This window comes from Lacerta agilis, chromosome 6, assembly GCF_009819535.1.
Source record: "Lacerta agilis isolate rLacAgi1 chromosome 6, rLacAgi1.pri, whole genome shotgun sequence".
Lineage (NCBI taxonomy): Eukaryota > Metazoa > Chordata > Lepidosauria > Squamata > Lacertidae > Lacerta > Lacerta agilis.
In genome coordinates this window covers 52,052,745-52,196,923 of record NC_046317.1, presented here as the reverse complement: position 1 = coordinate 52,196,923, position 144,179 = coordinate 52,052,745, and the positions used below count along the sequence as shown (strand labels likewise).

The 144,179-nt window shown below is 43.9% G+C and overlaps 4 protein-coding genes across 6 annotated transcripts; 2 read left to right on the top strand and 2 right to left on the bottom strand.

The window, feature by feature from the left end:
- The first annotated feature begins 91,494 nt into the window (after positions 1-91,494).
- LOC117048618 (triggering receptor expressed on myeloid cells 2-like) lies at positions 91,495-103,172 on the top strand. 3 transcript variants are annotated; one of them, XR_004426860.1, is made up of 5 exons: positions 91,495-91,599; positions 94,739-95,080; positions 96,303-96,357; positions 101,777-101,941; positions 102,883-103,172. XR_004426860.1 is itself a non-coding variant. In XM_033152672.1 (4 exons), exons 1-4 carry the CDS (start codon positions 91,557-91,559, stop codon positions 101,859-101,861), a joined length of 528 nt encoding a protein of 175 aa, XP_033008563.1. In that variant the 5' UTR covers positions 91,495-91,556; the 3' UTR covers positions 101,862-102,046. The 3 variants fall into 3 exon arrangements, 1 of the variants encoding a protein (XP_033008563.1); XR_004426859.1 differs by having other exon boundaries at positions 94,736-95,080; positions 102,883-103,170; XM_033152672.1 differs by lacking the exon at positions 102,883-103,172 and having other exon boundaries at positions 94,736-95,080; positions 101,777-102,046.
- A 2,143-nt stretch (positions 103,173-105,315) lies between these two features.
- LOC117047899 lies at positions 105,316-111,710 on the top strand. The gene is given in 8 exon segments (XM_033151127.1): positions 105,316-105,765; positions 106,183-106,578; positions 107,205-107,540; positions 107,543-107,614; positions 108,258-108,450; positions 108,870-108,973; positions 109,808-109,863; positions 111,364-111,710. Coding segments are annotated over 8 exon segments (1,470 nt in total). The 5' UTR covers positions 105,316-105,707; the 3' UTR covers positions 111,619-111,710.
- A 1,510-nt stretch (positions 111,711-113,220) lies between these two features.
- Positions 113,221-126,006, bottom strand: FANCE (FA complementation group E). Its single transcript, XM_033151126.1, is given in 16 exon segments — positions 113,221-113,495; positions 114,449-114,525; positions 114,528-114,573; positions 114,973-115,036; positions 115,977-115,992; positions 115,995-116,051; positions 116,537-116,589; positions 116,591-116,625; positions 116,627-116,659; positions 118,471-118,571; positions 118,574-118,613; positions 119,725-119,784; positions 119,954-119,998; positions 121,337-121,994; positions 123,212-123,459; positions 125,929-126,006. Coding segments are annotated over 16 exon segments (1,728 nt in total). The 3' UTR covers positions 113,221-113,378.
- A 2,900-nt stretch (positions 126,007-128,906) lies between these two features.
- On the bottom strand, positions 128,907-141,789 carry LOC117048617 (probable E3 ubiquitin-protein ligase makorin-1). The gene is made up of 8 exons (XM_033152671.1): positions 141,695-141,789; positions 137,683-137,802; positions 134,262-134,578; positions 133,403-133,506; positions 132,660-132,874; positions 131,545-131,655; positions 130,884-131,028; positions 128,907-129,837 (listed from the first exon to the last, which is right to left on the bottom strand). Exons 1-8 carry the CDS (start codon positions 141,787-141,789, stop codon positions 129,685-129,687), a joined length of 1,260 nt encoding a protein of 419 aa, XP_033008562.1. The 3' UTR covers positions 128,907-129,684.
- Between the last annotated feature and the right edge of the window lie 2,390 nt (positions 141,790-144,179).

Genomic DNA, 144,179 nt, shown 5'->3' with positions numbered 1-144,179 from the left:
TGGAAAAAATGGGACATCCTTTCTCACGAGGGGGAAGCGGCACAAATGGCTGCTGTAATCTTGCGCTGTTTCAGGCTGCACTTTCTTTGGGCACAGAGTCCAAAAATGTGCATTCTGGGGTGCTGTGTAAGATTGCTGCCCCAATACAGCACTTTTGCGATCTTGCACGGTGCCTCGAAGCACATGTTTTGGGGTGCTGTGCCTGAAAAAAGCATTGGGGTGCACAATCTCACCTAGGTCAGGAGCAAGGCCCTGGAAGATGCTGTCCCAGTTTTTGACCACTTCATATTGGAAGGTATGTACTTCTTTAAATAGTTGCTATTTCCCCAAAGAACCCTGGGAACTGTAGCTTGTTAAGGGTGCACAAAGTTGTTGTTGTTGTTGTTCAGTCGTTCAGTCGTGTCCGACTCTTCGTGACCCCATGGACCAGAGCACGCCAGGCACGCTTATCTTTCACTGCCTCCTGCAGTTTGGCCAAACTCATGCCAGTCGCTTCGAGAACACTGCCCAACCATCTCATCCTCTGTCGTCCCCTTCTTCTTGTGCCCTCCATCTTTCCCAACTTCAGGGTCTTTTCTAGGGAGTCTTCTCTTCTCATGAGGTGGCCAAAGTACTGGATCCTCAACTTCAGGATCTGTTGTTAGGAGATCCCTATTCCCTTCACAGAGCTGCAATTCCCAGTGTTCACTAGGAAGAGAGATTGGCTGTTAAACCACTGTAACTAAGTGAGGGGAATACAGCTCTCCTAACAATTCTCAGCACCCTTAACAAACTACTCTTTCCAGAATTCTTTGGGGGGAACCATGGTTATTTAAATTGGGGCCACAGTATCTGCAGTGTGTGCAATCAGACCCGAGCTTCCTGTCAGCTGCTAAAACTGACATTTGTCTCTGGCACTTGGGTCTTCTGACACAAGTGAGGAGTCAGGGAGAAGAAAAATGGAAAGGAGCAGATCTTTTTGCCTGATGTTCCCTTCCATCACGCTCTCTTTCAGTTTTACCTGTTTTAAATGCCCAAGATGGTGCAAACCTCCCTTACCTGGGCGTGCTGAGCATATTTCTAAAAGAAGAAAGGCTGCCAGAGAAACCAAAACAGCAGGATTTGTCTGTGAACAAACTGTGAAATGCAACAGACCATCTTTCAGTCCCAAATCCATCTAAGCACTGGTCATCCGCAAAGGATTGATAGCAAGGATAATAAAAAAGGGAACATTTGTTTCAAGAGCTCACAAAATATCCCCAAGGCACCAGTTATTTGGTAGCTGATTCTGTAAACATCCAGAGGCAATTCACTCAACTTTCATGAGGCATTTCCTGTCTGATCAGTGCTTCATTCCTTTTTTAGAGTCTCCTTCTTACCATTGAGACCCATTAGCACTTTCTTCCCTGTGCCAGACACACTTGAGCTGAAGGGTTCAGATGGGTCAAGAATTCAGAGGCTTAGTTTGGGTGGCTGTGAGGGCTGGCGAGGATGGAGGCATTATTCAAGGTTTGGTTCAAAAGGTTCCAATGTTTTGTTTTCATTCTGTGAGCCACATTGGAAGTTTTGTTCTAGTGGCTACTTTTGAACTTCTGTTTGGACAGATATTCCCAAGGCCAGCAGTAATGTTAAACTGGGCCTCATATCCTCTGTGCAAGCTGCTCCCTGCCCTACATAGAACATCTGCTTGGCATGCAGAAGGTTCCTTGTCCAGTCCCCAGCATCTCCAGGTAGGGCTGGGAGATACCCCTGTCTAAAATCCTGGAGTGCTGAGCTATGTGGTCTGTCTCAGTCTAAGGTTATTCATACTTTCCTCTTCTCCATGTTTTTGAGGCACAGTTTGCCCTTTAAAGCTCTGTGTCCAAGCAACCTCCGTTTTCTTGTTCTGGAGCTTTAGATCCATGAAAACCTGTTCTCCAAAGCTGAATCGGAGCAAACAGCAACCAGCAGAACACCTGAATTCACTATCATTGTGCTTCAGCTTTAAAGAACAGGTTTTTCACGCGGAAAGCTCTGGAGTGAAAATATGGAGTTTTAAAGTGCAAGCCTTTGCCTGAAAAGAGTGGGGCAAAAGGTAGGTATGTGTCATGGACTGGCTAGATGCATAGGAGAGGTGGGAAGCCCCCAAGGGAAACCCCCCCCCCCAAGGAAAGAAGCCTTAGAGCCAGGTGGTGGGATGACGATGAGCAGTCAGAGGGCAAAGAGGGAGCAGACTGGGAGGAGGAGGTGTTGGAAGCTGATGAGAGCAGTCAAGAATTAGAGGCAGAAGCAGAGAAGGGTTCAAGGGGCAGCATGGAGGCAGGCTGTTGAGGAAGCCATGGGGTCTCCCTCTGCTACTGTGACCAGCTCTCCTCCCCTTGGTCTCCCAGAACATGCAGATGTATGAAGAGAGCAGAGCAAAGGCAGGTAAGATGAAAGAGCCTCAGATTGCTTGGGAAGAAACTGGGGGAGGAGGAGACTTAAGGAGTGGTGGGAAGGTGGGGACCTTCAGTCCTCGCAATTGCCTCATTGGGGCAAGATCAGCTGGGAAGAGTTGCTGTGATCACTAGGCCTATGTTGTTTTGGTTTATTTGAATAAAGTTAACTTCAATGACACACTGACTCCGGCTCCTGACATTATGGATGAGCCCTAACTACATTCTCACGTTCCTATGCCACACTATTGAAAAAACAAAAATATGTGTGCAAAGGTGCCTTGAGAACATAGGAAGCTGCTTTTACTGGGTCAGACCATATGGGTCTGCCTAGGTCAGTACTGTTTTAATTGACTGATAGCAGATCTCCAGGGTTTCAAATGGGTCCTTCCCAGCCCTGCTTGGAGCTACCATGGATTGAACATGGGACCTTCTGCAGGCAAAGCAGATGTTCTCTGTATGGTGGGGAGCAGCTTGCATAGTAAACATGGGGACCACTTTAAACACTACTGCTGACTGTCCAGTAGTCCTTAGGCGTAGTGCTACCACTTAGCTACACTGCAGCTCTTCTAACCTAAGCAAAAGCTGCTTCCTTAGGGTCAAAGAGGAGATCAGTGGCAGGACAGCAAATTGGCTCTGTAAGCTTCCCAAGCCTCCATAGAGACCTGGCTTACCACTGATGCCAACTTGCAAGCTTGACTCATGTTCTCTATGCACGTGTTTCCATGCCTGCTTCCAGTTATCAAAGCGCCATCGATCTGACTGTCCCCATCTATCCTCAGTCACTACTGACTAACTGTGGTGACAAGTTTACACTGCCAACTTACATCACATTGCAGTTACCAAAGTCTGATTCCGACAACGATTTCTTTGATATGGAAAGATAACGGAATCTGCTGCTCCATCTGACAGGCTGGTAGACATTAATAATTACGTACTATTTAAGGCTGATTGTAAATGAAGAGGTGGAGGTGTCGGACAGATGTGGCACTACTAGATGGATTATGATTAGATTAGCACAGTTCCCTTTGACAGTATGTGAGCAGCACTTTAATAATTCATTGTGAAAGCTCATCTCTCCCTCACACTTACTGAGAGTGCACACAAACACAAGTTGCTTCCTCGCTCCACAGCCAAGTTGCAGATCTGTATTTTCATGATCTCCAGTTTTAAATTAAAAGTATATGCCAATGGCATATTTATAAAGTATCAAACCCATTCATTCCTTGCTAATGGGAAATGGATGGAACTTGACACAATCAGCTTGCAAAGAGATACTAGCCTAATCACCTGCACCTTATAAGAATAATCTCTAAGTGACCAGACAAGGAAAAAAAACCCCAAACCCTGTAAACTGGAAGAGAGTTTGTATTTTTATCTGTCAGGCTGCCTGTCACAAAGGATTAATACAGAGTACGTATTGTGTCTTACTGCATGTTGATTTTATTTAAGCTGCTCGGGGAGGATATCCCTAAAAATGTGAAATCCTTAATACTGGTTTTGTTAACAGCAGCAAAATGTGCGTGTGTGTTCAGGTGGAAAAATTCACAGATTTCATCTATATGGGGATGGAGTTAGCAAAAACAGGCAAATTGACAGATGTGGTTTACAGAAGAAACAAGTTTGCAGAATGTTAAGTTTGCAGAGAGGTGGACCTGCTTTGCTAATTGCTGGAATGTAAATTATGAAAACGTAAGGCTTGAAATGAATTTATTTCTATAAATAACGAAACAACAACTTTATGATTTACATGCCACCCATCTGACTGGGTTGCCCCAGCCACTCTGGGCAGCTCCCAACAAAATATTAAAAACAATAAAACCTCAAACATTAATAACCTCTCCGTACAAGGCTGCCTTCAGATGTCTTCTAAAAGCCATATAGTTGTTTATCTGTTTGACATCTGATGAGAGGGCATTCCACAGGGCGGGCACAACTACCAAGAAACCCCTCTGACTGGTCTCCTGTAAATTCACTTCTTGAAATTTTGTATACTCTTAATGATGTCGCAGGGGACTGACGTGTGGGACTTTAGTAAAAACTGTGTAACTCCTACTATAACAACACACTGCTGCCCTTGATTTCAGTTTAATGCTTCTCTCCATGGACTCTGCCGTGGAACATTTGTTCCTGCTTTCAGGGCTGTCTTTAGCATATGCGCTGCCAGGGTGCAAAGATCCGGCCAGCGCCACCAAATTAAGATTAGCCGCCCTCAAATTAACTTTTATTGAACTTTTTGGGGAGGGGGAAAGCCAAAGTTGTTGACCTTTTTAAGGGGGGGCAACTCAAAGTTGTTGGCCTTATTTGGAGCGGGGAATCACTCACCTGTAACAATGACACAGTGGGATAAACTGCTTTTGTTTCCTGACTCATCAGGAATATTTGATGCTACGGAGTTGCTTTTCACTGCCACCGATCTGGAGGGACCGGTATACAGTAGGTATACATTTAGCACACACCCCCAGACCCGCACCCCTTGCACCCCCAGGTAAAGATGGCCCTGCCTGCTTTCATTTAAAAAACCAGCGGAAATGCACAAATTTTTCTTTAAAATTCTGCGGGCAATATCCACTTATTTAATTCTGAAACTTTCTGAAACCTGAACTGGACACAGCCATACTTCTAAATTCACATTTCTTTGAATTTTGCAGTGCAGTTCTTCAGCCAGGTATTGTGCATAAAATGTACACACTAGTGTATAGGATACACATGAATGCAGATATCAGTGAAAATAACATGCGTATTTTAAAAGAAAGTTGCACAAAGTTGCTGATGAATTGTCATGAGAACCCCCCCCCCCTCTTTTTGGCAGACTGATGTGGAAATGCAGAGAACTGAACCTAGGGCTGCAAAAATGAGAAAACAAATTGGCAGATTTGCCCATTCCTAGGGAACTAACATTGCATCTGCTGGTATGATGTTGTGTCTCTCACCCTCTTGTCTATTACCATTTCCCCTTTGGACACTTTACTCTTCCCTTACTGCTCCCCACCTCACTCAACTGACCCAAGGCATCCACCTCCCCATGTACACACTCTCCTCAGTCTTTCTCTAATCATTATTGGCTAACTCAGGTTGGCTGATTAAAGAATTATTTAATGTTAATTGTTTGAAATCTGCTTCCTACAAATTTGGTAGAACTAAGTGGAGCATATTTTCTTTTGATCTGCCGGCGAAAGACACTCTATAACCTTGATCTAGCACCCACCCAGGACTTCCGAGTTCAGAGTTATAAATAGATTTGCCTTTAGATGACAACAGAACACTGAACTGACATTTTCAGGGAGCAAACTACATTGACACCAAGAGATCTTTCTTGAGTGGCTATTATTTTCTGTTGTGCCTCACTTTTCAACCCTGATTTTGAACTCCCGTTTCACTTCCAAATCTCTCCGTAATTGGGAGGGTCTTTCTTTTAACCCTTCACATCCTTATTAGATTTAACTATCTTGAATAATTGTGTTATCATCTGAAAATGTTGCCACTTCAATGTTCAATAAGCTTCCACAGGTAATTAATATGATAACCACAAGCCCTTGCACAGATCCCTGGGTAACAGTGGAATAAACTGCTTTTGTTTCCTGACTCTTCGGGAATATTTGATGCTACGGAGTAACAGAGTAACCAGCGGGCGGCAGGGACTTTTGCTCCATTACTTTTCACTGCCACCGATCTAGAGGGACCGGTATACAGTAGGTATACATTTAGCGCCCCCCCCCCCAAATTCGGCGCCCAGGTACCCCACACCCCTTGCACCCCCAGGTAAAGATGGCCCTGCCTGCTTTCATTACAAAAACCAGTGGAAATGCACAATTTTTTCTTTAAAATTCTGCGGGCAATATCCACTTATTTAATTCTGAAACCTTCTGAAACCTGAACTGGACACAGCCATACTTCTAAATTCACATTTCTTTGAATTTTGCAGTGCAGTTCTTCAGCCAGGTATTGTGCATAAAATGTACACAGTAGTGTATAGGGTACACATGAATGCAGATATCAGTGAAAATAACAAGCGTATTTTAAAAGAAATTAATATGCTAACCACAGGCCCTTGCACAGATCCCTGGGTATCCTGTTGTTTATGTCTTTCCATCATGACAACTGACGCTCCGAGTCACACCTCGGTCTTCTACATGTTGAACCTGTTGCGAGGTAAGTCCATGGAAAGGTATCCAGCTTTTATCGCTATGTTCCTTGTGACCCTTTATTAATAGACCTTGTCTAAAACATTATTGAAAATACACTGTGTCGGCTAGGTCAGCATTTACCTAAGGTTCCCCAGGGCTTTTTTGCCTGCTTAAATGGCAACTTATGTATTTGTTTTATTTCTAAAAACTTACACCTTTCCACAATCCAATACACACAGTGGTTTACAAAACTAAAAACTAAAATTGACAAGGGAAGTATAAAAGCACTAAAAACAATACAACTCGAAACAATAAGCACCGAGTTATTTTGCTACTACTTGGGCTTCACTTCAAATTCATCTCCTCCCACCCCTTTCTTTGTGTTAAGTCATTCCATATCTTGATTGATCTGCCAGGCTTCAGGTGCTGGCAGAGATCCATCTCCCATACGGGCAAAGTTTCCAGTTTTCCAGATACAGCACTTTGCAGAGTTGCGGGGCAATGCTAAAAGTGGGCGAGCACCAACCCAGAAGTAGCTGCTGTTTCATGGTAAGCAAAGAGATCTGTGCACATATGTGAAGCTTGTAAATCACATTGAGATGAAAGGGAGCCTGAACGCAAGCTATGATCATACGGTCTAATATATTTAAAATACGTGTGCGCCGAACATTTTATACAATATGTCACAATCAAAACCATATTACTTTGCCATATGTGCAGCTTTCTCTTGACTTGTTTCTGATACAGACGTGACTTCTGAGTAAGACCCCCTGCTCCTTTCCTCAGATTAAGGGGATAAAATAACATGTCTGCTAATGTGCGTAAAACTAAAAGCCACATAGGAATTGCCATATCAGTAGCAGCCAGCAGTAGATACCACCAAGAGCCCTGCCACCCTTGGCTTGCCAAGCAAATGACCAAGCTGCATAGTGATCTCAAGCAAGCCAGCATCCACACATGGCATCCTTGGGCAACTTGCCCTTTGCCTTGCTTTGAAAAGGTGTCTAAGATTGCCTATGATGCCTTGGAGTAGCGCTGCATCAGAAATTCACCAACCCTGAAACAAAAGCCTTCAAATATAGGACTGCACTGTGAAAGCTCTTCAAAGAGAAGACTATCCTCTATAAATATGATCATGTGGCCGCTTCAGAAGGGTGTCATAGATATTGGAAGAAAACAGATTGTGATTCCAAAAGTCTCTACTCTAGTGCTTAATGCCTCATTTCATTGAGTTAAAAATGAACTTTGTAAATTCAGCTTGTTGTTTCCGCTTCAGCTAGTTGTTGCCTCTTACCTCAGTGGTTTTTTCCATTGGTACTGAAGATAATTGTTCATCTACATTTCACCAGCTTTATTCCTATATCAGAAGGAGCAATGAAGGAACTTAGTGAAGCTACTATTGTTAGTGTTGCTTGCTAACATGACAAGGTTAATTTATACTGAAAATGTTTTTGGAGCAATACATTTCAGAGCACTTGTATGGGAGACCACAGGCAGGAAACTCAATCCTGAGCTAAAGTCAAGTACAGTATTTTGTTTTGAAGCTTAGTAGAAACTCATTGTTTCCACACCTTTTAAAGCTGTCCAAGTTGGTGACCAACGTATACCTCATGATGAGTGAACTGCAAAGTCTATGTAAGTGCATATGAAAAAGTACATCCTCTAGTTTGTCTTGAATCTCCTACGGTTCAGCTCCACTGAATGATCCTGGGTTCCAGTGTTACGAGAGAGCAAGAAAGGCCTCTCTTTATCCACTTTCTCTACACCTTGCATAATTTTATAAACCTTTCTTCTACAGTATGTCCTCTTTACTCTCCTGCTTTCCCTCCTTCAAAACCATGGCCCAGTCACTATATTTCTGCCTCACCTACCTCACACGGCTGTTGTGATAATAAAATAGGGGTCAAGAAGAACCATGAACATCACCCTGAGCGTGTTGGGAGAAGGTTGGAATACTACTGCAATTATATATATTTTTAATGTGTCTGACTGCCTTAATCTTAATACCACTGTGGTGATACAAACTCTTTACTGCTATTTCTTAATATCTTTTGAACCTGAGGGTGTATACAGATGTTAACATTAAAACAGAAGTCATGGCGGATTTTTCTACCCTGGGGTCAAGCCAGTTTCCTACAGCTTTCGTAATGTAAATGACAGATGTACATACCACCAAATCAAACGCTGGATCATTTATCAGTTTTATCTCTCCCACTATGCTTCAGGCAGGCTCTGACTTTAAAAAAAAACACAAAAAACCCCACATACAATATGTGTGTTTATTAATTTAAATGTTAATTTTTTAAATCTTATGTACTTTTTTGAGGGAAACGGAGGAGGAAGACTATCAGATTTTAAAGAGTTGTAAAATTTAGCTGAGATGCACTGGGGAGGTGTGTTCGTGACATCACAGGTGCAAGCCAACCAGGGCTGTGCCTTGCCAGCTTTTTGTGCAAAGTTTCATAACTGGTTTTTCCCAAGTTCAGCCCTGGAGGGGATAAAATGAATAGTTTGAACAGAACACCATAAGTGGGCTCAAATAATGTCTTGCTCGTATATACCCCAAGTGATGAAACATCATTGTCCATTATGAACTGTTTAAATCTTTCTTTAATCTGACTAATATTTTCTCTTAAATTAAATTTAGGGATATGGGTGCAATGAGTTCCACATTTGAAATGTACTTTAAAAAAAAGTAGCATAACATGTTCAGCAAACAAAGACCCTGTGGTATCACAACCCCACAGCAGGACTCCAGCCCACATAGTCAGAAGCCCCATAAGCCAGTGCCACCGAGCCAATAGCATTTGCAACCCCGACTCTGCATTTCACACAAATGCATGTTGCAAGACTGAACATGGATCTCTCAGCAGCACATTTTCATTTGAACTAAGCTCAAGTCTATATTCAATCTTTCCTCTTCAGTCATGAGGTCTAGAACCCTTGCTGTATGTATTTTGTTCTCTGTGCAGCCCTAACAAAACCTTTGTAACCTGTAAAACACAGCAGTGTGGTGCTTTGGGTGACACATCCTGGCTGCTCTTCCTCTACATCCCATCTCCTCTCTGCCAGCTCCATTCATGCCACTCTCGTGTGTGATTCAATGAGTTTTCTGCCATGTGCTGGTCGCTAGCCTGGCAGAGAGCCTCCCAGCTGCTGGGAGCAGCAGACTTTGCCACTTATTAGTCCTGTTTACAGAAATGGGAATTTGCATGATGAAAATAACCTGGGACGGATTTTGATTTTACTGCTGTTGGCAGAGGGCTCGGGGAAAAAACGGTGCATAGTCAATTACTGGAATTTTTTTTAACGCAAATAATATTTTATGTGATCAGCAGGTTGGCTCAGGGCCTGGGCATCGTGCTCCAACAGCACTTATGAAAGGAACAAGCCATTGATTGTGCTGCTGCACACAGGAGCCTGTGGGCAGGTGCAGCTTTTGTTGACCTTAGAACACAGCTCCCTTGGCTCGCAGCTTAACCCATACGGAGAAAAACCTCAGACGTGGCTTTCTGCGCACTCTGCCAGTTTGGTCCCTTTCCCCCACCGTCTCAGGGAAACGGCACCCTCCCCTCTCTACAGGCTACTGAGCTGCATATTCATGGCTCACCTTCTACAGGAGTCAAACAGCTTTGGCAGCGAACAGGTTAGCAAATTGCAGCAATGACCTATTAACAAGTCTCCACTGTCTGTTATCATGTGACTGCGTTCCCAGAAATACCGAATCTGGAAAGCAGGTTTCCTGGAAGGCCATTCTGGAGGTAAAGAACCATAAACTCAGCAGAGCCAGCTTGCCTAGAGGCGTGGTGCTGGGTACAAGAGTGTCTTAATCCCAGCTCCTTGCGCCAAGCGGAGCTCCCATGGCTGTGGGTGTGGTGCCAGAGCCAAGAAAGCAGTCTGGTGACCTCACTCCTTTCCCTCAAGGACCACACCAGGAAAAATACCACCAACCCTCAGCCCCACTCAGCCTTTCTTTCCCCCTTAAAAGAAAAAGAAATCTTTTCAATGGGCGATGGGGACCGCATTCCACTCTTGCTTTTTAGAGGTCACTTGGGGAGGTCTGCTGACAACAGGTCTGGCCAACTTTATGGTTAGGAATAACTCTCATAATGGGAGACAGGCAAATCAAGCAGGGAATCGCAGGCATTGATTATGGTGCTTTGTGACCAAACATTTTCCAGTGTGCAAATACATATTTATATATATTTCATTGTTATATTTTATCCCATTTCCCCCCACTCCGAGGAACTTCATGCCACATATGTACATCTGTTCCCAGGTCCTCTGCCCTCCAGGAATTAGTAGAGGTGCCAACTTTGGTCTCTAAAAACTCTCACCCCTTGAGATAAGTACCTCTGGGCAAGTTCAGGACACCTTGGAGCCATGTATCTGGTTGCCTTCAGAAGAAATGCCTGGCAATCCTTGAATTAGAATGTTCACATTTCCCTTGCTCCTCTTATCTATTTTGCTGGACGCAGCATTTAAGCAACCCAGATCTGTACAGTCTCGCCCTGTGGCAAATCATGGGTTAATCACACACCAGGCATTCGCCCCAGATGTTGCTCTCTACAGACACTTTGTAAAGTGACCACCTCTGACTTCAAATGGATTGTTAAAAGTCTCTATAATAATAATCGCTTTTCTTTTTTAAAAAAAAAAAGAAAAAAAAACCCAGCCGCTTGGTACTGAAAGCAGTTAAAATAAAAGCACTATTGTTGCTCCGGGACCCAAGGGAAATAACATTCCTTCCCTATTTAAGAAATTTTTAACACCTGGATAGAATTTTGCTTACTTCAGTTGCATGTATCAAAGTTGTTTCCCTCCTTTCTTGAAGTGCAGAGTCTGGCTTAAGCCTACGGGAGCCCGTGACCACTAAGCCTACACGTGTCTCAATTCACAAGTTGCACAAGCGTGTATGAGCCCACCCATACAACTGCAGAGATGTGATTTTCAGGATCTTTGATCCAGAATTTGCTGCATGTCACAGAGGTTGTTTCACTGTATCAGTACTAGGGATGGGCAAATATGTCAATTTTCATTCCTCATTTTCCCAATCTAAAGTTTGGTTCTCAACACTTCCACATCAGTTTGTGATCATTATTTTTAAGTCCTCATAAAAATTAATCAGTACTTTACCATCAATTTCTCCTAATACACAGATATTTATATATGCTTTTGTCTAACCTACCATTTTTTTTGCAAGCAATTTTTCCTATTATAATGCATTTTTGTATGTTATTTTCGCAGATATATGCAATTATATGCATGCTTTACACCAATATATGCATACTTGGCTGGAGAACTGAAAAACAAAATTTGGTGAGGGGCGGATTTTTAAGTTCTTATTTAAATGCAAACTGAATCTAATTTCTCCTTCATCACGAAACAGTACACAGTTACTTGGGGGAATCAAGGAATGCAACTGAGTCACAATGTGGCTTTAAACGGAATAATAATTATTTACTTACAGTGCTGAAATGGCAACTGGTGAGTAAAATGGTTTTGCAGATAACATTGCAATTTAGCGGAGAACTACTCTCTGCCCCAACCCAAGTTCTTACATATGGCTTACATTTGATTAAGTTTGCATATAGTTACTACACAATTCAATAGCTTATGCTGTCCAGAGCTTGAAACCTTCCTGTGCCATAAATTCCAAAAAGTGCTTAAAAGTGAAGGACTCTTCCCCTCTCTTTCTCAGCTCTTTCTTTGATTCTGCACTGTGGGGAAATATTAACTTACCATACTGGATGTTTGGTTCTTATTGACAAACCAAAACCCTGTGGAGGGAGATGTACAGGGGGAATAATGAGGAATGCTTCACCTGTGGCTGTCCTGCACTGAACTAGCTCTCCTTCAAGGTCTCTTCCAACCCTGTCGGTCAGGGTCACTGGTATTTATTGCCAGCTGTGAACTTGTTACATGGCATGGTAGCTTCAATTGCATAGACTCTATATGCTTATTCTAGTGAAGAGAAAAAACTGGGACTTATGTCCACCACTTGGCCACTGAAAGCCACCCAACTCCAAGGTAGTGGTGATGCTGGAACTAACAAATGATAGGGTTGGGTACCATACCATATCAATATTGCCTAAATAAAACATCTCTTAAGGGTACAGTATTTGGAGCTGGATGAACATGGACAACCCATAATGCAATATGTTAAGCCTTTTTGTGTTAATTTAATTTGATTACATTTTGAGAAGGCTATGCCTAGAACTGTCTCAAAAGGCAAATTTGGAACTGATAATGAAAAACTCAATGGGAAAAGAAAGGAACATCCTCCTTAATAAGAAATCACATACCCTAGAAGAGCATGAATTAACATGCAATGTAGCATGCCTTTTGTGGCTGAAACAAGGTCAGAAATAAGGGTTGCCAACCTTTTTTTCCCTTACCAGGCTCCTGTGCTGACGTTCCTTCCAAGGCTTCTGCATTGGCAATGGGGTTGGCAACTTTTACTGGCTCCCACTAAACCGCTGAGCCTAGGGCTTGCCGATCGGAAGGTTGGCGGTTCGAATCCCCGCAATGGGGTGAGCTCCTGTCAACCTAGCAGTTTGAAAGCACGTCAAAGTGCAAGTAGATAAATAGGTACCACTCCGGTGGGAAGGTAAACGGCATTTCTGTGTGCTGCTCTGGTTTCGCCAGAAGTGGCTTAGACATGCTGGCCACATGACCCGGAAAACAAACATCTGCTCCCTTGGCCAGTAAAGCAAGATGAGCGCCGCAACCCCAGAGTTGTTTGCAACTGGACTTAACTGGCAGGGGTCCTTTACCTTTACCTTTTTTACTGCTTCTTTGTGTGTAACATTGGTCCCCATGTTCTACAATCACCCTACCAGTATGGTTGTTACAGGGGCAGAAGAAAACCCATCTGGGTGAGTGTTTCAGATAAATTGCCAAGCCTAGCATTTGAAGGCAGCAACAGAAAAAGAGAAAAGTCAGCACAAAAAGCACACATAGCCACAGAGTTGGCCCCCAAACCTGTCCAAAATGCCATGTTTGGTTCAGTTCACAGTGTGTAATGTCTGGTAGTTGTCTGATGAATTTCATTTGGGCAATTTCAAATGAAATTGAAATTGAATTTCAAATGGGCCACCCCCCATTTATGACATTTCCAGGTCACTTCCAGGTTCGGCACTGTGCATGTGCATGCGATTGTGCACATATTGGTCATGCCTAAAATGGGAGTTGCCTATATTTCATGAATATCACAGCTGTGAAATGTACACCAAAACTGGGACTGAAGATTAGGGGTGGCAGAGATATTTTAGTCAGTTCACATTTAAAGCTGAATATATCAAATTGGCCCCTTTCTAAAGCAATGCAAGAACCAATAAAGCCATCCTTCAAAAATTGCACATATCTGAAATTTGCAATGCAGTTCTCCAACAAATATTTTCAAAAATGTGTATCTTAGGGGGAAATAAATATATTAGTAAAAATAACATCATATTAAGAGACATTGCTTGCAAAATGTATGCATTAGTCAAAACTGCACACAAAATGTGTATTAGGAGAAATTTGCACTAAAATGCTGAATAATTTTCATGTGTGTGTGTGTGTGTGAGAGAGAGAGAGAGAGAGAGAGAGAGAGAGAGAGAGAGAGAGAGAGAGAGAAATTGCTGTAGGAATGTGGAGGACTGATTTTAAGATTGGGAAAATGAGGAACTGAGAAAACTGAAAATGACAAATCCTTTCATCCCTACTGAAAGTAGAAGTCATCAGGTGGCGCCATCTTCTAGCCTGTTTTTTCCTCTCTTTTTTGGTCTTGGGGAGCTGTCAAATAAAGTCCTGAACAGCTTCTTCTGGACTGGCACTCTATGCTCCCTAGTTATTGGAAGCTGCTGTTTACATCTGGCTCTTCTGAGCTCTTTGAGGGGAGATTTTTTTCTTAGAGCATCAGACAGGGTGGAGAATGTTCTGGTGGCCTCCACCCAGTAAATCTCAATTGTTTGTTTTTGGCTCTTGCAGGTGAAAGCTGTTTGAAGTCAAATGCAAGTTCTTGCTGCTAAGGGAAGTATTGTCGTGATTGTGCAAGATACTTTCCCTCGTGAGTCAGCGCTGACTCCATTGCCTCAGAGAACAGTCTGGTTGATTTAGTAAGAGATGGGTCTCCTTCCAGGAAAATCACATTTTGATCCTAATGTTTCATGGGGTTTTATAGAGCGGTGTGCAGGACAAAGTTCAAGCGATTCAGTGGTGGCTTCCCCCACCCATATTGCTTATAAAAGGCATATACTATGGATATATCTACACCAGTTGTTTCACATGATTTCTATCTAGCTGCACAAATAACTAGTATAATCTGTACATCATCCCATCTGTCAGTAATAGCTGGGAATGATGGTAGAGGACCAGAATGCTAGGGGAATGCCTGTCAAAAACAGGGCTCAGTTTAGGCCATGGGTAGGCAAACTAAGGCCCGGGGGCTGGATCCGGCGCAATTGCCTTCTAAATCCGGCCTGCGGATGGTCCAGGAATCAGCATGTTTTTACACGAGTAGAATGTGTGCTTTTATTTAAAAAGTACCTCTGGGTTATTTGTGGGGCTTAGGAATTCATTCATTCCCCCCCCCAAAAAAAGTCCAGCCCCCCGCAAGGTCTGAGGGACAGTGGACCGGCCCCCTGCTGAAAAAGTTTGCTGACCCCTGCTTTAGGCTCTAATTAAGGGAGCAGGTTCATTGTAACATTGCAACTCACCTGGATTCAGCATTGTCCCTGTAATCTTAGGTTTTGACAGTGGTCAGGAAAGCCTTTGACCAACCTCACCAACTATGCCCACTGCTGAAAGTTACCAGTACATGACTACCACCATTTGTGCCTTAAAGTCTACTGTAATGCAGTCTGTGTCAGGGGCTGCCCTTTAAAATGACTAGGAAAGTACAGCTAGTGCACAGTGATCCTATCTGTTAGTGAGCACATCACACCCATTCTAAAACATCTGCATTTGTTACTAGGGTTACACACCAGGCACTTAAAAATGCATCTCCCCACCCCAAAGAATCCTGAGAACCATTTTCAATTAGCAATAATCACACCCCGGATTAACCCCATTGGCTATGATGCTGGGAATCGTAGCTCCGTGAGGAGTAAACTACCATTCCCAGGATTCCTTTTTGGGGGGATGTGTTTTAAATGTGTGTATGTTGCCTAGCTTAAGTTTAAAGAGTTCAACCTTAATTTAAAGATGCTAGTTATGACCTTTGAAACTCTATATGGTCTGAATTCTCCTGAGTATCTCAGAGTCTTCTCCCGTGCAAGTTCCCCTAGTCTTTAAGATCTACTAGCCCCTACTAAATATCTTCCAAGATAATAATGCCCACTGACATTGTAAAGAGCTCATAACCCACCTACTCTCAGCAGCCAGAAACATCATAGCCAGACACTGGAGAGACCTGTCAGGAGTAAGCATGGACCAATGGTATCAAATAGTATGGGAAAGAAAACTAACCAATAAACTGAAACTGACACGGGGACAAATAGAAGAAGATACTTTCACCCCGGTATGGCTCCCCTTTATCACAGACACAGCCCAACAAGACAACGACATACGAATCAATATGGCTAACCTGATACAAAAACACTCACCCACCCCACTCACACATGAAAACAGAGTTCACCACAGCCAATCACAAATGAACAACCACACCCAGGCCAACCCCAACCTCTCTCACCATCAAAGGAACACAAGTGAATAGTAAAGAGAACCTGCACAAGCGACGCTGACACAAAACCCCACACATACATTAAGCAGAACAGAAGCATTGCCACCCGACCCCGACTCCACTCACCATGACCCCCACCACCACCTCTTCCCCCCTTTTCTTCCTAAGGTAACACTAATGTCTCAACAAACGAAACTGATCTGTAGAAAGTGTACCTTGAAAAAAGAGACATTGCACATACTTTTGTAAACCAAGAAATCTTTAATAAAAATATGTTTGTTTGTTTTAAAAAAATATCTACTAGCGAACTGTTGGAACTGGATATTTTGTCATTAAAAAAATGTAAGGCTTATCAATTTGCTGTAATATTAATATTTTCATTCTAAAAATCCAGTTGTAAATGCTAGGCAGGTAGGTATATGAATTGCACCGGAACTCTTGCATACATGTATATAATACACAGGTCCCATTGTGAAGGTATTTTGTGGTTAAATCGTGATGATTGCTGATTTTAATGGTCTGTGCCTGTGTGCATATGCAGTTGCGCCAAGGTGTATATTCTGCAGGGGTGTGCGAATGGAATTTCTAAGTGTGTGTGTGTGCATACGCGCATATGCGCACACACGTGAGAGAGTAACAAATGTATGCCTGGATATGTAAACACAGCATCAGTGAGAGCACTTGCAGCTCCAGCACTTGGCATTCTCGGTGCAGTTCAGTTGCAAGGTTAAATAAATATCTGACTGCAGCTCAAGGAAATGAGTGAAAGCATTGAGAAAGAAGAAACCCAGATCTCTAGAGAGATGAACTCTATACGCAGCCTGTTTGCCTGCTCTTGGGCTGCCACCTTCCCCACAGGCCCTACCGCCGATCTCCCCCAATGTGCTGTCTATTTTCAGACAGCTCCCGACTTCTTCAGAAGCCAAGTGGACAGGCTGATAATTCCTCTGGTCCCTCCCATGGGTCTGCAGCATGCCCTCCGGATTATTGGCAGCATCGTCGAGGGCCATCTTTAGACCATGGCTGCTCTCCTCTCGGCTAGAATTTGTTCTAAGCTAGCAGAGGGAGTTCCTTACCTGGGGAAATCCCAGAACTGGAGCGGGGGGGAAAGGAAACAAGTGATGATGACAAATGTCTCAGATTCTCTTAACAACCCAATAGGAAGTAGGCAAGCAGCAAACTGAAGGGCATCCAGGGAATGAAGCAGATCAGCGAGAGAGCTAAAAGGAGACACAGAGTCAAAACACAGCAACCAACCACCATAAGTGCCTGAGGGGAGGGGAAATCAGATCTCCTGTGTGGGATCTCTCAGCCTAAGCCAGCTGAAACCCAGCCATTTGCTTTGTTAGTAATATACCAAGCCAGCTGGCTTCTATCATCTGTCTTGCCCTGCTGGAAGAAAGAGCTATAAGCATGAGGCTTCTTTGCCACCTTCAAATAGGTAGAAGTTCATGCCGGGGCTTCATAAGTAAGAAGCTAATCTGCAGCTTTTACTGGAGCTTTGAACCCAGAGCCGTCTCATCCATAGAAGCCGGTGGCGCGGTGCGCCAGGGCGCTGGGCGCCCCAGGGGCGCCCCCGCGAGCCCGCCGGCATACCGGGCTCCTCCTCCCCAACCCGCCCCCGCCCCCACGGGCAGGCGGGCACTCGCGCGCCGGCTGTAAGCCACCCGCCCTCGCCTCCCAGAGCCCCAGCTGGAGCGCTGGAGCGGCGCGGGGCTTTGCGCGACCTTCCAGCACTCCAGCTGGGGCTCTGGGAGGCGAGGGCGGCCGGCTCGCGCTCCCGCGCGCAGCCGGCCGCCCGCCCCCGCGCGCAGCCGGCCGCCCGCCCGATGCAGCGCGAGCTGCCCAGCAGCGCCGCGCCGTCCAGCTGCGCGCGGAGCGCGAGCTGCGCGGGAGCGCGAGCCGGCCGCCCTCGCCTCCCATCCCGGAAGCGCTGGAAGGGCGCGCAGAGCCCCGCGCCGCTCCAGCGCCACGCCCCTCACCCCCCCCGCTCGCCCACCCCCCTCCCAAGGGGCGGCAAGCGCGGGAGGGAGGCGGCGGAGAGGCGGCATGGCGGGGGCGCCGGAGGGATAGCCGCGCCAGGGCGGCAGATTCCCTTAAGACGGCTCTGTTTGAACCAGAGACCTGCAGCCTGGAATCTGGCCACTTCACCCATACCAGTGTTTGAAATCCAAGCCCTCCCAAACTGGCCTCTTGCCCTCCTGCTCAGTTGGTTTCCTGGCCCAGAGTTCATCAAGCAGTCTTGCTTGCCTGTCAATTTCCTTCATGCCAACAGGACACACCTCTCCTTAGGCCCTAGTTTTTCCACCGCTCCCTTTTCCACCGACTTCCAACTAGACCTCTGCCTCCTCCGCCCGTCCTCTCTGCCTCCCTGCTTCTCAGACTGCCGCCGACTCGTTTCCCTTTCCTTCTTCCCTTCTGTCTCTTGGGCCTTCTTCCCACTCAGCTTCCTGACCTGGATGTTCCCGCCTGGCCAGCTCTCCTGTCTCTCATCCCCCTTCTGCTGCCAACAATAATTAAACCCTTCCTATTCCTAGGCACTCTGTAACAGATATTCCCCACCCTTCCTCCTGCCAACCAAACTGGAATCATTGTCACAACATTCCAGAAAGAAGCATAATTCTGCAGCAGATTTGGGGTTTACCTAGGATGCAGCCATGCATCCTTTTCTGGAGAATGATGCTGGCCACACTTATCCATGCTCTAGTTAAACATCTGGGTAGATTACCGTAATACAGTAAAGGTGGGGCTGCCCTTGAAGAGCATTCGAAAAATGCAGAGGACTGGTGTGAAGACATTGACACCCTTTACCCATTAATGACTTGAAGGATGTTCCATGTGATTAGGAAATGGGGGCACACTGCCCCCCCCCCCAGATGTTCATGTTTTGGTGCAGATATTTACTGAGGAAGTCTGCATCTGAGCAGCTTTTTTCATATGGGCTTTTGTGTAGTCAGGACCCCTGCACATTTGGGGTTCCCAGCTGGGTGGGTGCTTATACCCGAGGCTTGTACATTTTCATCTAACTGCAATTTGGCATTATGTCCAATTATGATGGCTTAGGGAAACAAGTCACCTTCAATACCCTGGTTTCTGATCCTGGCTTGTTGCCCTAATCATAGTTCTGAGGTTCACATATGTAAGGCAAAACCAGCCTTCTCCAACCTTGTGTCCTCCAGATCTTTTGGGCTGCAATTCACCACCAGTCCCAGCCATCAAGGCCAATGGGCAGGGATGATGAGCATGCCCAAATCAGAGGTTAGCATTGTATCCAAGCCCAACCTTATTGTCCATCTTAGTGCAGAGGAGGGGTTGGTGACCCCACTTTTCTGCAGGACATGTCTGCCTGTTGCTACTCAGTTGCATAGTTCTTGGATTGCCACATGGGGTACAGCCTTACTAGCTTCAATATTTCCTTTATCAGTTTGCTTTTCAAAATTAAATTATTACTATGTGCATTGTCTGTTTTGAAAAAAAAAGCTCTTAGCCCCTTTCGGTTGGAAGCAAATGTGATTACTGTAGAGAACTAAAAGAAGACAAAGGAGGAGGAGGAGCAAAATTTGTGGCAGCATAGGCTTGAAAGGGTTACTATGATCGTGCTTGATTCATAATGCAGCTAAGCATTGGGATCTGGGAAAATTCATATTCCAAGCCAGGTAAACTTTGGCAACATCTTTAGCAGCTTGTACCTCAACTTGTCTTATTTTAGATTTAGATTTGCCAGAGTTTGTATGCTCTTCTTTATTTTCTTCATTTAGAACAGACTTCCATTTCTTAAAGAAAGCCTTCTTGGTTTTCATGGCCTCCTTTCTTACTATTTAGCCATGCTAGCATCCTTCTACATGTGTTTGTACCTTTTCTAACGTGAGGCACACATTTTACTTGAGCGTGTATTGTAGCTTAATAACTTCCAAGTTTTCTCAAGCCGGATTGACCCCTCCCAATTGTAGCTTTCAGCTGCATTTTAACAAATATTAACCTTTTAACTGTTGTGATGGACTTTCTGAAAGGAATTGATGAAAATGATGTCTGGTCTGCATTTTTTTAAGCGAACAAACCTAATTTGCACCTCCCAGACTAATACACTGATGGTAACGTAATTATCCTTAAGATTTTGCACATCTCTAAATTTTGTGATAATAGTTATCAGCTCAAAAATAACAACACCAAGGTTAATTAAAAATGCATATTTTAGGATAAAATAAATTTAAAATGTGTACATCAAGATAAAAATACATATTTAAATATGTATTTTGTGGTGTTGTGGTTAGGCTTTTGGAAATAGGACCTGAAAAACCTGAGTTTAAATCCCCACTGAGCCATGAAGCTCACTAGGTGACCTTGGGCCCATCATTGTCTTTCAGGCTAGCCTACTGCCCAAGGTTGTTATGAGGAGAAAGGGGAGAAAGGGGGGGGGGGACAAGCACACCACTTTGAACTCCTTGAAGGAAAAGTGGTTTTATTTTATTTGTTTATTTATTTTATTTGTTTTTTATCTTATATTTTGGAAATGTACATCCAGTTGTTTTTTCTGTTAAATTTTTTTGGGGGGCCAAGAGAGTGGGGTCCTAAGCTATAGCTTATTTAGTTTATACATAAATCCAGCACTGAATCTGAGGCCATCCACTTTTATTACTTTTTCTACTTAGGCTGCTTCCTTCCTTCCTTTGCAACTAAAGGTTAGCATCATTGTTTTGTTCATGATGTGGGTCTTACCAGTAGTATATTCTTGCTTCTGTGTTGCTTTTTTGGTTTGGAATTTCTACCCATGCTGGTTCTGTGGACAAGTGTGTTTCTTTTAAGATCTCTTGTTAGTACCTATGCCCGCTTGGCATATAAAGCAATCTACTCTGTCCTTTACACAGATTTGAATTATAAAAATAACACTAACTTATTCACCAATATTATATTCCTCTTACTACCTTTGGGTATATGTAGTAAAATGCACTCTAGTTTGCTTTGAGACTTCTGGCATTTACTTATAATAACCTATATATGTCCTCTTGAAATGTTACTTTCAAATATAATAGACTGACTCTCAAGTCTCTCTATGGCTTTTGTCAATTTCTGTCCTATCGTCACTCTGAGAACATAGATCATCATCCCTAAGGGATAAGTGGTCCTGAACCAGATGCTCCTCAGCAGCTGTTGGCTTACCCGGGAAGTTGGCTTAAAATCTGTTCTCAAACCTCTTTGATCTTCCATTATAGTTCAAGTGGAGTCAAGGCAAATGAGCATTACAATAATCAAGTTTAGGAAGTATGAATACAGTAATGACCGCGAGATGCTTTAGCCAAGCGCAACCCATTTTTAGACACAGTAGTCTAACTTTCCAGTTACAACCTTGTGCAACATATATACCCTACTTTTCCAAAGGATTGAGGTGTGTGTGTGTGTGTTTGTGTGTGTGTGTGTGTGTGTGTAGTTCCTACAGGCAAATATATTTAACATTTATTTAATTTATATTTAGCATTACTACTGGTATATATTTTGGGGTTGCCATGTTTCAAAAAGTGAAAATCCAGACAAAAAAGTTGTTGAGGGAAATCAGCAAAAATGACGCTGCCAACATGGGTTGTTCCAAAAGGCCAGATTTTCCCGGACGTTTCAGCTATTTCTGCCTGGACACTGCTTCTGAGTGCAGTATTCCAGGTATGTCCGGGAAAATCCAGACGTATAGCAATTTTACCTTCTGATATTTATATTTTTAGACTGCTATCCTGAAAAAGAGTGTGGTGCATGGGGTTTCATTCGAAACATAACTACTTACCTGTGCAAACTGGCCCCTTTCTTCACCTGCCGTGACTCAAATTCACATCTCAATCAGCTCTCTAAAAAAACCCATGTTGTTGATCAATTAGCTTATACATACAGTTTAGCTCATACAGTGAACAGTTTGCTGAATGTTTTGCAGGTCTCACAACTGCTCTTCCTCCATGTACTGTACTAGTTATTCAATTCTATACACTTCATATGCATTTAGCAGTGGTGCACTGCTAAGTGCAAACCTAAATCATGCTTACATTCATATCACGCCTGCACTCAGGTGAGATGCTGCTGCTTACTAGGAGGGCAAAGGTGGCAAGGAGGTCAGAAGTGCTGGATTGGTCTTCCATCATCCACTAACGCAATGCCCAGCTGAAGCACATCTACACCATAATGCTCTGCCTTCAGTGACCAAAGCAAAAGGTCCAAGCCAGTTAAAGCAAGGGCAGCTAATCTTTTTTGGCCCAGGAGCTGCATTTTTTTGTTGACTAACATCCTGTGGACAGCATTCCAGGGCTCAATATAGCTAAAAACACAAGAAGAGCCTGCTACTGGACCATCTAGTCCAGCATCCTCTACTCACAGTGGCCAACCAAGCAGCCCACAAGAAGGACCTGAGCTCAGAAACACTCTCCTAAAATTAAAATAAACTCACATCAGATACAGAGACAGGCAGACTTCTTCCCTTCTCAACTGATCTGTGCAATGTAGCTAATGAAAGCATTTATCGCCCCCACTCCATTTGTTGAATGATCTATCTCATGACCAGGGAGGAGGCAATTTGTATTCTCCACTCACCTCAACATTTCAATCCTCCCTGCCACATTTTTCACCCTCCTTTGGGGGGGGGGCAGAAAAAAATTGCTGGGGGGCTGGATCAGGCACCCAAACTGAGGGTTGTGCAACTCCAGAGCTACAGATAAGCACTTTTAAGCCCCACTTATTCCAACAGGAGAGCTAAGTGTATGCTTAATACCTTCCCGCTGTTACCAATGAGACTGAATTTTAGTCCTGTCCGCATTTAGGAACAGACGTTATTGTTTCCATACTGCAATATGTGTAAATTATTGATTTATTTGTTATTAATTTATTTATATATCACCTTTTTTCAAAGCATTCAGTTCCGTTGCATTGCATCTTGAAGTATTGTGTGTCAATCTGGGTGTGGTACCCAATAAATCGAAACCTTGTGAGTCTGTATCTGGGGCATAATTTTGAGTGCACTTCAAAAAAGCAGGCATTTAGAGCAAATTATGCTCACCATAATTTTGTTGGCCAACAAAAGTTGTTAGTGCACTGGTTGTGGAATCCCATACAATGCTAAAAGAAAAAGAACTTCCATGACTTCTTTGGTTGCACTAATATGAGGTGGCAATTATTGGATTTGATGCATTGAGCTTTAAAAGAGCTATCCTTTAGGAAAAGGTGGAATGAGTGCATGAAGGGGAATTGCTGGGGTAGTGATGAGTTGAAAGAAGTTAATGGAGTGAACTCATAGTTAGATACAGGTAATAGGGTTATTATTACCTGTCAGGGAAAGTTGATAGGGGTTTAATTTCATCATACTTTGAGTTAAATAATTGGCCAGCCTCAATTTAAATGGAAAGATATGTTGTAGAATCACCATGGAAGTTTACCAACCTTGGCCCAGAGTATCTGGCAAGATGGCTTAACCATGAGGAATGTGTCCAATGATGCTTCCAATATTCATCAAATAATATTTAATTGCAATAAATGGATCTGGTAAACAGTAATTCCGTAACCTTTGGGGGCAAGACACATAGAAGCTAGCCAAAAATCTTACGTTATTTTCTTCAGTGTCCAACAGAAATAACTATAAACCACTTGTAAAGAAAGCTATCAGAAATATGTACTAAGATACTTTAGCATATAATGGATTTAGCTTGGTTTTATACCTTTGACTGAAGATACTGAACTGGTGAAAGTAGCCATTTCACCACCTGAACATTTTGCTGTGGAAGCACTGACAAAATAGAATCCTAGGGCACTTTGCTTCTATGGAATCCTTGCAGCAAAATACTGCTTGATGCCACCAGTACTTAATCTCATATTCACAGGGAAGGCACTGGTCATTATGATAGTCTGCAGTGGGGGTCCTGACTCAATTGCATGTCAATGAATGGCACATTCCACAGGTGGGTGGCTTAGGTAACCTGTTCATGGAACCAATCAACTCATATGGACACAAGCGTGGTTGAAACATAAGGGGTTTGTAATGAAGGGATTTGGATTATGTTCTTCAATGTTTCTAGGGAGGAAATAAATGGCTTCCTTGAACTAAATGGAGAAAGAAAAGAAGGGAAATCAATGGCAGCCTTTTTAATTTTAAAAAATAAAATTTATATACCATTTAGTCATCAAAATGTCTAGGTGGCTTACATATATATATATATACACACACACACACACACACACACACACACACACACATTAAAATTACTGATAATTTTGAGCTGCTCCCTGGTGCAGCATACATCCAGGAAGATCACACATATGGGCTCTCTATGCTGTCCTGTTATTTCCTTCCAGAAATGGCCAATAGTGTTTTGGTGGTTGAGGAAGACAATACCAATGGTGTCCACTGCAACAACATATAATAGAACACTAAATAGCTGGCAAATTGCTGCCTTTTAATCATACCCCAAATCCACTGTCTGAATTACAGAAGCACAGAAAGCTGCCTCATATGGAGTCAGACCATTGGTTCATCTAGGTCAGTATTGTCTACACTGACTGGCAGTGGCTGTCCATGATTTCAGACAGGAAATATTCCCAGCCCCACTTGAGAGATGCTGGGGATTGAACCTGGGTCCTTCTGCATGCAAGGCAGATGCCCCATCACTGAGCTAAAATGTAAAGGGACCCCTGACCGTTAGGTCCAGTCACGGACGACTCTGAGGTTCTGGTGCTCATCTTGTGTTACTGGCCGAGGGAGCCGGCGTACAGCTTCCAGGTCATGTGGCCAGCATGACTAAGCCGCTTCTGGCGAACCAGAGCAACGCACGAAAACGCTGTTTACTTTCCTGTCAGAGCGGTACCTATTTATCTTCTTGCATTTTGACATGCTTTCGAACTGCTAGGTGGGCAGCAGCTGGGACCGAGCAGCGGGAGCTCACCCCATCGCAGGGATTCGAACCTCCGACTCAGCGGTTTAGAGGTATCACCCTTCAATAATGTTGATTATCTCTTCCTGCCTAAAGTAGAACTGGCTCTGTTCTGTTCTGTTCTGTTCTGTTCTGTTCTGTAAACCTCATTTTCACAAGGTCAGTTTCCATCTCCCTTCTTTGAACGGTCCTGTTTGACTATTCCGTTTTTAAAGTCATTCAAGTAATCCCATACTGTGGATTCAATACTGATTGTGTTTATAGTTGTTCTAAATATTTTATTTTATGCTTTTTTAATGAAATGTTTTTTTGTGAAAGTTAATAAAAATATACAAAAAATAAATAAAGTCATCAACCCTGAGATTTGGGGATGCAAACCTACATAAACAAAAAACAGTGGTAAAATAAGAATCTTGAGTAGAACTTTAAAACACCATTAAGGTGAAAAGTTAGGGGTTATCGTTCTGCTTCTAACACCATTTTTATTGTTTGCAACTGGACCCTGGACCCATAAACAGCTCTCGAAACAAGGTTTCTCAGCTAATTTAACTGGTGTTTCCATTCCAGCCACAGCACTGCAGCAGCTAAAGAGTTAAGGGCATCCGCCAGAGGCTCCTTTCTTTTCGCTCTCCCCCTTGTAAAACTCTTTGTTTTACAAAAAACACATCATCAGAAAACCTGCTCAGAATCCTCTCAGTCAGTGACACAGAAAATTCACATCCCCAGGAGCTGCCAGGGCAACAACAAATAGCAACAGTAAATACAGCTGCCTAAATTTCACTGGATGGTGTGCCGGCCTGCAGTCAGGGGATCAGAGAGGGCGTCATGCTTCAACAAGACTTGCGCAGCGTCTAGAATTCAAGAGGACACTCTTTGCTTTTTCGCTGTGCTCCTCTCGCTCCTGCTCAGACATTCATAGGCACCTCTCATCCTTTGGCCTGTCTGCCCCCCCCCCTTTAAACAATGGTGAATGTTTTATCCTTTTTCCAATCTAATGTTTTGGTTCTCTTTGAACTAGTTCTTGCAGATCATCTCCACATTTCCCCCTTCTCTTCCTTTCCTTTCCTTCCTTCTTTCTCCCTCTCCCAAGTCCCTGATTTCCGCCGGTTTATATTTGTGTTTCACTGGGTGCTTGAAGGCCAAACTGGGCATTATGTGGTTTGTCAAATAGTTTGCCTTTGCGGCCATTTATTTGTATTCTATCAATACAATTCTATGCTGCTATGATAGCCAGTTTGGGGGTGTGGAAGCCCAATTGAGACAGTGGTGTGGGGGCCAGGGTTAGTTTTAATAATCCTTTGCCTTTACTGTGGTCTCCATCAGAATCTCCCAATGGGACGGGATGCCAGGGGGAACATTCCTCACACTGAGTTTGACTCTCATTCTCTGGGGGCTGGTTTGCTTATGTGGGTGATGCAGGACGCAGGGTACCCACCCATCAATGGTACCATACCTGTGTAAGTGAACTGGTTTCAATCGGCACAGGGGAGCTTCAAACTTCACCAGAAACCAGTAGCAGAATCTCCAACTCCAATGGATGACAGGGATCTGTTTTGTCAAATACTTTCTGTGGCAATGAGACACCGTGAAATAAGATTCCTATAATAATAAGAAACCATATATGCTCTTAAATCATGCTTAATTCTGTCTTGCAAAGCTGCAGAATAAAATACTACACATGTTTAACAAAATCTTTCAAACTTACACTTTTAATTCTGACATCCAACCTCCAGAACAGCTTATTTTAAGCTGCCCAAGGTCCATAAGCTTGTGCACATTTCACCAAACATAACAAGAGAAAACTATACCAGGTGTTATCAAACCAACAGACCTGAAGGCTTGCTTTGTTCTCTTGTAAATGCTAAAAGTTTTATTTCATTCATCCTCTGTTTCTCAGGGTCATTATTAGATGTGACAGTAATCATGCAACTGGCAGTTGCATTCTTACTTGTAAGTAGCAGCTTTGATGGGGGTGGGTGGGTCCAGATCCCTCCCCTGCTATTTGTATTGGGAAGAGAATTTCCATTGGTGTCATGTCTAATTTGGCCCTCAGTCCAACTTATGTGGTTATTGTAAGATAGATAGGATAGCCCCATTTATATTGCCTTGAGTTCACCAGCTAAAGAGTGGAATACTAAGGATAATGATAATGTTTATCCAGCATATTCTCATAATCCAAAGACTCTTGTAGCAAAAGAAGAAAACCTGAAATTATTTTCTAACTTACCACTAATAGGGATTCTTGGAGTGAATTCCAAATGCCAATATACCTATTTTTTATTCCCTCTTCTTTGACTTAGCTGGTATGCCCCAGATCACTGACAGAAATCTTTCTTATTAATCCCTGAGTGCATGTCACAGGCCCATTGAATGCCCAGGCACCTAAGATGCCCAATAACTAAATGGCACACCGGCACGTTGTCTCTAGCTTAACTGTTGCACAGTGACAATTGCTTAGTGACGATGTATCAGAGCTAAGGCTTCTAGGACAATATGTTGGGGACAATTTGACCTTCATTCAAAGGTTTGAGTGACAGCCACTTGAGTACTGCAAAGGCAAGATGTACGAAATAAAAATCGAGCAAAAATCACAGCAAGGCAGGTACATGATATTAGGATACATCCTGGCTCCCCCTTAAGGCAGGTAAAGAGCAAATGCAGTGGAGACGGGGGAAGAGAGCAAGGCAGAGAAAACTCCTTCCCCATCATATTTACTGAATGGTGCTGAGTTATGACTGGAGGCCAAGATCTGGCTTCAGGCGATTGCCTAAATCATTTAGGAGCTGACAAGGTAGGGAGGGGGAAGAATGTTCTTGTAATTCTTCAGTCTGAGGTACATTAAGGAGCCATAAGCCATGTCGAGAGCTTGAATTACATTAGAGAGATTATCCTGTTACAGTTCATAATCCTGGATAATATACCATCCTGCAGCACACCTGCTAATGATAAATCTTGCCCTGTAATGGGGCAGTCATGACCCTGGCAGTCCTGAGGACCCTCCTGGCACAGCAGCGCTGGGCAGACAGAGTCAGAAGGGAGAGCAGGTAGGAATAACAGCCTGGCATCCCACTCTACACAGAAGCAAAATTCATATCCTCCCAGCTCTTAAATATTTTCAGTATGGTGCGATTTATAATGCTTGCGTATGGGTATGCCCAAAGTTCAGAGCAGCTGCAATGAAAATTATGTTACCCACCAAAGTGATGGAAGAAAGACTACCATTTTCCTTAGCAGGAGATTATTTCCAGGGAGTGGCAGAGGCAGTCTTAGAAGAGAGACAGATCATCATTTTTTTCATAAAGTGGCATGATAGAGTCATCAGTTGCTTGTTGTATGTACGTCCATCATTAATCAAAAAGGTTTTGCACATTTTTACAGTACTTGGAAAACCTGCAAAACCTGTTCACTCAGAGGGGATAGAAGGATTAAAGAAATGAGTATGCATGTCGCAGGCAAAGATAGCTCTGATATATCACATTCAACTGTTTTACATACCATGAGCCTTCAGTAGAGAGAAGATTCAGACATAATGTGAAAACATGGTTCTTGTGATGTCCAAACCAACATCATCCAACAAACCACATTTTCTGAGTGGCCACCAAATCAGGATCTGAAACTAGTTTGAACCTGGTGTATGTGTGTTTAGGCAAAATTTGGTTTGGTGTTACATCTGAACCAAGCATCATTTGGAACATTGCTCCACTCTTGGAGGCCATTGTTTAGGATAGCATCTGGGAAGTTTCAGGACTAAGTTGAATTTATATTAAAATATATGCACTTCTCTTTCTCAACAACAACAACAACAACAACAACAACAAAAAGGGTCAAGTCAGACTCTGATCTGAACTAAAACAACAGCACTGGTCTTTCCCCCATGTTTTTTCCTATCAAAACTATTATTTACTCATTTATTATTAAAACTACTTTTTATACCATCTTTTAATATAAACATCACAACATGGCATACAAAAACTACTGCCTGAAATTGCTATTTTCCCCATAAAGGGGGAAAATAAAGTCTCATTGATTGCCCCCAGAATTTGTTTTAGTCTGTTGTCTCTGAATGAGCACTAAGTTGGTCCCTTGGGGGCATTCAGCAGCTTTGGAAGGGTGATTTCTGATTTTAAAAAATGCACAGCGTTAAACCCACTCTCCTGCATCATGGTCTTGAACTGGCTCAGGGCAGGGCAGCTGCTTTTCATTAAAAAAGAAAACTGGCAGGTCTTACACACATTTTAAAACAGAGTATTCAGTGTAACATGTAGTTTGGCCCTTAGGAAAGGTGGGAGAGAAAGAAAATCCCACAAACTATGGTTTACCAGTATGTCTGGAACACAAAATATGGTTTGTTGTTACATCAGAACCTTCCATGGCTAAGCTAGTGGGTTGCCACATGTTCTCAACTGTGACACCTGCCATGAAGGCTTTAGAATACTGCCTTGCCACGGAATCTCCACACAACTCTGGGAAAGAAGGAACTGGCCAAATAGTGCTGACATTTTAAATTTGTCCCAAATGAGTTATATAAAGAAGTTTGGAATGCCAACTCTTTCAAGCCCCTGTGCCATAGACTCACATAGATCTACTGAAATCCACAATTCACAGGTAACCCAGGCAAAGGTGTCATTAAGAACCTAGGAAGCTGCTTTAAACAGAGTCAGGCCATGGGTCCATGTAGCTCAGTATTATTTAGATTGTCTGTCAGCAGCTCCTTCGGGCTGGATTCTCTCTCAGCCCTACCTGGATATGGCAGGGATCGAACCTGGGGCCTTCTGCAAGCAAAAACAGATGCTCTGTCACTGAGTTACGGCCCTTTTAGCGACTTACTCATCACCATTACCAAGAAGTAATAGTCTCCTTTTTCGGCAATCTGTAGAAACCCAAACAGGGGCTTAGCTCTTGATTGCCCCAGGCACAAAACAAAAATAGTTGCTGCACAGAAGAGCTTGCTGTTAAGATAAAAGACAAGACATGACAACAAACGGATGCGGGTAGCAAACAAGGAGCCAAGGAATCAAAGAGGTAATAACTGGAGTTGTGTTGACTCTTGCCATTCTGCTGCACATCTGCAGCTCCACTAACAATGCCCATTGACTTCTGCCCTCCAGACTCCACTACTGTTGTTAAGTGTGAATTAGAAGCTCACAGCCAAGGTAAGGCAGCCAGTGATAGCTTGCCACAGCCTGTCTGACCCCACAGCAGCCAGTTCTGTTTCTCCCAATTGCTCAGTATAAAGAAAGTGCCTTTATATTGTGTCAAGGATTTGCCGTTTCCCCGATGGCCATGGCTGATACTCGACAGAGCCTCTGCTCTTGGCCCTTGTGGGTTTTGTTTAAGTGCTTCTAGATAAAGCCCTTTTATCACTTTTAAGAGCACTGTTGCCCTGGTTTCTTACCCTGGCCTGAAGGCCATTCTTTCCTTCCTTCTCATCTTCGACCTCAGGTTCAAGAGTGCCAGACCTCCCTGGTTTAAAGGGAGCTGTGGCAGCAGGCGTTCCAGTGAGTGTGGGAAAGGCCGAGGCAGGGATTTCCACACTGCGCTTCACCAGGGAATGGTAAATCACTAGGAGTATGAAACGGCTGCTCAAAAGGCAGATAACTATAGAGCAGTGCCACAGTGTGTTTTGCTTGTTTTGTCATTTCACTTTCATGCTCCTTCTGTTTTCTATGATTGTTTTTAAAGGAATAAAATAGTTACTTTTGAATATTGTCATTATTCCAAAAAGCCAAATACAAATTGCTTTTCCCTCCTGGATTTGCTTTCCTAAATGTAAAAGAAAAGGGGGAAACTCTTTCTTTCCACACACCCAACCTTAAAATATGAACAGTTCAAAGAATAGAAAACCACCGGGGGAAGGGGGACCAAGAATATGTTAAACTTTGCTACATTAATGAAAACGTTACATTTTGCCATTTGGAAACTGTTGACAGGTGAAGCAGAGAGAAAATCGCTACCCTGGCCTTTGACACCTAAGATATTTATATCTCTATTTTCTTCACTGTGGTATGCATTGTTTTTAATATTGTAGTTTTAAATTGTTGCAATCTGCCCTGGGGCCTGATGGTGAAGGGTAGGTAAGAAATCACCACCACCAGCGTCATCTTGTGTCTCTTCCTTTTGGTGTTCTGGCTCTCTCATTCCAACCTACAGATGCTGCCCCTGTCGCCCATCCCCAAACCCCAATATCGTAAGGTTCTCTCTTCCCATCTACCTTTCCACTCATCTGTTCTTTCACATCCTAGTTTTGCCTTCCCTCCTCCTCCTCTTCCCTCTCTCCCTTTCTTTCTCCCCTCGTGGCTTGCCAACTGCCAGAGGATGACATCTCCTTTCATGTTTGGGGCTGAGCAGAGGCTCTGAATGTTCGTTTGATTCCGTTAAGATAATAGCTGGTTCACTGTCAGATGCAGACTGATCAGTTAAAACCTTAATCACTGCCTGTCTACTCACATGGCACTTATTTTTTAAGAGATTAATCCCCTAAGCACTGCACCAGCATACATTCAGGATAGAAAGGGGGGGAAAGGGGGTGGGTTTTATATTATTATTTGATGCTGTTTCTTTTCCTCTTTCCTTTCATTTTTTTTTTAAACAGGTATTTCTCCCCCTCTCTTAAAATTGTTTTTCCTTTTTAATCTGGTCGTTGAGAAGTATTTGACCTCTCCACCTTAGAACACCTCTCTTTAAAGATGTGTGTGTGTGATAGAGAGGTATGTGAAGTTGGCAGAGAATAGACACCAGTTAGTTCTTTGGCAACTAACGTGCAACTGGCGCGCACACACACACACACACACGAGAGAGAGAGAGAGAGAGAGAGAGAGAGAGAGAGAGAGAGAGAGAGAGAGAGAATGAGGAATGCCGCATCAACTTGTTTCCCAGTGTTACCATAAATCTAAGCATGCCTTCTCCTTGTCTGCTCTTGCTACCCTAGTTTTGGAACTCCGGGCTCACTATGGGATTTGCAGAACTAGACACGATGATGAGTCCTTGTGAGCATTTCAGCAATTTCAGGGCTAAAGTATATGTTACGCAGCAGTCACATCATGTAACAGTCTCCCAACATTTTTATTTTTATTTCCCCAACTGCACAGAAGCTACAGGAGACTGCCAGTTTGAGTGACTGAATGTTGGTGGGGAAGGTCACTGCTTAACCCTTTCCCCTCTGGCAGTTTCCCCTCTCAAACCTGGATCTTTTCTCTCACGGGCAGAGGAGCAGGCCTATTTAAAAACAAAACAAAAAAAAACCAGAAACATGGCAGAAAGACTAAAGCAGCATCTCCCCCCCACATTGCTCCTGCATTCGAACTGGAAGCCTCCCACAGTTGTTTTCCACTTTTTCCAAAAACAAACAAACAAAAAATACATAGGGAGTTTGTTACATGTTTGTGTAACGTTTCATTTGGCCCTCGGGTCGGGTTATTTTACTGTGAGTCAGCATGGGGTAAGACCTTCAGGCGACCAGCCTGCCCTGATGAACCACACTGGCTGGCACAAACCCCTGCAGAGTGTGGGCAGGGGAGAGCAGCTTAAAAAATGGATTCTGAGTATGGAAACAGCCACTGGCACAAAATCATTAAGCACCTCCTCCTACACCACTACTCCTTTCTCAAAACTGCAGCCCCCATTTAAATAAATTAACATATACCCCTGTAAAAAGAAGAAATACCAATAGGTCAGACTTCCACTGAGTATTGTTTTATTTGAATGTTATTATTAATATTAATAATTCTTTCATTTGGTTTCTGGGAGTAAGCTGCCAGAAAATACATCAAAGAGCATTTGAGGTGAAGATGAGAGTCTGGGTTTTTAATGCAATTTGGATATGCCCGTTTTAAATTAAAAACAAACAAACACCCAAAGTTCCCAGCCTTTGAGTTTTTGAACTAAGTATGGCACCGCTTGTCCATTTCATGGTAATCACATAACATCACTGAGTTCAGTCGCATTGTCTCTGGATTAGACCACCAAATTGGTCTGAATCACCAAAGAGGTGTCACAATTTGCTCATATCCTTTGATCTGTCTCTGTATAACACCTTAGAGAGCATGTTGATCTATTTTACATATCCTTAGATATTTTAAATGCTTTTAATATATATATTAGTGTTGTTGTTTTAGCACTCATTTTATCAAATTGGTGTTTCCCGCCCTGGGCTCCTTTGGGAAGAAAAGTGGGATATCATCAGTCCATTAATAATCTGGGAGTGTTAATATTATAGCAATGTGTATCCCCCATTAACCACATGAAGCACTGATAAACACATTGCATAGAAAAAATAAATTAAACAAAGAGAGACAGACAGACTGACAGACTAGGGACATTTCTAAAACGTTGCTGTTTTACAAGTGAGACTCAACCAAATACTGGCAAAAAATCATGTTGTGCCGTTAGGAACATAGGAAGTTGCCTTGTACTGAGTCAGACCATTGGTCCATCTAGCTCAGCAGCATCAACACTGACTGGTGGCGCCTCTGCAGGTTTTCAGGCAGGGGTTTCTTCCAGCCCTACCTGGAGATGTAGGACCTTCTGCCTGCAAAGCAGATGCTTCACCACTGCCATGTCACTTCCCCCAAGTGAAAATGGACTTGGCACTCTTGTGCAATAAACCTCCCACCCACACCCACACCGTACACCCCCCCACCCCCCACCCCAAACCAGACCTTTTTGCAATAAGGAAAGTGATTGCAAAATGCCCTGGAAAGTGTGAGATAAAAATGGCTTGAAATGACATCATATACCCTCCCAGCAAATACTTCAGAATGGATGCTTAATCTAAAGTCAGTGTCACAGAACCACCCTGCAAACTTTGTGCAAACGAATCAAGATGAATGCACAGTAACCAGGTTGTCTGGAAGCAACCTTAGCCAATAATGCAAATTCACATCGAGAATCACCCTTGTAACAGTAGGTGGCTTACGGTTCCGGTGCTAACCCTTATTTCTCTGCTGCTGCCACCCGCTTATGCACCACATAGGGCAAGGGGTATGAGATTCTTACTGCCTTATGAAAGTATCCTCGGGGGCAAGAGAAGAGCTAGCTGAATTCCAAGTCTCCTGCTTGGCCAGTTCACCCTACCTCCCCTCCCTTCTCCCACGGACATGTAGGAACTTCATGTTTTCTGAAACTGCTTATGAAATATCATGCAACTGAGTATTTTGTGCCCACATTGAGCAAGAGGCTTGACAGCCATCTGTCAGGAATGCTTTGATGGTGTTTCCTGCTTGGCAGGGGGTTGGACTGGATGGCCCTTGTGGTCTCTTCCAACTCTATGATTCTAACATTCCAGAAACATTCACAGGATTATGATGCTTGGGACTGTATTATTATTATTATTATTATTATTATTATTATTATTATTATTATTATTATTGGAATCATCATTCTAAATCCTGCTACATTAGCTCCACTTTACATAAGTAATCTCCATTCTTATGTCTGTAGTAAAATTACATAAAATGACATAAACTAAAAAGTGTTACACGGATCGGTTTCATGGATGCAATTCATGTTACGAAACACACATCAAAGTTTTTGAAAAACGTTTACAAAAATCCTGCACAGGGATGAAAGACCATTATGAAGAGAGAGAGAGAGCTGTGAAAGAGGATGAGCTCAATAATTCATGAAAAATGAACAAAGCAAGGTGACATCGTAAATTGCAGAGCACACTTTGGTTGTAGGTGTTCTGCCTATCAAGCTAGCCATTATCACAAATGTGCCCCAAAATATAGATAGAGCCCATTCCCATTTACCTGGGAGTAAGCGTCACTGAATGCAGTGGGGCTTGCTTCTGAATAAACATGCATAGGATCATACCATTAGGTGCCATAGTTCAGAACATCCTCTACCAAATTAGATTCCAACTTTGTAAAGATTTATTTTATAAAAAAAACAACAATATCTGGTTTCCTTACCCAGCCTTTCTGCATCTTTTCTTTGTAAATGTTTCTTGCATTGGATTCCCAGCATAATTTCAATGGCTCAAAGTTCAGAATTACTATTGTTGATGTTGTTACCATCACCACCCGGCCCACGATGGCAGCTCCATTATGATAAAAGAGATGGATTTGCACTTAACGTAAGTCAGATAACCATTCTGGTAATGGTGTTAATTACTGTTTTCATTTTGACTGTTTCTTTTCTTGAAGGATGTCAAAGTCTCTTGTATATATTACCAGGATAGTCTTGAAAGCAGATGAGCCAGTGGAGTCCAAACTGGAAGTGACACTCAGTTGCATATATCTTTCCCACAGTGTTCTACATCCACACCACACATTTAAAACACATTGCTTTCCACATCTTGGGAACTGTAGTTTATCCCACACAGAACCATAGCACCAAGCATCCTTAACGAACTACAGATCCCAGGGTTCTCTGGTGGAAGCCTGGTGCTTTAAATGTACTCTGTGGATGTGACAGTCTTGGAAGAAGCACACTGGTACATCAGTATCCTGCCTGTCCACCAAACAGTGATCAAGGTACTTTTGTTGTTGTTGTTCAGTCGTTCAGTCGTGTCCGACTCTTCGTGACCCCATGGACCAGAGCACGCTAGGCACGCCTATCCTTCACTGCCTCTCGCAGTTTGGCCAAACTCATGTTAGTAGCTTCAAGAACACTGTCCAAGCATCTCATCCTCTGTTGTCCCCTTCTCCTTGTGCCCTCCATCTTTCCCAACATCAGGGTCTTTTCTAGGGAGTCTTCTCTTCTCATGAGGTGGCCAAAGTACTGGAGCCTCAACTTCAGGATCTGTCCTTCTAGTGAGCACTCAGGGCTGATTTCTTTGAGAATGGATAGGTTTGATCTTCTTGCAGTCCATGGGACTCTCAAGAGTCTCCTCCAGCACCATAATTCAAAAGCATCAATTCTTTGGCGATCAGCCTTCTTGATGGTCCAGCTCTTTAACAGCATTTAAAGGTACTTTAACAGCATTTAAAACACAAAGCAAGGTAACAACCAAACACATAAACACTCAGATGTACTCCTCTCTGTGGGGAAAATATATGGTTTATATTTTTCCTTTGTGGGGAGAAAAATAGCCGAGGAGGACAATTCTGAGAGGGGAAATGGACAGAGGGGGAAAGATCCTACCATTCACTCCTTCATTTAAGCTTGCAGCCACCCAAGGCTGCTTTTGGTATAAAATAACACTGAGGGAAAGAAAAGCACAACAGTGCATCCTGTCATGTCTGTCTTGGCTCTGGCTGTCTTGTGAATACATTTGGTGCCGTATCTGGCATTCATAACTTTGAAAACATACTCAGTTGGACCCTGCCCTAAATACACTGTTCTCAGCAGTAGGTGTTGTATAATGTTTGTGCAGTCAGGAGGGCCTAAACGGTACTTCACAAAGAAACATTGGGTGCCAGTGACAATGTTGAGAGCTGAACCCTATATTTCTTCAGCCCTGATCTAACCCAACAGGTCGTCCACCCAACTGGACACATAAAGAGGAATATATATTTTTTGCCTTTCCCACAGAGTCTTGCCGAGGCTTTTGCCGAGAAGCACAATGAAAACAGTTAGCTTCCCATTGGAAAATATATGGCATCTTGCTCTGTGCTTGTAGCGAAGGGATAAATTTTAAGAAGACCCCTTCCCTCTGAGGGAATAAATCCTTCAGGATGAATCATCCAAGAGAACCAAGCAACAACCAGAAACCTATTGACCCTTTTCCTCGACCGGCTAAAATCCTGAAGTGAACAAGTGGTCAACCTAAGGTCAAAGGCCAGAATGGGGCCAGGGAGAGCTGCTTCCCTCCAGACCCATCTGCCTGTGTGCAGACAGCAGCCACCCTAAAAGGTGCACTATTGATCGCGCTACAGGCCTTGAATGCGTCTTTCCCCAGACAGTAGCAATTATCATAATCAAGCAGTTGACTCCAATTACGCCTTCCTCTCATTAAAGCCAAGGGGATGGCCACAGCCACGGCAGCAAAGGGAAAGTTCGCAGCCATGTCGCCTTTGCATATCTTAATCTAAAATGACAGGGTGTGACACAGGGGGCAGGTGACCCTGCCAACGTTCAGCTGTTCGTGTGGCAACAATTTCCAACACCAAATTGCTCCCAGGCAAGCCTTGATTGGAGGTTCAAGACAGCCAGAGAGAGAGAGAGAGAGAGAAGCCATTTCAGGGAACCGAAGCATTCTTCACAAGCATATTTAAATATGGTCAATTTACATTCAAGACCTTACTCTTTGTACATCATTAAATGCATCTTGTACCTTGGTGTATTTTCTCTTTCTGATGTTGCTCGCGGGGAGAGCTGAACATAGTTATTTTCCAGCAAAGTGAAAATGACAGAGTAAAAACCTTGACCCTCTTAATCTCAATGGGAGCATCCCTATCTTCTCTGTCCTGCTCAAATTTCGCTTTAGGCTAACACTGATCTTTAGGCGGTGCACCTTCCCAAATTCAAATCAGATGGAATATCTCCAGTACTAGCAATTGATAGGGCAGAGCAGAACTGCTTGCCTGAGTTTCCAACACTGCCATCCCTGTGGTGTACCAGAAAGGGGAGAGTCAAGGCAGCAGTGAGGTTAGTGCAATGCAAACACATCTGTGATTTGGTCTCCTGCCAATGCACTCGCACTGCACCAACCTTGCAACCACATTCCTCCTTGCCCTCCAAGTCCAACACAGCAAAGGTGCTGGTGGAATTCCAGGGAAGCAATGCCACCCTGCCCCACCAGCTACTACTGGCTAATACCTGAACACACAAAGGGTTAAACAAAACCCACCCCCAATGCCCCCTGGCACGAAGGCTGCTCTTCAGATCTTCACATGAAGGACTCTCCCAATGATTGGAGACCTTGATAAGCCAGGGTTCCTGCTCATGGGAGGTTTCCAAGAGGGGTCAACTGAACATACCTTTAAAACCTCTTCAGAACTTTTTGCTAATTGCAGAAAGATCTGAAGGGCATCCTGGAAACATTTGGGGCAGAGCTTATGTGCACAACCTGGCCTCATCCTCAATTTAAGAGGTTATGGTTCGGGTGAATGCCTGGACTCAACTTCTAGGAAAGGTGCAATATAAATGGAGCTCCTTGGAGGAAAGGTGCAATATTAATTTAGAAAATCTACCTATTTATTTATTTATTTATTTATTTATTTATTTATTTATTTATTATGAATGGAGTCTATGCATATTGAGTTCCTCCACTCTCAGCTGAGGGTGGGGGTGGTGGAAACAACACTGGCACTCAATGCAGTGAGCAAGAAGGTGTGGTTTTAAATAACCTTTCAATCCCTAGACCTCACAGAGTTTTAAACAGGTCCTGCTGGCCAGGTATTTACCTCAGGGCAACAAACACTGATAGCCCTACTCAAAACAAAACAAAATAAAAAATTCCTTCCAGTAGCACCTTAGAAGTGTGCATGCACACGAAAGCTCATACCAAGAACAAACTTAGTTGGTCTCTAAGGTGCTACTGGAAGGAATTTTTTATTTTATTTTGTTTTGACTATGGCAGACCAACACGGCTACCTACCTGTAACTGATAGCCCTACTGTTAAGGGATAGGAAACCCATAACAATAGAATTGGTGGGGGCAGAAGGAAGGTTACTTGATGATAGCTGGAGGGGCTGCTTGTGGCACAAACCATCCCTTTTGACAGTGATGCTACTTGCCAGGGAAGAGGCCAAAAGACTTTTACATTTTTTTCCTGTTTCAAGGTGGGTAAGAAAAGATTGGTTTGTGCCCAGCTGCAAGGCAAACAAGAACAAAGTAGCCTTTTGCCACTTCCCTGGAATCCAAGGCTCCACATGCACAGTACAGTACATTTAAAGCATGCGCAAAACACATCTCACCCCCAAGAATCCCGGGAACTGTAGTTGACTCACAGAGCTACAATTCCCAGCCCCCTTAACAAACAACAGTTCCCAGGGTTCTTTGGGTACATTGTGTGCTTTAAATGTGTGGTGTGTATCATGCAGTCAAATTACTTTCCCCAGCAACTGGGAGACAGACATACAGCTTGCGCTGTCCTATACATGTGTAGTTATAAGTACGCAGAGTACAGAAGGACATGCTTTCCTAGCAACTGAGCATCCGATTGCAGCCTTACAGCCCTGTAATTGGACTTGATGTGTACAGTTGCTGTTCAGTGCAATTTATTAAGGAATAAACTTTCTTAAATTGAGTTGGATTTACTTCTGAGCTGCACAGGGCTTGGGAGTAGTTCATTCACTAGACGAAATTGATTTGCACCTACCAATATAATAATAGATTTTTTAAAAATATATATATCTCCAGTTGCTGAGCATATAACCTATCCTGCAACCAGGGAAGAGACACACAGTGCTAGTTTATGTGAATCTACTAAGAGGTCAGTCCCATTGAGTTCACTGCTACTTACTCCAGGGTAATAGTGTATAGGTAAAGGGAAAGGTAAAGGTACCCCTGACCAGTGATTACAGCCTAAATAAGGTTCCCCTCCCCTCCCTCAGTGATGAGGGAGAGAAAATATGTACCTGCCAGTACCCCACCCACCCTAATCATTTTTCAGCTTTCCCCCAGTAAGTTGCTGGACAAATCTGTTATGAGAATTATAAGGTCTAAGATATAAAATAAATGTTCGTAAATGTACCAGGCAACCACATACATAAATGTAACAGGCAAACACATATAAACCACATGTCTGAAACAGTACAGGAAAAAAAGTCCTGAAACCATTTTGACTCTCCCAAATTGAACTCAAATGTTTATCTGCAAGGATGAAGGAAATGGGAAAAGCTTCTCCATTGTCTCTGTGCTCACAAATCCTGCCTTAAGTGCACATTTGGGTATAAATAGGGTGAGCCTGTGACCTGGACTCAGGAATTAAGTATTTATCATCACAAAAGAATAGCCAGGCTCTACAGGTAAACCCATCAACAGGTTTCCTGCCAGACAGAATTTTGCTGTAGACTGCCCCTTCGGTGATGTATGTATGATGTATTGGGGGTTGGTCTTGGGCTCCAGGGTGGGCAATTTCAAAAGTTTATATAAGGGCTGGCACACCATTGTTCTGGGTTCCTCCTCCATCCTGCATGTGGCTGAGTGAGGACCCTTTTGCAACAGTTCAATACAGATCAGGCTTACTAGCTGCTTTGCTTCTCATTATTCTCTGGTTGGCCTCTGTTATTTTCTCCTACCAATAGGGAATCTACATAAGGACTCTTGGGTGCCCCATAAGGGGAAAGGAGCAGGTTGTTTTTTCTTATAACAAATCTGTCCAACATTTGTAGATGAGCGCAAATAAGGATTTCAAACCCATGACCGTCACAACCCCCTCTCCTTTTTCCATGCAAAAATATAGAACCTTCACCCTCTTGCCCAATTCAGCAGAGAGAAGTGCTTGCCCAGGGAGACCACTAGTTATGGCTGCTTTAGTTGAGATTCCAGGGGTTGGACTAGATGACCCTCAGGGTCCCTTCCAACTCCACAGTTCTATTCTAAAATAAGCTCCACTGAACTCTGTGGGACTTACTCCCAGGCTACTCAGAACTGAACATGGAACAACAGTTTCCGCCACAATGCTGACTGAACATTGAAAATGGGAAAATCACCTGTTTTAAGAAGAGGGGGCTGCAGGTGCTGGGATTCAAGGATGTGAATAGGTGCAATGCAGCAGCCTCCATTGCATACAAGCCAATTGGCAGCCAGGCAAAAATATATATATATACAAGGGTTTCACTAGTTGATCATTAATCTGGGATTATCAGCAGATATTCGAGATTGTCCCAGGTAATTTGGGTGCTTGGAGGGTAAGCAATCTGCTGCCACCCCAGGCGCTTCAAAGGAGGGGGGTTAGTGCTCTGCTTACTCCCTCCAGTCAGAAATTCCCTGCCTGCCAGCCTTGACTAAAAAAAATAAATAAATAAAAATTAAGGCAGCAGCACAGAAGAATGTAGAGGGTTTGAAAGCCTCTTGAGAACAGGTAGAGCCATCTGTGCAAGGCCTCTACCTCCTCCGAGCAGGCGGGGGGGAGGCATGGAAGATCAGTTTACATAAGTGCTTTACCATATGAACAAATAATTTAGTGGTATTAATAGAGGTTAAAGTTTCCCAGGAATCAAAAACAGGCCCCTCAGGCACAGGTGGGTTGTTTCACTCACAGGGAGGGAGGGAGTAACCTGACACCAGCGAGAGGAGATGACAGGAGGCAGAAACCCGGCCAGAATTTACACTGTGCAAATAGGGTGTGGTGGGTCTGCCTGCATCCCAGCTGATTTATTAGCAGGCCTTCAAACAAAGGCTTCGGTGGGGAATGTGGTATCCAATGCGCTACCTCCTCCGTCTCCATTGTCAAGAAAATGCAAGGCATAGGTAGGTGTAGAAACAAGGTTCCAGTGAGGTTTTGGCAGGGCTAAAAGCCTTGAGAAGGAAAGGAAAGGGAGAAAATTAAACTGATGGGACAAATGCATGCAGCAAGAAAAGAAATGTATGGCCTGGAGGCTTTGTGGAACATGTATATGCGCTCAGCATTCATAGCTCACTGCTCAGGTTCTCACACTTCAACTACGATGCCTCCGAAATATCGACATGCGCACAAAGAATGTACAGTATTGCAATGTCTTGAAGCTAGGTCCTCCATCCAGCCCTGTGATATTACAGTACAGCTGGAAGATACAATTTCTTCAGAACAGGGGACTGTAAAAAAAAATGGTCAAGGCCATTTCAGAGATCAGAGATCCTTCTGGAAAGTGAGCAGAAGGGGACAATTGTTTCTTCTGCTTTCTCTCTGCCTGGAAGTCATGTCATTGGGTTGTGTGAGGGAGAACAAATGGACTCTCTGAAGAATCCAAGAGCTATGGTTTGGGTGTGTATGCGTGCTCAAGACCGCACCCACCCACCCACCAATCCAAAACCTCAGTGGAGCAGCAGAATTTGTTGTGCTGTCAATGCTGTGACTCCTCCCATCTTAAACTCAGCCTGTGGACATTCATAGATGGACCGTGTATCACAGAAAACACCACTAATCTCCAATAACCTTGGTTCCAAGGAAGCCAAACACAAGCTAAATTCTGGGAGCCCTGAAACATTTCATTGCTTTGAGATTGGGGTATGCCTAACAGTTTATTCTCACATCACGACCATGCACAGAACATATTTGTACACTCTTAAAATCCAGTACACAAAAAATAATACAGATAACAGAATCCTGCACACTGGACCCAGAGAGGACATAGCATTCACGCGAAAGATATGGGTATGAATGTACATCAGGGGCTCATGCACAAATCTCTTACTGTAGATTCATTGCCACTTAGCACCTCCACTTATCAGCCTTTGGCACATTACATATAATCAGTCAAGGTGGTTTCTTAATGTTTGTGGGCCTTTGAATAGAAGGGTGATTTGCTGTCACAATGGGCTGTTGATTCTCCTCCACTTTAATACTATACTAAACTCTTATCTTTATTTAGGTTTCATCTGTCTAACATAAACAGTAAATCTTCCTAGCAAGGACTGTGTCCCTTTTTTGGACTGGTGGGATTGCCAGTCAGCCAGAAAAACAGCATGGCCAATTTTGTGTGTGTGTATTTCAAGATGAAGCTGTACATGCAGTTTTCCCCTCAGATTCCTCCATGGGGTCAAGTACAACTGGGATCCACTCCCAGATCCAGCAAAAACTGCTGAGTGGGGTCTCCAAATTCACTGTATCCTTGGGTGTCGGAATTTGATTTTCTATTAAAAATATATATATCTATTATCAGATATATTGGTCACCAGGGCGATTTATGAATGAAAATATTTTAAACAGTAGCCTATAGGTCTGAGAACATCTCCAATAATTCCCCAAATTAAAATCTAGATGCATTTTTAAAAAAACATCTGAAGAATTATACTTTTATATACTTCCTCAGTGGTCCTCAATCTTTAGTTCTTTAATTGTTGAAAACTGAATTTTTTAAAAAAATAAAATATAGTTCCAACTGCCCTGCTGAATTTAGTTATAAAAATATTTAGTGTTATATGCTGTTTTTGCAGCGTTTAAAGCATTCCCCATACATATATTATCAGCACATCAATGCTGTAAAGGAGATTGGTATTACTAGTCCTACATTGCTGGTGATACAGCAAAGAGTGGTTTGCTTGATGCCACTTAGTAAGCTCATAAAAGAGGCAAGATTTTAGCCTGGGACTTCCTGGCAGGTGTGGTGGGAGTGTCCCTCTATGCTTGCATTGCACTGACCTCTTCCCTCTCCATCTCCTTTCGGTTACCAGCAGCAACCTCCACCTTGGGAAGCCCCATAAGCTACACTGCTCCACACTGCTGGCCACTAGAAGGACATTTTTATTTGCTCAATATTTAAAAAGGTAAAGTGACCCCCAACAGTTAAGTCCAGTCACAAACGACTCTGGGGTTGCAGCGCTCATATGGCTTTACAGGCCGAGGGAGCAGACAGTTTTTCCAGGTCATGTGGCCAGCATGACTAAGCCGCTTCTAGCGAAGCCAGAGCACTGGACGGAAACGCCGTTTACCTTCCCGCCAGAGCGGTACCTATTTATCTACTTGCACTTTGACGTGCTTTCAAACTGCTAGGTTGGCAGGAGCAGGGACCAAGCAATGGGAGCTCACCCCATCACGAGGCCGCAAACCGCCCACCTTCCGATTGGCAAGTCCAAGCAGCGCAGTGGTTTAAACCACAGCGCCACCTGCCTCCTGCTCAATATTTAGGTGGCATTTAATTTAGGTGGCACTAGTTTTCTATATACAAGCTGTTGGTTGGCTGCTGTTTTTGTTTCTAATGTTGTAGTTTCTTGGCTTGTTTTTGTTAGAATGGACTGTTTGATTCAATTTGTAAACTGCCTCAGAGGCCTATGTTTGTGGAAAGGTGGAGTATAAATGTTTTAAATAAATCGCCATTAGCTTTCTTTCCCATAATGATAACTTTTCATCAAACAAAATAGGTTGGCAAAGAAATTTCCCTAGCAGCAACAATCTAGGTTCGTTTATTTATTTTAGAGGACAGTGAAGCTTGTCCTCTTCAGCATCTAAGAGCTCTATTTTGTGATTGTCTGATTAATAGTTTCCAAAATCAAGGACACTGTAGAAGTCTGTTGTCTAAAATAAGGAACACCCATTATGTTCTAGGGAAGTGTAAAGTAATGAATATCAATTCCGTTCTAATCAAGCTGTGTTGGAGGAGAAATTGTTTTCTCAAACTGACCTAATTTGCACCTCCTAGTCTAATACACAGAGCAGAACATAATTATTCCTTGAATTTTGCGCTTTTACGAATTCTACAATATTGTTCTCAGACCACAGTGTTATTATATACATGCTCCAAAATGTGTTTTTTTAATGTACTTCAAAACAAAATATGGGTGTCAAAAGAAATGTTATTTTGTGATCAAAAAATGTAAATATACTTTTTCATATGGCTGGAGAAAACATCATGGAAATGGGGCAGAATATAATTTATGAATGAGCACATGCGAAATCAACATGGACCAGATCTATGTAGTATATGAGGTGGATCCCGTTAAAAGAAAGTGCACATAACGTTTGTGGAACCCAAGTTCCATCTGTGTGCAAGCAAAAGCCAAAAGCAAGGAATCGCCATGGAAAGAATGTGGCATTCTTATTTTTCTTCACACAGATTGTTCTCTAGACTAGGCCTGCACTACACTGCTGGAATCAAAGGTTCCTCTAATACCCTCTCCGGTACATTTAAACATCAGTTTGTCTGGGGCATGAACTCTACACACCGCAGTTCCTGCTTAGCTATTTCTTTAGCTTCTCTCTCTCTCTCTCTCTCTCTCTCCCCCCCCCCCAATTCTTCACAGGCTTGCTTTTTTCTCTTTCTCTGCTTCCCTGTCCCCCCCCCTCAAAAAAAAATCTTCCCAGAAGCACTGGTGTGTTTTTGAGCCCAGGTATGAAACAATTCCTCAGCCACGGCTTGCGATGTTGCAGATAACGTACGGAGAATGTAAATCCTCTCAGCAAGTGCAGCGGCCATAAAAGGCTAAAATGGATTCCTGTGGATTAGAAATAAAACACAGAAAGGGCCCTGTTCTCTTGCTTTCCCCACCCTGTGCTACTTTCCCCCACCCTTTTAAAAAAAAACTGTTGGAAATGCAAAGGGCTTTGCTATATATATATATATATATATATATATATATATATATATATATATAATCACAGACTTAAAAGAAAAATAAAATACATTCCAGGAAAAGGACTGCTGCTAAGAAAACTAAAACCAGAAAATGTTTAAAGATGTTTTAATGACTTAAACACAGAGCCGGGATTGTGTCTAAAAGTTTCCACGTTTGCTTTAAAAAAAAAAAAACCTCCAGCAAATTCAATATTAAATATCCCCCTGCCACCAGCACTACGGCTGTATTCCCCCCCCCCAACCAGATTTAAGCTTTGTGTTATTAACACAGCAGACATGGCCTTAGTAAAGTTTTACATTTATGTTCCCATTTTGAAAAAGAAGGTCCAGCTGCAGTTCCCTTCTGCAATTGACCAAGGGTCCAAGCAACTGTTAACAAGCAGCTGACAGGTTTTTTACACTAGGAATTAGCCCTCATTTAGAGAGGGATTAGCTAGGATCTCCCCTCTAATTGCAGAACAAGCCTGGCTCATGCAATCACGGAGATCCCAGCTTTGCTCCCTTTGGATGACTGCACAAAGAGACAGCGCAGCCTCCATCCTGCCAGAGAGGTCTGGTTCAAGTCCAGTTTTAAGGCCCAGAGGTGAGTGATGCTGCACCAGTTCTCAGCTCCCTCTGCAGACTCCCCGTGCAATTTTCCCAGCTGGCAGTTGATATTGCAGGGTTGCCCGGCTGCTGACTTCTGTTCAAAGCCTGAATTAAAGCTTTTCATAGGAAAGAGAGTGGGTCAGAGGAGAGGTTAGGGCAAGCGCAAGGCAGGGCAGGGCAGCTGTCTGCACTATATATGGCCTCTGGTACTTTCACAGAGGAGAACAGAGATAAAAGCCTTTTTTTTCTCTGTTGGAATTATTCTGCTGCATATCCTATGGAAGATTGCTATTAAAAACCAAGATGAAGGAATTAATATACGAAGCAAGTATGATAGAAATACAGAACGACCCTGCTTATATTGTCTGAGTGTGGCATCGCAAATGTAAGCCATTAGTTTTAAACAGTTAGCTGGAACTCAGAACAAATGGACAATCCAATGTAAAGATTTCAGAATCAGATTTCAGATCCCCTCCCCTTCAGACTAAAAACTTGTATGCCCTTACATGTACTGGGAGGGTGTCTCATTGAATTCAGTGCGACTTGCTTCTGAATACTCATGCATAGGATAGTACTGAAAAGGGTACCTCGCTGTAAAGTCTTCCAAAAGTGAATTTGGCAGCAGTTTTATAGGCAGAAATCCCTAAGCAAAAGATGCACAGGTGAACTCTTTATTTCCCCCTTTTTTATCAGAAAATAGTTTCCAACTTTGTAGAAACATTTTTTTTATATTCCTCATTTCACCACTAGAAAAATCTATATTGGAAGAGTTGCTAAAAAAAACCCAAAACCCAGCCTGAAAATTTTAAATATTATACAATTGAAAACTTTTTTATCTTTATTTTTGTCCATTTTTTAAAAAAATGAGAATGGGGAGAAAACAATCATTGTTCCAATGATGGTAGGCTCATTTCTCAACCAACCTTTTCCCTGCTCTAATCAAGTCACTCTTAAAAGATGGAGCTCCTCAAGTCTTCGTAAATTAAGCATGTCTTTCGGCTCTTCTCTTCTTCATCACTTTTCCAGCGGCCCTGTTCCTTTTAATCAGTATTTCCAACAGCATAATCAGATCCTATATAGTGTTGCACCATGGCATGGGTTCAGGGAAGTGGTGCTGAGCACCACAATCGCACAATCACGAAAGGCACATGGACTGAATTTTGTTGAGCCAATTGAGGGAAAGGACAATGTAATTAACACTGTGATCCAATGGGTGCTTTACTCAGGAAAAAGTGCAGAATCGAACGCGTTTTTAGGATTGCAGCCATACAGTACAATCCTATGCATGTCTACTTAGATGTAAGTCCCACTGAAGTCAATGCTCCAGATATAGAATTGTAGCCTTAATGATATTTTCCTGGTATTCTTTCCAGTTGGTTCAAATGAGAATTATTTTTTATTTTGCTTTATCTTCATGCCGTTTCCCATATTTTCCACAGGAAGAACTTAAAAATCAGGGACCTGGACAACTCCCCTTTTGGTTGGGATTGCCAGAGAGGGCTGGAAATGTCCTCCATTTTGAGACAGGGCAAATGGCATTCTTCCACTGACATCAGCAGAACAAACACAAATTTAAATCTACCTGGTAATAGGAGTCATATTTGAAGTTTTGAGGAATTAAAACAGAATAGGTCTTTGCCCGCCCCCCACCACCCTATGCTGTAAATCATACTATATCCCCTGCGCTTTTAACGGATGAGAAATGTCTGTACCCTAACTGAAAAATTAAGTCCTTAAAAAAGAAGTGCTTGTACCCTAAGATTAAGGCTGTGCAAACACTACCAGCTTAAAATGCAGCAAGATTGCCCCTCCTGTGTTTCAATTCAATTTTGCACATTGTTACACTGCTCTTTGATGTTGTCTGGCCACACCAGTGGGTGGAAAAGGGGCAGAGATGGCCTCACCTGGTGTGAATTGCCTGGGTGCTTTCCCACCTCTCTGCCCACCCCCCAACTGTGTGCAGCTGTCATCTTACTTCTAACCAAATGTAAAAGCATGAGATTTCAGCCTGACAGTGCAAACCTGTTCATGACTACCCAGAAACAAGTCTCACGGAGTTCAGTAGGGCTCTGGCTATTCCTAGATCCCTCCTTCCCCCTTACCAAGCCTGGGGTGCAAGCCAGGAGCATTACTGCCCTGTTTGGGCGGCAGGAGCCCAGCGCAGAGGCAGAAACAGGGTTGCCACTATTGCTGTGATCATCTCCTCATACACCCCTGGTTTTGACAAAGGTGGGTAGGAAGTGAGGTGGTCCTCCACCCATGCTGATGTCAGACATGCCCACAGGGAACCTGAATGGAATATACCGGTAGCTACTGTTTTCAAGTCAGATTGAAGCTGGCTTGGGGTAGAACTCATGAAACAGCAGTATTTAGCAAGAAACTATAGACTACCTCTTGATCGTAGGTAATGCAGTGTGAATACACAGATTCAAAAAAAAAAAAAAAACCAGCAGTGGGAGCGCACTGGAGCCAGAGTATAAACAGTAATATATCCACAGCCACAGCTGCCAAAGAACTCTTCAAACCATCAATATTTTCTTCCTTTCGTGTTCCCTTCTCTAGACTCCAGTCAGTATTCCAAATTTCTTTATGTTTGTTTTGTTTCAGTCTGCTGGTGTTGTTTTTATCTGCAGTGGTGATGTTTTTTAGAGGTGTTATTGTGTTTTAGATCAGTGTCTCTCAAATGGTGGGCCAAGGACCACTCAGTGCCTCGACCCACCCAGATTTCTGGCCGTACTGTAGCCTTTTGGTTGGACTGATGTCAGCACCGGCATGGCGAGTAAAGGTGGCTGAGAAGAAGAAGAATGGGAGAGGGAAAGGAGGACTCCCTCCTCTGAGGGGAAAACACCAGAGAAGGCATGGAACAAAATCAGAAACAGATAAAAGTTCATTATTTTTAAAATAATAAATTGGGAGTAGAAATGAACGACATAAAATAGAGAAGGTGTTACAGAAGGAAGTGCAAGCAAAAGGAAGGCTAGGAGAAACTAGCAGTGTGAAAGAAGAAGAAATTTCAGGAAATGAATAAAAACTGAGAGTCATGAGGTGGAGGCGAAAGTATATATATTTATGTTGTGAACCACCCTGAGAACAACAAATGAAGGGTGGTATACAAATTTTAATAATAATAATAATAATAATAATAATAATAATAATAATAATAATAATTTGAAACACCTCTATACGTAGAGCTTTTGAGTCAGCAAATTCTTCTTAAAATAGGAAGCTGTATTAAAATCCTTCCAAAGCTAATTCCTCTACTTAACATGAGGAAAGATGACTATGGAACTCTTTACCACAAGGAAAATGCTGTAGCAAAGAATTTTGTAATTTCCAGTAGAAAATGATGCCAGTAATTGCCAGCTGATTACCGGTATGCTAAACGCTGTCACCATTTTGTAACTTGACATGGCTCCACCTGCACCATTTTGTGACTGGTGGCCCTCACGAAGTTTCAGTCATCTCAAGTAGGCCCTGGAGACAGAAAGCTTAAGAGCCCTCATTTTAGATTATATATTGTGGTTTGTGTTATTGTTTGTTATTAACATGTTTGGGGCCACCTTGAAAGGGGCAACCCTGAAAAGCGGCCTAGAAATAAACGAACCACAAGATTTTGAAAGGGTGGCAAGTCACCTTTTATGTGCAGGAGTGGCATCGCCATGGGTCTTGGTTGCATTACCATGGATGCTAGAGGTGTGTCTGATGCTTTGTTGTCTCTTGCTTAAAGTGATACTGTTTTCTTTTCAGCTTTACTTCTGGGAGCACAGAGGATCCCAGTTATGCTATGCTGACATTATGCCAATTTTTGCTTGTTTTGTAAAATTATTAGAGGCTATCACTTTTTGGAAGTTGTACAAGATGTTGGTGTTCTGGCAGCATACCAAGGGCCATGGGATGGCTCTGCCAGACAACAAATTTGTTGCAGGGAAGGTAGTAGGATTTGTGGAGAGACGCTGTGGGTTGCGCTAATGTACGAATATTCGTGGACATTGTTTCAATCCAGAATTCCCATCCAAAAGAGTGTGACTAACTTCCTCAAACCACAAAGACAGACAATTCTCCTTTCAGCCACATTTTCCTTTCAGTTGCGTTCTGCCCAGATAAACTTTTCAAATATGAATCCCGGGTGAAGGAGAGAAGGTGCCTAAGTAAATGTATATATGTGAGAGGCTTTCATTAGCTTAATAAACCAACCCATCGCCTAGTTGGGTATGTGTGTCGAGGGGAGTTGGTGAGGGTCTTTAATCCCCGCTTTTAATAAATAGAAGACATTCTAGTCATAATAAAATGTGTTTTACACTCAAAGGGGGAATGGGGGGGGCAATTGGCTGGGTAGCGCTGGCTTCTGAGCCCAAACAATGAGGTTAAGAAACATAACTGTAACGCATTAGTAAATTGACAATGAAATTGCAGTTACTTCACTGGCTCTTTATTAAATAAACACAGCCTGAAATGGACCTGTCTGCCCTGGAGGTATTTGTATAGGGTTCATATTACTAACTCAACACTGCTGCTAACACACACTCAGGCACTGCATACCCTGGCATGCAAACGCATTCCAGTACAGCCCCTGCAAGGTGGAGCAGACCGCCCTTTCCCCTTGTCACTTTTTCCTTTACATTTCAACCTCAGATTTTACAGCCTTTGGCTGCGACTCTGGCATCTTATCCCTCCAGATTTTAGCTCCTTTGGAGACTAATAGAGAGAAGTCTATGCAGGATTACACGTGCCAACAGCACCTTCCAAGACCACCCCACTAATGAAACAACACACACACACACACGGCCTTACTCACACAACCAAAGAAAAATGTCTTCATCCACCACAACCTCTTTATGTGGCCTCTGAACGACGGCAGCCAACGTATGCCATGGTCCGTCTTGCCTTCCCACACAGAAATCATTTACACATGCAGCTGCGCCTAAGAGCTGTCCATACTCCTTTATATGTGCTACACAAAAACTGGCCATCTACACAAATTCTAAGGGCCAAACAAGGTACGATGTGAGCGATCCATGATCATGTTGGTGCAAGGAAAACAATAGGTATATAAATACCCTGGATGTCAAGATCCAAGTTTGGGGCAAATACTCTTTGGTGAGAGAACCCCAGCAGAGATTTAAAATCACAAAATATGCAGAATGGAAATATAGGCTGTTAGACTTTTAAAATATGCTCTTGTGAGTTCCAAAACTTCCCTCTTCCTCTAGCATAGAGAAAAAGACCACACATTTAGCAAGTTAAAAATGGTTTACTTACAAACTCACCAAAGGTCAGATTCATGTGCTTTTTCATACAGCATTCTGAAAAAGTTGTACAGGCAGTGAAATTTGGCTTAGTTACAGTGGTGTAATACTATTGGTATAGGGACTCAAGAGTGGCTTGTGAGAGCCATGCAGTCTGAGCTGCAGCAACCTGCTCAGACCTCCTCACACAATGAGCTTTGTGCCTAGACTGAGGTACAATAGGCTTGACTACCTTCCTCCCAAGGTGAGAGGGAGTGACCTAGCTAAGCCTAGTAGGACAGCTTACTCTGTGGCATTAACCCCTCCACACATTAATTTGACTTACGCATGTTAGTTATATGAGGCTGGTTATCCCACAGATCAAAAATAAGCACATGAAGCAAAGTAAGAATAAACAATTTAAAAAGAGGCAACCATATGGTTCATGTGTGTCAGCGACCATGCTAAGGAGAGCTGCACTGAGGAATAGTGGGAGCATTCCCCTCCCCCGATCAGGATCCTGAATCTTCCCAGGAGCAGGAGGACAGTATAGATTTGGAACAGTGGTTTGCAGAGGGACATAGTTCAGAAGGCAGAAGCTGGGAACTACTGGGTGGGGAACAGCTAGAAGAAGAACTGGGAGGGAGGGAGAGTTAGCAGACTCACTGTTGCTGGAAAGTGTCCATCCACTCAGCCCAAGGTCAAGAAGAGCAGATAAGGTGGCAGCACAGAAAGCACAGTGGTTGTAAGATCAGGTTGCAAGACACGGTAGTGACGTGGATGACTAGGGAGGAAGTGGGTGGAACCCATAAATGGGAGCACCTTCATTCCTAGGAATGGATTCTTTGTTCTCTCGCTGTGATAATTAAAATTTCTAACTGGTAAGAGACTCCTTTCTCTTTGTTCTGCTTATCTACTGCTAAAGGGGGAAAGGAAGCCAAGTCCCTGAAGCCTGACAATGTGTTTCTGATGAAGAGCAGCAATGCAGCAGGGAGGGAATAGTTTAACCTCACTCCTCAAAGCAACTATTAGCCTGGCTAGAGGAAAAGAAGAAGCAAGATGTAGGTGTTGTGTGCTCTCTCTCTCCTACCCACAAACTGGGCTTCAGAGAGTGGGGGTTGCTATTAAGAATAGGAGATGGGAAAGGTTAAACACCCCACCTGCCAAATGCCTCCACAGCTGCTTTAAAGTAATAAAAGGGGTGGGCAGATTCAATCCCACATCTTCCTTATTATGTCCGGTTTGGTTCTAACTCCATAGCTGAACCAGAAGTCCCATGATATATATACTCACAGCACAAACGAGCATCATTCCATCTTACGCTTATACTCCAAATTGAAACCTACAGCCTTTGTGCTGCACATACATGTATAACTAAAGAACATTCACACTAATACTGTATGCTAAACTGAAATGGTCAGCCAGCCAGCCATCCCACCATAAAAGTATTTTATTGATCTTTGCAAGGTGCTGGCAGGACTTTGGTTGATGACCATTCTAGAAATGGAAAAAAATAAAACATATGTATCTATATCCACAGCCAATGACCATCTGTTCCCATTCCTGCATATGCAGGCAAGCCAGCTGTCAGGGTCAGGTAACCAAATGGAGCACTGCCACCATGAACAGTCAGCCTTCCCATACTGAAATGGCCTGACCAAAACTTAGGTGCCTTTCTCATTTGCGGAGATGAAACAATGGCTCTTCGCATATGAGTGCTGGGATTTTTCAGCATCTTGTGGGGTCACCTTTGTCTGAACGGCTGCCTGATTTGTTGGCTCTGATAATTTTTGCTTAAGGTAGAAAAATATGTTTCCTGTGCGATCACACCTTCATTAAAAATGTCTGCTCCTGTGATAAGCTAGACGGAAAGATTCGGGTCTCTGATATATATGTAATCAATTAGGATTCAGGCAGTAAGTGGCCTGTACGGTGCATCTTCTAATCATGTTATCATCAAACCAGCATCAGCAACAAAATCATGCCATTACCGACACTACAGCAACATCTCAGCATCATCTGCCTGATTTCCATTCAGTTAAAAGCACAGTTAAAAGTCTGTGAGAGCACCAGATAGTGTGATTTGTATTGCCAGTTGCAATGTTAAACTGTGTTTAAGTCCCATTGATCTGCCTTGGTAGCTCTTCGCTGATTCAGCAGAAGATTATGTTTTGGGTTCATTGGACTCCAGTAAAGAGACTGATAACTAACAATAATGCTTGTAGGTGTTGTAGGTCACAAAAAACCTGGATCATGTGTTTTGGAGCAGCCTGCTCCTTGTTTCTTTTTGGAAGGGTGCTTGTGAGGAAATTAACATGGTTCTAGATACAGGTAGGTAGCCGTGTTGGTCTGCCGTAGTCGAAACAAAATAAAAAAATTCCTTTCAGTAGCACCTTAGAGACCAGCTAAGTTTGTTATTGATATGAGCTTTCGTGTGCATGCACGAAAGGTATCTGAAGAAGTGTGCATCCACGCGAAAGCTCATACCAATAACAAACTTAGTTGGTCTCTAAGGTGCTACTGGAAGGAATTTTTTATTTTGTTTTAACATGGTTCTAGCTCTGAAATCATTGTTTTAATTAAAGCATCTGATTCTAGGGTGCATTCCAGCATTCTGCTAAGGCAGCAAAGCTGTGAATTGGGGATTTGATTCTGGTGGTCATGCATATTGTTCTGCAGTACGGTAAGTACTTAACACCCAATAAGGTTTGTAGGGAAGGAAGTGTCTTTCATATGTTAACATGAATAAATATGTGCTTCAGCAGCCATCCATAGTAATGAATGAGTAGGGTGATGTCACTGTGCAGGAAAGAGTGAAAATCCGGACACAAAAGTTGTTGAGCTTTGAGCTATTTTGGCAAATGCCAAAATCTACACTTCCAACGTGGGTTGCCATATGTCTGGATTTCCCCAGACATTACTTAGTGATTTCTGCCTGGACAATGTTTTCAACAGCCAAATACCATCTATGTCTGGGAAATTCTGGGTGTATGGCAACCCTAACATATGCTTAAGTCAAAGGGATCACTGGTAGTCTCTACTGCCCGGGGGGGGGGTTACAATGCAACTGCAGCTACAAACGTTTGCTGGACTCTGTGTCCTCTGCTTTCTGCTATTTGTCTTTTCTTTGGCATTTTCGTGACGTACAACAGATAGTGGACAACTTAATGGGCATTCATCCACTCATGGTCTGATTTTGCTGTTAGCCCAAAGGCCTTGTCAAGGAGGCTGGAAGTGTCACGAGTGTTGCAATAAGCCACAATACAACATGCTAATTCACTCAGTTGTGAGATTCTTTTATGCCCCTTATAATTAAGTGAAATGTTTCCTTACCCTCACCAACAACTATGCTTTACAGAAGCCAGCAAAATCAAAGGACCTACAATAGTGTGTGTGCATGTCTGTGTTTGTTTGTTCTACTTATCAGTTGTCCAATAATGACGCACTCTCTCTCTGGGCAGCGTACAATAATAATAATAAAGCAGATTAAAATCACAGTTATGAAATGCATGACCCAGTGTCCAGGACAGTGATAGATTTCACATATTGCACTGTAGGTATCATTATGGTAACAAAGCCAACTGTCTCAGTTTATATGATTCACTCTTTTTAGTTGCATTATAATCCACATACAATTGAGTTTGTGTTTCCTTTTCATATCCCACCCCTAAATAAGAAGAGGTAGGGCTATCTGTATCTAACCTCCTCATATTATTATTTTTTTAGCTTCAGTTTTTGGAAGGTAAAACTCTTAAGAACAAGAAATGTATTTGATTACATAGTTACCAAGTGGAGAGGTTCTGGCTGATGTTTTTGCTTTCAGGTCATTTGTCAGAAGTGCAAGAGGCAAAGCCAGTTCCTTCCTGCCAACAATTCTGTCGCCCTTCTTCTGCGATATATCTTACACCTACCTGGGCCATCACATATATAACATCATGGAAAGCAATTCCGTATCTACTGGTGCCACTCCACTAATTATTTTACAGTATTTATCTTCTAGAGGAAATAGTTTTCGGTGGCGACTGTTCACACATTTAGCTTCTGAGTGTCAAAGACGGTTTCAGGTGTTAAATGTGCATGGGGTGGGGTGGGGAGGCAGGTTTGAAGTTATAAATTCCTGTGGTTGTGCAACCTGTTTATTGGGATCATACATAGATCAGAGGTCAGGACAGGCCACATCTCAGTGAAAGAACACCTGCTTTGCATGCAGAAAGTCCCAGGTCCAATCTCTGATTTTTCCAGGTAAGGATGGGAGACACCCGAGTCTGAGCTACTATCAGTCAATATAGACGAGACTTGAGCTGGATAGACCATTGGTTTGACTCGGTAAGCAGAAGGTAGCTTTCTATTTTCCTAACACTGGAGTTGGGTCTTATAAAGGGGAAGTGCAGAATGTGTCCAAGGGAAGAGAGAAGAACTAATCCCTCACTGCCCCCAGTTTAGCATGAAATACATTAAAGATGGTAGTCGTAGCTGGGCTTGCTTCAAAAGGATTCTAAAGAGGGAAAGAAGAGAAATATACTTTCCCCTAAAGATGCACATTTATTAAAATTGAAGTGGAGGCAGTGAACAGCAATGTGATTAAGAGAACGCAGGGTCCATGAATGGCCCCACTGCAGTGGAGAAACATGCCACAGAGGCCTAGTTTCTCTGGAAGACATGGTACTAAAGGTTTGTTTGGCAATCGTCCCCCTTCCACCCTCCGTGTACACAGAGTGACCCCACAACTTGCAGATTGAAAAGCCATACAACCTGGCTCAGCTTGACTCAGTCAGTGCCATAGTTTTTTCCATCTTCTGCTGGAATAACAGGTTCCTGAGGGGCAATGAAGCCAAATTTTTGTTGCTTCTATTTTACTCCCCGTTATTATTTTAAAAAATTTAAGCAGATGCAAGGCAGACATTGCTACTGATCTCACATGCCTGGTCTAATTGTTGTGCTGTGGTTGCTTGGCCCATATGAGGTGATGGAAAACTGTTTCATCAGCATCAGGTGCCGCTGTCGAGACCAGCCGGGCTCTAGTTACACTATCAGCAAACGTTATAAACACATAGGCACATTCCAAATATTTATCCCACATGAAATATCCCATCTGCTATTGAAAGAAATGAGGGGGAGATTTTCTTTCTTTCTTTCTTTCTTTCTTTCTTTCTTCCTTTCTTTCTTTCCTTCTTTCTTCCTTTCTTTCTTTCCTTCTTTCTTTCTTTCTTTCTTTCTTCCTTTCTTTCTTTCTTTCTTTCTTTCTTTCTTTCTTTCTTTCTTTCTTGTTAGCTAAATTAAAGAGAAACTCTGGGTGGAGCTAGTATCTGAAATGGAGGCAGCACAATTGTGACAGGGTTTGTACTACAACTGCAATTTCACTTTGTGGTAAGGTTGCCATCACCAAGTTTTCAGATCTGGAAGCTGCCATCCCTTCCATTCATCCTCATGAAATTAAGGCTGCAATCCTATGATGAACTCCATCCTGGGAGTCAGTCCCACTGAACTCAATGGGATTTACTTCTGTAGACATGCAGAGGATTGTAGTTAAAGTTTATTTACGCTGGTTGGAGATTTGGTCAACCTTAAAAAAAAACATATATGGTTTTGTTAACTTTTAAAATAATATTGTATTACATGGTGTATCCATGTTTTATTATAAAATGAAACAATGAAGACACTGAAAATGTTTTATTTTTCTATCTAATGTTGTAGCTGACCTAAGCCAATGGCAACAAAGGAATGCCACATCAAACAAGGGAGGATTCCCAAACCTTCTGGGCCAGATCCTCAGCTCAAGCTGATTCCCACAGTATGACAAGTCAGAAAGACTAACACAATATGAGTTTTGAGTGCAGCTCTGACTACGGATATGAAAGCATGCCTTCAGAATAGGTGGGGTCCATGTGTTATTTTTAGCTCAGCATAAATACAAGAGCAGAAGCATTTCAGTTACACACACACACACACACACACACACACACACACACCGCCAGAATTTCATTCCTTTTGCAACCTGAAAGTTAGAGTTGGAGTAAACTTTATCATGCTTAATATTCCAAGGATCTGACTCAAGTTGGCTACAGCTATAAAAGGGAAGCGTGCAAGGTTATAGCCGGAATCTGTCAAGACGAAGTTTGCTCCTTTTAATCACGGGAGAGGGGCTGTTTCCTTAGGACTCCCTCCCAGTCCCTCCCTCCCTCCCTCTTTCCTTTCTTCAATAGATGGTGTAAACACCTGCAAGTCTCTCTGACTTCAAGGAATAGCTCCAGGTGTCCCTCTGCTCCATGCTGCTGCCAAAGTAACCAAGCAAGCTGTCAGCATCAATGCATCTCTTAACTGTCATCAGATGAGTAACCATCCAAGAGAAAGTCAAAATTGATTCTTAATTTAGTGAAAACCATCTCGGGTCACAATTACAATTGACATCTGCCCAAAGAATATCTTAACAATAACATGCCACATCTGTAGCTGGCGTAGAGTTACCAATTGACCAAGAGGGTGGGGGGAATAAAAATAAAATGGCCACGTCTGTTTTTATTCTTTTAAGAGCAGCTTGATATGCAGAAATTAGCAGGTGACACTTTTCACAGCAAGGAGACCGACACCGACTTGCTAGCATCGGCAGATCACGGGCTGCTATTGACATGTGTAGTTTTTGGTTTAAAAGTTGGCAACTTAGGCTGTACACTGACTTCAACCATGTTCCACATGCAGTTAAATTAGAATCATAGAATTGTAGAGTTTGAAGGGACCCCAAGGGTCATCTAGTCCAACCCCCTGCAATGCAGGGTTTGTCTTTCTTTCTGAGTTATTTAACATAGTCTGATTCTGTAGCAATAATACTGCAATGGCACTTTTGTTAATAAGGCATAAACATGGCAAGATACCCAGTGCTTTCAAATTTTCAAGCAAGTAGTTCAAAGTGCATTTGAAATGAAGCTGTGTACACATTATCGTTTACTCCAGCTCCACTGTGCTCCCACTGCTGATGTTTGTAGCTGGGTACACATGTTGCCACAATCCTTACATATTCTCTTGAGAAATATACAGTAGTTTCCCTCCCCCTCCCCCCGGTCAAACCAGCTTCCATTCAATTTGAAAACGGAAGCTGTGGCTAAGCTGAGGTGTGTACATTTGAAACAGCCATTGCGCATGTGCGGATGACAGCTTCGGTGAATTGGAGTTCCACAAAGGGAAACAGGCCAGATAAATGTGCATTGGGTGAAGACATCCCCACTCCCTCTCTGGTATGCACAGCAATGTAAGAAAGGACTCTAAATGCAGCAGGGGGAAATGACCTTGCTGTATTTTAAGCCGCTAAAGTCACCTGTGAACATGCAAATCACCTGCTAAGATTACTCAGGTTCCTGTCAGTCCACTACAACAAAGGCACAAGCTACATGTTACCTGCTTGTTTTCTCTGATGTTTTTATTATTACTGCAAGGCAGTCACAGGTGGTTTTTGGATGAGTGTAGGATTGGCAGGGGGGAAAGGCTGCTTTACCCTCTACCTTCCAGCTTTAGTCCAGACAAAATTGCCTCTCCCCCAGCTGCTCTCCCACCCACAGTGTGTGTGTGGGGGGGGGGGGAATATACATGGGTCACTGATGTGGCACCAATGGGCACGGGTGTACCTACCAGTAGCCTACCTCCCATGCTGCATTCTAAAGGTTTAAGCACATATTTTATCAAAAAGGTTCAACTTCCAAGAGACTGTTTGCTTTTCCTGCCCAGTTCCTGTTAGCTCAGCCTCTCCTACATTGAAACATGCCCACAGTTCATTGGATGCCTGGATCGTTAGGAGCAGAGGAGAGGTGCAGAGTTTCTCTCTGTGAGTGAGTGAGGCAGTGGCTGATGTAGGTGCCTTGGCCCCCACCCCAGTTGATGGAGATGACTGATGTGCAGGTAGGAGGATGGGAAGAATGCCAGCACCATTTTGTGGTTGTGTCTATTTTTCTGTCTTTTTAGATGTGGCAGGCACTTTGTGTCATGCCACACACACACACACACACACACACACACACACACATCCCCCATGGCTGCCTTTTTGTGACTGGCACCCGTGGCACTTTCTCAAAATTCCAGCTGTGTCCAAAATCGTTGGTGACTTCTGCAATGCAGAGTCACTGTATCTTATCCTCTGTGGATGGAAAAAGGCAATTTGGGGAGGGTGAATTTGAATAAACAAATGGTGTATGTATGTGTGTTGGGGGGGTGTTAAGCAGACTCTCCCCATCCATAGTTCTCTCTGTTCAGCCACTTCCCCTGCTTACTAAGCTGGTCTCTAGGTTTGAGCCCTGGGGAAAGATCCATCAAGTGTGGCCCCTCCTATATTGGTGGGCATTGGCAGACTAACCAGGCCCTGGTGTCAGCAGAACACAACCCTATGATATACCGTAAGCTTGGCGACTTGGAGCCATTTTAATTCCCATAATGCTCCTTGAATGATTCTATGTGGGAGGCATTAAAAGTCCAGGAGAGGGAATGCCTCAGTTCAGAAGTGGTCACTGCTGGGGCAATAGAGTCCTGGCAGCTGCCCAGGATCCCACATTTTGATTCTGGACCTGTTGCCTGCTTATCCCAACCCCAATTATCTGCTCAACCTAAAGTCATATGTTAGGTTTTTGGAAAGAAAGAAAAAGCTGAGAAAAACTACCCCTAACTGTGGGAGTGCCAGATCAGAATCTGTACAGTAAGGGTGGCAGTGTAACTAGAATGTTCTGGTATCATGTATTGTTGTTGTGTGTTTTTTAAAAAAATGGATGTTTGTCAAGCTATTTTAGAACCATGTGGGAGTCAGCAAGGATGTACATGAAGAAAACAAGTAGTACATTCCTCCTCTCTCCCTCTTCCTCTGTCCCTAGTAATGGATCAAACTCCAGACTTTACTTAGCAAAAAATGACTTTTCTTAATCCATTTCCTGAGGTCTGTTGTGACTGCAATGCATCTTTGGGAGCCCTGGCAGGCAGTGATGTATATGAGTTAAACAATGGCTTTTAAGTCTTAAGCTTTGGAATAAAAGGTATATACATACATCTCCAGCTGAAAATATAGAAATGCAATTAAGTGCAGACATCTTTGATTTTAGACCATAGACCTGATTCTGATATGGGGAGCTTCACTTATGTTGCTAGTGGCAGCTGATGGGAGTTGTAGTCCAAAACATATGCAGGGCACCAGGGGGGTGAAGGCTGTTTTACTGCCTAGAATTACATTTCTTGGATCTGCAAATGTTGTTGTTGTTGTTGTTGTTGTTGTTGTTGTTGTTGCTGCTGCTGCTGCTGTTGTTTTGTGTGTGTGTGTGTGTGTGTGTGTGTGTGTGTGTGTGTGTGTGGGAGAGAGAGAGAGAGAGAGAGAGAGAGAGAGAGAGAGAGAGAGAGCATTTGCCCTCTTTATACTGTTACAGCCTAAATATCCATTGGCTGAACCACATATTGGTTATTCTGGTTTATTGTATATGTGCCCGCAAGTCGACATAGCTATGAAAATAGTACTTACGCTTTTCCAAAATTCCTCCAAGCCATTCAGATAAACCAGACTGTAACTTGTACTGTACTGTATTTCACGCCTTTGAAATTTAATTGATGAAACACTAAGATTCTGAAGCCCCAGTGTCTGTGGGGGGGGAGGGGGACAGAGATGATCCTTTTGATAAATGTCATTATGGTAGATTTTGTGGCGAACTCACACATCCTCTAAGCCTGAAAAGAAGAAAGGCTGCATTGACATGCAGAGAAGCAGGCTGCTTAAAGACATACATAGCCAGAGCGAGGAATCCACTATGGATCTATATTCATGCCAGTTTTGAAAGATATACAACGTTGGTAAATAAAATTAAGGAGCAATCAGTACAGTACTGCCTGTTTCTATGAGAAACAAGCTGCAGAGTGCTGATTGGTTGGCACTTGTGGCAGTTACAACATCCACCCACCCTGCACACCACCACTACCCACAATACCTTGCCTGGAGCAACATTTCAAGATGGATGGGTTGTGTGTGTGTGTGTGTGTATGGGAGGTGGTGGTTTTTTAGTACTGGACAAACATTTAACTGGATAAGCATGCAAATTATGTCATTAAAGTAGGCAACTGAATGCCACGAAAGGAGGGGGGAAACAAGATGGAATAAAAGGAGGAAGCCAGTGTGGGGATAACCAACTTCTGGGATAACCAGTAATCCTGGAGAGCCTGCTCCCACTGGTTATGATGGGTCCGCTGGTTATGAGGTTTTACTGAAGGTCGTGAGATGTTTTCTGGAGTTCTGAAGGTTGTTACGAAGGTTTCTCTGGAGTTCTGAAGGTTCCGAAGAGGAAAGGATAGGCAGCGAAAAGGATAGCAAAAGGTGCGGCCAAAAGTAAGAAAGCGGCCAAATAAAAAATAAGAAATAAGAGACTGCAGTCTATGGTGGAGTTGCACTCTCCCAACTACTACTCTGTGCGTTGGTTTCTCTTTCGCTTTCTCTCTGTGCTTTTCTCGCATCACTTGTTCTCTCTTTGCTTGTCTCGTGCACTCTACAGAGAGCAGGGGCCATTTATTGATAAACTGAACAGCGTCATAGCATTAACATAAACCAATCATAACATTGCATTAGTCTGTGTTTCCGGGCGGGAAACAGCTTTCGGCCGTTACTAAGAAGCTTCCTGGCACGCTTTCTAGCAAGCGCGGAGGGATCCAGGCAGCAGTTGCTAGCCGGATCTCCTTTTCTTCTGCGCATTGCGTGGAAGGTTTTTGTGAGGCGGCAAAGCGCGGGAAGTCCCAAAAACGTATTCCCACAAGCCAGATGCCTAGGACCAGAATAACTTTATGAGAAAGCTATATCTAGATTAAGCTCCAGCCCTTTTGGACTCAGGATCCAGCTTTGGGGAGGGAAAGCTGGCTGTATGTGAGATCCTTCTAACCCCTTGATCTAGCAAGTGTTAAAATATAAGCCAGGCTAGCTTCCTGTGTTGAGGTGATCGCCTGGGTGATGGGCCATTAAGGGAAACAAAGGAAAGGGGCTCTGGGTAAGATGGCAAATGAATGGGGCCTCTCCCTCAATTCATAGTTAGAAGGACATAGCCTGAGTTTAGAGTTTCATTGCGGTGATGTGACCTAGTCGTAAGGCAGCAAGCTGCACAGGGCCAAAGCAAACTTTGAGAGCAATGTCTGATCTGTGTGGCTATGGATTTGGAGTATTAATGCTGTGAACCCCTCCATCTCAGGCTCAGGTTGTATATGCATTGCAGGGTGTTTTGACTAGATGACCATTGTGGTCCCTTTCCAGCTCTACATTTCTATGATTCTGTGATATGTGTAAATAAACCATATAGCATAACAACATCACAATCTCCGCTGTGCCTCATTTCCTGAAGGAAAGATGAGCCCTGGAGCTCTAGAATGGATAGTCCTAGGACTCTGTGTGATCCAGCCCAACTAGCCTCAGTGCAGAACCATTCCCCGTGGTGGTTAGAATGCACTTTGTTGCCCTTGAATGGTATTTAAACATTTCTCCATATCCCCCCCCAAAAGCTGCACACTTTCTATGGTGCTGTACATTAGCCTTTTCTGAACTGGTGCCCTCTGAATGTTGTTTGACTCCAATTCCCATCAGTCCCAGCCAGCATAGCCAATGGTCAAGATGGATGGGGGGTTGCATCCAGAAACATCTTGAGAGATATCTGGTTGGAGATGGCAGTTGTACAGAATTTGGGCTCTTTAAGAAGCTTGAGGGTTTGTCCAAGTTCATCAGACTATTCAGGAAGCCAGTTTGCATTCAAGGTTAAGTGTTCAGGGTTCAGATAAATTGGCCCGAGTTGGCCGTTATTTTCAGTAATCTGAATCCGTTTTTATTATTTCTTCTTGTACATTCCCCTTCCAGGTGTCACCCTCACAAAGCACACATTTAATCTGCACTGTGTATTTATTTTAATTGTGTGGATTTTCCTTTTTTCCGTCACCCCAGGTTATCTTGGCTTTGCTTTAATAATGTCTTATGTTGGCTAAAACAGAAACAGAAAGGGGTGGGTGGGTGAGCGAATGCAATATGGAAAAGGAGAGGATTTTTAAAAGAGACTTTTGGCAGCAAAAATCACAAAGTAACAAGATGTTATGGACAAAAACTCACCCAATAAGCTTTACAAAGGCTTGTGCTCTGAAAACTTTACCTACCTTTAATTATATGGATGACATTTCAGGCATTCAGCTTCCTCCCCCCCCCCCCAATATTGAAAACACCCATTTAACCAAAAAAAAAACTTTACAAAATAGCTGCAACAGAACGTTTATTTAGTATAAAGTAAATCTTATAAAAATTCAATTGCAAAGTAGCTAAGGTATTTGAATTTTAAAAAAATAGGGAAGAATCCCAAGAAAGAAAGTATTTGATGGCTAATAATCTCATTTCAATATAATAGGACCTTTCTTTTGCAAAGAGCAAGACAGGTTAAAAGATATAATTATGACTTTGCAAACTCTCCCAAGTGCTGGAAGATCATCTGACAGTTCTGATCCCGGGCTCAGCTCTCAAAGGGGAAAAAAGTCTTTGTCTAGTTACAGAGTTAAAGAGACAGGATCCCTATTCCACTCTCTGCCTACATTGCAATTTAACTGTCAAAAAAATCCAAGCTGCAAAATTGTCTTATTCCAACACAGCATAAGAAAAAGAAAGAAAGAGAGAGAGAGAGAGAATTGAAACTGACCTGTCAAAAGCACCCTGTTTAAAAATGTATAATATATTTTAAATATTTTTTCAGGAGGTACTTAAAGGTTAAAGATGTGCCAAAGAAGTAGGACAACCCCCCCCCCTTTCCTCTCACAAAAGCGTTTTGAAACAATTAAAAAAAAATCATTTCAGAATTAGGGATCATCCACGTACAATCCCCTAAAGATCAAAAAGAAACACATTAGAATCACATTAATTCAGCTTTTAAAAATATATATATATATATTTTAAAAATCCCTTTTTCAATGGAAGAAGAACTTTAAGAACATTTAATAATGTTTTCGTTGTCAATTTACAACAAGGTGGAGCTGAGTGTCGGGGAGAGAAGAATCTCTGCAAGCAGTGCAGAGGCAAAGAATGGGATGGAGACGAGAGCTTTGACATGTCAACTACGGCATGTGAGGCAGTTTCAAACTCGCTATTTCTTCCCCCCACCCCAACGTTTTCTTCTGCTTTCCTTTTTTAAAAAACATATGTTTCGAAGAGCAGAAAGGAAGAGAGAATGATACGTTCTTTGCCAACTTTACTCAAAAAGAATGTGATTGCCTTCTTTAGCTTTTTCAAATAGTTAAGCCATTTTTGTTAAGAAAAAAGAAAGAAAAATAAATCTGAGAGACAGATAAGGACAAATGATACTGCTTGGGAGAGAGCAGAGGTATATGAATGAAGGCCTGTGAAAACTGATCAATAGGAATCAAAGCAAAGAACGAACGAACGATGATGCTAAAGAGCAACACTAAATCCATCCCGAGCTGTCAGGGAATTCTGCAGTGTTTCCATCCTCACAGCCCCTCTGGTAACCAAGAGAATGTTTTGGGCTTGGAATGGGATGCTATGTATTTTCCCACATATTCAGGATGATAGGGACTGTCACCCACCCACCCATTTTATTCTGCATCTAGTGTGGTTGGGGAAGCAGTGTACACATGACGTTAGCCACAATCCGTACTATCCTGCCATTTCTTAGGAAACACTGCGTTTTGATGCGTTCATCCCTAAACTGGCTTCAATCCGAATTGATAAAAAGCACGACCTAGCTGCTTTTTAAGCCAGCAACATGTACAAAGCCTCAATTTTACCATTTTATGAATGTGCCCATTTTATTTTGATCGTGAGGTGCCCAGAACTTTTTAATGGGCAGCAAAGAAGAACAATACATGAAGGGTTCGAGCAAGCAAACAAGCTCAGTTCTTCTTGGGATCAGCTGGCCTTTCGTTTTTTAGCTGACACAGGTTTTTCTCCTTCGATGGACAACAGCATGTGTGTGGCAAATGGCCACCAGGAGAACAAATTCAAACAGCCCTGCGTAGATTCCTCCTCCCTCCCCCCCCCCCCGCCTCACCTCATGGCATGCAAAGTGGCAATCAGTGTTCATAGTGGCCAGGTCACTTGACATGATTGTGATTCATCGCACATGCATTCATTCTGTGCAGTGGGAGGCTGTCATAGTGGGAATTGGTCCTTAGTCCCACCTTATCAGAGTAGCAAGACAGGCTGCAAAAATCCTCAGCCATACTGGAATAAATGCAAATTGAGATTTCCTTTAAAAGGGGGGGGGCATAGCTTCTTCTAGTTGCATTGGAGGAAGCTCTAAATTTGAAATTGCAGAAGTTTTCTCTTTCAAGCCAGGTGCGATGCCTTAATTTAACACTAATACTTCCCCCACACCCCACTGCTGTGTGCTTGACCGTATTGGTCTCCAACAGAGCTGTACCAGATACACTTTTTTAAAAAAAAGACATTCAAAATGCAAAGGTCATCCAGAATCCTTCTGGATAAATTTACAGGTGAATTTTGTAGACAGATCTGGATTCTTCATGTAAAACGTAATGACATTTTAGAGACTGACAGCTTCCAGTTTTCAGGTTCAGAATTCACAAAATTGGGTTTAGGTCTGAAAATATAGCAAATTATGGGCTTATCCACACTTACCTTTCCCCCTCACTTTCCAGGCACAGTCTGGTTGTTAGACTTCTGTGTGATGCATTGGAGGGATCCTTCTCCCCTTCTCCCGAGTGAATTCAGGGTCTCTCAGGGACAACAGAAGGATCTAGAGCTTCACTGAGACAGGCAAAGCTACTTGGACCCCCAGAGGCTGATGGTTTTCCACAAAGATGCAGGATCTCGAGGGATAAGGGCTCCGGCTCAACTTTCCAAGGCCCACAGCTCACATCTGGCCATGGTCAATGGCCTTAACACCATGGCCCTTACAACCTTTGAGTAACTGATCTTCCTAAAATAAAGCATGAAATACTAATAATAATAATAATAATAATAATAATAATAATAATAATAGGTTAATCTGTCTGGAGGAGACTCTTGAGGGTCTCATGGACAGCAAGATCAAACCTATCCATTCTTAAGGAAATCAGCCCTGAGTGCTCACTGGAAGGACATATCCTGAAGCTGAGGCTCCAATACTTTGGCCACCTCATGAGAAGAGAAGACTCCCTGGAAAAGACCCTGATGTTGGGAAAGATGGAGGGCACAAGGAGAAGGGGACGACAGAGTACAAGAAGGTTGGACAGTGTTCTCGAAGCTACTAACATGAGTCTGACCAAACTGCGGGAGGCAGTGGAAGACAGGAGTGCCTGGCATGCTCTGGTCCATGGGGTCACGAAGAGTCAGACACGACTAAACAACAACAAATCTGTCTTGCACAGCTTTGTGCTCTAAATACACTTATCAGGCATACACTGCTTAGTCTTCAGTGAACAGTTGGACTTTCCTTTATTATTCCAATCAAGCCATTAATAAAACTATTACTGCCCATCAGGGACTGAGATGAAATGGTTGCCTTATATTTGGCAGTGGCATGTGGCAAACAGTTTTGTGTAACACTTCCATGCTGTATGGAGGGTAATTTTCTTCAGAAAGCCAAGAGAAAGGGGTCAGTGGATTTGCAGTGTTTGGGGGGAAATGCTGGAAGACATTTCTCACGCCACCTCCAAATCCTGAAAACATAAACATCTCCACAAACTTCCTTGTCCACATATATATCAAGCTGCAGACTTAAGATGATTTCAAAGGCAAAAGTAGCCCGTAATAATCTTTCCTTCGACCTACATAGGACCTACATTAGCTACAAGTCCAGAATTGATCTTGTTCATGTGGGCTTGGTTTTCCTGAAAATAGGATACAGTGCCACAGGTCAAAGACATGAGACCCCCCCCCCAAACTGTATGAAGAAGAAAATACAATCTCTATATTATTTTCAATGAAATCAGGAACAATTCAAAGTGAATGGATACATTTGAATTCATTTAACAACCATACATAATTCATGGTTCTCTGTGTAACCCTCTGGTTTTGCACATCAATATTTAGCACATGAGCTAATCATGGATATGGCCAGGGCTGTGCAGAGTTTGTGTGAAGTCTGGGATGGGAGACTTGTCTGGGCCGGACAATGTACAAGCCTGGCCGGGGGGGGGGCAACTAGCTTAGTCCTCTGGTGCTCGGGGCAAATGTACCCAGCTGCCCCCCACCCCTGAACAGGTGTGGATATGGCAAAAATAACTGGGTATGTGGTGAATCCAGTTTCTGCTTCATTCAGTGCTTGCCACATAAATCTTGAAGCCTGCATCCCACTATACTAGTAGAGTTGGGTGACAAAGCCCCTGAGAAGCAGATGTGTCAAATGTCTAAGATTCAGGTGTTGATGACTTCGCAAATTATAGAAAATATTACCTTCCACATTTCCATCATGGGTGTATTTTTCTGTAGCATTTGAAAGGCATTGATGTGCCTGGGAGATATGGTTGACTGGTATGACCAGACATACGTTTACCCAGTGCTTTATTTCAAGAAAAATAGGTGTCACAACTCACCATGAAGTTCTTAGCCGTAAGTCACCAGCCCACTATGGTGCCCAGCTGTGAGGTGCCAAAACCGTGCTCCAGCTGGGGGGGGGAGCACTGCGTTTACCATACATGGGTTTTTCAAACATGCAAATAACCTACTAGAGAGTGAGAAAAATATTGTCTTTTGCTTGCAATGGGTGAAGCTATAATGAAAGTCACACCTCCTCCTAAGGGCTATTCTTCACATTCCAGGAAAAGAAAGTTCCCTATTCAGGCCAGCCATGTATTTTCTGCAACGTATGCATGTACATTTTCTCAAAACATATGGCAAGCAAGGGTGTAGGAGCACCAGAAGATCACAGTTCCTCATGGCATGTGTACCTTGTGTTTTCAGATCCACAAATATCCTTCAAATCTTATGAGCTGTCAACCTGTGGTGGAAATGTTGGACTCCATCTCCAATGTAACATTGTTTGAACGTTTTGATGTTTGCCGCCCTGGGCTCCTTTGGGAGGAAGGGCGGGATAGAAATTGAATACATCAAAATAAATGTACATCAGCTCTCCATCCCAGGCTGGCTTTCTGGCTGACGACTAATTTATTATTCATTCTGGTCTAGCACTCCAGCTAAACTTTCTTCAGCAAAGCGAAACATCTGGGCCACAAGAATCGAACCCTTGTCCCTCAAAACCTAAACAATGAGTCAACTTCAATAAGCTCACGTGGAAAGATTGGCTTTCTGCACCTTAGAGGAGGCAATTCCCACTCTGGTTGCTGCTAACCCATGCGGCTCAACAGGGTGATGATCACATGTGTGCCCTGCACAAACATTTATGCCATGTATACAGCACATGGAATTATTGGCCAAGAGTAGTCATGCCTTTTTACACAGCCTCATGTACCACTGTCTGTAGAAGGGGTAAGAAGTCACTAGATGACTGTGAGTGTGTGTGCACGTGTGCATGTGCAAATGGTATACAGTATGACTGTGAGAGGAGCCAGTGTGTCTTTTGCCTTTGTAAGTGATTCACGTTCATGAGTACATGCATGTCCAGTCTGTAGGTGCGGGTGGCTAGCTGTGTGACTAAGCAAGTTGATCGGCGGATGTACAAGTGGTAAGTGCGCTTGGGTGAGTATGCTGCACTGGCATGTGTCAGGAAAAGGACAGGAGGGCCCAGACAGGGTCAGGGGCTAAGGTGCACTCAGAGGCCACACGGCTCGGCTGCTCCAAAGTGAAGGAGATCGGGTTTCAAGAAAGATGCGAAGCCAGGGGCTGCAGGAGGACAGGAGGTGGGCTCTGCTGGGCTGTTTGCATTTCCCTGGCAGGCAGAAGAAGTCAGGTTTAAAAGAATATCCTTCCATTTAGGAGTTTGTTTATTGTTCTTAACTAAGCGGCTCAGACAGGCAGCCTGGCAGCCCCACATCCACATGGACTTCCCAGGGAGGGGATCAGAGGAGGTGCAGCTTTCCAAACTGGGGGCACAAAGAGATTGTTGTATGTATGGCTGCATCTGAGGCAGGGCAGAAAAGGTGGATGAAAGGAAGCTTTGCAGCCCAAGATCATGGAAGAAGGGATGTGCTAATGCATTTAGGACATCTGTTTTGGGGAAAACCTCCTGAAAGCTTTCTTTTAACACTTCACAGCAAGGAGTTCCACTGGTTAACCAAATATAATCCCACTGCTAACAGCCAGCATGCAGCATTTGGCTTCATCAGTGTTCTTTTGCTCTTGAAATCATTCTGGTCCTTGGGCACTCCTGTTAAATTCCTTATTGGCTTGTTGCATTGGCCAACATGCATGTGATGTCTGCACACACAAATATTTACCCACCTCACAAATAACAATATACTTAGTATTTACTCATTTCAAGCTGCGGTCCTAAGCACACCCTGGGAATTAATGCCACAGTCCTGAAGATAGTAACCCTCATTGAAATCAATGGAGTTTACTCCAAGGTAAATGGGTATCAGCATATGACCTAAATCACACTGAACCCAATGGCATTTACTTCTGAACAAATATGCCCATTATATCAGGAACCCTTGCAACAATCTTGAAAAGGCAGGTCAGTGTTGCTATCCCCATTTTACAGCTGGAAGACTGAGGCTTGAGAAATGAAACTTACCTAAGGCCACTGTGCGCCAGGGAATCCTTGTTCAGACCCCAGTCTCTTAGCCCCTCAGCTATGCATATTGTGACATGCCGTTTGCTTTCCTACCATTAAAGCACGACACTCTTTATTTCCAACAAATGGCATCTCCCCAAAGCACCTTTCTTTTCAGAGTTTCTCCCAGGTGTTTCTATATGCCGATCAGTCATTTCTCTTGCGTAGTGTGCCAGTAGAATCACGGTACACATAGCTTATAAGTAATGCTTATTTGCTTTCTCTTCCTACATCTGCACTAACACCTAGTGGCTGGTTGGCTCATAAATGATTTTTTTTTCCTTACAGGAAAAACATACACACAAACGACATCACGTCTGAAGTGCTGCACGAGAGGATTTGGGGCTGTTTGCCAGAGTTACCTGGACTGAGCAGACAATATCGGGAGGCGTCAATCCAGAGACATAGGCACATTCCGACGACGTGTGAGTGAATGTGTGTGTGTGTGTGTGTGTGTGTGTGTGTGAGAGAGAGAGAGAGAGAGAGAGAGAGAGGCGTGTGCATCCTCCGCACCATTGTAGGGGCGTGTGTTCTCTCTGTCATAAAAGCGAGGTCAAGAAAGTTCACTCCGTTCAATGATATCCATCAAGCTCAGGAGGAGCGCGGTGGGGTGAAGAATCCTCCGGAGATCTCACCAGTCAGTAGCCAGAGAGGGATGGGGATGGGGAGGGGGTGGTGGAGAAGGGCTGATGAGATGGAAATAGCCACATGAAGACAAAAAAAAAAGAGGGAAAGAAAATAGCTGTAAATGAAACCAGCCAGATTCCTGCAGCCAAAACAGGAGACAGGAAACGCTCGCTTTTTAGATTATTTATCCTAAACTCTAACCTATGGGCCACACGCTGGCTCCCTAACTGGGGAAGACTGCTCCACACCCTTTAGGCTCGGCCCGCTGCAGCCAACTTCACCCTCACTTGATTAGAGCACAACAATTCTCACTTCTGTTAGCAATTTGTTGCCAATAACAAACATCCTGCAGCGAAGTGGGCCCGCCGAAAGAGGCGCCTGGTTCCTGCAGGCACGGCGCCCCCACCTGGTGATCTGCTTAACAGCAGGATGGAGCGAGCGGCCAGTCCGATTTCACCACCGATTCCTCTCATTCTCTCCCTTTCACCACCTCTGCCCCCCCTCCTTCTCTGCTTATATCTTATTTTACTCTTTGCGTGTCTCCCCCCCCTCCTTCTTTCATTATCAAAGGGGATTTGGATCTTTCTACTTCCCACCCCAAACATTGCCTCATCTATCTTTTCACAAATCATGTCACTCACACACAGCATTTCTCAGGCCAGGCTCCCAAGCACACTTCTTTGGAAATAAGTTCCATCAAAACCAGCCAGGCGCAGATCCTGATCTTTTCTTTCCTTTCCTTTCTTGCAAGAGACACTACAGGGCAGCTTTGAACCTGTCTCGCAAGATTTGTGCTGCAGGTGACATTCGCGGTGCGTTTGGGGTAGCAGAACCTAGGGCAGAAACAAAAGGTATATAGATTCAGTTAGTGTTTTACATTTGCATTAACTGATCTTCCTAAGCAAACACTGATTTCAGCCTCAGACATGAATCTATCCCAGTTAACATGACCACTGGAATGTAAACTCATTGAATTTTCCCTCCCTCCCTTGGCAGTGGGAAGTGGCCTCAGTACAGGCCTTTTTGACTTGGATCTTATTGGTTCTAAGATTCTAGGGCTCCGTCAGAATAAATGTGCCCCCCCCCACTCTTTGGGGAGAAGCTTCTCTTCCTCCTGTCTCCTAATATTTTCCATATGAAGAAGCCTTCCTGAAGCTGTGCCCTGCCCTGCCGGTGAGTCTTAGGCGGGTTAGAGGCGACCCTGGGATCCTTTAATCCTCTCTTTCTCTTTCATCCTCAGCCACAGCTGGACGCCCCATTGATGTGGAACAGACCAAACACCAGGCCTCTCACTAAGCTGCTGCTGGCTGCTGTGGGGCCTCTCTCTCGCTTTACAATACAGCCAAGGCCACTGTTCTCATATCTCTGCAAGCTCACAGCCCTGTATACCCAGAGCTCGGCCATACATTCAGCCTGCACTGTGGCCTCCTCCATCTGTAACCCCTGAACAAACACAGCTTGTCCTCCAGCCCCCAATTCAGATCGCTCCACCCAAAACCTCCCCCCACCCCAGCTATAGCCTCTCTGCATCTGTGCTCCTGTATGTTACTGAAGTCACAACTCTAAAAGCAAGGGTGCTTTTCCTTACCAACATTGTACCTCGAATTCTTTCCCTTGCCTTGTGCTTACCGACTGAGCAACCAATGTTGCTCTAAAATCCCTACCCTCTAAATGTTTGATCCAAGAGGTTCCATTTCTGTGTTTTTCATGTCTGGGTGAAGGCAGTAATTTTTTTAAATGTTTTCAAAACCAGAAGGAAATGATATTTTGGGGTAATAATAGTCATGCGTGCCTATTTTTGCTGCTACCTTTAGCTTTGGAGATGATACTGATAGGGAAATTTACCAGCCATCACCTTCCCCCACCGCTATGCCTTCCCGGTAGCGAGTGCGGGACTCGTAAAAATCGCTAAAAGCCCGACGATGAGCGGGCATTCTTTCTCCCCCCCTTTTCCGGCCATTCCCCTCCACTTTCCAAGTCACACAAGCACCACATAAAACCCTCGCGATGAAGGGTTCCCCAAAATCCCAATCTGCGTTCCGAAAAGCCCCTGGAAAAGCGCTTCTGTCAAACAGCGCTCCGCTGGTCTCCATTTTCTCAATGAACGGGAAACCCACCAATCAGGAGCATGCATCCAGCTCAGCCTGCAAAATGGAACGTTCAGGTCAGCTACTATGATTCAATCATCACCTTCACGCTTGACTGAACACTAAGTGGGTTTTGACAGGCTCCCTGCTGGGAGAACAATGGAATCGAAACCAAAATGTAACCAGTTGAGGAAACTATTAATTATAACTTGCAACAATGTATCAAATGGACAATTTAGACGCTGGGTGGCCCAATTTTGACAGCTCGAAATATTTATTATTGTAAAAATCCACAACTCCTGAACGCAGTGTCCGATTTGCCTGGTTCGGGTGTCTATTTGCTCCTTGTAAAATAACCTTTCCAACCCCTCGGTCCCCGCCATCCTCCGATCATCAGAAGTATATTATTTCGAGACTGCATAATTTTTGGACTCTCCACTCAGTGGCTTTCATAATCCCCTAAGCAGAGAGTCACGTCCGCAGGAGGAGATACCCCTCCCGGTAATCCAGTCAAGCACCCATCCATCAGCTACCATGGCAGCAGACATCCTCCTAGGAGCTTTCTATTGTCCTGACGCAGAAGAAACCTTCAATGTGTATTGCACCCACCCTAGATCCATTCATCGGTTCCTGCCATCCTTCCTGATATGCAAAACTTGTTTTTCCCCTATGTAAATTTTACTGTAACCTCCTCTCTCCCCTCCCCATCTCTGACGTTTCTGTGATGTATTTCGCTATGTATTCTGGGCTATCGCGGGAACTTTTAAAAGTCCAGGACACCCTTTGTTCGGGGTTCGGATCCTCCTGAACCTTGTTGCGCAATAAACTCCTTTGCTTTTGCTCCAATCTCCGGCTGGTCTCCATTGCCTCCGCAGCGAACCACGGGCTTCCTCCGTAGGACCGGGAGCTGAGCCTTCTCGACCCGGTAATTTCCGTAACAGTCTTGGTGCCGAAACCCGGGATCTGCGTTCTCCCGTGGTGGCCGGGGACCCCATCGAGTCTTCAGCCGGCATCGGGACCCTCTTCTCCCGTGGAGACCCCATCGGACCTCCGGCCACCCTCCGGGCGGTAATTGCAGGTCCCAAGGGGAGCCAACCGGGGAGCAAAGGCAAAGCTCAGCCGGCTTCGTCTTCAACGATCCAGCGGATCGCAGTGGAAGACGCGTAAGTATAAATCCAGTGCACTGGTGCATGTGGGAAGGGGGGAGGAAAACCTGGCAACCGCAACTCTGCTTTCTTACCTATCACTTCTTGACTGTTTCTTGGTCTGTCCAGTGGACCACTGCTCGACTCGAAAAGGGGAGTTCTGAGCTCTATCTCTTTTCCTACAATACCCAGTCAGCCGCCCCGTTAGCTGGTCTAACGAACGCAAGGGACTGGGCTCTTTTTCTACTTTGCCAGCTGCCAAGGGGCAAAGGACTTCTCTGCACTATCCCAGACCTCAGCCGCCCCGGTCGGGCCATGTAAAACACGCTGGTCGTGCGTGAGCCCGCTTCCGAACGCAAGGGAGGTTTTTCCGGACCGTTTAAACTCTATCCAAAGGGCTGCCCGATCTGGCACTGCAGTGGCAGGCGTCCAGTAGGGCTCCCTTCCTTAGCTGTTGATGATAGGTAGGAGGTTGCCAGGCGTGGGGTTATTTTGCACGGGTGGAAATGGGAAATGAGAAATAGGAATAGTGAGAAGAAATAGTGAAAAGAAGAATACGGAAGAGAAAGGAAGAGGAAGGGAGCTCCAGAAAAAGAGAGGAAAGGAAAGAGGTAGTTTAGTGTAGATCCCCCTGGTCAGCCGCCCCGCTAGCCGATCTAGTGAACGCAAGGGACCAGGCTAGATTATTGCAACGTTGTGTATTATTTGCTGTTAGAAAACCCCTCTGTCCCACTCCCCTTTGTGAAATTCCCGTTTTACTGAGATATCTCTCCCCTCCCTCTTTCCAAAAACCCCAGGTTCCTCTTAAAAAACCAAGGAACAATGGGCGCCAAGGCTTCGAAGCCCGGTCGTACTTCCGCTGGGAAGAAGGCTTCTTGTAAGCCTTCTTTTGCCCAGCCGGAACCCGACTCCCCCCTCGAGTTTGTACTAGATCACTGGAAAGAGATTCCGGGCTCAGAGTTATTATCCAGGCAGAAGTTGCAAGAACTCTGCGAAAACACCTGGCCATCTTTTACTGATAAAATGACATCTGAACTCCGCTGGCCACCGGAGGGATCCTTCAACCAGGATCGTTTGAATGCTCTAAAGAAGCACTTACTAGAGGAAAGACCCCGCCAATTGGACTACCTAAAAGCTTTTGAGGTCGTATATCAAATCCTCACTACTCTGAAGGATTCCCCGGCTCTCCAGATGCCTATGATAAAACCTCCTAAGAAAGCCTCTAGGAAACCCAAGGGAGGTCCTGCACCGCCCCCTTATGAGGATCCATCGGACGATGATTCTATGGATCAGGCCATGGCGCTATACTATAATAGACCCAGACAAGCACCCACAGCTCCCCCTGCACAGAATGATGTCCCTGGGCAAAATAATCTCCCGGGACCTGAAAATGATGCAGACCCGAACAATCAGGCAGGAGCTCAAGGCGGGCAGCTAATAGTCCAACCCATGGACCAGGAAGAGATAGCCACAGTATCCAACGACCAAATGGAACCTGACCCGGTCTTAACGCCAGTCAGTGACCACGCTGCTTATACTCTGTCGCCCCACTCCAATCTTCTTGAGAACGTGGAGGGCATGACCACCCGCTCTATGGTGCAGACTGCTAAGGACCTTGCCATCCGCATCCAGGGTGCCTTTTCGCCATCTGCTTCCCGGCAGCCAGTAAAGGGAAAGGCTAAAGGGAGTGGGGGAATCAATCACCAGGCGACCTCCTACCAGATGCCCCTACGTGCCTTCCCCATCCCTCCTGCAACTCCGGATGGGGCCCCGCGGATGATTTACACTCACCAGCCCTTCCGGACTGCAGACTTAGTAAACTGGGCAAACGTGATGCCCTCTTTGAGGGATGACCCTGACAAGTGCCACCGGCAAATCGCTACAATCTTCTCCTCCCATCACCCTTCTTGGACGGATGTCCACGTACTCTTGAATGCCCTATTCAATGAGGCTGAGAAGGCTGACATTCTCAGTAAGGCTGAAGAAGCCCTAAACCAGGAAAACTATCAAGAAGGAAGACCTCAAGGGGTGGAGGCCCTGACACCTAGGGATCTCCGTATTGAACCCAACCCTGCTTGGGACTTCAATACCCCTAATGGCGTCTGGTGTCTGAACCTGTTTAAAAAGGCCATCTTAGACGGTATTAAAGCTTCAGGGCAGCGCTCCATAAACTGGACTAAAGTTCAGACTGTGATCCAGGGTCCCAATGAACACCCGTCGGACTATTATTCGAGGTTGGTGGCGGCTATTAAAACCTGGGGCGGAATAGACCCCGAGAATCCGCACCATGATATAATAGTAAAAGGCTTTTTTAAAGACCAAGCGACGCCAGATATACGGAAAGCCTTAAATCTCCTGGTTGGCTACGACGGAAAAACTTTTAGCGAAATATTGTCCATCGCCAAGTCCGTCTTTAATAACCGGGACGAAAAGAAAAAGAAAGACACCAAGGCTGAGGATGAGGCAGTGCTTGCTCTCAGCATGGAACCCCCTTACTTCCCAACCCCAGGATTCCCGGCAAGAGGGCGAGTAAGAGGAAGAGGAAGAGGAGGGGGACCAACCGCAAATCCAGCAATGCCACGACCTTGGGGCCCCTCTACTGGCCTTTGCTATCTATGCTCCCAGCCAGGGCACATAAAACGAAATTGCCCATATTTGTACCCGGGGAGCCCTTGGGTTGAAGCCACCACTCGCCCAGCCCCTGAAGGAAATCCGCCCTATGCAGCCTTTCCTCAGCACCCACCTAGGCACCAAGGGTACATCAACCAACAGATGGTGCAACCCCCTCCACCAGGAAACTGGCCTCCGCAAAGTGCCCAGGGCCCAACCATCCAGCCAACTACTGGATCACAACCATCAGCACCCTTCAGTGCTCCTCTGCCAGTCCAACCAACACCCCAATCTGCCCAAACCCTTGCTTCCGAAGCTAGAAGGAACCCAGCTAACCCATATTGACAATCAACAGGGGATCTCACCCAAGCCCAAGCCATCTGTCCCGTGTTAGCTCTATCTCCTGAAGATCCCGTCTGTACTATTGAGATAGACGGACACCCCTACACCTGTCTCTTGGACACCGGGGCTACTTATTCAACTTTAACCAGTAGCCACCTAAGACCCGGAGAAGAGACGAGGAAAGTGATGGGTTTGGATGGGATACCCCGCACCTGCCCTCTGTCACAACCAGCAAAGGTTACTTTGGGACCCTTATTGGCCGAACATACTTTCCTCCTTACCTCTAGCCCAGTTAACCTGTTGGGGCGAGACCTCCTGTGCAAACTAAATGCCACCATCACCTGTTCCCCTGATGGCATCTACTTACATATGCCAGATGAGTCAGTGGCATCTTTCCAGGGGATCTTGCAAGAGGCTAGAGAGGAGCGCCAATTCCCCGACCTTCCTTTGGAATTGGAGCAGGAAATGCCACCCTGGTTGTGGGGGACCGAGTCTACCTCCGTGGGGCTTTTAAAATCAGCAACCCCAGTGCGAATCTCCTTCAAGGCTGACCAACCATACCCGTGCGCAAAACAATACCCCATACCCCCAGAAGCCATTGAAGGACTGACACCTATGATACAGGACTTTTTGGAACAAGGAATATTGGTTCCCTGTGCCTCCCCTTGCAATTCTCCGATACTCCCCATTAAAAAATCGGGAGGTGAAGGAGCCCCTGTGCGCTACCGCTTTGTACAGGACCTTCGGTTAATAAACCAATTTGTAATACCCCGGCATCCGGTGGTGGGAAATCCAAACTCCCTCCTAAATGCAGTTCCACCAGATACCACATGGTACAGTGTAGCTGACTTGTGTTCTGCATTCTTCAGCATACCTGTTGCCCCGGAGAGCCAATTCCTTTTCGCATTTACTTGGGGACCTGGCCAATTAACCTGGACCAGATTACCCCAAGGATATGTGGAATCACCGGCCATCTTTTCAGCAACCTTGCACCGTGACCTCCAGGATGTCAATCTCCCTGCAGGCTCCTCCTACTTGTTATATGTAGATGATATACTCATTTGTTCTAATAGTGAGGAGGCGTGTAGGAGAGACACTAAATACCTCCTTATACAGCTAGCCTTTAAAGGGCATAAGGTGTCCCCCAAGAAACTTCAATTCTGCAAACAGGAAGTCAAGTACCTTGGGCACATCCTTGGGATTGGAACCAGAAGCCTGGCTACCGATCGCGTGGAAGCTGTCGCCAAGATACCCTTACCCCAGACTAAGAGACAGTTGAGGGGGTTTCTAGGAATGTGTGGGTTCTGCAGAGATTTCATCGTAGGATACAGCCAAATTACCAAGCCCCTCTCTGCAATGACACGCCAAGACCACCCAGATAAACTGCAATGGTCAGAGGAAGCCTTTGCCCAATTTGAACGGCTGAAAAGAGAGCTCCGCTCCGCCCCTGCTCTAGGGTTACCAGACTATCGGTTGCCCTTTAATCTATTCGTCCATGAGCAAGAGGGAGTAGCTTCTGGGGTCCTAACCCAATCATTCCGGGACCGACAGAGACCTATAGCGTATTACAGTCTCCAATTGGACACCACTGCAAAGGGATCCATTAGCTGTCTAAGGGCAATTGCTGCTGCTGCCATTCTCCTCCAGAAGGCGCAAGATACTGTACTAGGACATGAAATCATTGTACACGTCCCACATGCAGTAGCCACCCTGCTGACCCTCAAAGGAACACATCATTTCTCAAATCCCCGCCAAAACCGGTACGAGGCTCTCCTTTTAGCCCCGTCGAATGTAACCATAAAAAGGGTTAACTCTTTAAACCCAGCTACCCTTCTCCCACTACCCGAGGACGGCACCCCACATCACGATTGTACCCAAATAGTCCGGCAGGCAGAGAAACCCCGTGAGGACTTGGACCATCTACCCCTGCAAAACCCAGACCTCATCCTATATACCGATGGGAGCTCAAAGATCGTAGAAGGGGAACGGAAGACAGGGTACTCTGTGGTGTCTGATTTCGAAGTGGTGGAGGCAGAGCCAGTAAACCCCCAGTATAGTGCTCAAGCTGCCGAGTTAATTGCACTCATCAGGGCTTGCGAGCTAGCAGAGGGACAGCGAGTGACAATCTACACCGACAGCAAGTACTGCTTTGGTCTAGTCCATACCACCGGACAAATTTGGCTTCAGCGAGGCTTTCTCACCGCCTCAGGCTCCCAAATCTCCCATGCTGCCTTAGTGGAGAGACTCCTAAATGCTATCCACTTACCAAAAGCTATAGCCGTGGTCCATTGCAAGGCACACACTAAAGGAAGGGATCCCGTCTCAAAAGGAAACAGACGGGCTGATCAGGCCGCCCAGACAGCTGCCCTTCAGCCCATAAGCGGAAGCACCCAGTTCCAATGTATTCAACTGCCTGCCGAAATTGATTTCAGCCTAATGTACGATGGTGCAGGGGAACAGGAACGGGACATGTGGGCATCCATCGGGGCAAAGCTAACCAATGGGGTATGGTCCCTGCCTGATGGAAGAATCGTTATTCCTAAGGCTTGGACCCCTAAATTTGTCAGGATCCTACATCAACAAACCCATTGGGGAAAGACCAGGCTCATAGACTACGTCCAAAGGTGCTGGTATGCCCCAGGAACTGCCATGGCCGCTACTGCAGCAACCAAAAATTGCCTCACATGTCAGTCCTTCAACCCCAAGAGGGAACCAAAACGTCCACCAGGGGCTAGACCATGGGCTTTTGTCCCTTTTGAGAGTCTGCAGCTCGATTTTATCGAACTACCCCCATGCCAGGGGTACAAGTATGCCCTCATCGTAGTAGATCAATTTTCCTCTTGGGTAGAAGGGTATCCGGCTAAAAGAGCCACCGCTACAGTCGTGGCAAGGGCCCTTTTGCAGGAGATCATCCCGAGGTTTGGGGTCCCACGCAGGCTGGACAGCGACAGGGGGACCCACTTCACTGCAGAAGTAGTCCAACAGATTGCCAAGGCTTTGGGAATCAAGTGGGAGCTACATACTCCTTACCATCCAGCGTCATCAGGACAGGTGGAGCGCATGAACCAGGAGGTAAAGGTACAGCTTGGAAAGGTATGCAACAGTACTGGACTCAAATGGGTGAATGCGCTGCCCTTGGTGCTCCACAACATAAGGAGTGCCCCTACAGGACCCTTAAAGCTCTCTCCTTTCGAACTATTGTTTGGTAGGCCCCCTCCTGTGTACAACACTCAGTTTCCCCTCTCCGAACTTGACCTAGGAGAAGCTGAACTTACCACTTATGTGATTCAATTCCAACAACAATTACGCCGCCTCCACCAGTATGCGGCTATAGAGGGCCAAAACTTACCAGCTGATATGGCAGTACACTCTTTCCAACCTGGGGATTGGATCCTCACCAAGGTATACCCAAAAGTGCCCCTGAAGCCCACCTGGGAGGGCCCCTTTCAAGTGCTCCTCATCTCACCCACGGCTGTTAAAATTGGGGAGAAGAACTCCTGGCTACATCATACTCGATGCAAGCTAACCCAACCCCCCCCGGACAATTTTGAGAGTGGGGGGGAGGACTATACATTTGATAAACCCCCTTCTGCTCCAGACTCCTACATCGACGACCAAGATCCCGAAGAACTACAGACCGGACCTGATTCGGAGCCACAGGATCGGGCTCTACAGACCGGACCTGATTCGGAGCCACAGGATCGGGCTCTACAGACCGGACCTGATTCGGAGCCACAGGATCGGGCTCTACAGACCGGACCTGATTCGGAGCCACAGGATCGGGCTCTACAGACCGGACCTGCTTCGGAGCCACTGGATCGGGCTCTACAGCCTGGACCGGACCCCGACGCCACCGAGTGGACATCAGAGCTCGTACCAGACGGCATCCGACTGCGCTTGAAACGCAATTGATAGCTCAACGCACCCCAGTTCCTGTTCACCGCACCCCAGCATCGCACCCCAGTTCCTGTTCGTCGTACCCCAGTTCCTGTTCGTCGTACCCCAGTTCCCGTTCGTTGTACCCCAGATCCTGTCTACCGCGCCCCAGTCCCTGTGTCACCGTTCCCAGGTCTTCAGGCATCGTTCCTGCTTGTGTTTTCGGACTTGCCGCTATTGACAGCTTTTGACAGCTGTTTGACAGCCTTCCGGGTTTTCGGACTTGCCGCTATTGACAGCTTTTGACAGCTGTTTGACAGCCCTCCGGGTTTTCGGACTTGCCGCTATTGACAGCTTTTGACAGCTGTTTGACAGCCCTCCGGGTTTTCGGACTTGCCGCTATTGCCAGCTTTTGACAGCTGTTTGACAGCCCTCCGGGTTTTCGGACTTGCCGCTATTGACAGCTTTTGACAACTGTTTGACAGCTCTCCGTGTTTTCAGGACTTGCCTCTATTGACAGCTATTGACAGCTTTTGACAGCTATTTGACAGTTCCCTGTGTTTGTTTCCAAACTTGCTGCCTTTTTGACAGCTCGCCTTCGAAAGCTTACTTTGACAGCTTCTCCTTAAAGATGAACTCCATCACGGTACTCTTCCTTTTCCCTTTCCTGGGCAGTCCCCTCGCTTGGACCTCTGAACACTGCCCTGGAATAATGACTGACCACCAATACCTGGACTTTCACCTTTTGGAACAGGGCGGCAAGCAAAATCCGGACCGGATTGGGGATTTTGATTTCTGTCTCCCTGAAAGCAGGACCCTGTTACGCCACTCACTGGTCCCCAAGATGAATGGGACACAGCAGTGGGAACTGTTTGTACGCTCCAAGGACTATAGGAGGCTGGGCTCAGCCTCCGTCATTCTAGATCAAGGGAGGTATCGCCTTACCTGTGCCAATGGCTCATACCTCCTCTTTAGCCATGGAGAGGTATCCAAGAGCCCTAATTGGACTGAAGTGCAGCAAGGTGGGGGCTCCCACACTTTTACTGACACTTCCTCTCCCCCCACGCAAAACCTCATTTTTGGGTTTCAATGTACCCGCCTGGTGCCACCGCCTTCCAGACCCCTGATCCAAGGTATCTGCCTGAGACGTTTCTGTTGCTTATGGGACCTGGGTCCCACCGAAGACTGGAGGGGCTCTGACTACCTGGAGGGCTGGTATCATCCCATCCTACCCTCAGACCCACCAGTTTGGGATCACACCGGACCCCTGCGATGTGGAGGAATTGCCAAGACAACCTCCCTTTTAAACACCACTGATCCCCTTCACCCGGTTGGAACTGCTCCACGTCGCCTGGCTGCCGACCCTTCTATCCCTGAGCCAGACTTCCTCTCATCATGGGATCAAAACTCCTTCATCCAACTCCTTGGCAAGGTGGCCAAGGAGACAGAATACCCGAACTGCTGGATTTGTGCCCATGCCCCAAGCCACCTCCGGCAAGGACTTCCCCTGGTTCCTTTTGCAGTCACCCTGGAACAGCTCCGCCTAGGAAACGTGGCTTCGTGGAACCTCACTGCCTTAAACCTCACCCACCAGTATCTGTATCTCACTGGTCCTACCCACGGACCCCTCTGCCGTGTTTTCTCTGGAGATGGTGCCTCAGTGGGGACTAGTTCCTGCGACACCTCTCTGGAAATCCACGAGAATGGACAAGTGACTGTTAGTACCCAATCAAAATCACATTTGGCTACTGACCTTCCATCAGCCTGGGCGCTGGCAGTAGGTGCCAATCCAGTGGACCAGACCTCGCGCCCCAACATCGCCTTCCTCCACAGCTTCGCCTCTGGCAGACTCGGGACTGACCTAGCCGGACTGTGGTGGATCTGTGCCCACCGTGCCTACCGATGGGTAAGCCCCCACATGTCTGGCTCCTGCTACCTAGGGTACATAGTCCCAGGGGTACGCGTCACCCAAGACCTACCTACTGGGAGACTGCGAAATAAGCGGGAGGAGCAGGCCCTCTCCGACCTGTCTGATGTGGCTGCAAATGGAGAGACCTGGGGAAGAGCCCTATTCCCAGCATACGGCGCCGGTTCAAACCACGTTGATATCCTGAGGCTCACCGATGTCCTCCTCAAATTCATGCGGGAGGCCGAGCAAATCACGGATTCACTGACCACCGAACTCTCACAGGTGAGACAACTTGGAATTCAAAACCGAATTGCTACGGACTTTTTATTATCAGCGGAGGGCGGGACTTGTGCTCTGATTGGCTCCGAGTGTTGCACATATGTGACAGATCAAACCCTGAACATTACAGGACATTTGAACAACATCCACCGCCTGACCTCCACTTTGCACGACATTCAACATGAAGGAATGTCAGACTTTGATCTTTGGAGCTGGTTGCCCAACCTGGGGTGGGCAAAACAACTTTTAAAGGGTATTTTTCTGGTCATCATAGTGATAGTGTTGTGCATGTTAGTGCTTTGTTGTATCTCTCGTTGCTGGACCCCATGCTGTTCTTTGACCCGCTGTCCTTTAAACCCACCTTCCTCCTCCATGTTTCCCCTCCGGGCTTACTATCATGGCCAGCCCACCTTCCCTGAATACGTCCAATTAAGACACCTGGGGGAAGGTGAGTACCAAGTTACGGAGGTGTAGGTGTGGAGAAAAGGATTTGTGGTTCTGCGAACCAGATTACAAATCTTATCTCCAAGTGCGGGACTGATAGGGAAATTTACCAGCCATCACCTTCCCCCACCGCTATGCCTTCCCGGTAGCGAGTGCGGGACTCGTAAAAATCGCTAAAAGCCCGACGATGAGCGGGCATTCTTTCTCCCCCCCTTTTCCGGCCATTCCCCTCCACTTTCCAAGTCACACAAGCACCACATAAAACCCTCGCGATGAAGGGTTCCCCAAAATCCCAATCTGCGTTCCGAAAAGCCCCTGGAAAAGCGCTTCTGTCAAACAGCGCTCCGCTGGTCTCCATTTTCTCAATGAACGGGAAACCCACCAATCAGGAGCATGCATCCAGCTCAGCCTGCAAAATGGAACGTTCAGGTCAGCTACTATGATTCAATCATCACCTTCACGCTTGACTGAACACTAAGTGGGTTTTGACAGGCTCCCTGCTGGGAGAACAATGGAATCGAAACCAAAATGTAACCAGTTGAGGAAACTATTAATTATAACTTGCAACAATGTATCAAATGGACAATTTAGACGCTGGGTGGCCCAATTTTGACAGCTCGAAATATTTATTATTGTAAAAATCCACAACTCCTGAACGCAGTGTCCGATTTGCCTGGTTCGGGTGTCTATTTGCTCCTTGTAAAATAACCTTTCCAACCCCTCGGTCCCCGCCATCCTCCGATCATCAGAAGTATATTATTTCGAGACTGCATAATTTTTGGACTCTCCACTCAGTGGCTTTCATAATCCCCTAAGCAGAGAGTCACGTCCGCAGGAGGAGATACCCCTCCCGGTAATCCAGTCAAGCACCCATCCATCAGCTACCATGGCAGCAGACATCCTCCTAGGAGCTTTCTATTGTCCTGACGCAGAAGAAACCTTCAATGTGTATTGCACCCACCCTAGATCCATTCATCGGTTCCTGCCATCCTTCCTGATATGCAAAACTTGTTTTTCCCCTATGTAAATTTTACTGTAACCTCCTCTCTCCCCTCCCCATCTCTGACGTTTCTGTGATGTATTTCGCTATGTATTCTGGGCTATCGCGGGAACTTTTAAAAGTCCAGGACACCCTTTGTTCGGGGTTCGGATCCTCCTGAACCTTGTTGCGCAATAAACTCCTTTGCTTTTGCTCCAATCTCCGGCTGGTCTCCATTGCCTCCGCAGCGAACCACGGGCTTCCTCCGTAGGACCGGGAGCTGAGCCTTCTCGACCCGGTAATTTCCGTAACAATACTTTTCTCTTCTCCCCAATATCGAAGTTACACTAAAATCCTGGGCACCTCAATTGTTTTCTACGGGGCAGCAATCCACCAAGGAAGACCATCAGAAAAGGCTTAAAAACAAACTAAGAATCTAGCACATAATGTATCTAGCCTTCTCTTTGTCTAATTGGCTAGATCAGCTTGCCTAAATGTCAGTCATTGCTATAACTTCATTGACTAAAAATACTGAAAAGTGTGAGCTGGCTAGTTTCTCACAAAAACAAATGAGGAGAATAATGCCTGCACATTTTGCATCATATATCAGGTTTTATAAATGCTAGAACTTTATATATATATATAAAAGAATGCTGGCAATCTGGGGGTTGTGGTTCTTCAGGGGGCAATTGCACCCCTAGCCTCACCTCCCCCCCCCCGACACCCATGGATTGAACTTGTGACCTTCTTGTACACTACCACTAAGCTATGGTTAGAATTCAGATGCCATCCGCACTCACAACCAAAGATGGACAAATCTGTCAATTTAGTTTCTCTGTTTCTCATTTTCCCAATTGCAAGTTCTCCACATTTCCACATTAGTTTGCTTAAAAAAAAAATCCTCATGAAAACCCATTAGTATTCTAGTGCCAATTTCTCCTAATATGCAAAGCCATTTCCCCTAATATAGTGATTTTTGGTATGTTATTTTCACCAATCTATGCATTTATACACACATTTGACCCTAGCACATGCTTTTTTGTACGAGTTACTTGGCTGGAGAGATGCATTGCAAAATCTGGGCAAGTGCAAAGTCAAAGGATGCCTGTGTTTCTGTTTGCATACTGTTTCAAAAAGTGTGGCTGCACTAGGTTTGCCTTTAAATGTGAACTGAATCAAATTTCTTACCCATCCTTACATAACAACTATTACCCATCTCTAGCTAAAACAGCGCTTAAACTTCTACAAATTCTCCCAGTTCTCTCAAAGTCTGCAGCCTCTCTGTAATGCTTATAATGACATTAGCTATAAAACAAAACAGTCTCTTCTTCCTTCTGTCCAAAGTTTTTCCCTTGCATGCTTCTCACTTGGGAGGTTCCTGGGCTTACTCTAGGCATACCTTTCATCTCTATCTAGCACTTTGCTGTCTGTCATTTGGGGAGGGGGAACCTGTGGCCCACAATGTTGCCAGACTTCAACTCCCATCAACCCTAGCCAGCAAGGCTAATGGCCAGAGATGATGAAAGTTATGGTTGAGCAACTCCTGGAGGGTTGCAGGTTCCCCATCCATACTGCCTATGAGAGGGGAGAAGTGGCAACTTAGTTTGAAATCATCTCTGTTCCAAGTCTGTCCAGTCACACCATGCCCAAAATGACTGGCTCGAGCTGAGCACTACTTCTCATAAGTCAGCGAGGTGGAGCTAGCTATGGAAAAAACTGCCAGGTATGCTTCTGAGTCCTCAATGATGGATCAAGCCTTGGTCATTGCCAGCAGTGTGGTCACAGAATCCCCTCTAGTGGTCGTTGGTTGCATTACAGGCCTCTCATGAGTAGGGACTACTTACAGGTTAAGTGTGAATTGTTTTTATTTCTGATCCTTGTATGCCCTCTAATGGCTGAAAAGCATCAGTCACAGGAAGGGAACCTTCACTCCAATGAGCACGGACATCATCAGCTCCGCCACTGAAAACACACATTTCCCAAATCCTTTTTGTGCATCAAGGAAAAGCGGGCCACTTTGACAGACAGCATGATGGATGAAACAGACCTATGGCCTACCAAAGCAAGACGGTTCTATGATTATTACTGCAATTTGATGTGTGCTGCTTTCCACATAAATGTCCCGTGAGGAAGCTCACAACACAACGGGAAATGTCAAGACGTAAGTAACACAAGAAGTGGCATTATATTGAGCCAGACCATTGGTCCATCTAGCTCAGGGTTGGCTACACAGAGGGGCAGGGGGTTCTCCAGGATTCCAGACAGGGGCAGTCACAACCCCTACCTGAGCATGCTAGGGATTGAACTTGGCACCTTCTGCATGCAGAGCAGATCTCTGCCACTGAGCTATGGACCTTCATTCCAGTAAACAGTCTAAATACCAAGTAATTTTGAAACATAATGGAGCAAGCCAAGTAATTTTGATAACACAAGCATCATAACAATTTAAATTCGTTCTATATATTAAAAAGCAACAACCACTGTTATCAGTACCATATTATTTGTCAATTGCTCAAATTTAGGAAGCAGAGTCAATTGTGAAAACTTTCCAGGGCAGCCAGGCATTAAAAACAAACAAACAAACAAACAAACCCATAACCAGCAGCAGCCAGTTCCTCAAAAGTGCCAAGAGCAGGAAATAGCAAGCAGATTTCTTGCACCGTCTACCAGATGATCTCTCACTATGTTCTGGCGCAGGTCTTAAAAACTTCAGCAGCAAAAACACTTGTGTTCTGCCTCTTTCCTTGAGCTCTGGCTGTTCCTACAGTGGCTGGAGGGCCTGTGGTCGCTGCAGAAGGATACCCACAGAAACCCACCTCTTCAGCGAAGCAGGTGTTTTCAATTGTCCCAGGTTAGGCCTCACCCCACAGCTAGATTCTTAGGAGCTGGGTGGCCTCAACCTACGTTTCCCCTGAGGAAGCTTGCCTTATCTTGGCAGAACTAGCAGGAACCAGAGGAGGAGGAGGAGGAAGCAGTTGCTCTTCCTTTGCTTAGCTTTGGTTCCATCGATATGACCCTTGAGTACATAATCCTATATCTGGGATAACACAGTTCCCCAGTTCACACACCCTGGCAAAACCATTGCTCATTCGCTTCTGGGCAACCCGTCCAATGGTCTTTTGGAGGCAGAGCCAGAGGCAAAAGTGGGTGGAGCAAATGATTAATTCTTACCTTTGATTGGCTTGCCACCCATTCCTTTGAAAAATGGGACCATCCTTTTTTTTAAAAAAAAGTAATCAATTTTTTTAAAAAAATTGTATCATTTTTTTAAAATAATAATAATAATAAATGTTCTGTTTTGAACTTGGACCTCATCTTCCTCAAAACTGTGCAGCCAGGGGGTGGGTCCAGTCACTGGTGGGAGGAAAGGAGCGAGAGAGGCTGAGTGGGGGTTTGTGCAGGGAGAGGGTTGGTCCATGGGAGAAGCTGAGTGACAGTGATTGCAGGACACGGGCAGAGGGTGCAGTGGGTCTGGGAGGAGGTGTTTGAGAGAGATTTAGTGCGGGCAGAGGGTGGGATGCAGAGAGTGAGAAAGGGTTTGCACGGGCCTGCTGTGGTGGAGAGTGGCAGAAGAGTTTGCACAGACACAGGGTTGGTAGGAGTTGGAGAGAGGGGGTTTGCATGGGCCTGGTCCCATGAAGTCTCAGGGGAGAGAGTTTTTGTGTGGGCACAGGGTGGGTCAGAGAGTGAGGGGGAGGGGTTGCACAGACCTTCCCAGGTCTGTCCCAAGGGCCATTTCAAGATATCTGGAGGGCTGCATTTGTCCCCCAGGTCTGAGCTTGCCCACCCATGCCATAATGAATGATTTACTGCAAACACAGGAATTTCTCCCACTTAGCTCCTCCCCTAGAGTGAGTGGGGGCAACAAACCACACTCAGCATTATGGCTGAACCAGAGATTGTAGATTATTTCACTCAAGCCAAGAACAAACCTTAGCTTCACATTGTGGTTTGTTTGGGGATGAAACTGTTTAGAAGAAATTTTTTTTTGAGTGAATGATTTAATTGTTAAAAAGTATTTTAAGATTTGGTGTTTAAGCTATCATTTATATTTGATTAAGTAAAATTAAGTGTATCAAGAAATAAGGTAAATGTTAGTGGAATAAGATATAAAGCTACCTATAACGTATATACGATTTTGAAGACAGTGGAGGGAACGGGGGAAGTCCCCTGAATAGAGAAGAGTATAATAAGAAAATTACAAAGATAAGTGTTGGTTAAGGTTTGTATGTGTTTTTTGCTTTATGACTGTTTATATTGTTATTGTTTTAAGTGTTTTATGTATTGTGTTTTTATGGTGTTCATGTTTATGTTTATGCTGTGTTTTTTCTTTTCTTTGTTTTAATGGAAAATAATAAAAATCTTTTTAAAAAAAAAAAAAAAGAAACAAACCATGATCCCCAGTGCAGACATGACTCTAAGCCAGGGGTCAGCAACCTTTTTCAGCCGTGGGCTGGTCCACTGTCCCTCAGACCATGTGGTGGGCCAGACTATATTTGGGGGGGGGGGAATGAATGAATTCCTATGCCCCACAAATAACCCAGAGATGCATTTTAAATAAAAGGATACATTCTACTCATGTAAAAAGACGCTGATTCCCGGACCGTCCGTGGGCCAGATTTAGAAGGCGATTGGGCCGCATCCGGCCCCTGGGCCTTAGGTTGCCTACCCCTGCTCTAAGCCAAAGAATGTGGGTTTTTGCTCCTACTTGTGCTAGGGCAGCCATATGACAGGTGAATGCAGCACTGATGACAACTTTGCCACAGACCTTCCAGATGTAATCCCCCAGACAGAATGTAAGATGTGCAACTGGCCTGGAGCTCTGTGCAAACAAGTACAGCTAATTTGCAGAAATAAAATGCACCAGCCTGGTTCATCTGTCTAGACCCTCCGAGCAGTGATGCTCTAAACCCAAGCAACCGGGGGGGGGGGGCAATTAAGGCGATGGAAGCACAAAAGCAACACACACTGTACACAGTTGCTGTGAGGTGTGAGTCATTAAACCTTACACAAGCACACCCACAGTGTACAGCTGTGAAAAGAGGCAGCCAAGGAGAAGTGGTAGGAACGCGTAGGATATTTGCAGATGCAAGCAGACAAGAGGAACTGCTAAACAAAGCAAAGAGCAGACAAGGATCATGGGGGACAAAAGAGGAACAGGAAGTACAGTTCCCAAGTTTGTTAATACCCAGCTCCCAGAAAGCACCATCAAATGTTAACACAAAATGCTAGAAAACTCTCCAGGAGCCCCTTATTTTCCTGAGGAACTGAGATGCTAAATTCAATGATGACAAAACTAAAGAGGGCCTTCTAATGCCAGTCTGGTTTTAGGATATAAGATGCTATGGTGCCGCGGGTGGTGCTGTGGGTTAAACCACAGAGCCTAGGGCTTGCTGATCAGAAGGTCTGCAGTTCGAATCCCCACGACGGGGTGAGCTCCTGTTGCTTGGTCCCTGCTTCTGCCAACCTAGCAGTTTGAAAGCATGTCAAAGTGCAAGTAGATAAATAGGTTATGCTCCAGCGGGAAGGTAAATGGCGTTTCTGTGTGCTGCTCTGGTTCGCCAGAAGCAGCTTAGTCATGCTGGCCACATGACCCGGAAGCTGTAAGCTGGCTCCCTCAGCCAGTAAAGCGAGATGAGTATTGCAACCCCAGAGTCATCCACGACTGGACCTAATGGTCAGGGGTCCCTTTACCTTTTATGCTATGGTGCCAACCTTGTGTGGCATTGCTACATATCAGGAACACAGAGACTATGCCCAACACAGAAAAATATGATCTGCAGGTTTCCACAAAGCTTTTCCAATCATTATCGATGGCATGTACTCAAGCTTGTTCACTTCTTTAAAGATATGGGGTGCACTTCTGCCACTCTCATGTGTGTAAGAAATTGCTCTCAGGATCTCATATCTGCAGTATTCTCTGTTTTGTCCAATTATATGTGCACAGACTGTGTACCTAACAAGTGAACCCAGTGCAGTAAGTATGACACACACTGAATCATGTTCACTTATATAGCCTGTGAACCTGGCTATTAGTTGCAGATTTCAAGAACTTGCACAAATCTCTGCAAATTGCCAGGGATGTCAGTGGAACTTCAATGGGCATCAGCAATGATGAGCAGGCATGGGTTGTGGCTGGGGATCAATGCCTATCATCATGACTTCCTCTTCTGAGGCAGCTGTCCCTCTCCCGCTTTCAGGTTCTAGGTAATCAATTTATACCAGCTGCCATTCAGATTTTTCAAGCTAAAGTGTCATCCCAGCTACTGTACTTTTTGGGATCCCAATATGGATACAAGCATATAATAGTGATTTAAATAAGATACACTCAAGTTTCTTGAGACGTATCCTCGGGCTCCCAAATTCAATCGAGTATGAGATGGTGTGTGCAAAAATTAGGTTAGGTATATACACAATGGAATATTGGGCATGGACTAGCACTATAAAATACTGGCCACATTGCCATTTTCATTACCAGCCTTCAAGTATGCTTTCCGATTTACTTAAGGACTCCTATAAATCCAGATGGCTCCAACTCATACATAGCAGAATTAGATCTATTGGTATTGACTCAGAATTATTGCATAATTCTAGTGAGCTATATATTTATTGCAATATCTAAATTAAATTAAGGGATATTGAAAAACAAAACATCGAGTCAGCTGTAAATAAAATCTGCTCCCCCAAATTCTATGGTTTAAATACAACCGATAACAGGATCACTTATAGTTCTAGCCCAACGCAGGGCATTTATGTTAGCCCAACTGAACGTTTTCCCCTCAGATTTTGTTAAGGGCAGATATTTAAACATCCCTAGAAATGATAGACACTGAAGATGTCATTTGAATGTGCCAGACACTGTAGAACATATTCTTTTCTACTGTCCACTGCACAACCAGCTACATAAACACGTGTTATCCCCCTTTTGGGGTATTTAAACATCATGGCACAATGAAAATATCAGATTCTACCTGTCTGATATTAACCAGAAGGTAACTGCAAGGGTGACTGAGTTACTGTCAATAGTATCTCTTAGAGTGGTAAATGGCACAATTCAGCAGGAAGACACTCCAATGAAAATTTCTGTTACTATATATCTTCTATATGCCTGTTGTCTTTGTCCATGGAGTTTTCTTGGCAGGCATACTGGAGTGGCTTGCCAGTTCCTCCTCCAGGTGGATCACGTTTGGTCCAAACTCTCCACTATGACCTGTCCATCTTGACCTGTCCATAGCTTCCCTGAGTAATTCAAGCCCCTTTGCCACGACAAGGCAGTGATCCATGAAGGGGATCCATATGTCTTCTATGGCTGCTTATTTGTTTAAATTTTTGTATATGGATGTTTTAAGATGATCTGTATCTGTAATGGCTAATAAAGGTTTGGAGAAAGAGAGCTGTCAGGTTCTAGATCCCTCTCCCTGGCATAGCACTGCTGATCCCTACATTTTCAGTACATTTTGCTGGTGTATTGCTTAATCCACAACAGAGAGTGACAGATGTTCCTCTTCTGTGTCCTTTGTGTCTAGTAAGGCAAAACAAAAAACAACTGTCGTTGTGCAAGACTCCGTTTTCATCTTTACTTGCGAATCTTCTCTCTTTATCTGCTGGAGTGAGATGGAGAACTTTGTGCATCTCATCTTCTTGGTCTCCTTGTCAGGTATGAGATTTAGAATCCTATGCTGGTTGGATAAGTGGGTGATAAGCAAGCTATAGGAACAGATTATAGTATGAATGGGTCAGATAAGAACTGGGTGGATATGCATGCATGATAGGCAAGGCACAATTATTCCTGCTGAAAACAAACTATCTGGACTAAAACTTTTTTTACTAAAAAGTCATTCTTAATTTGCCAAGCACCAGTGGGTACACCTTGCTTGCTTCTGCCGTCTCCACGTGGCACACTTTGCAAATTGCATTGAATGGGATAATGGGCTAGATATAGTGCATATGGAAAGTTATGTCCACAGTGCAAGAGACTGAGCTAAAGGAGTCTGTTGGGTCTGTCCTCTGGCTGTATAGACCTAACATTCTATCATTCTGTACAGCAGATACAAGATTACGGAAACCTCAAACTGTGATCAGCCAAAGGGCAAAGCAGAAGCACTCTGTGCTAGATGAGAACATAAGGAAAACCCAGCTATATCAAGCCAGAGGCCAACCATTCCAGCGTCTTGTTCTCACAATGGCAAACCAGATGCCTATGCTAACGCTACAACAGTGGAAGTTGAAGAAAGCCATCATGGCTATTAGCCACTGATAGCCTTATCCTCCATGATATTTATGCTTACTTTTAATTATTTATCCGCTTGCTTGCTTGTTTCACATCCCACTGTATTCGTTGGGTGCAGTGCAGTTTACAGCAGCTTATCTAAATGTTTGTACCCTCCTCTTTGCCACAGAGGAGGGCTGAAAATGGGCAAGGAATGGCATAGCAATGAGATAAGAAGAACTTGAATCATGACTGGATGTGTTTAGCAAAAATATTTGTGTGGATCAGAAGCAGTAGTTAAAAACAGTCATTGGAGGCTGTGAGTTTAAGGGATGGCGATGTGGAGGGGATGCTAAACCCTTTCTCATCCAGCCATTTTTCTTCTTCTCAATCCTCTCCTCCACCATTTTTCACCTCTAAGGAGAACACAACACACACACTATTAAAGGTTGTTGTTGTTGTTGTTCAGTCGTTCAGTCGTGTCCGACTCTTCATGACCCCATGGACCAGAGCACGCCAGGCACGCCTATCCTTCACTGCGTCTCGCAGTTTGGCCAAACTCATGTTAGTAGCTTCGTGAACACTGTCCAACCATCTCATCCTCTGTCGTCCCCTTCTCCTTGTGCCCTCCATCTTTCCCAACATCAGGGTCTTTTCCAGGGAGTCTTCCCTTCTCATGAGGTGGCCAAAGTACTGGAGCCTCAACTTCAGGATCTGTCCTTCTAGTGAGCACTCAGGGCTGATTTTTTAAGAATGGATAGGTTTGATCTTCTTGCAGTCCATGGGACTCTCAAGAGTCTCCTCCAGCACCATAATTCAAAAGCATCAATTCTTCGGCGATCAGCCTTCTTTATGGTCCAGCTCTCACTTCCATACATTACTACTGGGAAAACAATAGCTTTGACTATACGTACCTTTGTCGGCAGGGTGATGTCTTTGCTTTTTAAGATGCTGTCTAGGTTTGTCATTGCTTTTCTCCCAAGAAGCAGGCGTCTTCTAATTTCGTGACTGCTGTCACCATCTGCAGTGATCATGGAACCCAAGAAAGTGAAATCTCTCACTGCCTCCATTAAATCTCTCACTGCCTCCATTAAAGGTTACCAATGTGAAAAATATACATCATTCTGTAAGGGAATGAAAAGGACCAACACATATACAAAATATTATTGATTGCAAGGGAGTTGCACTGGTGTGAACACAACCTTTCAAAGCTGCAACAAAATGCATTCTGGACCATGAAGCAACATGAAACTGTTTATTCAGGCAGCAGATTCCATTTTTCCCTTTTCCAGCTCAGAAAAGGGGTTGAAGGTGATTCTGAATTCAAGTGCAAAAATCTTGAAGTAATTCCCTTATGCAGTGGAATCACCTGTGTCAAGAAAAGATGAACTGGAAAGAGCTCCTCTGTCTCTGTTGATAGATTTCCTTCTCTCAAAATTGCTAAATCATAGAATCATAGAACTGTGGAGCTGGAAGGGACCCCGAGGGTCATCCAGTCCAACCCCTTGCAATGCAGGTAGAGAGCTCTTCCAAATTACCTGTTTGTTGACCATTCATCCCAATTTGTTGCACAAATTTGCACAGAGGTTGTACGAGGTTATATTGAGCATGCATCCTGATTTGTTTGCGTGGAGGTTATATGACATCACCGAACATCACCATTATCCCACACTTTGCATTACATTTCCCCATTATTTTTCTAACTCCTCCAAATATGCAGGTTTCGGAGAGAGGGTTTGTTCTGCCAGACCATCAAATCCACTTTGTTCAACCTAACTTTCCCACCATATGATTGAAAGAGCATGCTGCTCTTCCACAATCCCCATATTGCACAACTCTGGAGCAGGACTTAAGGCAGAGGCAGCATGCGTGAGTCACATCTGACCAAATCATACTTTACATTACTCATGGGTTTTTTTTTTAAAAAAAAAATGTGCTTAAGCTAGCCATTTTTATTTTGAAAAAGAAGCAGATTTGTGGGCTTCTGATCCTGAATTCATTCCTGGTACAAATTGACAGCCTGCTGCATATTGCCCCCCACCAGCTGCTATGTGCCGCTGTAAGTAAAGTTAACAGCACTTGGGGGGGGGATAAACAGCCACAGGAGGAGAATTTTCAGCCAGAAATCAGCATGGGGCCTGACCTAGATCAGGAGCATGTTCTGGATTAAGGCCCCACACAGCTGCTGCTGCTGCTGCTGCTGCTGCTCCTCCTTCAAACAAAAAAAAGCATGAATATAACAATGCTTTTAATAGGCCTTAGACCTGGCCCCAAGGTATCACATCTATTAAAACAGCCCAGTGATGCAGAGACTTCAGAGACCTCAAGGTTTGGCACAAACTGAATTTTGAAGAGTTGTTGACTAAAGCAATTTGCAAGCAAATCAGCTGGGGTGTGGGTGGGTGGATTTGCCTTTTTACCTCGAGGGATCTCCTCCCCATTTATGCAGGTCATGTATATTGCAAGCTACATATACCTGAGCAATGTGGGTGGGGCTCTGGGTGATGTGGCCCCAGTGCTGTAATATAGTCACCTCCCATTACAAAAATGGAAGTATGGAATGCAACCCTTCTCTCCTTCCTAGAAGCATACGCGACTGAGGATGTTCCAACGGTGTATGGTGTCGAAGGAGAGCCCATCACCATCAATTGCACTTACAACCCCCAGGAGCACCAGTGGAGAGAGAAGAGTTGGTGCAAGCACATCAGTGAGATGTCATGCCAGCATGTTGTCAGCGCCCGGCGTTTTTGGATGCCGTTCCTCAAAAAAAGGAATGGCACCACTGCCATTGCCGACAACATCGAGAAGGGAATTCTCACAGTGACCATTGACCCATTCCAGAAAGAGGATGCTGGTTTGTATGAGTGCAAGGCGGAATTCTTGGGGACTACAAACATCCTGCAGAAAGTGAAGGTGGAAGTTCTGGCAGGTAGGTCCCACCAGAGTCTTTAATCAGCTGTAAGCCTTGCCTTTTAAATAGTCAATGTCTAAGATACAAAATTATGACCCCAAATAAGATATTAGACCCACTGTACAAAGACATGATGAAAAGGAGGCACAAACTTCTTGCTCAGCACAAAGGGGGGTGAGGAAGAGCTTTTTCTCACCCTTCTTGTATAGCCTTCCCCAGTGCTTTTTTTCCAGGGGGGTACGCAGGGGTACGCACACCCCTAAACATTTGTGAATCTAAGTTTGGTCTCATTGAGGGGCAGTATTTCAATATGAGTAGGAAAATGAGAGTACCCTGAACATTTTTTAAAGAAAAAAAGCACTGGCCTTTCCTATTTCAACAAAGATGGAAGACTTAAGCTACAAAGCAATGTCCTTAAGGCTGCAGTCTACACACTTGCCTGAGATTAAGTTCCATTGAGAACAATGAGGCTTACTTCCAAGTAGAGATGTATAGGGTTCCACTTCTAGTCCAAAACCTACAAGTGGTCTTTGGGCTCATCTATACTGTTGCTTAATGGGGATAGCTAGCTTCCTGTGCCTCCATTAATTCTGTGTTGCCTGAATGCCATTCTTCTCCAAATTACTGTCTTCTCATCTTTCTCTCTTCCTTAACCTGGTTTTCTAATACCCTCTCCTTTTTGGAGTATCCCTGGCATGTAAAACATCCTATGCCCAACAGTGAATTGATGGAGGTACAAGGAAACTTGCTATCCACAATGAGCAACAGCTGAGCCCATCATGTGTTTATTCCTGGTTGCGACAGCGGCCTGCTTTTAATCATTGCCTTGGGTAAAGGATCGGAAGGTAAATAGCGGTTTACTCTGATTGATCTCTGACTGATTTGCACTTGATAGACAATTGTCAGAAATCCTTGCCCAACAGCAGCAGCAACTAGAAAAAGCTTTCCTCCTCTGTACAAAGTCGCTGGGAAAACAAGTCTTGGGAGAAAACCAAGAGTGGATTTCTTGTGTGAAAGGACTAAAAAAAAATTGAATTTAGCACCAATCCCAAATCCCTGGGCAGAGCATATGCTCAGATGTACCTTGCTCCTTAATTATTAACATATGTCCACTTGCCTGGGCCACTATTCTGCACCAGCTGTGACTGGTGGATCTCAAGATTCTGGTAAAAAAAAATTGCCCACCCCTGCCTTAAGATGTTCTTTTTTGCCAGCTAAACTTCTGTGTTTCTGCCACCAGGTCTATGGGAGACTGAGGCACCTGAGGAGCCCAGAGCAGTGCACAGCATCTCCAGGTAAATCTGTACATTTGTTTTATTGGTAAGCCTCAGGCATATTGTCATATATGCAAATAAAGATACACATATACATGTATTTTGCCTATATGCAAATATTTACCCTGTCCTTCTGTGAGAAGTACTCTCAAGGGACTCAGCTATACAGCTGCAAATACAGTGGTATCTCGGGTTAAGTACTTAATTTGTTCCAGAGGTCCATTCTTAACCTGAAGCACCACTTTAGCTAATGGGACCTCCTGCTGCCGCTGCGCCACCAGAGCATGATTTCTGTTCTTAAGCGGAGTTCTTAACCTGAAGCATACTTAACCCGAGGTACCACTGTATAATGTTTTAAGTGCATTATACAAATGTGACTCTAGATGGCACTGATGGGATAATGGCAAACTCCATATATATTTTAAAACGTTAAAAAAAAAAACAATTTTCAGTGTTTTTTTATATCTGTTTGGATTCAGCCAAGGTAGCTTACATGGCAAAGTTGAAATGAATAATAACCATCAGAACACAAAAATAACAGCAGCACAGGAAACATCTCAGCACACACCTAAACGTCATCAGCTCGAGGCTGGGGGGTGGGAAGCTGGAATGAATAAATCCCATGCCAAGCTACTCTGGTATGGGGAGTACACAACAGGTTTTTAAGTAGCAAGCTTGGCAGTTCTTACTATAGATAGGATACAAATGCAGTCAAAGTTGAAGCCTGGTTTTTGATTAAGGAAATTTGGGTTCTTTCCCACGGATAGTTTGTGAAGCCATGTATGCATGGCATTAGCCACAATCCATGTCTATCCTGCAGATTATTGAGAAGTGCTGCGTTTTGGTGTGCTTCCCCCACCCTAAACCAGCTTTGATCTGATCTGAAAATGTTAAGGCGTATTAAGACATCCCACACACTGGTGAGTGACTCAGAAGCACATCCAGCCATATTGAGGTGTACAATAACATGCAGGTACTTTTTCAGGCAAGGAGTGGAGGAGGTAAGCAACCTTGCTGCATTTTAAGTTGGCAATATGCGCACAGTGATGAAGCTTGATGGCAGAGAGGAGAGGCAGATATAATGGCTTTAAAAGACTTACGTCCTTCCTTGGGACTTAATCGCTTTTTGGTTCAGCAGGTTTTTTAGATGGCCATGTGTATAAACCAATTAGTTCAAAATGTGGTGGTCCAGCTGCATTTGGAGACCTTTCTGCTCGTTCTGGTGAGTGAGAGGAACCAGACTCCTGCCCTGTTGGTTTCACTGTAGGAAGACAATAGCTTCCTTCACAATCTTGAGTGTCAAAATGTCTCCAAGGAAAGGTGAGGGCATGCAAGCACATGGACTATAGGAAGCTAGTAAAATAGATGCCACACCTCACCTCACTGGACCTGGGCCATTCCTGTTCAACATGTAGGCTGCAAAAAAAAATGTCATGGAGCAAAGCACCCCATCCAACTAAACTGCAGGGGATTGGAAGGACTCGGGTGTGTTTCCAATCCTTGGAATTAGATTTGCCTGACCATCTCTTGAGAAATTACCCTAATCATCATCTCCCCCCTGTGTCGCAGAAGGGAAAATGTATTCGAGGCCCTATTGAACCTTGCATTTCCTTGGAGATTTCCGATTCTCTGCATCCTCTACTCTTCTTGACTGGCACATCTCACCAGGGATATGCAAGATGATTCTGACATAGAAATTACCCATTCTCATTACAGCTCCTACACTTGTGTTGCTAGCAAGTGACAAAGGGTGGGCTCAAATAAATCTGCTAAATGTGATTACCTTGAACATAATTCACTGGGACTCTTCAGCTGTGACATCTCAGGGGTGATTCAGCTGTTATTTGCCCATGTAAGGCACAAACAGACATGCTGGTAGCAGGATTCCAAGCCAGGCCTATAAAGCAAGGCAGTGGGGGAGATTTAAAACACAGTATGAGGCGGCAGGTTAAACCACAGAGCCTAGGGCTTGCTAATCAGAAGGTCGGTGGTTTGAATCCCCGCGACGGGGTGCGCTCCCGTCACTCAGTCCCAGCTCCTGCCCACCTAGCAGTTCGGAAAGCACGTCAAGTGCAAGTAGATAAATAGGTACCGCTCTGGTGGGAAGGTAAACGGCGTTTCCGTGCGCTGCTCTGGTTCACCAGAAGCGGCTTTGTCATGCTGGCCACATGACCTGGAAGCTGTATGCCGGCTCCCTCAGCCAGTAATGCGAGATGAGCGCCGCAACCCCAGAGTCGGACATGACTGGACCCTTTACATTTTTATGAGGCTGCAGGAAGAGAAAGCTAACTCCATCCCTCTCCTATGCTTTTCTGATGAAACATGAATTAATGCAATACTTCATACCAGCGGCAGCCAATATGCTGCCCTCCAAATGTCATAGAATCATGGAGTTGGAAGAGACGCCAAGGGTCGTCTAGTCCAATTCCCTGCAATGCAGGAATCTCTATTAATGCCTATCTGACAGATAGCCATCCAACCTCTGCTTATAAATGCCAAGGAAGGGGAGCCCAACACCTTCTGGAGAAGTGTGTTCCACAGCTCTTACCATCAAAAAGTTCTTCCTAATGTTTAGTCAGAATCTCCTTTCTTGTAACTTGGATCCATTGGTTCGAGTCCCACCCTGAAGAACAGAAGAAGACAAGCTTTCTCCATCTTCCAATGTGATGGCCCTTTTAGCTAGTTGAAGGTGGCCGTCATATCTCCTATTAGTCTCCTCTAAACATACTCAATTCCCTCAACTAAGGCTTGTTGTTGTACTACAACTCCCATCAGCCCCAGCCAGAATGGTGGGAGTTGTAGTCCAATAGCATCTAGAGAGCACCATATTGGCAACCCAGCATTAAACATAGAGCTGCATTGAAAATGATCTGGAAACTTCAGCTGGTCCAAAATAGGGCAGCAAGATTATTTATTGTTAACAGGCTGAAATTGTGATATTATGCCAGTGCTTTGCTATCTGCCCTAACTTTCCAGCCTATTTCAAGGCTCAGTTCAAAGGTCTGGTATGACTTTTGAATAGCTTAGAGCCAGGGTACCTGAAGGGAACAACTCTCATATACCTGTCTGCACCCTAAAATAATATTCAGAGGCCCTTCTCCATCTGCCCACCCAAACCCCATTAGGCCAGGCAGAAGACTACTGAAGAGAAGACCCTTTCAGTGGTAGCCCCCTACTTGTGACAAGTCCTCCTCAGCAGGGCTCACTTGACATCTACATTGTGGTTTTTACTGCATCTGGATAAGGCCTCCCAGGCTTTTCAGTTTTAAAAGCATGTTTTGAGTACTTTTTTAGACCTCAGGACCTATTGGTTTTAGTTTAAAGTTGTTTTAACTGCTGTTTGATTTCATCTTCTTATAATATTTTTATATTTTATTAGGTGTGGGTGTTTTAAATGTACACCATCCAAAGAAATTACTGTTAATGGATAGTATGAAAATGCTGTAAATTAAGTGCTTTTTAACCATTTCCATACTGGTGGGAATTCTTTCCTGTTATATCCCCCGCCCCTAAAGTCAGAAAAGTTAGCTTTTAAAGAACTGGTTGGGGTACTGGTAGGGGAAGGGTTCATCCCCCCACCCCCAATCCATGCTCCCCTGCTTTATGGGGATTTGTCAGGAACCCAGTCTTGACACTCAGGATTGATGCCATCATGTGTACTTTGGCCCTTAGAGAACAGAATATTTCCAGTCTCTGTAGGAAGAGTTTCCACCCTTCATTAGGCTTCCATGTGGAATGCAAACTCTTGGCAGCAAAGTGAATTTTATACTTGCCAAAAGCTATGTTAAACAAATGGAACTTGACAGGAGGAACATTTTCAAAACACAATGAACTGTGAAGGAAGGCGAAAGCACCTCATAAATCTAGCCAAGCTAAAAAATCTTAACTTTCCTCTTCCATGTTAATGTTTAAGACCCTCAGTTCCATATCCCACTTCTTTTTTGCCACGGAGGCTCCATGTTTCATCCAGGCTCAGACCAGCTTTGCTTCAGCAACACAGCTGCATCACATTCCTTCAGACCGTGGCTGTGTACACATTGCCATCTTAAAGCACAGCCGGGTCATTCTTTTTTCTCAATGCAAGAACTAAATCCTGTTGGGAGGGATGGAGTAACACATTATACACTGTATTTCATAAGAAAGGACAGAATATATACGGATTGTGGCTAATGCCATGTGTACTCCGCTTCCCAACCTCAGCAGTGGTACCCCCACTGGATGCAGAGTGAATGGGAATGTGCACACAGCCCATGTCCTGGGCTACAGGGGAAGGCAACTCAGCAGCTAAAATCTGTAAAAAGCACTCCCCACTGCCCTGCCCTGAAGCTTGAGGAGATCAAGTGGCATCAAGGAGCACCCAAGACTGCATACTTGCTCCTTAAGGAGGAGTGTGAATCCATCAAGGACAGGACAAACCCCAAGACTTACCCCTCAACACCTCCATCTTGTCAGGCTATGGCTGGTGGCTGATGCAATAAAGATTCATTCATTCATTCATTCATTCATTGTCAGGCTCACTGTCCATTTGTTATCCATCATTTAGGGAACTATTCAAGGCCTCCTAAAAGTGGCATATAACAAGCAGAGCTGGGGACTTCTTCATATATAGGAGATACTGAACTTTGGTTATTCTTACACAGATGCTATTGCTGCATGTAATATTGACAAGAGTTGGAGGAGGGATCTTTGAGGTAGAGCCAAAAACCATCTAAGGGCAGCTTCTGATACCATGTATTACATTAGGTTCTTGCAACATCTATGAGCCCTGCAACTCTAAGCAACTTGAATGTTGAGTTGTGGCATCAAACAAAGGAAATAAGACTTGCACTGCAGAGTTTGGCTCTCTAGAGCGTTTATGTTAGTGCATCAACGGGGAAACTCTGGCCCACCAAATGTTGCTGAACTCTAACTCCCAGCAGCCCCCACACAGCATAGTCCACGGGCAGGGAGTTGTCATCCAACATCATCTGCAGGTCTACGAGTCCCTCCTTCCTGTGTTACTGCATACATAGTTAACTAGTTACGGGTAAGCTCCAAAATAATTTTGGAACATTGCACCTGAGTCCTCATTGCTTAAAGACCAATAAAACCGCTGCAGTTTCATTACTTCACTACTTCTGCATTTGCAGTGCAATTCTATTCAGAAGCAAGTTCCACTGTGTACAATGAATAGTTCCCTGAGTAAATCTGAAGGACCTATGATCAAGCAGTGTATAAATTTGATGAAACAAACAAATAAAGGAAATGACACCTGACATATTAATTAGAACTGGCAGTCGCTAGCTACCCCAAGTGAAATTGCTGCAATGTAAAACAGCAACAGCCATGCCAAGCAACCTCGAGTGGCTCAGTTGAGAAATTGTCCCCCCCTTCTTTATTATAATTCTTTTCACAATAAATTACCTGCTTCATGCCCTGTTGCATTTGTATCTTTCCAAAGCACCCTGTCAGATGCTGAAGTCAATCTTCACTTCCTTGTGGCTGGATTCTTGGGTTTCAAGCTCCTGGTTGCTGTAGTCATCTGATCGCTGCCAAGAGCAGTGCAGCAGACAGAAAAAGGATGAGAGCCATGGAGAAAATGAGCACGAGCTCTTCCCAATCACAGGTGATGTCAGTACTCCGAAGTGCAAGAGACTACTGAGAGCAGGGCTGCTGCCAGAGGTCCTTTTTAAATGGCTTCCACGAACATGAATGGGGATGCCATATCTTGTAGCAACCTAGTAGAATAGGGAACGTCAAGGTGAGTGCCTCACTGTTCTGTACCCTAGACCACCTCACAGAGCATTTTGGGGCATACAACCAGCTTACACAAGGAGCCAAAAATGCCAAGATGGGAGCCCAAATGTGTTTATTGTTTCCAGTAAGGTTGAGTGCCTCCTTGAGCTGAGTTGCCTATGTCTAGTCTAGACCTGAACTTAATGCCGCCCAGAATCACCTGTGACATCACAGAATCCTGGGGCCTGTTTTCAGTTACTGTGCAGAGCTACCAACAATGCAAACAGCACACAACCTTGGATTTCTGCATTGCTTCTTTGAATTGTGGCTCTCCTGGTGGCTGCCTTTTCTAGCCATGTTTTTCAGTTGCCCCCTCCCAAAGCTGATGGGTACATTCACAATACAAATTCATGACTTTCCACAATGAATCCTGATGACAAGTTCTGTGAAAATGCTGTAAATTTGTTGAGAGATATCCAGCAATCAAGCCCTGTTGCGCCTTCTGGAAAAACCCATGGCATTGCTAACCCCAAAATGGAAATAATGAGTCAGGAATTTAGTGTGATGCAATGGGCTTGTAGATCACGAGTTCTCTAAGTGACACATTTGAGGCATTGCTGTTTGTTCACAAGCTTTTAGAATGCATTGCTATTTCATTCTCCTACTCTGCCACCCCAATATTTCAACTGCAATTCATTTCTTTAAAAGTGAAGCTTGGTGTGCTGTATTTTAAATAGAGAAGATAACTTCATGAGGTAGTAGTGACCTTGGGTTATATTTGGAGGCCTGCTTCATTTAATTTCATAGCACATATGTCTTTCTCATTTCCAGGCTAAAAGGGAAAGTTTGGCATAAATGGGATGTGATGGAAAGACGAATGAGTAATAATTCAAAGATAGGTGCATAGAAATGGCTCCAACAGACAAGATGTGAAGGACATGCTTGCTTTCTCCTGTGGCTTGTGCCCCATGACCAATGCAAGGACTGTGGTGGTTCCATTTATAAAGCCAGATGTTGCCAGCAAGTCAAACTAAACAGCTTTGCTGTAGACAATAGAAGCACTTTTAATATTAGAAGCACTTTTAATATTATCTTGAAAACAGTCTGTACAGTGTAAGAATAAATGTAAGAATGTACATCTCTTTCTCTAAGTTTCTGTTGCAAAGGCAGCATAACAATAATTACATTCAGAAAAAGAAACAAATGGCTTACACAATATAAACTGCAAGAACTCAAAACAAAGATAATAAAAATAAATTGTAGTATGAACACATAATAGTTCCTTGAGTGAATTTGAAACTTAAGTATGAAAATTATGAGTATATCTAAGAATTACCCCAAAGGTAACTGCTGTATTAGAGATGGCATTGGAGTTAGGTTGTACACTACATTAGACCCTCATGTTAATGGGCCATTTATGTACACGTGCCCAGAGACAAGGTGTATCCTGCCACACCAGACTCACAATGGAATCCTGTTCATCTTTACTCAGAATTCCAAACCTAGAAATTTAACTTCTAGAGACTTTGGGGAGGGAAATGAACTCCGAAGAACACTTGCTCTAGCAAATCATGTTTACAGTGCAGTCCTGTGACACAGCAATCTGAGAGTAAGTTACAGTGAACACAATAAAACATGCTCCTGAGCAAACATGAATAGGAAAGCACTGTCACAAAACTTTAACAAGGCATCCCCAAGAGACAGGAATAGGGATGGTGAGCTGCCAGGGACAGGGATAGACAAACAGAGATGTCCCTGGTACCTTGGGAAGGATGAAGTCCTTTGCCATGATTTTGTAGAATCTTAGAAGCTTATTGATGCATGTTATAAAATATACAGGTCTTGTGCACAACCTTGGGAACTCAGGTTCAAACCCCTTTCAAAGGCTTCAGGGCAAGGAGGTCAGGTCCATTGAGTGTGGTGAACAGGGCAGCTCCACCAACTTAGGCAGAAGCTGGGGGAAAGAAACTTTATCCTGGCCTTTGACACCTAACATATGACCACCCTGTTATTGTTGGAAGGGCAGGTCAGTAATTGAGTAAATCATCAGCAACACTAAAGATTTCCAGTTCTCATGGTCAACTTAGGTCTTTCTGATACCTGGATGAGGAACACTTCAACCAAATCAAAAGCTGACACAGATATCCACTTACAGGTGGGTAGCCGTGTTGGTCTGCCATAGTCAAAACAAAATCGAAAATTCTTTCCAGTAGCACCTTAGAGACCAACTGAGTTTGTTCCTGGTATGAGCTTTCGTGTGCATGCACACTTCTTCAGATATGGGTATCTGAAGAAGTGTGCATGCACACGAAAGCTCATACCAGGAACAAACTCAGTTGGTCTCTAAGGTGCTACTGGAAAGAATTTTCGATTTTGTTTTGACAGATATCCACAAACATCATGCTGGGCACCAACATAGACCACTGGTACCAAAACGTATGAGAAACCGCCCTACTAGAAAAGTTAACCAACGAACTCAAACTTGTAAGGGGAGAAGCTACGGAGGATGCCTTCACCCCAGTGTGGTTCGCCTTTATTACATACACAGCACAACAAGACAATGACCTATCCCCCGAGCAGCATACAAATCAATATGGCTAACCTGACCCAACACCCAACGCCTGCCTCCCTCACACAAATAAACCACACCACAATCAACTAAACACAACCAACCAAATTCAGGAACCCCTAACCTCTCACAATATCAATAAAAACAAATACAATACACAAGGAACCTACCCATGTGATGCTGACACAAACTCCCCTACAATAGAACGAAATAACAATATCCCCATCTCACTCCCCACACCCCTTTTCCCGAACTGCAAGATATCGATGACAAAAATGTCTCTCACCAAACGTAAACAAACTGTGAAAAAGACTATGAATTGAAAGTGGAGACAATAGATGTACCATTCCCTGTTTACCTGTCTGCTTTGTAACACAAAAACCCCCAATAAAAGCTAATTTTAAAAAATCCCGCTGGGCATCAACGATGCTCATAGTTGCTGTTGTTTTGCTCACTTCAAAACTTGGCAAAGTGATGAAAGAACATCCAACAATCAACATACTCTTAAAATGCCGCAACCTACACAGGCCTGTAATATTCCTGGATCCATAAATAAATAAAGAATGATTGTGGGGATAAAACACAGCTTCAGTCTAAATCATTACAAAGCGGCTAGCACATTTTTTCTCCAGGCTTTATTCTAACATAACATGCCACAAGGAATTTAGGGAATGCCATGAAAATACCGGTACTCTTTTCTTAATATTGTGGTTCATGTCCCATTTAAGGGAATCCAAATGAGGAGCTCTGTAACTACAACTCCTACATCTAAGCCTCCACATGCATGCAAATTGAGATGCAGTCACATCATACTGAGATGGGAAGCTGCAAAAAGCAGAACTGGCTTTATCAGTCGCTGCTTAGTCCACTGTCTTGTCTGGTGCGACACATCTGGACAGCAACTGCCCACAACCCAAGTTGGGCAACTCTTCAGCACTAAAATTAAGAACATATTTAGAAGATCTTCCCACAGCGCCAAACCAACTCTGCTAATCTGGGACAAGAAAAGGAACAGGCAATGACAAAGGGCATTTGCTTCCTTCCTTCAAGTGCAAATTGACTCATCCACTGCTCTGCAACCTAAACTATGTTCAGCTACAAGATGGAGGGACTCCCAGGTCTTCTGTTAAGGCTGATGCTGACAGGTAAGGCCATCAGTACAGAGCACACTAGTGTGGTGTTGAATGAAAAGTATTGTGTTGTTTGTTTTGTAGTTACTTCTTTGGCTGTCTAAAAACTTTTCTAAACAGGGCTGCCTTCAGATGTCTTCTAGAAGTCAGATAGTTGTTTATTTCCTTGACATCTGATGGGAGGGTGTTCCAGAGTGCGGGCGCCACTACTGAGAAGGCCCTCTGCCTGGTTCTCTGTTGCTTCAGTTCTAGCAGTGAGGGAACCACTAGAAGGCCGTTGGAGCTGGATCTCAGTGTCCAGGCTGGAGGTGGAGACTCTCCTTCAGGTATACTGGGCTGAGAGCCATTGTAGGCAGCACAGTATTGAACTAAATAGACAAATGAAATATCAACATTATTGTACAAAGTGCATTTTTACTGTTATTCTCCTAGGTCTTCTGGTGTCTGCCAATACTTTCTCACCTTCAACACATGGAATTCCATTCTTCAAAAAGCCTAGCAAGCCAGGAAGACTGGAAGAGGAGATGAAGGTGCAAGGAGAGTCCCTCAGCATAAAGGGCTTCTGTTCACAGCAAACGAAAGTCTGGTGCAAAGGAGATCTGCTGAAGGAATGTAACCCTACGGAGTCTCCTAGCCTCTCAGGCCCAGGGTGGAAATATCTGACTACTAAGCCAAACCAGAGGGTTGTACTACAGGATCTGAAAAACGGCTGTTTTTCTTTTTTCATGTCAGCTCTCCAAGTTGAAGATTCAGGGATATACTTGTTTGGGGTCACTGATGGCTTGAATATTGCCCCTTTAAGAAAAATCAATGTCATTGTTCAAAAAGGTAAGCACATGTAGGTAACTAGAACTACCGTATTTTTCCATGTATAAGACGGTGTTTTTTAAATTATTAAAAAATGCTAAAAATTGAGGGTCGGCTTATACACGGATAGTGCAGAGGGGGGATGGGCGATTGGTGGCAGCATGAGTAGATTGTCAGCAGCAATTGGGCGGGTGATTGGTGGCTGCGGCAAGGCCCGCTGGCGATTGACTGTTGCAGCAGTTCGGCGGGCGATTGCCGGGCTGGCGGTGAGTGGGCAGACGATTGGTGGCTTCAACTCTGGGCAACCCCCCCCCATTTCCTTAATTTTGGGCCCCCAAAATAAGGGTTGTCTTATACACGGGGGCGTGTTATACATGGAATAATATGGTAGTTCCTGTGGTAGATCAGGGCTGATCAAGACACACGGGGGGGGGGGCGGAGGGATCATGTGATACAGCTTTTCTGGGATTGTACCGTAGTGTCAAGCTTAATCCCCAGCATTACCCATTGAAGAAAGTAGGTTGCAGTGCTGAGAATGACCTTGAGAGCCACTGACAGAAAGGGTGGACATTACAGTACTGGGATAATGTCGCACATGGAAGGTCAACATTGTTTTACAGCATGTACTTTCACTGTTATTCTCCTAGGCCTTCTTGCACCTACCAATACTTTCTCACCTCCAACATCCAAGGTTGCATTTCTCAAAAGCCCTAGTAAGCCAGGAAAGAGACTAGAAGTGGTGATGAAGGTGCAAGGAGAGTCCCTCAGCATAGAGGGCTTCTGTTCACCGCAATATTTGCAACAAGAGGGAGTCTGGTGCAAAGGAGATCTGCTGAAAGAATGTAACCCTACAGAGCCTTCTAGCCTCTCAGGCCTAGGATGGAAGTATCTCACTTCTGAACCAAGCCAGAAATTTGTACTACAGGATCTGGGAAATGGCTGTGCTGCTTTTTTCACATCAGCTCTCCAAGTAGAAGATTCGGGGTATACTGGTTTGGGGTTCCTGATGGCCTGAACATCACCCCTTTAAGAAAAATCAAAGTCATTGTTCAAAAAGGTGAGCGCATGGAGGTAACTGGATCTAGTTCCTGTGGTAGATCAGGTCTGATCTAGATCACATGGTATAGTCCTCCTTGGAATGCAGCAGTTTAGTCTGCAAGTGATTGAGTTCACATTTGATTATTCTTCCAGAAAGAAAAATTACCCATCAAGGAAAGATGCATTCTAGCATAGCCTTTGCCCTCACTTGCCACTTTTTTAAATGTTCAAGAAGCCTTTTTTTTAATCTGTGGAATCACCCAAATATGTGACTATCCCATCTAGTTTGAATCTGCATGTGCAGATTCACCATCAGCAAGACCCGTATAAGAACAGAGTTTGAGATACACCACCACGGCAACACATCCACAACTGGAATAAGAAAGCAACGGCTCTTTAGTTGAGACAAATAGTAACAGCATCAGTGTTCATAGAAGGAAGCTGCAAAGACAGTGTTTCAAAGATCAATAGGATCTTTGTGTTGTTTGTTAACATATTAATTAATTACCATGCTAATAAGGGGACAATTCTTTTCAGATCATATAATTGTTCACATTTTACTAAAAAGAATGAGGGGCAAAAGAAGACAAGTTAGCAAAATCCAAATAGACCTTGGAAGAGTTACAATAAAGACAAATGTATTTCTCTTCCTTTATTTTCAGGGCAGCAAAATTATGGGACCGCGACAGAAACCAGTGAAAATGAACAAAGGTACCAACATTATATTATTTTTAATTTAAAGGCATCTGGATTAGCGATTTGTGTTTGCTACAGTATCTATTACTCCCACCGTTCTATACTGCATTGCATTTGGGTCCAAACAAATTATGTGAACAAGGAGGCAATTACTGTATCGTACAGGATTTTCTGCTCAAATAACTATATGATGGCACTTCCGGGTATTTATCACATATCCTCTAAATGCTAGGATTATCTGCACCTAACATGCAGTCTGCATGCGCCTTTTCTCTGCTGCACAACTGCTGCAATACCTTGAGCTCTTTGCATGCTTCTGTCTGCCTTTGAAAGCAAAACAAACTTTGTTGTGTACAGTACATATAAATGAGTCTAACAAATTATTAGGTACCTGTTAGCAAAGCCCATAGGATGACCTTAGGCCAGTCACTATATCCCTCAGTCTAACTTAACTTACAATGTTATTGTGGGGATTAAATAGGGGCGGGGGACCATTTTCACCATCTTGAGGAAAGTTGGGGTTTAAAATGTAACTAATTAATAAGCAGGTTTAACTAATGCACTATGGATTGTTTCAGACTTTACCACATTGTCTTAGTACTGGTTTCCATTGCGGTTGGCATAACAATTATTGCAGCCCTCATATTGGTTGTCACAATGCTCATCAAGAAGAAAACAAGAGGTATGGTTTTCTTTTGTTTTTATGTAGCCCAGCCATTTAAAAGATTTCATTACATGCATAACCATAACAGCACCTGACAGGGATCTAAATGAATGGATTGGATTTGAATATTGTGCAGTATTGTAGCATCAAAGATGGTCAGGATTGCACACCTAAATGGCTTCATCTGAACAGCCTGTGTGCTTTCATGTCAATATTTGCCTTTCTAAATGAAGGCTGAAAAGTCTCTACGATATACCAAACGGTAAGAGAATTTGAGGCTCTGCTCAGCAGAAATTCGCAAGCATCAACTGACTACATCTCATCACTCCCTCCATGAGTTACGTGCTTGTGCAATGCATAAATGCACCAAGTGGCAAAATATCTGACATTATCCCACTCTGTGACATGATCGGCATTGGATGCATGGGGGATGCATCACCACCCATCTCAAACCATTCATCCAGTACACCACCTTACTTCATGTGACTCAATAGCTTTTACACTTCCCACAGTCACCTTTTAAAAAAAAGGTTTGACAAAACAACTTTCAACGATGCAATTTCTTCATAGCTCAGAGAAAGCCAATGCACTGAGTCCATGTCACACTGTTAGCAATCAGTTAATATACCAGTAAACAGAACCATCTCACATATATGCAGAGGCAGCCAATGAATGTACATTCAGCAAAGAGATGCAACTAGTCAATTGTCTGATGAATGATCCCCACATTTTGCCATCTTCACATTTTTTAGGTGTACACTTATGTCTTAGTGTTCAGTTAAAAATTTAACATGTGAAGTGGCACACAGACAGGCACATTTATATACTAAAATGAGACTCTCTTCTTAATAGCAGCAGATGACCTGAATTTTGGTGATAACCCAAACTGTAGAATAATAACATTCCAGGTAAGATATCATTTCACAAGTTAGGAGAAAATCTGACCATGGGCAGTTTCTCCACTGTGGAAAAATAGTAATCATGAGCATTATCATTTGCCATAGGAAAATAACTTCAAATATGCTTTGCTTTATTATCACATTCAATTCAGATTTTGCAACCAGATCTATGGGGATCCTGGGCCACATTTGGTATCTGGACTACAGCTTCCACATCTTCCAGGGGGATAAGAAAGAATTCATTTTCTGAAAATACACAATTGCCCAATGCCCAGCATTAAGTTGCAAACCAGGCTGTAACCTTGACTGTGAATGCCATGTTGAAAACTTTAGAAATATGCAACTATAATTCATTCAGTACTGGGTATTTTATATGGTTTATGGGAAATTCAGGCTCACTTGACACCCACATTATTGTTTTTTTCACAAAGATGCATTTGTTTTTTCCAGGCATTTAAATTTCTTAAGATCTTTTGGTGATTTTTAATACTTTTATATATGGTTTGCTGCTGGCAGGATTATTTTTACATGTGATTACGGGTATGTGTTTTTGCTTTCCTTAAAGGTTTTTGGCTTTTAAATTACATTGTTCACCATCCAGACACCAAGTCAATTCCTATTCCCAACCACCCTCACTCCCAATTCAGTTACGCTCATAGATATAGCATGACTCTAGCTCAGGACAGAAATATTGGATGCCATGGGTATTCTACAGAATAAACTATGTCCCCCTCCCACCCAGTGGAAATGCGATTATAGGATTCTTCTGTTAACCATTTTCTGCTTAAATGCCTATGCTGCTGGGCTATATGTTAGAGATTTCAGAGTCACCTACGTGCAGAAAGGAAATGCAGCTGTTATCTCCAAGCAATTAAGCAATTAACTAGTTGGCAGAAAGCCCAGATTGCTCTCTCTCTGACCCTTAGCAAGCACCTGTGATTGGTCAGTGGAGTACTTAAAGAACTCAGCTCTGTCTGAGAGGTGTGGTAGGTGTTAGTGTGTGTAGGTTGATGAGAGAGAGACAGAGTGAGGAAAGATTTTATGTTTTGTTTCTTTTATTTTGTAAAGTCTGTAAATAGTAACTTATGGATGCTAGTTGCTTCATTCAATAAATACTGTATATAGTTATCCAGTGAGTTGCTGAGTTCCTGCGTTGAGCTGTCTAGTCAATTACACAACAGCCAGAAGCTTCCAGAAAAGTCTGCGTCTAACTCTGCAGTGTCCAGGAATACGTTATACTCCTGACACTAAATCTTCAAAGGTTATGATTGTCTTAAGACTATAAACATATTACTACAAAAATTAGCAGTAGTTCAGTTTTGCCTTATTTGAAAGAAGTCTGTCAGAGCCAGTTTGTATTTACACATTTTAAACAAGATAGAAACCCCTAACAGATGCAGACACAATACTAAAAATGGGAATCTGGTCTTGGAGGTGAAATAAGGCTGGCATTTAAGAATCTATTTGCAAAAAAAAAACCAAGCCTTTTTGTTTCTTATCCATGTTCAGATACATGAAAGCACTGCTACCGACAATCCTTTGGACAAAGAAACAAACGCAGTATACGCCATATTGAAGAAGCCAAAGTCAATGACAGAGGATGTGACATACGTCAACACAAAGTTCCCACTAAGGTCAAGTTTCATCAAACATCCCAGTGAGCTTTCCTCTCCAGGAGAGTGCTCTCCTGGTGTGATCTCTTCAGGATCTGTGAAGTATGCAAATATCATCTTTGGTTCACAGGTTCCACATATCAAGGACTAAAGACAAACTAGATATACTTGTATGAGTTCTAGATCTCTGATTGTGAAATTTAATTCTGAAACAAAGGTGGAAGTTGCATTTGGCTGAGAATTTGTTTTTCAAATGCCCCTTTAACTTTTTAGGAACGTTGGACCAATATTCATTACTGTAAGACCATAGTGGACCTACTACTGGCTTTTAGATCAGCCTACCTGGAACTTGTATGCATGTCAACATGGGTAGGCACTCGCATGAAAGTAGCTTTGACCCTATGAGATATGCTATGGATGATTCAAAATCCTGTTGTTAAAAATGTAACAGGAGTTATAGCATGCACTGCATGTATGAATAAGTGCTCTTTGTATAAGAAAGCACTGGACCATTTTTTCTCAACAATTGGACAACAGCTGTTAATACAAACCTGGGAAGGGACAGGAGATATTCTAGTTAAATGGTTGTACTTAGCTTTTAAACTGTGAACATTTAAAGTCAAACCTAATTGACAGCAGACATTCTGTATATTTAAACAGACAAGCATCCATTTTTTCAGTTGGGGGAAGAAGAGTAAACAGGTCCAGTTTTATCTCCAATACTGGAAGTGTTTGAATATGTGAACAACTCTTGTGGGGAGACACATGGCAGGAAGGTTTCATACCCTGTACCCAAATACCATTGTTACTGTTGCTGTTGTTAATTATTTTGCTAAGCTTAAGTTGCATCCCCATCATGCCTTTGAATATGACAAAGGCAGCTTTGAGCTTAAAAATACAGAACTTACCTCTGCTGCAACTACTTTGGCCCTAAGCAGTAGGGCAAATTCCCAAAGAACACTTTATCTTATACTTAAAAGTGTAGTAGTCTAGTGCTTTATGTTGATTGAGTTACACGAGAAAACATACAAAGGCATTAAGGTCACCTCATATACTTTTCCTCTCTTTTGTGATCACAGCTGATTTTTGTGTGGGCTGGTGCCCAATAGAAGGAGGGAAATGGTTGCATGGGTCACATCTAAATCCATGCTGCAGCTAGAGCATCAGCCAGCATTTGCCCTAACATGGTTCCCCCCCCCCCCGAGTGGTGTGAAACAGTTCATGATCCAACAGAACTCGTTGGAAAAGTGACGTAGTTCATAAATAGCAGCTTTCAGGTGTGTTCAGTATTGGGTTTTTTTTTAAACCAGGCAATTCAAGTTGCTACTTAAGACTACTACAACTGCACTGACTATACCATGGACCATCTCCTTGTGGGCTTTTCATGCTGAAAGATAACAAATTAGTTAACTGGTTTTTATTTGTCACTGCAGAATTCAGACAAATAGCCAGATTATGGAGTGTTTATTTTTTGGGAAGGGGGGTGGGGCAGCTATTTCATAGTGCGGCTACCCTAGAGGCATCTTTATCTCCAACCCTGGCAGTTTCAGCAGTTGTTCTAAGAAGGCACATCCTTGCCACTGACAAAGATATATAAGCTATTCTCATGAGCTTCCAGTGTTAATGGCAATGAAAGAAGCTTCACTTCTCACAACTACTGATGCAAAATTGCTTGGCAATCAGGTACACTCCAGATATACTCCAAGACAATGTGCACACCATTGTTCAGACAAATCCAGCTGGCATTTTTTTCTGGTAAAGTCTCATCTTATTGAAAGAGTTAACAGTTGAAAAGACACAGGTCATCTCTGATTCCTCAGCCTCTCAATGGGTCTTTAGTCTTCTCCATCTTATGGTTACCAATACTAAAGAAAGGTCGCCTTCCAGCATTATTCCACATAGGAAAGGAACTCAGGGTTCCTCTTTATTTGAAGTCACTCGCTTCAGTGCAGCCTGAAGAGACTTCTTCAAAATTGTTCTGTTGAGGTCCAAGGCACAGGATAAGCGACGCTGATGGGCCAATGTAATCTAAAAAGGAGGAAAAAATGTAGCTGCTTAGCACATGCTGGTAGAAACCCAACCCTTTTGCTACATTTATCCAGGTTGATTCCACTCTCACGCCCTGCCCCAGTTGCCTAGATTGTCTACGGTAAACACACAAGTTGGAAGGAGAAAAGAGGGTTTTGCAAGCCCTTATGGTGGCTTAAGACTTAGTGATTGTCCATTCTTCCATGCTCAAAGTCTATCTATTACATAATGGTCTGAGGACCTCACTACTCTGGCAACATTCAAACATATTTCATATAGGCATTGTTTGTGGCTAGCTACTGCACATCTGGAGGGTTTATGCAAACTTGGACGTTTAATTTCAGATTGGTGTACTGACTGTGGTCTATGATTATTGCATATCACTGAATTCAAAGCATGTTAATTGACCAAACCCTACATGTGTATTCCCATCAAGCATTAATAAAAAGAAAGTCACATTTTGTGGTGCCATAGTCCCTAAGAACCTGGGAGTGGGGATCGCTATTTGCTACTATGTCTTAGCACCAAGATTATCTATGTCAGTTCTGTCTTACTGGCTTTTCAATCAGGTTTTCTACTCAGCATATAAAACATATGGAGGATCGCCCACCCTTCTCTCTCTGCCCCAACTCCCGCCACCACTCTGCCCACATACAGTAAAATAACCATACTTTTCACACAGAGAACCATATAATAATACTGTAAGACTAATTCTTGTAAACTCAGCCTAATGCCCAAACTTCATTATCAGTCTAAAGGAGCATAGGCTGCTCAGCACTTCTGATAATTAGGTTCACAATCTCAAGAAGAAATTCAAATGTATGCCGGAAGGAAAGTGAAAGAAACATTACAGTACACGCTATCACAATGGAATAGGAAAGCTCCATAGAAATATTTAAGAAAGTAAGCCGCCATTTTCATGTCTTTTCAAGTGTCTGTTGCAAGTAACTCACGCTGCTTTGGTATTTGGTCAACACCGTCAGAACCAGATTTGCATAATGCATTGATGTGGCAAATTCTTGAGCCATTGGCAAAGATTCAAGACCAACATGTTGAAGGGCTCAGTGGGTAACAGTACCTGAAAAGTGAAGAAGATAAACAAGGGGGAAGGGGTAGAGAGAGGCAGCCTAAACATAATGCCCTTGTGTACATTTTAGTTGTTCAGATAGACTCAGTGCAAGCCATACTGGCCAAGAATGAATTAGCACTAGGACAGTAAAATGTTGCTCAGACAGAGGCTTCCTTAGACACTAAGAGAAACTAGTATCAAACTAGCTTTGCACTACAGTGAGAGGCTGGCATTTCCTTCAACCACATTCAGCAAAGGCACACACCATGCTGTCAAGACAAAGGACAAAAGTGCAGGCAGCAGAGAAATGGCAAGTTGCTAGTTTGGAGAGAACAGATTCTAGTCTCCATTGCTACCCAGCTAGTAAACTCTGTATTGAAACACAGGAAGACTTAAATGCATAGTCACCTGCCTTCCAGCACAGAACACAGCTACAAGGAGATCTTCTGACCATGGCATTTCTATAATATGGCTGCAAAAAAGGCAGTGGAGGGAGAAATGTAACAAAATTATGACACTCACTAAGGCTATTCCCTGATTCATAATATGTAATAGTCATGTGGTAATAGCAATATTGTAGTACTGAAAAGATTTCAGGTCTTCTATGGAGCAGTGGGTAGAGAAGATGTGCAACATTACGGCTGCAACCTTGATTAATGGATAAAAAACACCTCAAGGGCATCTGTAATTAAATGAACAACATACTTTTAATAAAAGTTATTTTTAATGTAAGTAATGAAAACTGCAGATGGCAGGAAGCATCTTAGGTGCACCCTTAACTTTCGCAAAGGACAGAAATGCCTCTAAGATTGCACCTACTGTGATATGCATGTACCATCTAACAAACAAAGTCCTCCCCTGCTCAGCTATTGTTTTAGTCATATGCAAATTTATGGCTATTCATTGTAAAACATCTTAATCAACTCAGGTTTCTTTAATCTTAGTGCTAGAAAACATATAAAAGTAAAAGGTCCACAGGGAAGACACAGGATGGCCCACCAGATGTTGGACTACAACTCCCATTTGTGGCTACGGCCATGCTAGCTGGGGCTATGGGAGTTGGAGTCCAACGAATTCCTCTGTTTTAGTCGACTCTTTTGAAAATGAGTAAGAAAACTTGTGGCTGTTATTATCATTGCCATATGTGTGATAGTATGGAGGAACTTTATAATGAAAAAGCAGAATAAAAAGAGATTGTGTGACAGCAGCAAGTGCTTAGGTTTGCAATGTTGCTCTGCAACATATGTTCATTAAGGAGGCATAGAAACTTCCCCGGTATAGTCTCATATATTGGAAGGTAGCAACTGAGGATTCTAGAACACCTTGACACTCATTTGGGTTCTCATCATTGGAAATCAAATCCTCTTTCATGCAATTCCTATATTACATTTCATTACACTAGGAGAATTTACCTGAATACCAGCCTCAATACTCCGGCTCCAAACACTCCTCAATTAGTTTGCACACCAGCTTCATCTGCTCAAGGCCTTCAAAAGCAAAGATACCAAAAATTTGCATTTTTATATTTTTCAAGGGGCTAATGAGACTTTTTCCAGAAATCTGATGATTTAGCTAAATTGTGGACATTCTTATTTGCTCATTCTTAAATGCCAGAGGCTGGTGATTCACAGGACTTGTACTTTACTGCCAGTACTTTGATTCTTAAAAAAGTTTAAAATGTAGTGCCAGCTGCCTAGAACCTGCGGGCTACAGGTTCCCCACTCCTGTCAGCAGTAAGATGCAAGCAGGTCAATTCTCTCCTCCAGCCCTTTCCACTCAACATTCTGTATCCTGGAGCCTGCTCAGCCCTCGATAAGCTCTTGAGTCCTCCATCCCTTTTCATGTTCTGTTACCAGAACATGTCAATACCCCCCACCCTATTTCTTAGAGGTCCCATAACCACTCAAGTTTTCTATTAGACAGACGGATTTATACCACCTCTACAAACAGAAGCTCAGGCAAATAAGCTTACCTTTCGCTGGAGCCTGTATAACTGAAGAAATCAAGGTACAACAGACTGGGCGAGAATTTGGAGCAGAACATCATCAGGGCAGTTGTGAGAGGCCGAGGAAGGTGGCTCAGTCAACAAGAGAACCTACAGACCAGAAACAGCACAGGTGGCTCCCAACAGAATTAAAGCACAATAAAACATAGACCATTAAAAACTTCCCTAAACAGAGACCACAGTTTAACAGCCCTAATCAGCACCCTAGGAAACTGGTCACTATAAAAGGCTGCCTGCACCCATCATCAGATTAGCTGACTTCCCTCCACGCACCCAAGCTGACCTTTTCCTGCTCCTCAACCACTTCTGTTAGGTTCAATGGTTGGCTCCCCTAGTCCTCACATTTCTCCAGCATTTCAATCCTGATGCACAGATCTCTGTCGCCTATTCCTGACTTAATCTGCCGTAAACACTTGAATTAACTGGCTAGTTTAATTTCTAAAAAAAAATAATGAGCATGAATGCTTACATTTAAACTCATAGATGCATATTTGGGACAAGAAACAACAATGTATGCAGAGCGTGGATAAGCTGCCAAGAGAGGAATGCAATATTCTTTAGCACCAAGCTAAGATATTTCCACAGGAGACACAAGTGTAGCAGTCTCCTGGTCTATTTATTTCTTTTAAAACCATGAAAGGTAGCTGTGAAAGGCTGCAATCAAGGGGGGGGGGAGGAATTGGGGGTGGCAGCTGCTCAACTCTTTCTTCCAGATTTTTTCCCACTCAACCCCTCCTCAACATTCAAATCTGCAAGAGATTATAAAAAGCTTGAGGACTGTTATATACCTCCCATGTAACATCTAGTTTGGCCCTCATTCACAATCGACAAGTAATTTCTTGCTTGTATGACTTAAGACGGGGCAGGAATATATGTGCTTTATATAGTACTACTCCATTAAAATCAAGAGGGAGGAGAAGGTGCAAGATGAATGGAAGAAATTTAAGGACTATTTAAAAAATCGTGAAAAGTTAGATATTTGAAGCAGAATCAGTTTGTTTAAGTGGCTTAACTAGATGATGTTAGATAAAAACAGTACATTAGAAGTAATGTTATGAATGGTTTAGAAATTTTTAAGGTTATGTTTCCTAAGTAATGAAATATATATGATTAGTCAGTATTTGAAAGTTTATTAGAATAATGGTGAATGATAAGAAAATAGTTACAAAGTTACCAAAGTATATTAGTATTGAACGCAGTGGAGAGAACGGGGGAAGTCCCCCCAGAGAAGATTTGAAATTAGAATTAAATAATTATTCATCTAGTTCCTGTGTAGGTATGTATAAGTTTTCTTTTGTTATTTATGCTGCTTTAATGTGTTTGTTGTGGGTTTTTTTGTTTGTTTTCTTTGTCAATTGTTCTTTGTTGATGTATTTTGTATTGTTGTTTATTCTAGAAAATAATAAAATCTCTTTAAAAAAAAATCCATAGCCCCCATTAAAGGAGAAGATAAAACTAGGCAATGTTTATTATGCATCTTACACTGCAGATCCTACATTGAGCAGACGATGGGATGCAGGTCCTTCCCAACCCCATGATTCTGTCTGATGGATTGTTTAATTTCTATACCATTTAAGATATTAAAAATATCTCTAAGCAACGTACAGAAAACTAAAGCAACAACAGACAACTTAAAATTTTACAAAAATACAGTTATATTAAAAAATTACATTAATACAAAGTTGCGCATATATATATATTATATATATAGCAAGAAAGTATTTAAAATGAAATAAAAAACCATTTTTCAGGGTAGTAGGCCTGGAAGATTTCACTCCTAAAAGAATTGGAAAAAGACTCTACCATCCATAAGGTAACAATATACACATCAATAACCTCTGAAGTTTCCACCAAAGGAAAAGAGGTTTCTTCTTCATCCGATTTATATTCTCAGTACTTACCCGAGGTAGAAAGAGCTTTTCAGCAAGAACTGCTGCGTTACTATAGCCAAGATCAGGTGAGAGTGCGACTAACCAAGTGCAGAAATGCAGAAGTTTGTTTCTGGGCACTCTGAGAGCTGCAGTAATGAGCACAGAACTTCCAACTAAAGAAAAAGAAGACATAAAATATTACCCAATAGTCTGTTTCCCAAATATCACTAGTACCTGGGCTGGTAGGTTTCAGCAAGGTTTGGGAATATAGTTACTTGGGAAGGAGTCTCACTAAGTAGTTAGTTAATTAAATTTCTTAAATGCTGTTTAATAATAAGAGTAATAATAATAGTAATAATGTGTCTTACAATGGATACAGGAAAAAAATTTAAAAAATCACATTACAACTTGCATAAAATAGTAAAACCACCCCATCCTCACAAAAACAACAACAAGTGGCTAGAATGTTGAAGGGGGCAAATGATTGCCAGCACATAACTCTGGTGCTCAAAGGCTTGCTTGCACCAGTTGCCCACACACTTGTATTACCGTATTTACTTGAATCTAATGCTGACCTTTTTTGGCCAAATTATGTTGCAAAAATTAAGGTGTGTATTAGATTTGATGGCGCATTTACGTTTAATACTTTTTTGTTTCAAGATTCTGAAAATTGAGGTGTGTATTAGATTCAATGGTGCATTAGACTCGAGTAAATATGGTAATTTACAAGACCCTTAACAACTTGGATCCAGGGTACCTCAAAGATTGCCTTAATCTCTTGAATCCCTGCCTGATCACTGAGGTCTTCATGGGAGTCACTGTTAGTGGTATCCCACTGCTTAGATGCACAGCTCATATCCAAAAGGAGTCATGCATTCAGTATTGTGGGCCCAATTCTGCAAAACTACTTTACTCAGACAGACTCCTTTCCCTCCCTGTTGAACTTCCAGTGCCTACTGGAATTTTTTTTCCTTTTAATTTCAGCAGGCATTTTAACTGAAGTCTAATTTTATAGTTTAAACCATTAAAAAAAAACCTTTTTCTGTATTGTACTGTATTTCTTGCACAGCATTTAGAGGCAACTGTAACCAATTAGAGATGATTGAAGTTAAGCAGTATATAAATGGTTTAAATAAGTAAAACAAGACAGACATTGTGAATATTCAATTGCATAAGGACAATTTTTTAATAAAAAAAAAATAGATGCATAAATGAGACTTAATTTCAAGTAAACCTACTTAAGACCAGGCTGTAAATTACTTACATTCATTTTGCCCTACTAACCTGGCTTGGAGTACATTCATTAAAAACTTGTAGCTCAGGCGGAGCAATCCCATCAGAAAGCTAAAAGTCAAAGGGGGGGGCAACACACAGATAATGTAAAAAGGCAGGGTATGAATATGCTTCTCCTTAAAATGAAACTACTCCAACTGAACAGAACTTTATTCAAGGGGTATATAAGGAAGTCTGCCAGGCATCTGCCCCAAGCAGAAATGCGGTAACAAATACTTACATCAAACTGCATCTCTAGAAGTTCTTTTAGTTTTGGTACATGGTCCTAAAATACAAGAGAAAAATGGTTAAATCGTTTATGTGCTTCAGAAAGTTGCACACTCTGAACAACAACAAGCAACACGCTGCTAGTAATATACTGGCAATATTTTTATAACACGATACTGTTTCAAAATTCATAAACAAAAGACGTGTGTGTATGGAGTCACAACTAATAAGAATCAAATGTTCCATGAACAGGAATGGTAGGAGTGGTAAGTCACTGTCAAAGATCACTGAAATGGAGGCAGAATGCCTTTCCACAGTCAATATCCTACAAATGTGAGATGGTAGGCGCTCCAAACGTAGCAATAGGGTGCTCCGAGTACAGCAGCAGACAGAACAGTTCTTCCAGGATAATGAACTGTTTCAATGATAATTCTTCATCAGCTGGCAATAATATAAAATGAAATCCATTGCATTCAAATACAATACAGAGATTGAAATGACAGGCCTGCATGTCAACAACCAATAATAAATACATACCAAATTAGGTAAAGGTAAAGGGACCCCTGACCATCAGGTCCAGTCGTGTCCGACTCTGGGTTGCGGCGCTCATCTCGCTCTATAGGCCGAGGGAGCCGGCGTTTGTCCACAGACAGCTTCCGGGTCATGTGGCCAGCATGACAAAGCCGCTTCTGGCGAACCAGAGCAGCGCACGGAAACGCCGTTTACCTTCCCGCTGGAGCGGTACCTATTTATCTACTTGCACTTTGACGTGCTTTCGAACTGCTAGGTGGGCAGGAGCTGGGACCGAGCAACGGGAGCTCACCCCGTGGCAGGGATTCGAACCGCCGACCTTCTGATCAGCAAGCCCTAGACTCTGTGGTTTAACCCACAGCGCCACCTGGGTCCCACATACCAAATTAATTGTCCCCAATTAATTAACTTACTTACAAAGTGGTGAAAGTTCCTAGATTATTGGAATAGGAACTCAAGAATGACACATTATGCAGTCTGAGCTGGAGCAACTAGCTCAAATCTCTTCACACCGGAGCTTCTCAGGTAAACTGAAGAACAAAGTACTGATTATCTAATTCCTCCCAAGGTGAGCTAAGCCTGGCAGAAACAGCTTACTTTATGGTCTTAACCCCTTCATGCATTAATTAGATTTAAGCATGTCGTTTATATGAGGCTGATTAGCCCACAAAATCTTCCTGCAATTGCAAAACCTGTTCCACCTGTTCAAGGGACCATTCTGTTGTCAAAGGGGCCAATATTTCCTAGTGGGCATTAGCAGAGGATAAAAGATACTTGTGTAGCAACCCTAGTAAGGAAGACTTATGTTCCATGTTCGCACTGCTAGTTTGCCAAAGAAGGAAGAAAATCTAAGAGTTTTTCATACCTTGATATAATCAGGGACCTCAGCTGCAGTGTCCTGTTGGGGACTCCAATTGGCAACTTTTGCTTCTTCTGCTTCCTCCTTTGGGCAGCTTTGATATACATCATTGCTTGTGTTATGAGCACCTTCATTCTCAGACACCTCCATCATGAGTTCATTCCCTGTGTTAACTCCAACTCCCTGCATTAGACCATGTGGTTCACAAAGTTCTGTATTCAATTCAACTTCCAGTCTGGACCTCTTCTCCAGCATCTTTTCTTCAGGATCCAGGGGTTCCTCAGTTACTTCCTTATTTTCCCATATCTGAGGCACAGAACCAGGAGCATCTCCAGTCCATGCTCTGTAGGGCCTTGCCTGTTTAGCACACCAGCTTAATTTCCTTTCTAATCCAGGTTTGCCACAAGTAACTTTCTGGCAAATATATTTCAGCTGCTGCCGACATGAATCAGATAGTAGGACTGGCATCACAGAGCTATTCTGTTGCACCCTCACTTGCAGTAAATTCCCCAATCTCTGCACCCATAGATCAGGGCTGGGATCCTGTCTAGAAGCTTGAAGTAGGTGTTGGAGGCATGCTTCTGGAACTGTAGACTGTACTGTAAGCAACAGGGAAAAGAGGTTTCTTTGGCACAACACTGGAAGCAGCAACAGCAACGGTTTTCTGAAATAACAATTTGGAAGAAAAAAAGCCAGATCACCACCAGGGAAATATGATAACTCTATAGTAACATAGGAAGTACAACTCAACGTGCAGCACACCTCAGCATTTGGTGGCATTATACTGGGTTGAATGTTGTTATTACTGTTGCTTTATTGCTAATGGTTTCCACTGGTCTTACGGTGTTTGTTATTATTTTGCCGTTATAAAAATGTTGGTATTTTATATCCATTATGATGGAAACTGGATTATGAACATCTGGCCCTAAAACAAAGTGGGGGAATTGTGGCCCTCTAGTTGTTGCTGGAATCCTATCAGCCCCAGCCTGAATGGTGAAAATTTGATCAGCAGCACCTGAAAGGCCACAGGTTCCCCACCCCCTGCCCGAAAATACATTCTCTGTGTTGAGTAGTCCTTTCCCCTCAATATATAGTCACTTTCTAGCATGTTCTGGATGTGTGCTTTTCTGTCACATATGGGGGAAAGGGAGGAACAAGACCCAGCCATTATATGACATCATAAAATAACATATGAAGTTGCCTTATATGAAGCTAAACCATTTAACCCAGTTTTGTTCACTCTGACTGTCAGCAATTCTCAGGCAGAGGGCTTTCTGAGTTCAGCTAACAAAGATCTTCTTTCACTGAAGATGCTTCAGAATTAATATTCTCTATGGAAATCCTGTGCTGTACTACTGAGCTATGGTTCCTTCTCCTTTGTAGATACAACCTTGGTTAACATGGCACATAATTTTAACAAGTGTGTTCAGGTTGTCACTTCTAGATATCCAGCAGCATTAGGATCCAGAATTTGAACATGAGACCAGAATACTGAGAGGCTAAGAATGCAAGAAAAGAAAATGACATTCCAACATTGCATATTATGGGCATTATTATCTGCTAATTATACTTATTCACCAAAACCAATCCAGAATTCTGTACACATAAAGTTATTTTAAAAGACCCACAAATTTCATCCATGCCCAGAGGATCAGTTCTACCATTTTTCATAACCCAGATTGTCTGCTAAAATCAGCAGGGAAAGAATATACACCTCAACACAAGCTTTTCTGGTTCTGAGCAATTCCCACAACCTACTGGATCATCACTGAAGCAAGTGTCAGATGCTGGCATGATTGGGGTTCTTAGGACCTGAAATAATTCTGGTTTATGAGGACACTATCCTATACTTTTTTTAAATGAGAGATTTGAGCAACTCACAAGGTGAGGGTCTCCTCAGAGCCTGTGAGGACGGGCTCTTGAGAACACAGAATCTCTGTGAAGGTCCACCAGCTGAAGCCCTGCCTTGCTTCTTGCCCAGACAGGGAGCGCTGAAGAGTGCGGAAAGCAGCCAGGGCCCCCCAATGCCCAGACATCAGTGTGCAGATGAGGAGACGAGAAGCTTTATCAAATCGATGCAACCAAGGAACGGGAGGACCATCCATGCTGATAGCACTGTTGATCAAGCTCTAATGAATATAAAATGCATACAAAAGAAATCAACTACAGAACTGGAATGAACCCAAGAGTCACCTGGTTTAGCCTTAGCTTTTCTGACAAGTATTTGTGTCACAATCAACAGCTCATCCTTAAATCGTCATCCTGTGCTTAGAAAACATCAAAGCTGTACATACAAGATAAACTAGTACAGTATCTATCTGCAGACTCACAATCTTCTAGAAAAATACAAAAGAGAAAAGGAATGAGGAAGAAGAAGAAAGCACTGCCATCTCCTGCAGAAGCCCTACTAGTTATGCTGACTAAGAGATGCAGAACTGTACACTGCACGTGCTCAAAAACATTTATATACACAAACACACATTCAAGACTGAGCACAATCAATCCTTAGCTAAAAGGTATTTACCACCAAGTATTTGTCTTTGTCAAATATTAAGCTAAATGAAAAGTTGTGATTCCTCAAGACAAACCCATTTTAGAAATTTTAGGGTTTGACCGTTTCCTCATCTTTCCAAGTATTTATGGGTAAGCCATGGGACTTACCCATAAAGACTGCAAAGCTATTAATGAGCAAACCAACAAAAAAATAATAATTTCCTCTCAGCACACACTCCCAGAACAGTGAAGCTACCTACAGTAAGACGATTCTGTTCTTGCTGGAGCCTGATCATAAAATCATAGAGTTGGAAGGGCCTCTAGAGTCATCTAGTCCAACCCTCTGCAATGCAGGAATGCTCTTGGGTCGCATAATTGGGGGGCGGGGGATAATGGGTCGCATAATGGGGGGAAACAGTAATGCAGTAACCGACACCATCTTTTAAACTGCATTTTTTTTGCTTTGTTGCCAGAGTGAGAGAAGCCCCATAGCAGAAGCGCCGCTTTCCTGGTCAAAAACGCTTTCCTGGCATCCAACGGAAAGCTAAGTCCAATCGCAGCAGGGATGGAGGTTGCAATCCTATGCACTTTATTGGAAGTAAGCTCCATCGTACTCAGCAAGACTTGCTTTTGAGTAAGCACGTATGTGCACACTTACCCAGGGAGGAGACCCACTGCACAGCGGGGCTTACTTCAGAGGAGACACCCACAGTAGGATCGCGCTGCAAGGCTGCAATCTGGTGCACATTTGGGAGTGAACCGCACCGAATTCCATAGAATTGAATACTAAGAGAAGTGAGAAAAGGATCAAACGACGCAGTAGCTACCTCTACCGGTGTGGCCCGGGAGAAGTCCTGCTTGCAGACGCGTCCCTCCTGCATCCCAGTCGAGCCGCTTCTTTGGAAAGCGCGCAGGCCGGAGTCCCCGCAACCTTCTCCTCCGCCTTCCTGGTCTTCCTTCCCGCGCTCTATTTGTGCTCAGAGACAATGTCCAATCCAGCGGGAGGGAGGCGGGGCTAGCAGGCGTCTCACGGCCCCAAGAGATAGGAAAAGTGAAAGAGTGCTTCACTCCGCTGCAGAGACCCGCCTTCTTTGTTCTCCAGCGGGGCGGAGCCGAAAGCTAACCATTGAAAACTGCGGAAAAACCTTCCTCTCCCCACAAAAAAAGAGTTCCTGCTCTAAATGGTCTTCTCTCATGATAGAAAAAAATAATAAATGCCAATGCAGTTCACTATCCACGCACAATGGAACTCTCCGCTCACAAGTCAGCAAAACAAAAAGCCCACTTTTATTCTGCATGGGGTTTTGCCTAGAATTTAAGGGAATTATCCCGGTACAGGGTCCGATTCCGGGTGGAATCCTGAACCTCGGCAGGACGTTGTTTTGAAACCCCTGCCTGCGTAGAAACGACAGAGACCAGACCAGAGTTATAACAAAAAGCAAGGCGGCTAGTTAAGCCTGATCTTTATTAAAAGTTGTTGCAACGGGGTACTCCCCTCACACACAGGCGAGCGGGGAAGAACCCAGAACAAAGGTGTGCCTGCCCTTATATAGACATTTAAGTTTCCCACCCTCGAGTCCAACACCACCCCTCAGATACATCATACCTACATCACACAAAAAGGTTTCCAACAGAAATCTGAGTGCCGTTGTTTATCTCTTGCCTGGCAGGTTATATGGCATTGCCCTTCCTTGGAGGTGGTAAATAGTTCCTGACGCATATTGATAGTGTGCTCAGCTTAACAGATACTTGCCAGACTGTATTTACAGGGAGGTGTAAGTCCCAAAGGGAATTGGAAAGCTTTTCCTATTGTCTTCCTCCTTGCAGATAAATACTTGGTCAGCTGGGGGTCAAAATGATGTCAGGCCTGTCTTCCTGTGCTGCTTCAGACATATGGCCCATACATTCATGTACATGTTTGCTTGGTACACTTATGAACAATTATTATATATATATATATATAAGACCTTAAAATTCTTATTACAGCCTGATGTTCTAAAGGTTATGTTTTGCCTGAGGTCTCTGCCTTTGTTTGCTGTGTGTTTTTAATGTTGCATTTGTGAATCAAGTGATTTAAAACTGCAGGGCGGTATGTAGCTACCTACCTGCGGCTCAGCAGGGACTGAAGGCTTCTGGTTGCAGCGGAGCTGGAGCTGGGCGCAAGGGAGACACACAAGCCGCATCCTTGCCTATGTTGTGCGTGGAGAACTTTGGGCTAGAGTCAAACTAATGCCAGCCTCGCCTTTTAACTGACAGTATGAATGGTGGGCTACACCGCAGGGCTTGTCTAAGCAGGAGGGCCACCCTGCTCAGTCGTGACTCTCCACAACTCTAGGCATTGCCTCATGCGAACCCCCAGACCCTACTTGGCACATGCCCAACGAAACTTGGGATTTGGATCCTCCCAACAGCAGAGCTCCCCAACTTGCCCATGAGATTTTTCAGTAAATCGCTGGAGACTTTACTGCTGCAAGGCATAAGGTGAACATGTAGCAGCAACACAGACCAGGGCCTTCAGTAGTTCAGTTGCCAACAGTAATTACTCAGCTTGTAACATTGTTCATTTAGGCATCATTTGCAGAAGCATATTTAGTTATGGCATTTAATACCCACTGCAATGATTGTTTGCTGTTTGAATTATATACATTCTATCTCTAGGGGTACATTTGCCTTTTTTCCATTTTGGAAAGAGCCTGTAACAATACACCTCCCTTTCTGTATGCAAATCAGAAACTACCTCCAGCAGAAAGTGGTTGTAACTGCAATCATTTATCCTTGTCTTTTCAGCAAAAAACCTTGCCTTCTAAACAAATATACTGTATATGAGTTAGGTGACATGTTGGTGTCCTTTCAATAAAATTTTCTTATTATGCTGTCTTTTTCTCCTATACATGCACAGTAGTAGTTTCAAGGAGTGTCCCTTTATGTGTCTAAAGGGACACCAACAGTGCCATCCTATGCATCTTTCTGCAGCAAAATCCCACTTATTTTATTGTGAGCAGGCGTGCAATTGTGCACATCCTTAATTAGATTATGTTTGATGCAAGATTTTAATTCTCCCTTTCAACATATGTCAGTCCCTAGTTTGTCCTCATGAGATTAGTTATCATGTGGAAACCTAACTTTAAGTCATACACTTTCCTGTTTCATGTATGTTTACTCATATGTAATTCTGTTTCGCTATTATTTTTTGTTTTGGAGAGGCAACGCACACAAAGAGAATGATTTGAAAAACTAATATTTAAAATTAACAAAGAGTATTAGTGAAAATAACCTACATTGCTTATATATACGGGCCTCCTGTGGCGCAATGGGTCAGTGCATCTGGCCATTAACCAGAAGGTTGGGGGTTCAAGCCCATCCAGGGTTGGCTGTGGGCAGGATTCCTGCATTGAAGGGGATTGGACAAGATGACCCTTGCAGTACCTTTCCAACTCTAAATCTTGGAAATCCTGCAGTGACACATCCTTGGGATTCATAGAATCATAGAGTTGGAAGAGACCACAAGGGCCATCCAGTCCAACCCCCTGCCAAGCAGGAAACACCATCAAAGCATTCCTGACTGATGGCTGTCAAGCCTCCGCTTAAACACCTCCAAAGAAGGAGACTCCACCACACTCCTTGGCAGCAAATTCCACTGTTGAACAGCTCTTACTGTCAGGAAGTTCTTCCTAATGTTTAGGTGGAATCTTCTTTCTTGTAGTTTGAAAGAAGTGGTCTCATGTTCTCAGACAAACAAATACCTTCACTTTACAGCCTTCCACATACAGCCTAGCCCATCCTCTGCATAGCTGGGGGACAGATGAAATGGGATCGCTTTCCAACAGGGAAAATTTCAACCACAGAAAATTCAGTACATCCACAAGGCAGGACTTGGTAGTTGCCATACTCAAGTAAAAGGCAAAGGTACCCCTGACCATTAGGTCCAGTTGCGGACGACTCGGGGTTGTGGCGGTCATCTTGCTCTATAGGCTGAGGGAGCCGGCGTTTGTCCACATATGGGTCATGTGGCCAGCATGACTAAGCTGCTTTTGGCGAACCAGAGCAGCGCACAGAAACACCGTTTACCTTCCTGCTGGAGCGGTACCCATTTATCTACTTGCACTTGACGTGCTTTCGAACTGCTAGGTGGGCAGGAGCTGGGACCGAACAACAGGAGCTCACCCCGTCACGGGGATTCGAACCACCAACCTTCTGATAGGAAAGCCCTAGGCTCTGTGGTTTAGACCAAAGTGCCACCCGCATCCTGCACCATACTCAAGTAGCCTGACACAATTTAATTATGTGTGATTTACAGCTTGTCTACCCAAACAAGTATTGTAAGCCTTGATGAAGGAACCACTGGAACCAGTTTTGCATGAACCAGGACAAAACCTGCTAGAGTTATTTGCGTCAGGTTATGTCATGGGTTTGAGTGCTGTAATTTAGTACTGGAATGGTCTCACTAGTACTACTGCAAAGAATCAAGGACATGTTTTGCCTACACAATGGAGGACAGAAAATGGTTCTTCAGCATTTAAACATTCTGTGTGTCAATGTAAGCATTTTAGAAGAACCCAGACACTGATGCAAGCTGAAGCCTTTATATCTTTCAAATAGTCGCTCATTTATGGAGGGTGGTCACAAAATAAGAAAAAGCAGGGAGAACAGGCTGTAACCAGCCAAAAGCATAGGTGGCCTTCAGGGAAACAAAACATCTTACATTAGATAGAAGTCTCTGATTTCAGGGTGGGGGCAGCTTCTATTGACTACATCAGATTGGAGTTTGCATGCTTAGGAATGTTGTTTGAATGGCACTAAAATTGCACTCCTTGGTACTTTCTTCACAGGCCAAGAGAGTGATACCCCTATGCCTAGCAGTGTTAAATGTTACCATTCTGACAGTCATGTAGCTAGAGAAGTGCATTGCAATATGTGTGTGTGTGTGTGTGTGTGTGTGTGTGTGTGTGTTTATAGGGGGACACCAGGATACTATAGAAGATAGAAAAAAACTGAATAGATTTGTGTTCATACACTACAACACGTTTTAACAAGTAAACAGGAAAAAGTTAACAGAGGGGTAGAAAAAGAGACTTTGCATGGCTACATTTTTAAAGCTCATTTTATTTGATACTCTCTCCCGATCCTTCTAGGATTAAAAATACATTCAGGGGGCTTACCGATCCCAGATCCTAAGGGTTTAAATCACTGAGTTCTAAGCCTCCAATACTAAATTGATCACTGCATCAATAAAAATTCAAGATTTAGTTCACACTACCCTATGTTACACCCCTCCTCCGTAAGCCTATGATAGATACCCGATAGCACTGCTAGACAAAAAGCACTGCTCAGCAAGCCTGCCTTTCTGAGGAAACAACTAGCAGCACCATGAACATACCTGAAAACTCAGTGTCTCCAGTATACACAGACTTCCTGAGCACCAGCAGAACCTGGCACCCTCCTAGAAGGGATACAGCTGGGAGGGGCTTCATGGATCCCAATGCTGGGAAGCCCAGGATGTGATAAAATGTTGAGGCGGGGGAAAGGAACGTGAAGATATAGCCAAGCAAGGGATAGGAGAATGGCAGTGCACTTGGGTGACGTGTTAAGATACCGTATGCCAACAGTGGTGACAGCCATTATCTTGCCCTGTGGAATCAGGAGGCCTTCCCAACATAAAACAGGTCCTTGCACTATGTTCTCCCAGCTTACGGATTCCAGGCAAAATGCAATGAAGACCCGCCAGACAACTAAGAGCCCCCCCCAGACAACCATTCAACTGATCAAGATCCCTTCCCCACCCATTCTCCCCAAGCCACAGCTTCACATGTCAGTAAGATTGTTCCCACAGCCTCCAATGATGTCGTCGTCACCGTCATCATCTATTCAGAAGAATCACTCGAATCCCAAAAAAGAAAGTCCGAATAGTCAAAGTCCCTGTCCCTCTGCAACAGTGCAACAGTCAGAGCCCATTGGATGAGGTACATATCGTCATCATCTTCATCCGAGCTGTCAGATGGAGATCGGTTATAGGCCTGCAATACAGGACACAAGAAAAAAAGGCTTTCGGCTGAAATCACACCACTGACCTGTCAGGGAACAGGGAACGCATAGGCACGTTTCACTAGAAAAGCTAAAGGAATCATGTCTCTATATACTAAATTTGTACTTACCCGCAGTCATGCTGGCAATTGAGTGCACATGTACACACACAACATTGCGAGGCAACGCCTGAGAAGCCCTGAATGAATAGGTGGAGCAAGCAGCCAACCAGGCATTCCCATGCTCCCTGTCATCGCTACCACCACTGGCAGCAGAGAGGGTAGAAAGTCTTTATCTCCTTCGTGAATGCCACCACCAACCTGCAGCAATGGCGGCACTCTGGGGAACAGGCATGAAGGAAGGAGAGGGAAGGACGGGCAGCAGCTGCAGCAAGCCTGGTCTGAGTCAAGGCTGCAGATATTCTGTGAGCCCTCATAATCTGTATTGTTGCCAAAACAGGTCTGGCGGAAGTGGGAAGGGGGCACAGCAGGATTAAAGGGGGGCTCTTGAAGGGGACTGGGGGGAGGCAAAGAGCTTTCGGTTTGTATGAGATGTATGCGTTGACAGGTGGGAGAGATATGTGTGGCACCTGAGGGGGCTGGTGGAAGTGGGAGGAGAAAGGATTACATGGGGCTTATTGAAGTGAAGGTGGGAGTTATAGTCCCAAAACAGCTGGAGACCCACGTTTGGGAAACCCTAGTCAAGAGGGATGCCATAGGGGAAGGGAGCTGGGGGTTGGCAAGCAATGTGAGCAGGGGCAGTAGCCCCAAGTATGCCAATTGAGAACCACTGACTTAGCCTGCTGCTGTCATCTTCAACCCCCAGAAAACAAAGCTTGATGAACAGAAATGCCTAAGGCTGGACCAGCGACAACCGAGGCTGTTGCCTCTCAAGGCAGTGTGTGCATTTCCATGTTGCATCCCATAGGCATCCTAAGTATTTGGGAAGCAGAGTATCTTAGGAAGGACATCCTACCTCTCAGTGACTAGCTTACAATGGCTTGCCGTATCATGACTGCATCAAGGAAATTGTTACTTACAACGGTCCGCCGTCTCCGCCGTTCAGGCCTCTGTTGCGGCTTTGCAGCCGGGAGCCGACCTCCAGGCAGCTCATGCAGGTAGATGCACTCTGATTTAAAGGGGCAGTGACCATTGCTTCTGACAAAGAATTTGCACCTTATTTTGCTAGGGGAATTAAAATCATTAAATCAGACCACAAGAGAGATGACCCTTTTCAGAAATCTGTATAAATATTGTAGATCAGACTTACTTAGCTTGGTTCCTCCACCCCCACCCCCACCCCCACCCCGTCAGCACAGCTTTGGAGGCTGTAGTCCAAAACAACTGAAGGGCACCCGGTTGGGGAAGGCTGCTGCAGATCAACATTGCCACCCAGAACTGAGGCTAGCTTTGGAGCTGTTAGCTGGGTATGCAGGCAGAATAACGGGCACTACAGCAAGGCATACTTAACCATGAAGGGAACGCCAAAGTGTATGCACATGGATTAATGAAGCCAGTCTATTTCCTATTTGGCTCTTAAGCAAATGACCACGATGACCAGTTTCAACTCATGAAGCCAGTCAGCAGCCTGGCATTCTCAGAGTTATTGCCAATGGTTTCAAGATTGGAGAACAAGGACCTAGATGCTTCAACAGCATTGACATATTTGGTGACCTTTTTGCTGAAGTGCTAGCTGCTTACCTGGTCCGTGCCTTGAAATTCTCAATCAGTTTTTCTTTTTCTTCTGAATCAGAAACCCAGTATTGGTTGGGGATGAAATAAGTTGAAGTGACTCTGCACTCTGGACAGCCCCTGAGGAATGAACATAAGAGAGGATGTAATATACCCAGACAAACCCTAGAAGGGCAATCACAGCTATAGGTTTTTCACAATATTTTTAGGAAATAGGTTAATTATAGATGTTCTAGAAGAAAATATTGGATAAGATGTTAGCCCTTAGAAATTGCCAAAGAAGATTAGGAAATGAAATTCAGATGGGGGGGGGATTGGGGGAAGTCATTTATTGATGTTAAGAATAAGTTATGTGATTGTAAGAAGTATATACTGTTTTCTTTTTTTCTTTTTCCTTTCCTTTTTTGAATTTCTGTATTTTTCACGTTTTATTATGTAATATTTTCTAAATTTACAAAATGAATAAAAATTATTTAAAATAAAAATAAAAGGGCAATCGCTCTGCTTCTGGCCCAAAGCAATCTGCATGATTTGCCTAACATATCAGAATCAAAGAATTGTAGAGTTGGAAGGGACCATGAGGATCATCTTGCCCAACCCCCTGCAATGCAAGAATACACAGCAGTCCCGTACGGAGATCAAACCTGCAACCTTTGCATTATTAGCACCACACTCTAACCCAACTGCACAAACATCAAAACGCTTAGCAACATGGAAGCCTAACAGCAACCTCCCGGGGGTGCAGTCCAGAACAGCAGAGCCAGAAACCTCCTTGATAAAAAGTGCCTTCACAAAGGGGGTTAAAGCTACAAGTCCCAGCAAGCATGGCCAACAGACAGCGAAGATGATGATGGTTGCTGTTTGTCGGCATCTGATGGGTCAAAGCAGGGTTTTCGCAAACTTGGGCCTCTTGCTGCTTTTGCATAACTCCCATCATCCCTGACCACTGGTCCTGCTAGCTAGGATTGATGAGAGTTGTAGTCCAAAAACAGCTGGGGCCCCAATTGTGGGAGATCCCGGGCCAAAGGTTGCCAATACTCAGTCTACACACTTCAGACAGCAACCTGCCAGAAGATGCAGTTTACACAAGCACAAGACAAGCAATTGGGCCATGAAGCACTTACTTAATCACCGCATTGTGAAAGTCCCGGCTTTTCCTCCACTTCCGGATGCAGGTCACACAGTAGGCATGGGAGCAGTTAGGAAGAATGCCAAACAGACGCTCCTGAGGCAAGGTCTTCTGAGAGATTTTGTCCATGCAGATTCCGCACACCACATCCTCACTTTTCTGCACCTCTGCAGAAGCAGCAGCTTCTGCCGCTTCTGAACTGCCAGCTGCCTGGGAAAGGAACACAACAGTTGGAGAATACAGTACTATCTAAAAGCAGGTCCTGGCGGCCTTCTACACTACACTCCAGTTTCTCCAAAGTTCATCCACCTAAAACCTGCACTGGTTCCACGCAGCTGGATGCAACACCACCACACATACCTAAACCTGATTTCCTATTAATCAATCTCATTTCAAAAGCTTGAAGTTATAAATTCCTGTGGTTGTGCAACCCTGTTTCTTGGAGGCACACACCAAAGAGGTTTATGGGTGGTGGTGGTGATATTCACTAATCTGCTGGGTTGATAAGAGTTGTAATCCAGAGCATCAGGTCACCTGGTTGGCAGATGCTAAAAATCCAGGTGTGTTTCAAGCATCCCTCCCCTCTCCGTGGCTCACCTCACATCTCCCAATACTTCTTTCCTGCTCCAACTGCATCCCAAAATTCCTCAGTCTCAGAGCTCAGGAGAAACCCACTGGTTTTTATTTAAATGGCAGTGTCTGTTATCATCACTCTACATTTGCAGGCATCCCACCTACCTTTGGCTCTTCCGAGACCACAGAAACAGGAGCAGCCTCCTTGGTTGATGCTTCTTCTGGCATCAGGGAAGTGGTGTCAAGTCTCTCTTCATGGGATGTGGAACCTGGGCAGCAGAGAAACAGCTAAGTAGGAGGCTGCTGCCACCAGTCCAACTATTATTCTATCAAGTGTCTAAAAATACAAGAGCCTGCGCAAACATTAGAATCACAAGCTTACAATCTCACCCATCACTTCTCTAAAAAGATATAAAGATGCAACATGTAAGGAAGAAAAGGAGAATCAGTTGAGGAAAGCTGGAATGAACAGCATTTAAAAGATGTCATTGGAAGAGTCCCTTCCTGTCTCCATCCACGCAGAGTTACCAACTGATGATGACCTGGCCCCCTTTCCCCACCTCACAAACAAGAGGCCTTTCATTCTAGCTGCACGGGACCTGGAGAATGAGCCAACGTGTCATGTTGGGTCCCTTCCATGGCTGGGACTGGACAAAGTCATTCAAAATGGCGTCCTATCCAAACAGAAGCTTCTCACAGAAAAGCAAGTTCCATGTAACTAGGACCCCAGATGCACTTCTCAAGACTGTGGGGCATGTGTGCAGAAATTCATTCTCGACTCCATTGGAACATTGCCAAATCAAAATCCCATTGAGTGTGTCTTAATAACAAAGTCATCTTGACAGAGAATTATTGAGTTAGCAGTCAAATGACAAAGATTGTGAGAAGCAGGGTGGAGATAGGGAAGTGGGGGAATAGAACTGTTTTGCTCATGTGCCCCACGACAACGACCATCCCCAAAAGCTACAACAAAGGCTGCAACAAGAGCCCAAGCCCACAAAAACCAGCCTCTCCACGAACTTACCTGAAGCAGCCTGCCTGGGAACAAATTCTTTACTGAGGGCCCAGTTTGGAGGGTGCCAGGAAGGGATGGCTTTCTCATCATCTTCATCCTCCTCCTCAAATGACACCCTCATGCTCCCAAAGTTCATCTGCAGCTGTGCCATGCCCGAGACAGCAGGTTCTGAGCCACGCCGGGCCCCTCCCCAACTCCTCACTGAAGCTTCTGGCAAGATGGCCGGCTCCGAGCCTCGGCGGTTCACAGTCAATCCACGCAGTCCATGGTAGGCAGCCTCTGAGCCACATCTGCTCAAGGGGGGTGTTTCCAGGACGTGCTGGTAGCTGAGAGATTGAATGTCAATAGTATGTCATTCACAGCACAGGAGCAACTCATTCAAAGCACAGGAACAAAGTGTATCCTCTTGCCCAGAAAAACAAAAATTACCTCATTGCTAAAACAGGGAATAGCTGCCTTTGAGATAAGACACACACCTCCCCATCCCCCCACACACATTCAAGGGAGCAGCTGGCCTTCCACAAGCAGCAAGACAGGATGACTAGAACTCTATACACAATTTGGTATATAGCTGAACTCCATTTCCCCAGCGTGGAGGAGACACTGGGAGGGATACCATGCTGGGATAATAAACACTATATACAAGGGAGAAGCCACCTTTTTAGCAGGTGCTTCACTGCCCAGTTAGCAGGGGGGATGGGAAGAGGGTTCTCCTCTGAATCCGCCAATTCATTTTTTATTACATAACCTCTTATATATCTTCTCTCAAAATAGCTGCAGGGTTCTTTCACCAATACTGAACAAACTTATCCCCTCTGTTCCAATCAGGTTTTTCTCATAACCACCAAGACACCAAGTACAGGTGAAACTAGAAAAATTAGAATATCGTGGAAAGGTTCATTTCTTTCAGTAATTCAACTTAAAAGGTGAAACTAATATATGAGATAGACTCATGACATGCAAAGCGAGATATGTCAAGCCTTTGTTTGTTATAATTGTGATGATTTTGGCGTACAGCTGATGAGAACCCCAAATTAACAATCTCAACTTTGGGGTTTTCACCAGCTGAACGCCAAAATCATCACAATTATAACAAATAAAGGCTTGACATATCTCGCTTTGCATGTCATGAGTCTATCTCATATATTAAACTCCAGTAGCTAATGAAAACAATTGCTTACATAAATGAACTTTTCCATGATATTCTAATTTTTCGAGTTTCACCTGTATGAGAACTTAAAATTTCAATATTCTCTACCAAACATTATTTTCCAATTCTCCTCCTGATGGCAATTCTTCCCCCTCCCCTGGGCTGAGACAAACATATTTGCAGTTTATTTTATTATTTTGGAACCACAGCACTGAAGAATTTAAAAGAAGATGGGGGGGGGACACACCGATTTTATGAACATCTAGCAGTAATGACTGCAATGTGATAGCCAAGGGTGAGCGTTTTACCCATCAATGCCCTCTTCCCTTCCACCTACAAAGAGGTGGAAAACTGGATCTGGTTAGTGGGCTAGATCCCAACTTCCCGCACAGAGCGAGGGAGTGGAGCCCCGGCACATCGGACATACCGCTTTCCCTGCCTGCGCAAAGCTGTGGTACTGAGGGGCTACAGCGTTTCAATTCTTCCAAGTAAAAGAAAAAAATGGACAAAAGGACAAATCTGAAGATAAAACTGTGAGTAATTTGATTTGATTTGGCTTCGGAGGGGATTCTAAAAACGGAAGTCAATCCCTCTCTGCTGAGACTAAGAGACAGTGCGACTTTGTAACTGAAGCTATTTTCAGTGTGACTGAAACAAAGAAACTTTCTGTATGGGTATCTTTAGTTTTAAAAGTGGATTGGATGTATTTTCCTGCTTCCCGGAGGACCAGAAGGAGCGGATAATATAAATTACATGGAAAAATAAAACAAAAAAAAATGGCGTACTAATGCAGTAAGGATCTACGCAACAAGAAATAAATTGTTGTGACTAGCAAGTTGAAACCCGACCTTGAGATGACAAAGGGAAAACTGTCCTCGCAGTTTGTAAAACAAGCTTTGGAACTTTTGCAGCAAGTAGCCGTGGGAATTAACAGCATTGGGCAATTGGCAAAAGGACAGAAATTAACTTCACATAAAGAATTGGAGATTGAGACTGAGAACAATTTGGAGGATTTTATTCCAGAACAGAAGGAAAAGGAAGAAGGGAGTACTGACAATGCTGAAAAAGAGGAATTGGATCAGGACATACCAAATGGAGTTTCTATACAAGAAGAATGTGACAATGTTAAAGATTGGTTCCAGCTGCCATTAGACTGTGAAAAGACTACAGGTCTGCGACTAGATGGACAGATACAGGATTCTGTCATTTTTGACTCATGGGCCGGGTTTTTTTTGAAAGGGAGGGTATAGGGTAAATATTTGAATTTAAAATGAAATTGTATCTTATTAAGGTTATGACAACTGGACATGGACACTGCGATTATGGACAATGCTTTGAAAGATAAATTCTGGGACCATAAGGGAGGGAGGAGTATGATTAATATGAAAATATTGGTTAAGATAATGAGAAAATATAAAGTATTTGGAGGCGGAGGTAGAGAAATGTTAAATAGAAAACAAAATTGATGAGATGGATTTTAAATTAGTGTTAAAGATTTAAAAAAATCTGGAATTATGTGATAATTTGGAAATCAGTAAGGGGGGGAATGAGGAAGTCATTGTAAGAAGTAAGGATGGGAATTCAATTGATTGGCCCAGGAAGAGGGTCAGCACCACGCTATGATTGGCAAAATATGTGGTTAAACGTAAAATGATTTTTGCTGCCTCTGTGAGAGAGGGGTTTTGTATTCGTTGCTCCCCTCGGTGGGAGGGGGGGGGAGTATGGAGTGTTTAACCATGTATTGTATTGGTTTTAATTGGTTTCTTAATTGGAAAATCTAATAAATTCTTGGGGGGGGGGAACAGATAGCCCTGTTCTCTGAACGGCTGGCAGTGACAGAAATCAACCACTAAAGACCACTAAAGCTATCCTGAAGGACTTAGTTTGGTATTTTCCAAAAGGCTACTGCTACATCCAGTCAAGTCAATGTTTGTAAGACTAGAGGCAGTCCCACTGCTGGTAGAATAACATTTCCCCTCAAACTTTCCACTGGACCCGAGTGATCAGAATATTTACAGATGGGCAATATAAGCGCAGAGTTAAATTTCCTTCTCCCTATCGCATTTTTGTCCAGTTCACAGCTTACTAAGCCTCCGCAGAATTTTATTTTCACTTAAAGGCTTGAGACTAGGACAACCAGTACTAATGCATCAAAAAATATTGCATCATCAAGCTTCTAGTACCTTCAATCTAACAGATTTTTGCAGGCAGCAGGGTTAAGGAAGAGTGTAGTTTTGTGTTTATTTAGAAAAATCAAAACAAAGCAAAACTAGCCTTTACCTGCAACGGTCTCCATAATCACAAAACCCATTCTGGAAATATCTGCAGATCTGAGTAGACTTCCTATCATGGGAGAATCGGCAGTTCTGACCCCATCTGCAAGTCCCACGGGCAAAGTTCCTGAAAACAAAGTAAAAGCAGAATTGTAGAAAGAATCAGAGTTCAATCCTAAATGAGACCTAGAGACCAAAGTCCCAGTAAAATCAATATGCCAAATAGGAGACGCAAAAACCTTTCCGCTCTGGACTGGGGTTGAACGAAACACTTCCCAAAGAGATGAAAAATAAAAACCCCGATGAAGTCCCTAGCCCCTTAGAACAAATGACAGAAAGCAAAATATGCAGGCACCATTCAAAGCAAGAGCTTTGTGTGATATGTGAGCTTGCTCCCCCACCTGTCAATATTTTCAGCCACAAGTGAAGTCAGAACTGTGAATGGTGACTGCTAGAGAAATTTAGTCATACAAGCCAAAGGAAAGATACAAAATGGCTTCAAAATTGTTTATTATGAAGCCATTTTTAGAACTTCCTAGGTGGCAGAATAGATGTGTCACTCTATGTTCTCTCGAAATTCATGTAATGAAGAAGGATTGCCATTTTGAGGAAACTTCCTGCTTCATTTTGAAGCTGTTTTGTCTTCTTCACCGGTAGAGAAATTGATTGTCGCCTAGAGAAAATAAGTATTCTTCAGGTATCTGAAGAAGTGTGCATGCACACAAAAGCTCATACCAAGAACAAACTCAGTTGGTCTCTAAGGTGCTACTGGAAAGAATTTTTGATTTTGTTTAGAGAAAATAATGGCAACATCCAGGATCTTAGACTGGGCAACAGCATGTCCACACAAAAGCAACAGGCAGCAGCAAAGACTGAGCTCGTTCTCCTCCTAACTCAGGATTTTATACAAAAATTTTCCCAAGTATGTAAACATTAAATCTTTCTTTAGCAATTTTTTTTTTTTTTTTTTGCAGAGGGATAGGCATTGTCTAGGGAAAGTATGTATTACGTACTGATGGGCTGCCATTAGGGGAGAGCATGGTTCTTATGTCTTTAGGAACTGTGACAGGCAGAATTTAAACAGGTTAAGCTTTCTCTAGTATGAAAATATAATTATGGGGGGAAAGCATTGTCTGTTTATACTGCCAGATGTGTCTTGTTCACAGCGTTAGAAACTCAAGAGATATACAGTATAAGCTTGGTGCCAAATGGTTCCTTAAACCAAGGTTACAGTTGCCAAAATGGAATGTCTAGTTGCCATTTTGAGGTAAAACAGCTCTAAAGTCTTATTTTTCAAATGATGGACTGACTGTGCTTATCAGTTAAACATCTGGCTAATTCAGATGGCTACTTTGAGCTACGTTTAAGAACATTGAGAACTTAAAGAAGAAAAGTCACTTGATCCAGGGGCAGTCCACATATATACAGGGTGAGTCTTTTAAAAGAGGCCCCGTGGAACATGTGTACTTTGTATCCACAGGGCCTCTTTTAAAGGACTCACCCTGTGTATTGGCATATCCCTACCTCTTTTTCTTAATGGTTACACAGACCATTCATAACATAGGGATATTCTTCACAACTGTGAGCAGGGCAGTGGAGCGATGCAAGTGAAGACAAGCTACAACAATTAACCAAAGTGTGGCTCACTGCTTCTGCTGCACACAAGAAAACATTTTGGTTCTTGAAATTCATTCTGATTGTGCAGATAAAATATAACTGATAGAATTCTACAGGATGTGTGAAAACAGTCCAGATTCAATGATCCCCAGGCATGCACCTCCAGATGGTGGAGATGTCAGGTGCCTTCCTGGCATCCAGGCATCTTCACTTGGTTGCAAGTGATCGACAGCCAGGTACAAAATCCGCCTAGCTAATTTTGAAGACTACTTGCTTATTCCCAGACTTATTTTTGAGCCCTGCAAAAGATGATAGAAATTTGCATGTGGCACAAAGCACATAAAATTGTAATGTAAACCTGTTGTATTTCACAAGTGGAGCAGAGAGCCCAATCCACACACAGTGTCCTGGGCCCAGAAAATCCTTTTGGCACCCCATGCAGGTTGAATTATTTCCTGCCATCATCATACTATCTCCCATCCATCCTCAGATTACAATCAGGCAGCAAAAACTTTGAGAGGGTCCCCTCCCCATTCGTCTTGTATGTAAAAAGGATAGGGGGAAATTCTTTGAAATTCCCCTGCATGGCCAAGGTCAGGAACAAATCATCACAATATTCAGACAATCACATTTGCAATGTGTGTCAAGATTTGCTCAGATGAACCAAACCTCCGATGACAACTTTGTATATCTACAAGATGGACAGGGATAGCATCTAAACAGTCAGCTTCATACCAAACAAAGGCATTAAGCAAATAGCTTGTATGGGCTTGGATTGCACACAATCGTAAGCCAGTATGAAACAACTTCAGCTTACTTTATATGGTAAACCACCCTGTGATCTTCAGATGAAGGGCAGTATAGAAATGTTAACAACAACAACAACAACAGGGATGAGCAGGGCTGGCTGCAGCAGCTTAAATGGAACCTGCCCCTTTCCACTCTTTTCTAAACTGGAAACAAACTACAGTGCTGTCTTAGGGTAGGAACCGGTACTTGTAGTTTGTTTGAAGAAGCACAAACCATGAACACTGGTTCTCACACAGCACTAATTAGGTGGGCAAGGGAAAGAGAATAAAGGGCAGATTAAGTTTTGTCGACTAGCAGCGGCTCTCCACAGGTATCAGAAAGGGGCACTTCCCAGCCCTAATGGAAGATGCTAGGAATTGAACCTAGGAACTTTTGTATGCAAAGCAAATGTACCCTCCCTTTTGTGTGGAGACATTTAAAGTGGGCAAAGCGTTCTAAAGTGGGTGAGCAGGCAGAGTGCATGGTAACTGAAGAAGGGAACCATAAACCACCTAAAAACGAGGCATGTGATTTGCACCTAGTAGACCCTCACTTCAGTAGGCACTTTCCAGCACAAAGTTATATTTAAAAGCAGCAGAACCACTAGGGGTGCATATATTTCTTTTAAAAGCTATTACGAGAAACTAGGTTTCCCATATATTTTACTGACCCAAGCCAGTAAAACTTCACCGGTATTTAAATAGCACTGGAGTTGGTAAAACCAGCAAATCTGAGAACTTGCTCTATGAAGTTCTGAGTGTTATTTCAGACTCTGCCCTTGCTATGGAAGACTTTTGCTCTAGCCCCTTTCAAGAGGGCAGCGTTTGCAAAAGTTTATTAGAAATTCTCAGCCCCTTGGCTAAGAGGCACCAGCCCTGGAAAGCTCCTTGCACAAAAGTTGCGAGCGCACTCCGCCCCAAGGAACCCAGCCATTCAAAACATACTAATCCTTATCCCGGTTTACTTAAACGCAAATACAAGCGGTAACGGCGCGCGTGCGCGCGCTTTCCCCCTATCCTTTTACATACAAGACGAATGGGGAGCGGACCCTCTCACAGTTTTTGCTTCCGAAAAGCAAGGGTGTGATCATGTTGTTGTACGCGGCTTTTGTTTCGGGCCGGACTACAGCCACCGCCACGCCCTGCGCTACTACGGAAGGCCGGGAAGGAGTCCCCCCTCATATTTCCTCCACCCGCCTCTCCGACTGCCAAACGTGGGTGCAAACCCAACCCGATTGCCCGATGCCGATAAAGGTCTCCAGAACTCCGAGGGCTACAAAGTCTGCGCGCGTGCGCTACAAGTTTACGGTCGCTGGGGGAATAGGATGCAAGTTAGCAGCGAGGTTGCCAAAGTTTGCCAGTCACTGGGAAGAAGCCGCTCAGCTGTCGAGCAAAACAACAGCGCTGCTGAATCACTTTCCTGCAATCCCGACTTCCTGTCCCAGCCACCTATATGAAAGCATACAGCCCAACAAGCACGACGGGGGGGGGGGGGAATTCCACTTTGGAGCGCCGCTGCCGTCCGAACGCACTCCGGGCCTGGCGCGCTTCTGGACGATGGAAAAGACGGCGCTCGAGGAGCCCCGCGACCCCTTTCCTGCTCGTTCTCTATACCTGCAAGGGATCCTATGGGATCCAGGCCCTTTGGAAGCCCGGCGGCCGCCACCGCCACCGGCGCCGCCTTCCCCAACAGATAGCCACGGCTCCATCGGTGTCCCTTGCAGTCCGACCCAGAAACTCCGAAATGCAACCCGCCTCCTCTCCCTGCAGAAATACTTCGGGCAGGGGAGTGGTTTAGGGCAGGAGAGCCCATTGGAGAAGAGCAGACGGGCACACCCAGCTTTTTTGTCGACCGTCGAATAGAAGAGCGTCAATTCGAAAAGGGCTCTCCTTCCAACCGTCCCGCCTCGTCAGGAAACTGCGTTTGCCCTCGTACGCAGCAGGCGCGGGGATGGAGGGACGGCCAAACGGCGCAACATCCTATGTTTGGCTTCCGGTGCCCCGCTGCTTGCACTTTGTGGGGCTGCAATGCTGTGCCCGTTTACTTAGGAGTAAGACCCACTGAACGGAGCGGGATTTTCTTCCCGGGAAACATGCCTGGGATTGCATTGTTAATGTCTTCTTTGGGTCTTCCAGAATAATAAGAGGAGGAGGAGGATTGTGTTTTTTGCAACGTAAGACAATGCACTTTTTATTTTATTAACAAAGGGTGGGACTGTGCACGTTGCGACGTTTGCAGCACAATTAGAGCTACTAACGTTTACTCGTAACGGGAGGGCGGGCTAAGCGCCCAAGCAACGTGGTAGCAGGTGGAACTTAATAGTCGCTTGTGGACTGAACCGAAACAAAGGATTTTTAGCACGTGTGCCAATTGGCTTACCGATGCCAGGCTCCCTTTGGCATCATCAAGTTTTGTGAATTGCCAATGTTAATTTTAATTACCGGTATCATCTCCGCCCCCCCCCGCAACTCTGGTATCAACTCCGCGCCCCCCCCCGCAACTCTGTGTGTGTTCGTGATTTTTATACACCCCTCAGGATAACATTTCATGCATCTGATGAAGTGGACTGTAGTACATGAAAGCTTATACCACAATAAATTCATTAGCCTATAAGGTGCTACAAAAGTCCCGGTTCTTTTAGTTCCAAAATACAAGTTTCCAGACTGAAATACTTTCTGGTAATTGCTGCAAGTATCGAGGTACACCTACGGTTCTAGGATAAAGCAGTCATGATTGATTACTATTTCTGACCATTTACATTGTCCAACTATTGATTTAGGTTTTTTTTCTTATGGAAATCCAGCCATTCAGGGTAGATTTCACAACCAGTGGAAGGTGGATTCCTTTGAGGGTTGCATCCCCTCCAGCCACTAGGTAATACTATACAATTGGTTTTAATTTACTCATTTTTACTTATCCCACATTCAAAATTAATGCCAAAATGAATTTGCTAAATTAAAGACTCATGTTTCTCTTTACTTCTACTCTCTGCTTACCCTAGGCTGATTACAAACCAGATTGTAAGATTAAAAACCTCAAAAATGAAGACATTAGCTTCCTTAGCCCAGAAACCTAGGTGCGTATTGTGATATCTATAACACCTGGGACAGGTTTATTCAGCCTTCAACCTCCATCTTGGAACTGAGTCTGCAAGCTGAAGTCATACCTACCTCAGCCAAATTTTTGTACCTTTTTCTTCTTTCTTTTTTTTAAATCCTTGTCCCTCACCTCCCAACATCTTGAACGATTAAGCATTCTGGAGAACTTGAAAGCTTGCCAAACATTTTTGTTGGTCCCAATAAGTAATTTCCAGCTGTGGATTTTGGATTTTCTTCTATAGCCCAACATGGCTACCTAGTTACCTTTGCTTTTTATAAACCCTGTGAGTTACAGGAATGCACAATAAAAAAGGATGTCTGGGGACCCCCTATAGCAACTTGCAAGCTGGCCATGGGGAAGCTATTCTCTGTCTCTCCCCATCCTGAAGATGGAATAATTCTGCCCTATCTTCCTGAGTTGTAAGGATTACTGAAGCAATATATGTGTTCAAAGTGCTAGAATCATGACTACAGTACTACCACTGTCACTCAAGTGTTTGAAACTCCCCTTGTTCTAGGCGCATTTTGTGAAAGGAAATTTCCTTAGTGTGAGCAGTTTCTGAGCTCTGGATGCAGTACTGTGTCTGAGAGTTCAGATTAAAACTGCAGAGTGGAAGGAAAGGAGGACCTTTTTCTGCATCCCCACTTCCAGCTACTCTCTGAAGACTGGAGAAGAGACTGTCTTAAGAACATTTGGGGGGTGGGCAGGGGAAGGACTAAATGAACATAATATTTTTAGCTGCAGTTCATTCATTTTCAGCTTTGTATTCCTATTATAAAAAAGCACACCTAGACATTCCGTTGTTGAGCCCATAACCTAAGATTAAGGTGCCATTTAGCTCCTAGCTTTCATATCTCAGTTTCTAACACTGCTGTCACTACTACATAAGAGCTTGCACCAATGTCCTCATAAAGTAAACAGTGATGCTCTTTGTTTATTGCTGTGTTTACCATTTATATACCGGTATGTTTCTAATTCAACCGCAGCCATTTTTAAAAC

Bases quoted from the DNA above. Each gene is read 5' to 3' on its own strand.
- LOC117048617 (XM_033152671.1), bottom strand. From the start codon at position 141,789: ATGGAGCCGTGGCTATCTGTTGGGGAAGGCGGCGCCGGTGGCGGTGGC. The intron at 133,507-134,261 runs GTAAGTTCGTGG...TCTGCTGCCCAG, and splicing joins TCCCAGGCAGGCTGCTTCAG to GTTCCACATCCCATGAAGAG. The intron at 131,656-132,659 runs GTAAGTGCTTCA...TTCATTCCTCAG, and splicing joins TTTCACAATGCGGTGATTAA to GGGCTGTCCAGAGTGCAGAG.
- LOC117048618 (XM_033152672.1), top strand. From the start codon at position 91,557: ATGGAGAACTTTGTGCATCTCATCTTCTTGGTCTCCTTGTCAG. The intron at 95,081-96,302 runs GTAGGTCCCACC...TTCTGCCACCAG, and splicing joins GAAGGTGGAAGTTCTGGCAG to GTCTATGGGAGACTGAGGCA. The intron at 96,358-101,776 runs GTAAATCTGTAC...ATCTTTCCAAAG, and splicing joins GCAGTGCACAGCATCTCCAG to CACCCTGTCAGATGCTGAAG.